General features: G+C 46.0%; 3 protein-coding genes across 3 annotated transcripts; 1 reads left to right on the top strand and 2 right to left on the bottom strand.

Annotated features, from left to right (window-relative positions):
- Positions 1-32597: 32597 nt before the first annotated feature.
- On the bottom strand, positions 32598-33798 carry LOC309563731 (apelin receptor A-like). Its single transcript, XM_082268330.1, has one exon. It carries the CDS (start codon positions 33789-33791, stop codon positions 32616-32618), a length of 1176 nt encoding a protein of 391 aa, XP_082124456.1. The 5' UTR covers positions 33792-33798; the 3' UTR covers positions 32598-32615.
- Positions 33799-77649: 43851 nt separating this feature from the next.
- On the top strand, positions 77650-118436 carry NDUFV1 (NADH:ubiquinone oxidoreductase core subunit V1). Its single transcript, XM_082266744.1, has 11 exons — positions 77650-77770; positions 90598-90709; positions 94176-94255; positions 96565-96735; positions 101022-101205; positions 102982-103171; positions 105266-105478; positions 108833-108999; positions 109087-109168; positions 110874-111019; positions 118242-118436. Exons 2-11 carry the CDS (start codon positions 90614-90616, stop codon positions 118323-118325), a joined length of 1413 nt encoding a protein of 470 aa, XP_082122870.1. The 5' UTR covers positions 77650-77770; positions 90598-90613; the 3' UTR covers positions 118326-118436.
- A 96-nt stretch (positions 118437-118532) lies between these two features.
- On the bottom strand, positions 118533-136677 carry NUDT8 (nudix hydrolase 8). Its single transcript, XM_082268507.1, has 5 exons — positions 136566-136677; positions 132921-133168; positions 129074-129206; positions 125426-125503; positions 118533-118812 (listed from the first exon to the last, which is right to left on the bottom strand). The coding sequence occupies exons 2-5, from the start codon at positions 133160-133162 to the stop codon at positions 118591-118593; spliced, it is 675 nt and encodes a 224-aa protein (XP_082124633.1). The 5' UTR covers positions 133163-133168; positions 136566-136677; the 3' UTR covers positions 118533-118590.
- Positions 136678-144179: the final 7502 nt, after the last annotated feature.

Raw genomic sequence — 144179 nt, 5'->3', positions numbered from 1 at the left:
ATGCATCTATGGGGGCACAGGTTACTCTGCATTGGCTGGGGCACTGGTCACTCTGCATTGGATGGGGGCACTGGTCACTCTGCATTGATGGGGGCACTGGTCACTCTGCATTGATGGGGGCACTGGTCACTCTGCATTGGATGGGGGCACTGGTCACTCTGTTGAGAGGGGGGGCACTGGTCACTCTGCATTGGATGGGGGCACTAGTCACTCTGCATTGGAGGGGGGCACTGGTCACTCTGCATTGATGGGAGCACTGATCACTCTGCATTGGATGGGGGCACTGGTCACTCTGCATTGGATGGTGGCACTGGTCACTCTGCATAGATGGGAGCACTGGTCACTCTGCATTGATGGGGGCACTGGTCACTCTGCATTGATGGGGGCACTGGTCACTCTGCATTGATGGGGGCACCGGTCACTCTGCATTGGATGGGGGCACTGGTCACTCTGCATTGATGGGGGCACTGGTCACTCTGCATTGATGGGGGCACTGGTCACTCTGCATTGATGAGGGCACTGGTCACTCTGCATTGGATGTGTGATTGAATGTGCAGAATATCGGTCCATATCGGCCGATACCGATACATTGTGACCAAAATATCGGTATCGGTCCTAAAAAAAAACGTATAGGTCTATCCCTAGCTATAATATTGATTTTTGCAATTGGTTGGATAATATTTATAAGCACAGCACCTTTTCACTTTTTTTTTTTTTCGCATACTTTCTCAGGTGTCTCTCTCCACTACAAGCTACTAATATAAAAAATAATCACAAATAAAAAAATTGAGTCAATATTAACTCTGCTAGAGGAAAAAAAAAGACCACCCCACTGATCCCAATGCAAAGACTGACCCCCTTATTCCCTAAGAACTGGCTTTTTCCACCTTGTGTCGATTTTTTACTTAACCTACAATAATATTTCAAACCAAAAACAGGTAACATATGCACAACCCATATTTTCTAAGTAGATCTTTTTATGGATGCCCAGAAAGAACTCATGGTAACCATGGCAACAATGTTAATTAGTATTTCAATTTAAAAGTGAAATAAGATGCTACATTTTGAAATCTGAAATTGGCCTTTTACAACTTCTAAAGACAGCTGTAAGGAGAAACAATTCTTTATGAAGACATACAAAAATCAGCCCGGGAAGGAAATAAGAGTTTATCAGGAAGAGTCCCTTCCTATAGATATCCCGGAGGTCATTCAGTACCATTCCTTTTCTGGAAATACAAGCCTACAAAATAAACATTGCTTTGTATCCTGTTTTAGAGAGCGCACGCAGCATAAGAACATGTTTAATCACTATATAGAATAAAATATTTGCTGTAATCTCCTAATTGTCCATCTTTTGAGGGGATAGTCCCTGTTTTGGAAACTCAGTCTTCTGACCCTATTTTCCTCACAACAGAATCTCTTTTATGTCTGATGTGTGGATCTGTAGAGATGTACAATTTAGGTTTGATGTACTTTATTGGCGCTTTTCCACTGCATGGAACCGAACGGTTCGGCTCGCTTTTGTGCTTTTCCACTGCTGGTACCACATGGTACGGTGTAGGAACGGTACGGTACGGCGGCGCTTTTCCACTGCATGGAACCGAACGGTACGGCTCTCAAAAACAATACCTACTCGATTGTGGTTCCAACAGGTACCATACCCGGTACCATATCCCACAATCCTTTGCATGCAGTCACTACTAGCCACTGATTGGTCAGAGAATCCCACCCACCCCGTTGTTATCCCACCCACTTAACTTTAGTACTACTTTAGTGGAAAAGCAAACCATACCGTACCGAACCGTTCCAACACCGTACCATGCGGTACCAGCAGTGGAAAAGCAAACCGGCCAAGCAGGGCCGAATAGAGCCGAGCCGGTACTTGCAGTGGAAAAGTGCCATATGTTCCTCAGGTGAAGGTTAGTCTGGTCAAGAGACCCAACTATGGACGAATTAGTCAATGCGGAGGTGGAAAAATGCATTGGGAGGAGACACCTCTGGCATTGGACCATTTGAATAAATTTTTTCCCCAAAGCGTGGTAAGCAAGGGGTTGGGGGTGCCAGATATGTGAGACACTTTTACAGATTTGTGACGGCCACGCACACTTTATATTATCTTAAATGATTTCAAGGATGTTATGCTACATTTTATTATGTGTACCATAGGTGGGAAATAAACATTTTTTGGAAATATTATACTATCTGGAGTTTGCTTCCTTGCATGACCCTATTGGAGGAAAATAGGCATCTTTGACATCTAGGAAGCCTGCAGACACAGGCCAGATCTATTGGACCGGACCCGCTACATCAAGGGTGTCAAACTCAATTTCATTGCGGGCCGCAGCAGCATTATGGTTGCCCTCAAAGGGCCAATTATATCTGTAAGATGTCCAGAGCACCCCACGCCCCCCTTACACCCCTACATGAGATGTCAAGAACCCCACCACCATTAGAAGTCAAGAGTCACCCACCCTTCCTTACGTCACAATGCACCCCCTTACCTTGTACTGCTGTCAGGAAGAAGATGCAGGTGGATCTGGGAAGTACAGGATCTGGTGGAGAACCAGAAGAGTGCTGGAGTCAGCTTCCAGAGTCTGCTGAATGCTGAGACTAGGGGAGGCAGAGGCAAGGTGGTGTTGCGGCTCCACAGAGAGGTGCAAGATCTGTAGGAGGAGTTCTGCAAACCGGCAAGCTGTAGTAGTGCAGAGAGCTAAAGATCCACCACCAGGTACTTATCAATACACTCTTACCAGATGACTAGACCTAAACAGGTCATTTATCACAGGTAGTAGGTAGCGGAAACCAAGGCGCTAATCCACATAATATATCTCTCCCAGCAATTGCCAGCGATGTCACTCTTTATGTTTCTCCAAAAAACAAGCAGAGATACCTCTCATGGTGTAGTACATAAATGCAATATTTATTAAAGAAATGTAAAGCAGCTTACTTGTATGCATAGTGGCAGTGGCATATCACACAAGTATTGGTCGACTTTGTTTCTAACCAAGAAAATGGCCACCGTGTCCCCCGTTTGCGCATGCGTCTGTCCTCCGTAGGCTCCACCCAACGCGTTTCGTCATACGTTGTTGACGTCGTCAGGGGTGTGGCCCAACGGAGGAGACGCACCTTAATATAGATGGGAAAAGCGGAACCATCACTCTAATCCCGGAACTAGGAAACCAAACCATGAGCATTCCAGGGACCGGAAGTATCTCTCATTGAGAGATATTTATTATATACTTATTCTATAAGACAGTCATGATCCACTACATCTGGTGAGTGTTTTCATTTATTTTTACGTGTGGATCACGCACCACAGATGAAAGTCAGCTTAATTGTAACTTCAACCTCAACTTTTCAAGCACCTGCACTTTAAATATAAAGACATTTTGCAAACACTGTTTGCTGATTCACCTATGTGCACTGAGCACTGTCGGTTCAATTAAATTGCACATATTGTAAAGACTGTTCGTTTACTTACTGTGCACTGCACTTTTTTTTATACTGCACACATTGCACTTGCTTTTTATAATTTGCCTATGTAATATTCATATTTTTGCATATTCACTTGTGCATATTTACTTAATTTATCTATTTATATGATTTATTTATGAATAATTGCACAATAGATGCTTTATTTGTTGCACACACCCATCGATTTGTTACATATATGCACAGATAGCACATTTAAAATTTTTTGGGGTTTATAACTATTTGAGCAAGCGCCGAGGCTAGGTTTCTAAACTTGAAAACGTCTGTGATGACGAAACATCACAACGAAACACGTCAGACACGCATGACGCACACAAGCACGCACCAGCTCTCTCTAGAAGTTCAGTGAGGATCTCTGAATGATCCAATGTTGACCTAAATGACTAATGATGATAAATAGAATCCACCTGTGTGTAATCAAGTCTCCGTATAAATGCACCTGCACTGTGATAGCGCAGAGAGCATCATGTAGAACAAGGAACACACCCACCAGGCAGGTCCGAGATACTGTTGTGGAGAAGTTTAAAGCCGGATTTGGATACAAAAAGATTTCCCAAGCTTTAAACATCCCAAGGAGCACTGTGCAAGCGATAATATTGAAATGGAAGAAGTATCAGACCACTGCAAATCTACGAAGACCTGGCCGTCCCTCTAAACTTTCAGCTCATACATGGAGAAGACTGATCAGAGATGCAGCCAAGAGGCCCATGATCACTCTGGATGAACTGCAGAGATCTACAGCTGAGGTGGGAGACTCTGTCCATAGGACAACAATCAGTCGTATACTGCACAAATCTGGCCTTTATGGAAGAGTGGCAAGAAGAAAGCCATTTCTTAAAGATATCCATAAAAAGTGTTGTTTAAAGTTTGCCACAAGCCACCTGGGAGACACACCAAACATGTGGAAGAAGGTGCTCTGGTCAGATGAAACCAAAATCAAACTTTTTGGCAACAATGCAAAACATTATGTTTGGCGTAAAAGCAACACAGCTCATCACCCTGAACACACCATCCCCACTGTCAAACATGGTGGTGGCAGCATCATGGTTTGGGCCTGCTTTTCTTCAGCAGGGACAGGGAAGATGGTTAAAATTGATGGGAAGTTGGATGGAGCCAAATACAGGACCATGCTGGAAGAAAACCTGATGGAATCTGCAAAAGACCTGAGACTGGGACGGAGATTTGTCTTCCAACAAGACAATGATCCAAAACATAAAGCAAAATCTACAATGGAATGGTTCACAAATAAACATATCCAGGTGTTAGAATGGCCAAGTCAAAGTCCAGACCTGAATCCAATCGAGAATCTGTGGAAAGAACTGAAAACTGCTGTTCACAAATGCTCTCCATCCAACCTCACTGAGCTCGAGCTGTTTTGCAAGGAGGAATGGGCAAAAATTTCAGTCTCTCGATGTGCAAAACTGATAGAGACATACCCCAAGCGACTTACAGCTGTAATCGCAGCAAAAGGTGGTGTTACAAAGTATTAACTTAAGGGGGCTGAATAATTTTGCACGCCCAATTTTTCAGTTTTTTATTTGTTAAAAAAGTTTGAAATATCCAATAAATTTCGTTCCACTTCATGATTGTGTCCCACTTGTTGTTGATTCTTCACAAAAAATTACAGTTTTATATCTTCATGTTTGAAGTCTGAAATGTGGCAAAAGGTCAAAAACTTCAAGGGGGCCGAATACTTTCGCAAAGCACTGTATATATATATATATATATATATATATAAATATATATATATATACACACACACATTTACTGTGATGATTTAGTAATGTGTTTTATTTGTTCACCTACGTAGCACATTTTTATCAACCTTTAGGTGCTGCACTTTTATATTATTGTTTCTATACTAAAAGCCTTTTCTTTCCACTCACTAATATACTCTCCAGCTGCGGAAAATGCTGATCAATATACATAATAGATAAGCTATCACAGTGGCGCAAGGGCTATACCCCTATTAGGTATATAACTTACAACTTCAATACATAGCAAGAAACTCTGCAGTGTGCCAAGTTACCATTAGCAATTTGCAAAAAAATACCCAAATACTTTTACTTAGTATAGAAAAAAACTTCCTTCCCCAGTATGCAGAAAAACCCACACCTTAGTGTGCAGAAAGGCCTGGACCTTTGTTTGCAAAAAAGACCAAACCTCTAGCGTGAAGAAAGGTCCACCCCCCCCTATAATAGAGATATGCCTAACAGCTGGCGTTGAAAAAGACCTACCTGAAGTAAGCAGTAAGATGCCCCCCTTAGTGTGCAGAATGACTCAACATTCGTGTGCAGAAGGACCCTTCCCTCAGTGAGCCAGAAGACTCCAGTCTGCAGATAGGCCCTTTACCATACACACAGGGGTTATTGCAGCCTAGGCCTCATCTAGCCTGGCAAGCCTTGGTAGCACCACCAATTGACATTGTGTGTTTTTGTAAGATATAATTAGGCTACAGTTGAGAAAAGACAGATTGTTCAGCCAGAAAAGCGAATGCCCATTTCATGTCTGTGACCTCCTTTAACTACACAAAGCATTCAAACTGCTCTTACTTTGTTGGGATTCCACCTAAAAAATAACTGTGTTCCTTATCTTCAATATAGTAAGATACAGGACATTGCTTCTGTAGCACCCTCCTAGGTAGGTGCTATGAAAACCATAACCGCCGCCGTCATATGAGGTCCTTCGATTTGGAGATATCGAAATGATGCCTGGCTGCCGCAGCTCCAGCAGCGGAGGTTTACCATAGAGCTGACCAAGGACCAGATGGTCCCCGGACATCTCTATGACTCTCGAAGTCCGAGCGTGACATCATAACATAATTAATAAAATCCCACGAGCAACCAGGTAGCGATTAATTGCTGCAAGCACTCCACTATCTCACAAGTGAAAAAACAATATATCTAAAAAAAGTTGCGCAATTAATAATGAATCGATCTGTGATCAAATATAAATGTGACACAATCAATACGCGATAAATAATTGCCAAAGTGGGAAATAGTCATAAATAAATAATCTTCAGGGTTTGCTCCCCCAATTTTTTGCTTGTTTATTATGTATTCGGTCTGACCAGACTTATGGGGTTGAGCATCCCATCCCCCACACACACCTGTACTCTATTGGTGTCCACTATCAAGTAGATATAGGAGGAGTCCCCTGCAGTGCATTAGCACACTTTCCCAGCAAGGAGTGTTGTCTCCAAGGGTAAGAGAGGCTGGATTCATCCTTTTTTATGGATAGTGTAGGACCCACCGATAATGGGGTACTTTGACGCAGTGGTGGGCTTGAGCACGATATGGCCATATGGTGGAACTAAATCCCCATTTTTATTTATGGATTGTCTCCATATTTGATAGTCATTTCTTTTGCATGGTTGCGCTATTCTTTTTTAATATACATGTTGCTTGGTCCATAGCTGCACCGGCTTTAGATATACATGTTCAGGGTTTGCTCCCCCAATTTTTTGCTTGTTTATTATAAATAATTAACTAAATAAGTAAAAATGTGTAAATATATTCTTCTGAACTTACAAAATCCAAAGACCCAATAAGCTATATAATTATTTATTTGCGACCAATTTCTATTTATTTATCACATACTCAGCACTTTGAAGGTTTGATTTGAAGTGGTTGCATTCGCACCTGCACTAATCGCAAATAAATAATTATATAGCCTATTGGGTCTTATTTGCACAAATTGGATTTTGTATGTTCACAAGAATATATTTACACATTTTTACTTCTTTAATTATTTATGACCATTTCGCACTTTGGCATTTATTTATCACGTATTTATTGTGACGTCATAACAGTTGTAAAACAAGTTAAGTTGTAAACACTGCCGTGTGTTTGGCTGGAAAGCCTGAGATCGTTTTTTTTTTTTTTTTATCTCGGGCTTTCCAGACTAGGGGAGAGATGTGGGGTCTTATATATACCCCACATCTCTCCATAAAGAGGACCTGTCATGCCCTACATTCCTTGTAATAGGAATAAAAGTGAAAAAAAATGTGAGGGAAAATTGTAAAAAGAAAAAATTAAAATAAAATAATAAAAAAAATGTTTACTTCTAACACTTCTAACACATGTTGTGGGTAGGAAAGTGCGCTGATTCAATATAGGGTGTGCTGCTACCTTAGAGTGTATGTTGTAGATAGGGTAAAGAAATCAGGTGCGCTACCCTAGTGCATATGTGCAACATACAAAATGATGCAAACAAATGAACCAAAAATGCAATAATAATGCAAAAAATGAAAACGTTTGCAATACGTGTAAAACAAAAAATGTCCAAAAGGTGACTAGTGATAAACCAATGTGCAATGAACGTCCATGTTAAAAGTCCATAAATAAAGTGCAAAAAATGGTGACAAAAACTTCCAGCTTGGAGAAAGGTGAACTGTGATTGGAAGGTGCAAAGTCCCACCACCAGCTTGGCCTCTTACCAGAAGTTAAACGTTAAGGGCATATATGAATATGACCGCTCCAAAGGTCATGCAGCCAGGTAGAAAAGTTCCCAGAAATACAGAAGGCACTCTGACACACTCGTGCTCCCTAGACTCTTACCGGACAAAAGCCAAACAAGAAGCCTGGTTTTATGGTGATGAGTGGTCCTGCCAGGGGTTACTGGACTCTAGGATGGCTGATGTAGTTGCTTGTGTCCAAGAGGAACAGACCCAGTCAGAAAGCCTGATGAAAGAAGATCCTGCCAAAGGTGACTAGACTCTGATTGGCTGCTGTAACTCCTTAGTCTGGTTGACCTCAATAATGGGGGACACAACAGAGGGGACCGCAATAGTGCATTACCAACAGTAGATTTTATTAAAAACAAATGGTTGCACTTACAGTTGTGAAGACAATAATAGCGAGTTCCCTCACGGAGGAGCTGTATGGCGGGGTCCGCCTGCAGTGCGGACCGCTGCCTGGTCTAGATGTGATGACGCGGCGCCTCCTCTCTGACGCGTTTCTCCCGATAGGGCATCCACTTAGATAGGATGTTTACTTCTTTATTTAATTATTTATGACCATTTCGCACTTTGACCCCGTTCACACTGGGGCGACCTGTCAGGCGACCTGGTCGCCTGACGGGTCGCCGTAGGTCGCCTGCCATAGAGAAGCTGTGGACCCGTTCTAATAGGAGCGACACAAGTCACTCCGACTTAGAAAAAGGGTCTTGAGCTTCTTTGGGGCGACCTGGAGCGACCTGCATTGACTTCAATGTTATGAAGTCCGTGCCGGCCGCTCCGAGGTCGCGGCGCGAGCTGCGCACTGCGACCTGTGAGGTCGCCCCGGCAAGTCGGATCGCCCCAGTGTGAACGGGGTCTTAGGCATTTATTTATCACGTATTTATTGTGACGTCATAACAGTTGTAAAACAAGTTAAGTTGTAAACACTGCTGTGCGTTCGGCTGGAAAGCCTCAGATTGTTTTTTTTTTATTTTATTTTTTTATCTCAGGCTTTCCAGCCTAGAGGAGAGATGTGGTGTCTTATAGATCCCATATCTCTACATAAAGAGGACCTGTCATGCTCTACATTCCTTGTAATAGGAATAAAAGTGATAAAAAAAAATGTAAGGGGAAATTGTAAAAAGAAAAAAATTAAAATAAAATAATAAAAAAAAAACCTTTACTTCTAACACTTCTAACACATGTTTACTTCTTTATTTAATTATTTATGACCATTTCGCACTTTGGCATTTATTTATCACGTATTTATTGTGATTTCATAACAGTTGTAAAACAAGTTAAGTTGTAAACACTGCCGTGTGTTCGGCTGGAAAGCCTGAGATCGTTTTTTTTTTTTTTTTTTTTTTTTATCTCAGGCTTTCCAGCCTAGAGGAGAGATGTGGGGTCTTATAGACCCCATATCTCTCCATAAAGAGGACCTGTCATGCCCTACATTCCTTGTAACAGGAATAAAAGTGATAAAAAAATGGAAGGGGAAATTGTAACAAGAAAAAAATTTAAATAAAAAAAAAACAATGAAAGGGCCCCTGTCCCCTCAAGCTTGCATGCAGAAACGAACGCATGCGTAGGTCGCGTCCGCATATGTAAACGACGTTCAAACCACATGTGAGGTATCGCCATGAACGCTAGAGCGAGAGCAATAATTCTAGCACAAGACTCCCTCTGTAACTCTAAAATGGTAACCTCTAAAAAATTTTAAAGCGTCACCTATGGAGATTTTTAAGTACCAAACTTTGGCGCCATTCAACAAATGTGCTCAATTTTAAAGCGTGACATGTTCGGTATCTATTTACTCGGTGTAACAACATCTTTCACATTATACCAACATTTTTTTTTTTTTTTTCCAAAACAATTGTATTTGAAATATTTCTACCTTGAGACATAAAAAATTTTAGTGACCGACATTTTATTCTCTAGGACAGTGATGGAGAACCTTGGCACCCCAGATGTTTTGGAACTACATTTCTCATGATTCTCAACCATACTGCAGAGTGCATAAGCGTCATGGGAAATGTAGTTCCAAAACATCTGGGGTGCCAAGGTTCCCCATCACTGCCCTGGGGTCTCTGCTAAAAAAATAAAAAAAATAAAAAAAAATATATATATATATATATATATATAATGTTTGGGGGTTCTGAGTCATTTTCAAAAGTGAGCTACCAAGAGCGTGCCATAATCCGGAAAAACAGAAAAAAAAGGACTATCAGTGGGAAAACCAACTGAACAAAAATGGTGGACTTTATGGGCACATCATAGGATAGACTAAGACACAACTAGTATATATAAAAAAAAACAATTTTATTGAATACACAATTCATTTTTTTTATATATACTAGTTGTGTCTTAGTCTATCCTATGATGTGCCCATAAAGTCCACCATTTTTGTTCACATGGTTTTCCCACTGATAATCCTTTTTTTTTTTTTTTTCCGGATTATGGCACGCTCTTGGTAGCTCACTTTTGAAAATTATTCAGAACCCCCAAACATTATACAGTATATATATTTTATTTAGCAGAGACCCTAGGGCAGTGATGGTGAACCTTTTCACCCCAGATGTTTTGGAACTACATTTCCCATGATTCTCAACTACACTGCAGAGTGCATGAGTGTCATGGGAAATCTACTTCCAAAACATCTGGGATGCCAAGGTTCACCATCACTGCCCTAGGGTCTCTGCTAAAAAAAATATATATATAATGTTTGGGGGGTTCTGATTAATTTTGAAAAGTGAGCTACCTAGAGCGTGCCATAATCCGGAAAAACAGAAAAAAAAAAAAGGATTATCAGTGGGAAAACCAACTGAACAAAAATGGTGGACTTTATGGGCACATCATAGGTTAGACTAAGACACAACTACAAACCCAATTCCAAAAAAGTTGGGACACTGTACAAATTGTGAATAAAAACAGAATGCAATGATGTAGAAGTTTCAAATGTCAATATTTTATTCAGAATACAACATAGATGACATATCAAATGTTTAAACTAAGAAAATGTATTATTTTAAGGGAAAAATAAATTGATTTTAAATTTTATGGCATCAACACATCTCAAAAAAGTTGGGACAAGGCCATGTTTACCACTGTGTGGCGTCCCCTCTTCTTTTTATAACATTCTGCAAACGTCTGGGGACTGAGGAGACAAGTTGCTCAAGTTTAGGAATAGGAATGTTGTCCCATTCTTGTCTAATACAGGCTTCTAGTTGCTCAACTGTCTTAGGTCTTCTTTGTCGCATCTTCTTCTTTATGATGCGCCAAATGTTTTCTATGGGTGAAAGATCTGGACTGCAGGCTGGTCATTTCAGCACCCGGATCCTTCTTCTACGCAGGCATGATGATGTAATTGATGCAGTATGTGGCCTGGCATTGTCATGTTGGAAAATGCAAGGTCTTCCCTGAAAGAGACGACGTCTGGATGGGAGCATATGTTGTTCTAGAACTTGGATATACCTTTCAGCATTGATGGTGCCTTTCCAGATGTGTAAGCTGCCCATGCCACACGCACTCATGCAACCCCATACCATCAGAGATGCAGGCTTCTGAACTGAGCGCTGATAACAACTTGGGTTGTCCTTGTCCTCTTTAGGCGTCCCAGTTTTCCAAAAAGAACTTCAAATTTTGATTCGTCTGACCACAGAACAGTTTTCCACTTTGCCACAGACCATTTTAAATGAGCCTTGGCCCAGAGAAAACGCCTGCGCTTTGGGATCATGTTTAGATATAGCTTCTTTTTTGGCCTATAGAGTTTTAGCCGGCAACGGCGAATGGCGCGGTGGATTGTGTTCACCGACAATGTTTTCTGGAAGTATTCCTGAGCCCATGTTGTGATTTCCATTACAGTAGCATTCCTGTGATGCAGTGCCGTCTAAGGCTCCGTTCACATCTAGGCGTTTTGGGGCGTTTTTGGGGCGTTTTTCTGCTCTAGGATCAGCTCTCAAAACGCCCAACAAGACAAATCCTATTCATTTCAATGGCCCCTGTTCACATCTGAGCGTTTTGACGCTGTTTACAAAACGCCCAACGCTCAAAAAAGTACATGAGCTTCTTTTTGGGCAGATTACAGGCGTTTTCCATTGATCTCTATTCAATCTAAAAACGCCTGCACAAAAATCGCGGTAAAAATCGCGGTAAAATCGCGGTAAAAAACGCCGCAAAAATCGCGGTAAAATCGCGGTAAAAAACGCGCGAAAAACGCTACGCTCAGGTGTGAATGTAGCCTAAGGGCCCGAAGATCACCGCCACCCAGTATGGTTTTTCGGCCTTGACCCTTACGCAAAGAGATTGTTCCAGATTCTCTGAATCTTTTGATGATATTATGCATTGTAGATGATGATAACTTCAAACTCTTTGAAATTTTTCTCCTTTCTGATATTGCTCCACTATTTTTCGCCGTAGCATTGGAGGAATTGGTGATTCTCTGCCCATCTTGACTTCTGAGAGACACTGCCACTCTGAGAGGCTCTTTTTATACCCAGTCATGTTGCCAATTGACCGAATAAGTTACAAATTGGTCCTCCAGCTGTTCCTTATATTTACATTTAACTTTTCCGGCCTCTTATTGCTACCTGTCCCAACTTCTTTGGAATGTGTAGCTCTCATGAAATCCAAAAAGAGCCAATATTTGGCATGACATTTCAAAATGTCTCACTTTCAATATTTGATATGTTATCTATATTATATTGTGAACAAAATATAAGTTTATGAGATTTGTAAATTAGTCCATTCCCTTTTTACTCACAATTTGTACAGTGTCCCAACTTTTTTGGATTTGGGTTTGTAGTATATATAAAAAAATTAATTGTGTATTCAATAAAATGTGTTTTTTTTTATATATATACTAGTTGTGTCTTAGTCTATCCTATGATGTGCCGATAAAGTCCACCATTTTTGTTCAGTTGGTTTTCCCACTGATAATCCTTTTTTTCTAGCAAATAATAATTTGCTTTACAATCTCAGTGTTCCTTGAGTCCCTGAAGGAAAGGAAACTTTCCGGTATTGTACCTTTCCAGCATTCAAATAACACTGAAATTTTAGGTCTGAGTGAAGACTAAAGCCTCGTACACACGCACCGATTGTTGGCCGTAAATTTTCGGCCAACGTCCAATCGGCCGATTGTCGGCTTGTAAGTATGATGCTTCCGACAACCGACTGCGGCTTTTCGGCCGAACAAAATCTGGTGTGCATGCTATAAAATTTTTGTTGGCCGTCAGCAGAACGGCCGATTGTTCCTCAGTCAGTACAGATTTCGGCCGACAAAAATGTGAAGATCAAGACTGGGCATGCTCAGTGAAGAAAAAACACACGAAAAGTATACCAGAACATGACATCTCTTCTGCAGTTGGTTGTTGTTGGCCGACAAAATTCGTGTGCAGTCTAGAGCACATTTCAACCAACACAACAACACTGGACAAAAGACGGCCGATTGGTTGGCCAACAATCGGTACGTGTGTACGAGGCTTAAACACACAGCTTGGACAGCACAAAGCTTGGGTAGGATCAGGAGAACAGAAGACCTGGAACTTCTAAAATCGAACAATGCTTACAAGGAAGACCATGTGACACTAGAGAAAAGATTGTGAACCATGCATACTGCTATGACGGGAAGAGGAAAGAGGGAGAGGAGGATCAGATGAAGGAACAGGATGACGCCGGACAGTTTCTTATGACATGACTTAAGACAAACGGCGAGTGCTAGGAAGTGGCACAGGATGGAGAGCGAAGCTGAGGAAACATTTCACTTAGGTGACAGGGGGACAGGAAGCAACAAAGGCCACTGTGAACACTTCAATCAAGAGTCCTGATGAATATCTGATAATGGCTATTATGAGCTGGGATGGCTGCCCAAGTAGACTCAACAATGGGCAAATCTGACTGATATAGGCAGTAACGATGAATGGCAGCCATCCCTCCCTTCCAATTTTTCAGCAGGCAACGGGAGTCTTTAGAATATACAGTAAGAAGAGCTGATATACAGTGCCTTGGAAAAATATTCATACCCCTTTTGTCATGTTACAACCAAAAACCTAAATGTATTTTATTGTGATTTTATATATCAGACCACAGGTGTCAAACATGTGGTCTAATATATAAATGTGGTCCCCCCCAGGCCATCACAGCCCCCATCCTTTGTGGATTGGGCCAGCGAAATGGACTTCATATGCCATTTGGAGAGATTGATTTCCTGGGATGCAGGCAAATCTCACGAACATACATGGGCATCCGCAGAACTTTTTTCAGGGGGGGCATAATTTTAAGGTCACCCATGCTCCACCCCTTTTCAACAATGTCATGAAGGGGAGGGGCTTAGTCATTATACTTATTTTGAGTATATTCCCTTAAAGCATGTTATACAGCACAGTGCTTTGCTGTGTAATTTGGCCCCTTCTATCACCTAAAATACCTGGCTGATCCTGCCTGGCTATGTCCTCCCCTCTGTAAACTGACCGCGGTATACCATGGCTGCTGAGCCCTGACACCATGGTCAGTTTACGTGCCTTCATCATCCGCAGCCCTCCTGTCCTCCTCTGTCCTCTCTCCCCCTCCTCCCTGCCTGTCTGCTCTTGTGTCAGTGCTCACCTCCCCTCCTCTCCTGCTGCTGTAGTTTCATTTAAAGTTTCATGTCCTGTCTACAGTCTGTTTAATAATCCTGTGTGCCCCTGTGTCTGTTTTTTATAAAAATAAGCCATTCTTTACAAGTATAGAGTGTCACTCGCCGCTCACGTGACCCGCCACCTCTCCTCTTCCCCTCCTCCTCCCCTCCCAACTGACATCAGTGAGGAATCCTTGGCCCCGCCCGCTGCAGGCAGCTGTCAGCTGGAGAGAGGAGAGAGCCGACGGGTCATGTGAGCGGTGCTCGGCCCTCTGAATACTGGTAAAGAACAGCCTATTTTTTTTAAAACACAGACACACAGGCACACATGATTATTAAACAGAACAGACGAGATGGTATAAAGTGGCTTAACAACCACTTAAAAGGGGAAGTTGAGATTTCAAGGGGGGGCATCTGCCCCCCCCCCCCTTGCCCCTACCTGCGGATGCCCATGCGAACATACTATGTCCTGGTCAGTCTGGAATCACTTTCGATGTTCCCCTGCATTGACTTCCTACCTATAACCTATTTTGGTATAATAATTACTTATATTGTCCCTTTCAGGCAGCACAGCATACTCTCCACTAACGACGCCTGGGTCTCCTACTTCCCTTTCACTTTTCTTTTCCTTCACTCCCTCCCCCCCCTTTTTTTCCCCCTTTTTCTATAACCCTTCCTTCTCCTCACTCCCTCCCCCCCTTTTTTCCCCCCTTCTTCTATAACCCTTCCTTCTCCTCACTCCCCCCCCTTTTTTTTTTTTATGCTTACTGTCCTGCAGTCTCAATGCCTGTGATCTCAACCTTCTGTTATATATGTACTATAAGGTTCCTACTAGAATTGACTGCTCTACAATCCACTTGTTTCAATGGACTCAGGCCTTGGTCGCCTGCATATAAGAAACGCACAGGACCTTATGTCATTCTAGAGAGTTATGTCCAATACCTATGACCAGGGCTTTTTTTCAGCGGGAACGCGGGGGAACGCAGTTCCGGCACCTCCAGAACTGACTGTATGTAGTAAGGGGTGCTGGGGTGTGCTGCAGGGTCTATTGATGCTCGCTGTGAGGGGATCTACTCTAACTGGAGGGGATATATTTTAGCAAGGGAGTCTATTGTTGCTGGTGGGGGAGCTATTGTTGCTGGGGATGGGTTCTATGTTGCTGGGGGGTCAGTTCTTGCTGAGAGAGATCTACTGTTGAGGGAGGGGTCGATTGATGCTAGCTGTAGGGAGATCTGTTGTTGCTGCCGGAGTCTATTTTTCCTGGGGGGGGGGGGGATTTTGTGGTCCATTGTTAGGAGGATCTATTGTTGCTGGCTGCAGGGGATCTATTTTACTACGTTTCTTATCACTCCCAAATTGTATACAAAATTACTTAGCACAACAAAATGATATTTGGTTCTGTATTGTCTAAAAGGTCAGTATTGGGAGGTGGGTAGGGGATGGAATCAAGGAATGGTGCTCGGAGGTGGGTAGGGGGTGGAACCAAGGAATGGTGGTCGGAGGTGGGACCAAGGAATGGTGCTCGGAGGTGGGACCAAGGAATGGTGCTCGGAGGTGGGTAGGGGGTGGAACCAAGGAATGGTACTCGGAGGTGGGACCAAGGAATGGTGCTCAGAGGTGGGTAGGGGGTGGAACCAAGGAATGGTGCTCGGAAGTGGGTAGGGGGTGGAACCAAGGAATGGTGCTCGGAGGTGGGACCAATGAATGGTGATCAGAGGTTTGTAGGGCCAGAGAAAAGGAGTACCTCGGAAAGAGGGTAGTTCCTGCACCTATTGTCTGAGAAAAAAAGTCCTGCCTATGATATATTGTTCTTAGTATTGCTTTATTTGTTACTGATCACGATTTGTTTCTGACTGCTATTTCCTTGTTTTGGATATCTCAGTATGTTGTTCTATGCACTTTTTAAATTGCAATTTCAATGAACCAAATTTATGTAATTTTTTCCCCACAAATAGAGCTTTCTTTTGGTGGTATTTGATCACCTCTGGGTTTTTTCCTTTTTGCTAAACAAATGAAAACTTTGAAAAAAATAAATAAAAAAATAGATAGGTTTTTTTCCTGCACGGATGAGGCTGCACTGACAGCCACTGATGGGGATGCACTGATGGGGTGGCACTAATATGCGGCACTGATAGGCAGCACTGATATGCAGCATTGTTGGGCACTGATATGTGGCACCGATAGGTGGCATTGATAGGCGGCACTGATGGGCACTAATAGGCGGCACTGGTGGGCAATAATGGGTACTGGTGGGCGGCACTGATAGATGGCAATGATGGGCACTGGTGGGCAGCACTGATGGGGAGGGTACTGGCGGGCAGCACTGATGGGGAGGGCACTGGAGGTCTCCCTGAGCCCTGATCGCCATCTCTGGTGGCCATGGTGGGCACCCCTGGGGTCATGGGTGGGCATCCCTGGTGACCATGGCCGGGCATCCCTGGTGGTTCTAGTGGCACCCCCCCCCCCCCAAGGGTCTGCACTGGTAATCAATGCTCTGATTACCAGTGCAGACCCCCCCTTTCAGGAGAGCTGCAGATCGGCTCTCCTCTACTCTTGCCTGTCAGGCATGAACTGAGGAAAGCCGGTGTTCTAAAATTTTGTCGGACCCATGAAAATTCCGGACCTCGTCACTTCCAGTGACGCTACATCATAACCCAGCTGGTGCGAGCACCGGTGCACATGCGCACAAGGCATTTTCAAGGTCCGATGAAATTCTAAGACTTAGCGTACAGCTGATTGAGAGGAGGAAGGGCTCGCACCAGCCGGAAGTGACGAGGTCCGGAATTTTCATGGGTCTGACAAAATTTTAGAACACCGGTCAATGGCACTTCCTATTTACTATGTGACCAGCTGTGATTGGACACAGCTGGTCACATGGTAAGGAGCCTACATCAGCCTACGGGGGCAGAGCGCATTATCCTGCCGCTGAGATATGATGTCCGGTCAGGATAATGCAACCACTTTCCCGCCGTCAATCACCTATAGGGCGGGCGGGAAGTGGTTAAGTAGCGTAGTTTGTCGCCACTCGAGAGTGCGTGCAGTTTCAGTCCTGGTTTACATATATGTGACTACAGACATTGCATGTGATTCGGAGTGCACTGCTTTGCAAATCACATGCGATGTCTGTGCAATGCGAATTCAGTCATACAAATTGTATGGCTGAATTCGCATCGGATTTGGACACAACTCGCACAGGACCCTTTTTTGGGTCCGCACCAGAATCGGATTGAATGGGTGTTCACACCTATGCGATGCAATTCATGTCCAAACTGACAGTTCGCAATGCGATATGCGAACTGATCCGGGGGTGTCGTTAACTTTGTATTACACCCCCAGCGATTCGCATATGGAAGTGCGAGTTGAATGCGATGCGGGAACCCTGCAGTGGATTTGCAGGGTTCACGCATTGCATATATGAACCGAGACTTAAAGCATGACGTGTTGGGTATCTATTTACTCAGCATAACATCATCTTTCACATTATACAAAGAATTGGGCTAACTTAACTGTTTTTTTTTTTTTTTTTAATTCATGAAAGTGTATTTCTTCCAAAACGATTGTGTTTGAAAAACCGCTGCGCAAATACAGTGTGAAATAAAACATTGCAGCGACCGCCATTTTATTCTCTAGGGTCTCTGCTAAAAAATATATATTGTGTTTGGGGGGTTCTGAGTAATTTTCTAGCAAAAAATACTGATTTTAACGTGTAAGCAACAAGTGTCATAGAAAGGCTACTCTTCAAAGGGTAAAGTTTCAATATAAGCTTTATGAAATTTGCTCCTCCCTTTCAAACTCTTATGTCATTTGTTTGACAATCCTTTGCCTATCAGCACTGATAAGAACAGATTTTTAATATTAGGCTCCCATTGACTTCAATGGGGTTCAGCAGGGCTGCTGATAGAAATCACAGGGCCCCATACAACCAACCTGGCAGCCCCCCCCCTCCCCCCCCCCAATATATCAAGACAATATTTTCACTAAAATAATTTTTAGCAGACACAAACATAACAAAGAACCTGTGTGAATTATAATTTTTTTTAAATATTAAAAATGTTTTATTTTTAACATTTTTATTTTTAATAATTATTTTATTTTACAATTTTCTTAAATTAATTATTACAATGTTTAATAATTTTTTTTTTTTAAGAATTTTTCAGGTTTTTGGGACAGGGAAGCCTACAGTGCGCTGGAAAGGGGGAGGGCGCATGGGGAGGGAGGGATCAGAAGCAGGCAGAACAGGGAGGGGGATCAGAAGCAGGCAGAACAGGGAGAGGGATCAATAGGAGGCAGAACAGGGAGGGGGATCAGAAGGAGGCAGAACAGGGAGGAGGATCAGAAGAAGGCAGAACAGGGAGGGGGATCAGAAGAAGGCAGAACAGGGAGGGAGGGATCAGAAGCAGGCAGAACAGGGAGGGGAATCAGAAGCAGGCAGAACAGGGAGGGGGATCAGAAGAAGGCAGAACAGGGAAGGGGATCAGAAGCAGGCAGAACAGGGAGGGGGATCAGAAGCAGGCAGAACAGGGAGGGGGATCAGAAGCAGGCAGAACAGGGAGGGGGATCAGAAGCAGGCAGAACAGGGAGGGGGATCAGAAGCAGGCAGAACAGGGAGGGGGATCAGAAGCAGGCAGAACAGGGAGGGGGATCAGAAGAAGGCAGAACAGGGAAGGGGATCAGAAGCAGGCAGAACAGGGAGGGGGATCAGAAGCAGGCAGAACAGGGAGGGGGATCAGAAGAAGGCAGAACAGGGAAGGGGATCAGAAGCAGGCAGAACAGGGAGGGGGATCAGAAGAAGGCAGAACAGGGAGGGGGATCAGAAGCAGGCAGAACAGGGAGGGGGATCAGAAGCAGGCAGAACAGGGAGGGGGGGTCAGAAGCAGGTAGAACAGGGAAGGGGATCAGAAGGAGGCAGAACAGGGAGGGAGGGATCAGAAGCAGGCAGAACAGGGAGGGGGATCAGAAGCAGGCAGAACAGGGAGGGAGGGATCAAAAGCAGGCAGAACAGGGAGGGGGATCAGAAGCAGGCAGAACAGGGAGGGGGATCAGAAGGAGGCAGAACAGGGAGGGGGATCAGAAGGAGGCAGAACAGGGGGGGGGGGTATCAGAAGAAGGCAGAACAGGGAAGGGGATCAGAAGCAGGCAGAACAGGGAGGGAGGGATCAGAAGCGGGCAGAACAGGGAGGGGGATCAGAAGAAGGTAGAACAGGGAAGGGGATCAGAAGCAGGCAGAACAGGGAGGGGGATCAGAAGCAGGCAGAAGGGAGGGGGATCAGAAGGAGGCAGAACAGGGAGGAGGATCAGAAGCAGGCAGAACAGGGAGGGGGATCAGAAGGAGGCAGAACAGGGAGGGGGATCAGAAGAAGGCAGAACAGGGAAGGGGATCAGAAGCAGGCAGAACAGGGAGGGAGGGATCAGAAGCAGGCAGAACAGGGAGGGGGATCAGAAGAAGGCAGAACAGGGAGGGAGGGATCAGAAGCAGGCAGAACAGGGAGGGGGATCAGAAGCAGGCAGAACAGGGAGGGGGATCAGAAGCAGGCAGAACAGGGAGAGGGATCAGAAGCAGGCAGAACAGGGAGGGGGATCAGAAGCAGGCAGAACAGGGAGAGGGATCAGAAGGAGGCAGAACAGGGAGGGGGATCAGAAGCAGGCAGAACAGGGAGTGGGATCAGAAGCAGGCAGAACAGGGAGGGGGATCAGAAGCAGGCAGAACAGGGAGAGGGATCAGAAGCAGGCAGAACAGGGAGGGGGGATCAGAAGCAGGCAGAACAGGGGGGGGGGTATCAGAAGCAGGCAGAACAGGGGGGGTATCAGAAGCAGGCAGAACAGGGAGGGGGATCAGAAGGAGGCAGAACAGGGAGGGAGGGATCAGAAGCAGGCAGAACAGGGAGGGGGATCAGAAGGAGGCAGAACAGGGAGGGGGATCAGAAGCAAGCAGAACAGGGGGGGTATCAGAAGCAGGCAGAACAGGGAGGGGGATCAGAAGGAGGCAGAACAGGGAGGGGGATCAGAAGCGGGCAGAACAGGGAGGGGGATCAGAAGCGGGCCGAACAGGGAGAGGGATCAGAAGCAGGCAGAACAGGGAGGGGGATCAGAAGGAGGCAGAACAGGGAGGGGGATCAGAAGCAGGCAGAACAGGGAGGGGGATCAGAAGCAGGCAGAACAGGGAGGGGGATCAGAAGGAGGCAGAACATGGAGGAGGATCAGAAGCAGGCAGAACAGGGGGGAGGTTTAGAAGCAGGCAGAACAGGGAGGGGGATCAGAAGCGGGCAGAACAGGGAGGGGGATCAGAAGCGGGCAGAACAGGGAGGGGGATCAGAAGGAGGCAGAACAGGGAGGGGGATCAGAAGCGGGCAGAACAGGGAGAGGGATAAGAAGGAGGCAGAACAGGGAGGAGGATCAGAAGCAGGCAGAACAGGGAGGAGGATCAGAAGCGGGCAGAACAGGGAGGGGGATCAGAAGCGGGCAGAACAGGGAGGGGGATCAGAAGGAGGCAGAACAGGGAGGGGGATCAGAAGCAGGCAGAACAGGGAGAGGGATCAGAAGGAGGCAGAACAGGGAGGGGGATCAGAAGCAGGCAGAACAGGGAGGGGGATCAGAAGCAGGCAGAACAGGGAGAGGGATCAGAAGCAGGCAGAACAGGGAGAGATCAGAAGCAGGCAGAACAGGGAGAGGGATCAGAAGCAGGCAGAACAGGGAGGGAGAGATCAGAAGCAGGCAGAACAGGGAGAGGGATCAGAAGCAGGCAGAACAGGGAGGGGGATCAGAAGCAGGCAGAACAGGGAGAGGGATCAGAAGCAGGCAGAACAGGGAGAGGGATCAGAAGCAGGCAGAACAGGGAGAGATCAGAAGCAGGCAGAACAGGGAGGGGGATCAGAAGCAGGCAGAACAGGGAGAGGGATCAGAAGCAGGCAGAACAGGGAGAGGGATCAGAAGGAGGCAGAACAGGGAGGGGGATCAGAAGCAGGCAGAACAGGGAGAGGGATCAGAAGCAGGCAGAACAGGGAGGGGGATCAGAAGGAGGCAGAACAGGGAGGGGGATCAGAAGCAGGCAGAACAGGGAGAGGGATCAGAAGCAGGCAGAACAGGGAGGGGGATCAGAAGCAGGCAGAACAGGGAGAGGGATCAGAAGCAGGCAGAACAGGGAGAGGGATCAGAAGCAGGCAGAACAGGGAGAGGGATCAGAAGGAGGCAGAACAGGGAGGGGGATCAGAAGCAGGCAGAACAGGGAGAGGGATCAGAAGCAGGCAGAACAGGGAGAGGGATCAGAAGCAGGCAGAACAGGGAGAGGGATCAGAAGGAGGCAGAACAGGGAGGGGGATCAGAAGGAGGCAGAACAGGGAGGGGGATCAGAAGCAGGCAGAACAGGGAGAGGGATCAGAAGCAGGCAGAACAGGGAGCGGGATCAGAAGCAGGCAGAACAGGGAGAGGGATCAGAAGCAGGCAGAACAGGGAGGGGGATCAGAAGCAGGCAGAACAGGGAGAGGGATCAGAAGGAGGCAGAACAGGGAGGGGGATCAGAAGGAGGCAGAACAGGGAGGGGGATCAGAAGCAGGCAGAACAGGGAGGGCGATCAGAAGCAGGCAGAACAGGGAGGGGGATCAGAAGCAGGCAGAACAGGGAGGGAGAGATCAGAAGCAGGCAGAACAGGGAGAGGGATCAGAAGCAGGCAGAACAGGGAGGGGGATCAGAAGCAGGCAGAACAGGGAGAGGGATCAGAAGCAGGCAGAACAGGGAGAGGGATCAGAAGCAGGCAGAACAGGGAGAGATCAGAAGCAGGCAGAACAGGGAGGGGGATCAGAAGCAGGCAGAACAGGGAGAGGGATCAGAAGCAGGCAGAACAGGGAGGGGGATCAGAAGCAGGCAGAACAGGGAGAGGGATCAGAAGGAGGCAGAACAGGGAGGGGGATCAGAAGCAGGCAGAACAGGGAGGGGGATCAGAAGCAGGCAGAACAGGGAGAGGGATCAGAAGCAGGCAGAACAGGGAGAGATCAGAAGCAGGCAGAACAGGGAGAGGGATCAGAAGCAGGCAGAACAGGGAGGGAGAGATCAGAAGCAGGCAGAACAGGGAGAGGGATCAGAAGCAGGCAGAACAGGGAGGGGGATCAGAAGCAGGCAGAACAGGGAGAGGGATCAGAAGCAGGCAGAACAGGGAGAGGGATCAGAAGCAGGCAGAACAGGGAGAGATCAGAAGCAGGCAGAACAGGGAGGGGGATCAGAAGCAGGCAGAACAGGGAGAGGGATCAGAAGCAGGCAGAACAGGGAGAGGGATCAGAAGGAGGCAGAACAGGGAGGGGGATCAGAAGCAGGCAGAACAGGGAGAGGGATCAGAAGCAGGCAGAACAGGGAGGGGGATCAGAAGGAGGCAGAACAGGGAGGGGGATCAGAAGCAGGCAGAACAGGGAGAGGGATCAGAAGCAGGCAGAACAGGGAGGGGGATCAGAAGCAGGCAGAACAGGGAGAGGGATCAGAAGCAGGCAGAACAGGGAGAGGGATCAGAAGCAGGCAGAACAGGGAGAGGGATCAGAAGGAGGCAGAACAGGGAGGGGGATCAGAAGCAGGCAGAACAGGGAGAGGGATCAGAAGCAGGCAGAACAGGGAGAGGGATCAGAAGCAGGCAGAACAGGGAGAGGGATCAGAAGGAGGCAGAACAGGGAGGGGGATCAGAAGGAGGCAGAACAGGGAGGGGGATCAGAAGCAGGCAGAACAGGGAGAGGGATCAGAAGCAGGCAGAACAGGGAGCGGGATCAGAAGCAGGCAGAACAGGGAGAGGGATCAGAAGCAGGCAGAACAGGGAGGGGGATCAGAAGCAGGCAGAACAGGGAGAGGGATCAGAAGGAGGCAGAACAGGGAGGGGGATCAGAAGGAGGCAGAACAGGGAGGGGGATCAGAAGCAGGCAGAACAGGGAGGGCGATCAGAAGCAGGCAGAACAGGGAGGGGGATCAGAAGCAGGCAGAACAGGGAGGGAGAGATCAGAAGCAGGCAGAACAGGGAGAGGGATCAGAAGCAGGCAGAACAGGGAGGGGGATCAGAAGCAGGCAGAACAGGGAGAGGGATCAGAAGCAGGCAGAACAGGGAGAGGGATCAGAAGCAGGCAGAACAGGGAGAGATCAGAAGCAGGCAGAACAGGGAGGGGGATCAGAAGCAGGCAGAACAGGGAGAGGGATCAGAAGCAGGCAGAACAGGGAGGGGGATCAGAAGCAGGCAGAACAGGGAGAGGGATCAGAAGGAGGCAGAACAGGGAGGGGGATCAGAAGGAGGCAGAACAGGGAGGGGGATCAGAAGCAGGCAGAACAGGGAGGGGGATCAGAAGCGGGCAGAACAGGGAGGGGGATCAGAAGCAGGCAGAACAGGGAGGGGGATCAGAAGCAGGCAGAACAGGGAGGGGGATCAGAAGCAGGCAGAACAGGGAGGGAGAGATCAGAAGCAGGCAGAACAGGGAGAGGGATCAGAAGCAGGCAGAACAGGGAGGGGGATCAGAAGCAGGCAGAACAGGGAGAGGGATCAGAAGCAGGCAGAACAGGGAGAGGGATCAGAAGCAGGCAGAACAGGGAGAGATCAGAAGCAGGCAGAACAGGGAGGGGGATCAGAAGCAGGCAGAACAGGGAGAGGGATCAGAAGCAGGCAGAACAGGGAGGAGGATCAGAAGGAGGCAGAACAGGGAGGGGGATCAGAAGCAGGCAGAACAGGGAGAGGGATCAGAAGCAGGCAGAACAGGGAGGGGGATCAGAAGGAGGCAGAACAGGGAGGGGGATCAGAAGCAGGCAGAACAGGGAGAGGGATCAGAAGCAGGCAGAACAGGGAGGGGGATCAGAAGGAGGCAGAACAGGGAGGGGGATCAGAAGCAGGCAGAACAGGGAGAGGGATCAGAAGCAGGCAGAACAGGGAGAGGGATCAGAAGCAGGCAGAACAGGGAGAGGGATCAGAAGCAGGCAGAACAGGGAGGGGGATCAGAAGCAGGCAGAACAGGGAGAGGGATCAGAAGGAGGCAGAACAGGGAGGGGGATCAGAAGGAGGCAGAACAGGGAGGGGGATCAGAAGCAGGCAGAACAGGGAGGGCGATCAGAAGCAGGCAGAACAGGGAGGGGGATCAGAAGCAGGCAGAACGCAGAACAGGGAGAGGGATCGGTGTCGGAGAAGCAATTATAGGAACGATGCCCAGTGTCTGTGTCTCTCCCCGCAGCAGCTGAAAGCTGGCAGAAGGGGGAGAAATTGGCTTTCAGCTGCTGCAGAGAGCCGCACAGGGCTTCCTTCTGTAAGTCCCGGTTCACATTTGTGCGATGCGGGAACGCTGGGAATATACAGCGTGTTCCCGCGTCGCATCTGCACCCCTGGCAGTTCACACTGCCATATGCGATACGCAGGGGGTGTCAATTAAAAGTTAACGACACCTCCAGATCAGATCGCATATCGCAGTGCGATCTGAAAGTTCGCACAGAATCGGATCGCGCTAGTGTGAACCACCGTGCTGCGGACCAAAAAAAAAGGGTCCTGTGCGAGTTGGGCGCGATTGCGGTGCGAATTCAGCCATACAAAACGTATGGCTGAATTTGCAGCGCACAGAGGTTGCATGTCATTTTAGGAGGAGTGCACTCCGAATTACATGCGATCTCTGTGATCGCAGAAATGTGAACCGGCACTAATTGTCCCCCTGCCCAATCGCACTGATTCCCTGTGTATATATATATATTTATATAAATATGTTTTTTCCCCATAATTATATATATTTTTTTTAACCTGTGCTCCGAAACCCCCTAATATTCGTGCCAAAGTTCCTGACTGCGCCAATCCTTCCTCTGACGCAGTCAGTGTCTTCTTAGTATGGGGGGAGCAAGCAGTGCTGGGACATGGTCACCTAGAGCCCAGGGCGAACATGCCAAATTTTGCCCCCCCCCCCCCCCCATGATGTATGAGCAGTATGTGTTAGCAAAAATCCCTACCCCCCCAAAAAAGAAAGTCAAGCACTAACCTGCATGCTAACCCCCAAAGCAAAAATCCCCCCCTCCCAGTACAAATGCACTCCCTGCCAAAACCAACCCTCCCAGCACAAATCTTTGTCTCAAATCCTCTTTCTCCCCATATGCCCCCAGCATAAATTCGCAAAAAATCTTCCTCCTCCTAGCACAGATCTTCTACCCCTCTAATCCCCCCCCCCCCAAAAAAAGTCAAGTACTAACCTGCATGCTCGCCCCCAAAGCAAAAATTCCCCCTCCTCCCAGTAGAAAAAGATCTTCTACTCCTCTACCCCCCCCAAACACAAGTCCTCCCCCCACTCTAAACCCCCCACTTTTATATCACAGACCCCCCCAAATCCCCCCTCCCAACACAAATCCCCCCAAATCGTCACTCCTAGCACACCTCCTCTAAAAATCCTCTCCCCCCCAAAAATAAAAAAAAATCATGCCCCAAGCATAAATCCCCCCCCCCCCAAAAAAAAGAATCTTCCCCCTCCTAGCACAAGTCCTCCCCCCCCACTTTTATAGCACAGACCCCCTAAATCCCCCCTCCCAACACAAATCCCCCCAAATCATCACTCCTAGCACACCTCCTTTAAAAATCCTCTGCCCCCCAAAAATAAAAAAAATCATGCCCCAAGCATAAATCCCCCCCTCCAAAAAAAAAAGAATCTTCCCCCTCCTAGCACAAGTCCCCCCCCCCACTCCAAACACCCCACTTTTATAGCACCGACCCCCTAAACCCCCCTCCCAAAAAAATCCCCCCCAAATCATCACTCTTAGCACACCTCCTTTAAAAATCCTCTCCCCACCCCCCAAAAATAAAAAAATCATGCCCCAAGCATAAATCCCCCCCCCAAAAAAAAAGAATCTTCCCCCTCCTAGCACAAGTCCTCCCCCCCCCCCCACTTTTATAGCACAGACCCCCTAAATCCCCCCTCCCAACACAAATCCCCCCCCAAATCATCACTCCTAGCACACCACCTTTAAAAATCCTCTCCCCCCCCCCCCAAAAATAAAAAAATCATGCTCCAAGCATAAATTCCCCCCCCCCCCCCAAAAAAAGAATCTTCCCCCTTCTAGCACAAGTCCTCCCCCCCCCCCACTTTTATAGCTCAGACCCCCTAAATCCCCCCTCCCAACACAAATCCCCCCAAATCATCACTCCTAGCACACCTCCTTTAAAAATCCTCTCCCCCCCCCCCAAAAATAAAAAAATCATGCTCCAAGCATAAATTCCCCCCCCCCCAAAAAAAGAATCTTCCCCCTCCTAGCACATGTCCTCCCCCATTTTTATAGCACAGACCCCCTAAATCCCCCCCTCCCAACACAAATCACCCCAAATCATCACTCCTAGCACACCTTCTTTAAAAATCCTCTCCCCCCAAAAAATAAAAAAAATCATGCCCCAAGCATAAATCCCCCCCCCCCAAAAAAAATAAAACAATCAAGGACTAATCTTCATGCTCGCCCCCTAAGCAAAAATTCCCCCTCCTCCCAGTACAAATTCACTCCCTGAAAAAATCAACCCTCCCAGCACAAATCTTTGTCTCATCTCCTCTTTCTCCCCATATGCCCCCAGCATAAATCCCCCCCCCCCAAAAAAAAAATAATCTTCCTCCTCCTAGCACAGATCTTCTACCCCTCTAATTCCCCCCCCCCCCAAAAAAAAAAGTCAAGCACTAACCTGCATGCTCACCCCCAAAGCAAAAATTCCCCCTCCTCCCAGTACAAATGCACTCCCTGCCAAAATCAACCCTCCCAGCACAAATCTTTGCCTCAAATCCTCTTTCTCCCCTAATGCCTCCAGCATAAATTCCCCTCCCCCCCCCCCAAAAAAAAAGAATCTTCCCCCTCCTAGCACAGATCTTCTACCCCTCTAATCCCCCCCCAAACACAAGTCCTCCCCCCCACTCCAAACCCCCCACTTTTGTAGCACAGACCCGCCAAATCCTCCCTCCCAACGCAAATCCCCCCAAATCATCCCTCCTAGCACACCTCCTTTAAAAATCCTCTCGCCCCCAAAAAAAAATAAAAAATCAAGCACTAATCTGCATGCTCGCCCCCTAAGCAAAAATTCCCCCTCCTCCCAGTATAAATCCACTCCCTGCCGAAATCAACCCTCCCAGCACAAATTTTTGTCTCAACTCCTCTTTCTCCCCATATGCCCCCAGCATAAATCCCCCCCCCCCAACAAAAAAAAAAAAACCTTCACCTTCGTAGAAAAAGATCTTCTACTCCTCTAATCCCCCCCCCCAAACACAAGTCCTCTCCCCCCACTCTAAACCCCCCAATTTTATATCACAGACCCGCCAAATCCCCCCTCCCAACACAAATCCTCACTCCTATAACACCTCCTCAAGAATCCCCCCCCCCTCCTTCCCAAAATAAATCCAGCACTAATCTGTATGCTTGCCCCTAAGCAAAAAATCCCCCTCCTCCCAGTACAAATCCACCCTCTGCTGAAATCAACCCTCCCAGCACAAATCTTTTTCCCCATATGCCCCCAGAACAAATTCCCTCCTCCCCAAAACAAAATCCCCCTCGTGCACAAATCTTCTACCCCTCAAATTTCCCCTTCAGATACAAATCCTCTCCCCTCCACTATTGCAAATCTGTACGGCTCCGCAAAGTCGGCGTCGCACCAATTTGAAGGGTGCCATTGCCGGCAATAGGCTTTGACAATCTCGGTTCACACTGATGCGATACTGATGCAATTTCACAGTGCGATTTCTGTTGTGACAGGTGCGATTCTAATGAAAATGAATGCGATTTCTGAAGGGATTTGGCATAGCCGGAGATAAAATTCACACCAAACTCGCACTAAACTCCCACAGGGCCCTTTTTTTAAGCGGATTAAATTCGCACCGCATGTATGTGAACAGCTTTGGTTGGAAAAGATGCTTTTTTAGATGGCATGCAAATTCTATCCTTATTGGATCGCATCTGATCCGCATAAGTGTGAATCAGGACTGAAACCTAGAAGCTGATTGGTTCCTATGCACAGATTCTGTGTGCTCCAGTTTTAGTAAATCCCCCCCCCCCCCCAATGTATCATGTATGGCCAACTTTAGATTTAATTTCTTTTGTTCGATCTGCAGCTGAACAAAGGAAATCTGTACATGTATGGGCAGCTTTAGCCCTGGTTCACACTAATGCGATTTCTGATGCATTCCAGAAAGCATGGAATCGCATGACAAGTGAAATAACATGGGTTTCTATAGAGGCCGTTCACATACATGCAGTGTAAATCCAATGCCATTTTAACTAAACGACCGCCCGCCGCAGTTTTACTGCCCCTCCTTTCGCGAAGCCGCTGTAACTGTATGTTGGTCGCGCGCCTGCAGCTAGGGGGCGAGCGCACGCCGCCACCGCCGCGCTCCCGCCCCCACTCGGCAGCGGGGAAGCCGATGCACAGGTCAGGCGGCTCCGATTGCCGCCTGACAACCGCGATCATTCCCTGCTGAGAAAGAAGAACGGTCAGCTGTTGTAAACACAGCTGACCGTTCTTCTCTCTGGAATGATCATATATAGCAGTGATGGCGAACCTTGGCACCCCAGATGTTTTTGAACTACATTTCCCATGATGCTTAACTTCACTGCAGAGTGCATGAGCATCATGGGAAATGTAGTTCCAAAAAAGCTGGGGCGCCAAGGTTTGGCATCACTGCTATATAGGATCACAGGTCTCTGTGATCATTCCATAAGCCCCGCCCCATACAGTTAGAATCACTCCCCTAGGCTCACATTTAATCCCTTGATCACCCACTGTGTTAACCCCTTCCTTGCCAGTGTCATTATTACAGTAACAGTGCATATGTTTAGCGCTGATTGCTGTAGTAATGTCACTGGTCTCCCCAAAAGTGTCAAAAATGTCAGTTAGGGGTCCGATCTGTCCGCCGCAATATCGCAGTCCCGCTAAAAATCGCAGATAGCCGCCATTACTAGTAAAAAAAAAAAAAAAAAAACAATAAAAATGACATAAATCTTTCCCGTAGTTAGTAGACGCGATAACTTTTGCGCAAACCAATCAAAATACGCTTATTGCGATTTTTTTTTTAACCAAAAATATGTAGCAAATTGGCCTAAAATGTTAAAAAATTTTGATTTTTAAATTTTTTTTTGGGAATCTTATATAGCAGAATGTGAAAAATATTGGCCTAAAATGATGAAAATATTTGATTTAAATTTATTTTTATTGGGAATATTTAATAGCAGAAATTAAAAAACATATATTTTTTCAGAATTGTCGCTCTTTTTTTGTTTATAGCGCAAAAAATAAAAATCGCAGAGGTGATCAAATACCACCAAAAGAAAGCTCTATTTGTGGGAAAAAAAGGACGTAAATTTCGTTTAGGTACAGCGTCGCACGACCGCGCAATTGTCAGTTAAAATCACGCAGTACCAAGTTGAAAAAAGTGGCCTGGTCATTAAGGGGGCAAATCCTTCCGGTCTTATTAAAGTGGTTAACCTTCTTAGCGGTATTCCCGAGCGTGGCTCGGGGTTAAATTTCAGAGCCGAAAGCGGTAACCCCCAGCCACACTCGGGGTACCGCCAGAAGCATCGCTGGATCCTGTAAAAGAGGTTACTTACCTTGTCACCGGGATCCAGCGATGTGTCCCGGCGGTGTCTCGCGGCGGATCTTCCTCCCGATCGTCTCCGTGCCCCGGCTTCCGTCTCGCAGGGGGGTGGAACCGGCGGCAAATTCAAATGTAAAAACACACCAAACACTGATACCATTCAATATAAAAAAAAAATCACATTAGTTTGCCTCCCAATGCCGCTTCCTGCAGTTTTACTGTACTTTTTATGTATATATATATATATATATATATATATATATATATATATATATATATATATATATATATATACACACACATATACATATATATACATATATATATATATATATATATATATATATATATATATGTATATATATACACATATACATATATATATACACACATATACATATATATATATACACACATATACATATATATATATATATATACACATATACATATATATATATATACACACATATACATATATAATATATATATATATATATATATATATATATATATATATATATATATATATATATATATATATATATATATATATATATATATAATAAATGTATACAGTTGGTTTGGGCTGCTCATTCACAAGACTTACATGCAAAGTAATGTTACCGCTTTCAGCACCTAAAATCCGAAAGAATCATACCGCCAGGGAGGTTAAAGGAGACCCGTCATAAGAAATATACAAGGGAACCCATTGCTGACCCTTTTCTTATTCACTTTGCCATCAATGCAAGCGCATCACAATGGGACCTTTTTTTCCCCAAAGCAATACAAAGCAAATCAGGTCAAAGGAAGCCTCAGAGCTGTCATCCACACATTGAGGAATACACACGTCAACCACAATACAACACGCCTGTCTATCTCTACCAGCTCTAACTTCCATCCATTCCTTAGCTGTCATTACGCAGATTTATAATCTATTCCAGTGCAACGTCTCATTAAAATTCCAATTTTTTGGAAAGTGGATAATATTTATGAAAAAAATGTCGAATTTGTAGAAAGTTGCAATGCTCCGAATTCGGAATTTTGACTTGAAAATACTTAAGAATGTTATATTTCTGTTTACTCTCCGTGATACCAATATTTGTCATGTAAGATCCCATTCACACAGGGGCGACACGACTTGCCGGGGCGACCTGTGAAGTCGCGGTGCACAGCGCGCACCGCGACCTTGGCGCGACATGCACGGACTTCATATCATTGAAGTCAATGCAGGTCGCTCCAGGTCGCCCCAAAGTAGTACAGGACCCTTTTTCTAAGTCGGAGCGACTTGTGTCGCTCCTATTAGAACGGGTCCTGTGCTAATCAATGGTAGGCGACCCACCGCGACTTGTCAAGTCGCCCCAGTGTGAACCGGCTCTTAAATTCCAATTTTTTGGAAAGTGGATAATATTTATGAAAAAAATGTCGAGTTTGTAGAAAGTTGCAATGCTCCGAATTCGGAATTTTGACTTGAAAATACTTAAGAAAGTTATATTTCTGTTTACTCTCCGTGATACCAATATTTGTCATGTAAGATCCCATTCACACAGGGGCGACACGACTTGCCGGGGCGACCTGTGAAGTCGCGGTGCACAGCGCGCACCGCGACCTTGGCGCGACATGCACGGACTTCATATCATTGAAGTCAATGCAAGTCGCCTCCAGGTCCCCCAAAGTAGTACAGGACCCTTTTTCTAAGTCGGAGCGACTTGTGTCGCTCCTATTAGAACGGGTCCTGTGCTAATCAATGGCAGGCGACCCACCGCGACTTGTCAGGCGACCAGGTCGCCTGACAAGTCGCCCCAGTGTGAACCGGCTCTTAAATTCCAATTTTTTGGAAAGTGGATAATATTTATGAAAAAAATGTCGAGTTAGTAGAAAGTTGCAATGCTCCGAATTCGGAATTTTGACTTGAAAATACTTAAGAATGTTATATTTCTGTTTACTCTACTTGATACCATTATTTGTCATGTTAATCTACCAGTTCTCTTTGTACCACCATTTTCTGTTTCCTTTTAATAAAAGTTTGTATACAAAAAAATAAAATTCCAATTTTTTGGAAAGTGGATAATATTTATGAAAAAAATTTCGAATTTGTAGAAAGTTGCAATGCTCCGAATTCGGAATTTTGACTTGAAAATACTGAAGAATGTTATATTATATATATTATATATATATTATATCTACGTGATACCATTATTTGTCATGTTAATGTACCAGTTCTCTTTGTTTTTCAATAAAAGTTTGTATACAAAAAATAAAATTCCAATTTGTTTTTAATTATAAAAGTATATACAAAAGCAAACAAATAACAAAAACCTCTTTATCCCCAAACCCCATATGTCTAAGTGCTCTAGTCTTTTGGGGACAGTTCTTTAACCCTGAAGTCCTTCGATGTTCTCAAATTGCCAACTGGGGTTGTAAAAAAAAAATAAAAAATATAAAAAAAACTGCACCCCTAAGATGGAATTGTTTGAGTCTGCAACATCCAAAAATACAGCAGAACACATAAATGAAAAAGTTTTAGGACTTGTTACCCCAATGTCTAATCTTTCATTCCATCAAAGTCTTCCTCCTCTGTGGACACCTTAATAGTCTTACCCCCAACTTCTGCACCATCCCCAGAAGAGCTACCAACACGGGTTTTTTGACCCTTGTGCTCCGCTTGTCCTTCTGTATTCTTCAGGAGAACTCCACACCCCAGCACTCGGCGACAGTGTCCTCTAAACCTGGGATCCAGAAAAGCATACAGGACGGGGTTTAGGCAGCTGTTGGCATACCCAAGGCAGGTGGCATAAGGATGCAGATTATTGAGGAAGACGTGCAGACCACAACTCAACGGTAAAACCTCGGCATTCATCAGGACATAGATGCTCTTAACCAGGTGAAATGGGGCCCAGCATGCCCCAAAGGTGACCACTAGCCCAACCATTATAGCCAACAGCCTCCTTTTCCTGCTTGCAACTAGCGGTAGATGGAAGTGGCCAGAAACCCGGCGGCCGATGCCCACGTAGCAGAAGAGGATGACACAAAATGGCGCCACAAAGGCCAATAACGTTGAGGAAAATCCCAAGCCAGCTTCCCACAGGTGAGTTTGCCCGCTGCTGTCCACTGCTGAGTAGTCCATGTAGCACATTGTCCTGTTGTCAAAGAGCTCATCTGTTTGTCCCGTGTTCCGGAAAATGATGGCTGGAAGAGCCAGCAGACCCGCACTTGCCCAGGTAATTGCAATGGCCATTGGGCTGGAAAGTAGAGACCGTGGGTGCCCCGGTCCTGGCGATAGCACAATAACTATGTACCGGTCCAGACTCAGTCCCGTTAAGCAGAAGGCGCTGGCATACATATTGAGAAGCACCATGTATCCGCTGACTTTGCACGCCACTGTGCCAAAGGGCCAGTGGTATCCTAGTGAGACGTAGACAGCCCACAGCGGTAGGGTCACCACGAAAGCCAGGTCAGCAATTGCCAGCTGGACGATGAAAGTGTCTGCCGCCCGTGGACGGTCCCTTCGGTGGTGGCTGGCCCACAGCACCAGTCCATTGCCAGTGATGCCCAAGAAAAAGATAAGGAAGTAAGTGGTGGGTATAAGTCCAACCGATGGCTCCCATTCATCGTACTCGCAGTCAGGCATTCCAAGGAAGAGGGTTAGATTGTCGGGCATTCCCGGGAAGATGGTTGAGTTCTCAGTCTCCTCATCCATCTCTGGTGAGGTGCTCATCATTGTCTGCTCTCTGTCTGCAATTTTACTCCTTATCAGACCCCCCCCACTCTACTTTATAGCCCTCTCCTCCCAGCCCCCTCCTCTTCCAAGTGCACATTTAACTCCTTCATGGATGCCTTTTGCTTGAGTGTGCTGGTTTGCTGATATGGTAACTCAATTATCACCCCCCCTCCTCATTATAGCCTGGAGATGCGAAAAAGAGGAGGGGGGGGGGGGGCGGCAGACTGTTCCTCAGCAGACATCCTGTGAAGGGAGCTCACAAGTTATCTGTGGATCCAGCACTTCCATTCTATAAACACCGAAGCATGACCTAATATGCTGGACAATTGCTCTTCTGACCATCTTGTCTGTCCCTTGAGTCTGGCGTCTAACAAAAGAGGCACACGCCAAGTCTTTGCCTAAACACATAATATACATACAAACAATACACAAAAACACACTAATTGCAACCAATGGTATGGTCCAGGTTTTAAATGGACAGAAAAAGAATAGATTTAGAAACAATACACAAAAACGCACTAACTGCAACCAATGGTATGGTCCATGTTTTAAATGGACAGAAAAAGAATAGATAATCAATACACAAAAACGCACTAACTGCAACCAATGGTATGGTCCGTGTTTCAAATGGACAGAAAAAGAATAGATTTAGAAACAATACTCAAAAACGCACTAACTGCAACCAATGGTATGGTCCAGGTTTTAAATGGACAGAAAAATAATACATTTAGAATTAATACACAAAAACGCACTAACTGCAACCAATGTTTTTTTTTTAACAATCATAATGTGATCTTAAAGGATAAGTTCACCTAACTCTGATATTTTATTTTTGGATGCTGGACATGAAACTACTACTGCTGGGTACACACGGGAAGTTGTTTTTTATTCAATACAGCAGGCTGAACAAACAAAAAACTTACAGATCACTGTACTAACATATCTGATGTAAGTGCGGTGATCTCCCCACTGAGCTATGGTACCCCCCCCCCCCCCGCCCCAGAACACAGCGCTAGCATAAGGTGACCAGATTTTAAAATGAAATCCGGGGACATTTTTTTTTTATTGGCAAAGGGCACAGGACTGCTTAATGCAGAGGGCGCTGGGCACAGGACTACATAATACACAGAGCGCTGGGCACAGGACTACATAATACACAGCACTGGACACAGGACTGCATAATACACAGAGTGCTGGGCACAGGACTACATAATACACAGAGCACTGGGCACAGGACTACATAATACACAGAGCGCTGGGTACAGGACTGCTTAATTGCACAGAGCACTGGACACAGGACTGCATAATACACAGAGCACTGGGCACAGGACTACATAATACACAGAGCACTGGGTACAGGACTGCTTAATTGCACAGAGCACTGGACACAGGACTGCATAATACACAGAGCACTGGGCACAGGGCTACATAATACACAGAGTGCTGGGTACAGGACTACATAATACACAGAGCGCTGGGCACCGGACTACATAATGTACAGAGCGCTGGGTACAGGACTACATAATACACAGACTGCTGGGCACAGGACTGCATAATACACAGAGTGCTGGGCACAGGACTACATAATACACAGAGTACTGGGCACAGGACTACATAATAAACAGAACGCTGGGTACAGGACTGCATAATGCACAGAGCACTGGGCACAGGACTACATAATACACAGACTGCTGGGCACAGGACTGCATAATACACAGAGCGCTGGGTACAGGACTACATAATACACAGAGCACTGGGTACAGGACTGCATAATACACAGAGCGCTGGGCACAGGACTACATAATACACAGAGTGCTGGGTACAGGACTGCATAATAAACAGAGCACTGGGCACAGGACTACATAATACACAGAGTACTGGGTATAGGACTACACTACATAATATACAGAGTGCTGGGTACAGGACTACATAATACACAGAGTACTGGGCATAGGACTACATAATACACAGAGCGCTGGGTACAGGACTGCTTAATGCACAGAGCACAGGACAGAGGACTGCATAATACACAGAGCACTGGGCACAGGGCTACATAATACACAGAGTGCTGGGCACAGGGCTACATAATACACAGAGTGCTGGGCACAGGACTACATAATACACAGAGCGCTGGGCATAGGACTACATAATACACAGAGTGTTGGGCACTGGACTACATAATGTACTGAGCACTGGGTACAGGACTACATAATACACAGAGTGCTGGGCACAGGACTACATAATACACAGAGTGCTGGGCACAGGACTACATAATAAACAGAACTCTGGGTTCAGGACTGCATAATACACAGAGCACTGGGCACAGCACCACATAATACACAGAGTGCTGGGCACAGGACTGCATAATACATAGAGCGCTGGGTACAGGACTGCATAATACACAGAGCGCTGGGCACAGGACTACATAATACACACAGCACTGGGTACAGGACTACATAATACACAGAGCACTGGGTACAGGACTACATAATACATAGAGCACTGGGTACAAGACTGCATAATACACAGAGCGCTGGGTACAGGACTGCATACTACACAGAGCACCGGGTACAGGACTACATAATACACAGAACGCTGGGTACAGGACTGCATAATACACAGAGCACTGGTCACAGGACTACATAATACACAGAGCGCTGGGTACAGGACTGCATAATACACAGAGCACTGGTCACAGGACTACATAATACACAGAGTGCTGGGCACAGGACTACATAATACACAGAGTGCTGGGCACAGGACTACATAATACACCGAGCACTGGGTACAGGACTGCATAATACACAGAGCACTGGGCACAAGCCTGCATAATACACAGAGCACTGGGCACAGGACTACATAATACACAGAGCACTGGGTACAAGACTGCATAATACTGTACACAGAGCGCTGGGTACAGGGCTGCATAATACACAGAGCACTGGGCACAAGCCTGCATAATACACAGAGCACTGGGCACAGGACTACATAATACACAGAGCACTGGGTACAAGACTGCATAATACTGTACACAGAGCGCTGGGTACAGGGCTGCATAATACACAGAGCACTGGGTACAGGACTACATAATACACAGAGCACTGGGTACAGGACTACATAATACATAGAGCACTGGGTGCAAGACTGCATAATACACAGAGCGCTGGGTACAGGACTGCATACTACACAGAGCACCGGGTACAGGACTACATAATACACAGAACGCTGGGTACAGGACTGCATAATACACAGAGCACTGGTCACAGGACTACATAATACACAGAGTGCTGGGCACAGGACTACATAATACACAGAGTGCTGGGCACAGGACTACATAATACACCGAGCACTGGGTACAGGACTACATACTTCACAGAGCACTGGGTACAAGCCTGCATAATACACAGAGCACTGGGCACAGGACTACATAATACACAGAGCACTGGGTACAGGACTACATAATACACAGAACACTGGGCACAGGACTACATAATACACAGAGCGCTGGGCACAGGACTGCATAATACACAGAGCACTGGGTACAGGACTGCATAATACACAGAGCACTGGGTACAGGACTACATAATACACAGAGCACTGGGTACAAGACTGCATAATACACAGAGCGCTGGGTACAGGACTGCTTACTACACAGAGCACCGGGTACAGGACAACATAATACACAGAGCGCTGGGTACAGGACTGCATAATACACAGAGCACTGGGCACAGGACTACATAATACACAGGGCGCTGAGCACAGGACTACATAATACACAGAGCGCTGGGTACAGAACTGCTTAATTGCACAGAGCACTGGACACAGGACTGCATAATACACAGAGCACTGGGCACAGGACTACATAATACACAGAGCACTGGGTACAGGACTGCTTAATTGCACAGAGCACTGGACACAGGACTGCATAATACACAGAGCACTGGGCACAGGACTACATAATACACAGAGCACTGGGTACAGGACTGCTTAATTGCACAGAGCACTGGACACAGGACTGCATAATACACAGAGCACTGGGCACAGGGCTACATAATACACAGAGTGCTGGGTACAGGACTACATAATACACAGAGCGCTGGGCACCGGACTACATAATGTACAGAGCGCTGGGTACAGGACTACATAATACACAGACTGCTGGGCACAGGACTGCATAATACACAGAGTGCTGGGCACAGGACTACATAATACACAGAGTACTGGGCACAGGACTACATAATAAACAGAACGCTGGGTACAGGACTGCATAATGCACAGAGCACTGGGCACAGGACTACATAATACACAGACTGCTGGGCACAGGACTGCATAATACACAGAGCGCTGGGTACAGGACTACATAATACACAGAGCACTGGGTACAGGACTGCATAATACACAGAGCGCTGGGCACAGGACTACATAATACACAGAGTGCTGGGTACAGGACTGCATAATAAACAGAGCACTGGGCACAGGACTACATAATACACAGAGTACTGGGTATAGGACTACACTACATAATATACAGAGTGCTGGGTACAGGACTACATAATACACAGAGTACTGGGCATAGGACTACATAATACACAGAGCGCTGGGTACAGGACTGCTTAATGCACAGAGCACAGGACAGAGGACTGCATAATACACAGAGCACTGGGCACAGGGCTACATAATACACAGAGTGCTGGGCACAGGGCTACATAATACACAGAGTGCTGGGCACAGGACTACATAATACACAGAGCGCTGGGCATAGGACTACATAATACACAGAGTGTTGGGCACTGGACTACATAATGTACTGAGCACTGGGTACAGGACTACATAATACACAGAGTGCTGGGCACAGGACTACATAATACACAGAGTGCTGGGCACAGGACTACATAATAAACAGAACTCTGGGTTCAGGACTGCATAATACACAGAGCACTGGGCACAGCACCACATAATACAAAGAGTGCTGGGCACAGGACTGCATAATACATAGAGCGCTGGGTACAGGACTGCATAATACACAGAGCGCTGGGCACAGGACTACATAATACACACAGCACTGGGTACAGGACTACATAATACACAGAGCACTGGGTACAGGACTGCATAATACACAGAGCACTGGGTCTAAGACTGCATAATACACAGAGCGCTGGGTACAGGGCTGCATAATACACAGAGCACTGGGTACAGGACTACATAATACACAGAGCACTGGGTACAGGACTACATAATACACAGAGCACTGGGTACAGGACTACATAATACATAGAGCACTGGGTACAAGACTGCATAATACACAGAGCGCTGGGTACAGGACTGCATACTACACAGAGCACCGGGTACAGGACTACATAATACACAGAACGCTGGGTACAGGACTGCATAATACACAGAGCACTGGTCACAGGACTACATAATACACAGAGCGCTTGGTACAGGACTGCATAATACACAGAGCACTGGTCACAGGACTACATAATACACAGAGTGCTGGGCACAGGACTACATAATACACAGAGTGCTGGGCACAGGACTACATAATACACCGAGCACTGGGTACAGGACTGCATAATACACAGAGCACTGGGCACAAGCCTGCATAATACACAGAGCACTGGGCACAGGACTACATAATACACAGAGCACTGGGTACAAGACTGCATAATACTGTACACAGAGCGCTGGGTACAGGGCTGCATAATACACAGAGCACTGGGCACAGGGCTACATAATACACAGAGTGCTGGGTACAGGACTACATAATACACAGAGCGCTGGGCACCGGACTACATAATGTACAGAGCGCTGGGTACAGGACTACATAATACACAGACTGCTGGGCACAGGACTGCATAATACACAGAGTGCTGGGCACAGGACTACATAATACACAGAGTACTGGGCACAGGACTACATAATAAACAGAACGCTGGGTACAGGACTGCATAATGCACAGAGCACTGGGCACAGGACTACATAATACACAGACTGCTGGGCACAGGACTGCATAATACACAGAGCGCTGGGTACAGGACTACATAATACACAGAGCACTGGGTACAGGACTGCATAATACACAGAGCGCTGGGCACAGGACTACATAATACACAGAGTGCTGGGTACAGGACTGCATAATAAACAGAGCACTGGGCACAGGACTACATAATACACAGAGTACTGGGTATAGGACTACACTACATAATATACAGAGTGCTGGGTACAGGACTACATAATACACAGAGTACTGGGCATAGGACTACATAATACACAGAGCGCTGGGTACAGGACTGCTTAATGCACAGAGCACAGGACAGAGGACTGCATAATACACAGAGCACTGGGCACAGGGCTACATAATACACAGAGTGCTGGGCACAGGGCTACATAATACACAGAGTGCTGGGCACAGGACTACATAATACACAGAGCGCTGGGCATAGGACTACATAATACACAGAGTGTTGGGCACTGGACTACATAATGTACTGAGCACTGGGTACAGGACTACATAATACACAGAGTGCTGGGCACAGGACTACATAATACACAGAGTGCTGGGCACAGGACTACATAATAAACAGAACTCTGGGTTCAGGACTGCATAATACACAGAGCACTGGGCACAGCACCACATAATACACAGAGTGCTGGGCACAGGACTGCATAATACATAGAGCGCTGGGTACAGGACTGCATAATACACAGAGCGCTGGGCACAGGACTACATAATACACACAGCACTGGGTACAGGACTACATAATACACAGAGCACTGGGTACAGGACTACATAATACATAGAGCACTGGGTACAAGACTGCATAATACACAGAGCGCTGGGTACAGGACTGCATACTACACAGAGCACCGGGTACAGGACTACATAATACACAGAACGCTGGGTACAGGACTGCATAATACACAGAGCACTGGTCACAGGACTACATAATACACAGAGCGCTGGGTACAGGACTGCATAATACACAGAGCACTGGTCACAGGACTACATAATACACAGAGTGCTGGGCACAGGACTACATAATACACAGAGTGCTGGGCACAGGACTACATAATACACCGAGCACTGGGTACAGGACTGCATAATACACAGAGCACTGGGCACAAGCCTGCATAATACACAGAGCACTGGGCACAGGACTACATAATACACAGAGCACTGGGTACAAGACTGCATAATACTGTACACAGAGCGCTGGGTACAGGGCTGCATAATACACAGAGCACTGGGCACAAGCCTGCATAATACACAGAGCACTGGGCACAGGACTACATAATACACAGAGCACTGGGTACAAGACTGCATAATACTGTACACAGAGCGCTGGGTACAGGGCTGCATAATACACAGAGCACTGGGTACAGGACTACATAATACACAGAGCACTGGGTACAGGACTACATAATACATAGAGCACTGGGTGCAAGACTGCATAATACACAGAGCGCTGGGTACAGGACTGCATACTACACAGAGCACCGGGTACAGGACTACATAATACACAGAACGCTGGGTACAGGACTGCATAATACACAGAGCACTGGTCACAGGACTACATAATACACAGAGTGCTGGGCACAGGACTACATAATACACAGAGTGCTGGGCACAGGACTACATAATACACCGAGCACTGGGTACAGGACTACATACTTCACAGAGCACTGGGTACAGGACTGCATAATACACAGAGCACTGGGTACAAGCCTGCATAATACACAGAGCACTGGGCACAGGACTACATAATACACAGAGCACTGGGTACAGGACTACATAATACACAGAACACTGGGCACAGGACTACATAATACACAGAGCGCTGGGCACAGGACTGCATAATACACAGAGCACTGGGTACAGGACTGCATAATACACAGAGCACTGGGTACAGGACTACATAATACACAGAGCACTGGGTACAAGACTGCATAATACACAGAGCGCTGGGTACAGGACTGCTTACTACACAGAGCACCGGGTACAGGACAACATAATACACAGAGCGCTGGGTACAGGACTGCATAATACACAGAGCACTGGGCACAGGACTACATAATACACAGGGCGCTGGGCACAGGACTACATAATACACAGAGCGCTGGGTACAGAACTGCTTAATTGCACAGAGCACTGGACACAGGACTGCATAATACACAGAGCACTGGGCACAGGGCTACATAATACACAGAGTGCTGGGTACAGGACTACATAATACACAGAGCACTGGACACAGGACTGCATAATACACAGAGCACTGGGCACAGGACTACATAATACACAGAGCACTGGGTACAGGACTGCTTAATTGCACAGAGCACTGGACACAGGACTGCATAATACACAGAGCACTGGGCACAGGGCTACATAATACACAGAGTGCTGGGTACAGGACTACATAATACACAGAGCGCTGGGCACCGGACTACATAATGTACAGAGCGCTGGGTACAGGACTACATAATACACAGACTGCTGGGCACAGGACTGCATAATACACAGAGTGCTGGGCACAGGACTACATAATACACAGAGTACTGGGCACAGGACTACATAATAAACAGAACGCTGGGTACAGGACTGCATAATGCACAGAGCACTGGGCACAGGACTACATAATACACAGACTGCTGGGCACAGGACTGCATAATACACAGAGCGCTGGGTACAGGACTACATAATACACAGAGCACTGGGTACAGGACTGCATAATACACAGAGCGCTGGGCACAGGACTACATAATACACAGAGTGCTGGGTACAGGACTGCATAATAAACAGAGCACTGGGCACAGGACTACATAATACACAGAGTACTGGGTATAGGACTACACTACATAATATACAGAGTGCTGGGTACAGGACTACATAATACACAGAGTACTGGGCATAGGACTACATAATACACAGAGCGCTGGGTACAGGACTGCTTAATGCACAGAGCACAGGACAGAGGACTGCATAATACACAGAGCACTGGGCACAGGGCTACATAATACACAGAGTGCTGGGCACAGGGCTACATAATACACAGAGTGCTGGGCACAGGACTACATAATACACAGAGCGCTGGGCATAGGACTACATAATACACAGAGTGTTGGGCACTGGACTACATAATGTACTGAGCACTGGGTACAGGACTACATAATACACAGAGTGCTGGGCACAGGACTACATAATACACAGAGTGCTGGGCACAGGACTACATAATAAACAGAACTCTGGGTTCAGGACTGCATAATACACAGAGCACTGGGCACAGCACCACATAATACACAGAGTGCTGGGCACAGGACTGCATAATACATAGAGCGCTGGGTACAGGACTGCATAATACACAGAGCGCTGGGCACAGGACTACATAATACACACAGCACTGGGTACAGGACTACATAATACACAGAGCACTGGGTACAGGACTGCATAATACACAGAGCACTGGGTCTAAGACTGCATAATACACAGAGCGCTGGGTACAGGGCTGCATAATACACAGAGCACTGGGTACAGGACTACATAATACACAGAGCACTGGGTACAGGACTACATAATACATAGAGCACTGGGTACAAGACTGCATAATACACAGAGCGCTGGGTACAGGACTGCATACTACACAGAGCACCGGGTACAGGACTACATAATACACAGAACGCTGGGTACAGGACTGCATAATACACAGAGCACTGGTCACAGGACTACATAATACACAGAGCGCTGGGTACAGGACTGCATAATACACAGAGCACTGGTCACAGGACTACATAATACACAGAGTGCTGGGCACAGGACTACATAATACACAGAGTGCTGGGCACAGGACTACATAATACACCGAGCACTGGGTACAGGACTGCATAATACACAGAGCACTGGGCACAAGCCTGCATAATACACAGAGCACTGGGCACAGGACTACATAATACACAGAGCACTGGGTACAAGACTGCATAATACTGTACACAGAGCGCTGGGTACAGGGCTGCATAATACACAGAGCACTGGGCACAAGCCTGCATAATACACAGAGCACTGGGCACAGGACTACATAATACACAGAGCACTGGGTACAAGACTGCATAATACTGTACACAGAGCGCTGGGTACAGGGCTGCATAATACACAGAGCACTGGGTACAGGACTACATAATACACAGAGCACTGGGTACAGGACTACATAATACATAGAGCACTGGGTGCAAGACTGCATAATACACAGAGCGCTGGGTACAGGACTGCATACTACACAGAGCACCGGGTACAGGACTACATAATACACAGAACGCTGGGTACAGGACTGCATAATACACAGAGCACTGGTCACAGGACTACATAATACACAGAGTGCTGGGCACAGGACTACATAATACACAGAGTGCTGGGCACAGGACTACATAATACATCGAGCACTGGGTACAGGACTACATACTTCACAGAGCACTGGGTACAGGACTGCATAATACACAGAGCACTGGGTACAAGCCTGCATAATACACAGAGCACTGGGCACAGGACTACATAATACACAGAGCACTGGGTACAGGACTACATAATACACAGAACACTGGGCACAGGACTACATAATACACAGAGCGCTGGGCACAGGACTGCATAATACACAGAGCACTGGGTACAGGACTGCATAATACACAGAGCACTGGGTACAGGACTACATAATACACAGAGCACTGGGTACAAGACTGCATAATACACAGAGCGCTGGGTACAGGACTGCTTACTACACAGAGCACCGGGTACAGGACAACATAATACACAGAGCGCTGGGTACAGGACTGCATAATACACAGAGCACTGGGCACAGGACTACATAATACACAGGGCGCTGGGCACAGGACTACATAATACACAGAGCACTGGGTACAGGACTACATAATACACAGAGCACTGGGTACAAGACTGCATAATACTGTACACAGAGCGCTGGGTACAGGGCTGCATAATACACAGAGCACTGGGTACAGGACTACATAATACACAGAGCACTGGGTACAGGACTACATAATACATAGAGCACTGGGTGCAAGACTGCATAATACACAGAGCGCTGGGTACAGGACTGCATACTACACAGAGCACCGGGTACAGGACTACATAATACACAGAACGCTGGGTACAGGACTGCATAATACACAGAGCACTGGTCACAGGACTACATAATACACAGAGTGCTGGGCACAGGACTACATAATACACAGAGTGCTGGGCACAGGACTACATAATACACCGAGCACTGGGTACAGGACTACATACTTCACAGAGCACTGGGTACAGGACTGCATAATACACAGAGCACTGGGTACAAGCCTGCATAATACACAGAGCACTGGGCACAGGACTACATAATACACAGAGCACTGGGTACAGGACTACATAATACACAGAACACTGGGCACAGGACTACATAATACACAGAGCGCTGGGCACAGGACTGCATAATACACAGAGCACTGGGTACAGGACTGCATAATACACAGAGCACTGGGTACAGGACTACATAATACACAGAGCACTGGGTACAAGACTGCATAATACACAGAGCGCTGGGTACAGGACTGCTTACTACACAGAGCACCGGGTACAGGACAACATAATACACAGAGCGCTGGGTACAGGACTGCATAATACACAGAGCACTGGGCACAGGACTACATAATACACAGGGCGCTGGGCACAGGACTACATAATACACAGAGCACTGGGTACAGGACTACATAATACACAGAGCGCTGGGCACAGAACTGCATAATACACAGAGTACTGGGTACAAGACTGCATAATACACAGAGCGCCGGGTACAGGACTGCATACTACACAGAGCACCGGGTACAGGACTGCATAATACAAACGATGCTGGGTACAGGATTGCATAATACACAGAGCGCTGGGCACAGGACTACATAGTACACTGAGCGCTGTGTACAGGACTGCATACTACACAGAGCACCGGGTACAGGACTACATAATACACAGGACGCTGGGTACAGGATTGCATAATACACAGAGCGCTGGGCAAAGGACTAAATAATACACAGAATGCTGGGTACAGGACTGCATACTACACAGAGCGCCGGGTACAGGACTGCATAATACACAGGACGCTGGGTACAGGATTGCATAATACACAGAGCGCTGGGCAAAGGACTAAATAATACACAGAATGCTGGGTACAGGACTGCATACTACACAGAGCGCCGGGTACAGGACTGCATAATACACAGGACGCTGGGTACAGGATTGCATAATACACAGAGCGCTGGGCAAAGGACTAAATAATACACAGAGTGCTGGGTACAGGACTGCATACTACACAGAGCACCGGGCACAGGACTACATAATACACAGAGATGTTGGCATTTGAGCCACCAGGCTGTTTCTCAGCCAGCATGGGATGCCCTGTCTACTGTATTCTGGCCCTGAATCCGGGGACAAAACCGGGGACAGGCTTGATCCGGGGACAGTGTCCTCAGTCCTGGAACTGTCACTGGAAACTGGGGACAATCTGGTCATCCTACGCTAGCAGCCATTGGCTGTGAGCGTTGGTCGGATGCTGGTTTTCTTGCCAAATTGACCGTTTTCAGGCGATTTTCGCCAGCTTTAGACTGGCCATGCATTATACAATTTTCTTGTACAATATATCCTTCATTTACCAAAACCATATAATATGAGGTCAAACCTAAACACTTTCAATTTGTATGCAATCAGGCCGGCCCTTGCACTACATGGTTGAAGGTAAATCTAAAGGAAATTGAATAAGAAAATTGTACAATGTATGGCAGGCTCTGTTTACACCATGCAGTTGCGACAGAGCGCGCACATGTTTCTGCGTATTTTGCAGACATTCCCGTATGACGAAACGCGTCGGGATTGGCTGAAACCTTGACGCATGCGCAGACGAGGGACACAGCGGCCATCTTGCTGGTGGGATACCCACACGACTTTTTACATTACACGCTGGATGTCATCTCCATGAATGTAAGCTGCTTTCTTCTTATCTAATAAATTGTTGACGATACTACACCATGAGGGGATTATTCTTTTATGTCTCCTGAGTGTCTGAAGGAACGGTTGGGAGTTCGATCTGGTCGTTTTAGGAGGAGACGAACCCATGTAATTGGTTTCCCTTTGTCACCTGCCTATCCACATTCAGAGCGTGTTTGACACTGTGGGGTCTTTAAAGTTGGTAAGAGTACCTTGGTATTTTGATTGGTGGTGGACTCTCCTACTCGCACCCTTCCATCTATCTGGGATTTCACAACGGCTGCACAAGTGCACATGAAGGGAGAAGTTGGGTGGAGGCGGAGCCAGTCTTCTAGGCGCGTAGAGGACAACGAGCCGACGAGGAGGATCCTCCTCCGCTGTGCATCATGGGTCTGCTCTGCTAACGTCACTGGTTGCTAGATGCCAATCGGCCTGGCCTTAGCAACCAGTGTGCAGTGCAGACAGCAGACTGAGACTCGAGCCACCGTCGGACAACAACTGGGGTGGCGGCGGGGCCCGGCGGACAACAGGGGGGGGGCCCCTAGACCACCAGGTAATCTGGATTCTGGCTTCAGGCCTGTTGACAGTAATTGCCACCATGTCCATGTGTGTGGGGCCCCTTGGCAAGTGGGGCCCCCGGGCAACCGCCGGGCATGCCCAATGGAAAAGACGGCCCTGTTTGGCACACATGAAAACTCTCACATTAGCAGATGTGTAGGGGTGCCATTAGAGCTGTCAGAACCGAGTGATCAGCAATCAGTGTCGCCGGCTGTAGCCGGCAGTACTGATCATTGTATTCTGACAGTGGGGAAGGCTCCCGCCTGTCAGAACACAATAGCTCAGCAGGAGTGATTCCACCTTGAATGTGTGGATGGGTGGATTGAATCATTTCTTTTGTTCCCCCTGGTTAAACAAAATAAAAATGATCAATGAATGTGCTGCTTAACTTTTTTTTTTTTACAGTGGTGCGCAAAAACAAAAACCCATAAGCGTACAAAAAAGGTGCATGTGCAAACACACACAAAAAAGTGCACTTAAGGGCGTGCTCTTTGTCCACCCCCCAAAGGGATAGGACCTTACCCTGAACCCCAGGTGCCAGGGGCAGACTGGCAACTTTCGGCCCAGGGGGCAAATAGAAACCAGAGGCCCATGGTGCAGCGATTGGCCCCCTCCCCACTTTCCCTCACCCCCCTCTCACTCTTCCAATCCTCCTCCTGACCCCCATTCCAAGCTGAAGCCATGCTCCAGATACTCTCTACTTACTGGCTGAATCCGGGTTGCCCACCTGGCCAGCAGGGGGAGGTTGGGGGGAGCTGGGACAGCTCGGTTTGGGCTGGCCGGGGCAGAAGGGTCTTTAGTGGGGCATGGAACCGGCCTCTGCTCAGACACAGTTTACACCATCCATGCTGGGGGGGGGGGGGGGGCCTGCACTCTGTCCTTGTCTTCATCCCACACTTAATAGGTCAGCGGTGGGGACTTTTTACTTCTCTTCACCAGGAATCCTTTAGGCATGTCTGTGGCAGAAGCGGTGCAGCCTTTTTTTACGGGGCATCAGAGCGGCAATTGCCCCCTTGCCCAGTCCTCCCCTGCCAGGGGCACAAGGATCCTGACAAGGACAAGGTTTCAATCTATGTCCACCTAGCCAAAAGGCCTGGTGGACCCCTTTCCTCATGGTCAGCTGAAGCCAACCAACGAGTACTAGGTCGAGGAGATCTCCCGAAGAGAGACCCCCAAGTTCAGGGGAGAAAAAAAAAACGAATGTCTTCCCCCTAGACTTCAGTGTAGGCAGCAGAGGCGTAACTAGAACCTTCAGGGCCCCGGTGCAAGAAACCCTGAAGGGCCCCCCGGACCCCTGGCATGGGCCCTTCTCTTCAAGCCTGGGGCTTTTCCCACTGATCCTGAAGCCCTTTACTCTCATTGCAGGACCCTTTCACAAGTTCTGCGGTGGGCCCCCTTCCTGCCATCTTGGGGCCTCCCCACGGTGGTGGAATGCCAGGGTCCGGTCGTAAGTGTGACCTTTACGATCCTGGAAGTTCACCCATTGGTGTCAGTAGTTTTTATTTTTTGGTATTTTAATTGTATTATTTTTTATAATTTTATTTTTATTTTTTACAATGTCACTGACTATGACTCTGTCCGTTCAGAAAAGGAAGGAGCTGGTAAATTACATATTTACCAACCCCTTCCTGGTTCTCTGTTGTGACACATCCCCTGTAGCAACTGGCAGGAGAGGGGAGGGAGCACAGTGGGGTGGGGGCACACAGGGGCCCAGAGACAGCAGAACACAAGTGAACTGGATAGGAGGAGTGGCGGGGGCAGCATACAGAGGAACCAATCTCCTCCATTTTCCTCCTGCAGCTACAGGAGGAAAAAGGAGGACAGTGATTTCTCTACAGGCTGCCCCCGCCACCCCTCCTATCCAGGTGTACATGGGAGCCACACAGGTCCCCTGGAGCATGGGGCCCGGTTGCAATTGCAACCCCTGCAACCCCTGTAGTTACGCCCCTGGTAGGCAGGGTAGGTAGTGAAGAACTTCTTGATTTTTGTCCATCTTTACCATGGACTGGCTGTAACGAACAATGAGGGGCATCAAAGCGTGATGATTAATGAGCAATCATTTTTGACAGCCGAGAATAGCACAAACATATACCACAGCTGTGCCTTCTTCCCAGAATCCAGGTCCCACAGGAGTAGCATCACAACACTGGAGGAGGCTCGTGCAGATAGAGACGGCTGAGGAGGATCTCACAAACAGGGCACTTCACCATTCAAATAACAGGAAGAAGAAGAAGACTAAAATATCCTTCAACACACATTGCAAATGTTATCATATCCCCTCTATCACACAATCAGCACGCTGTCATATCCTCGGCAACTGTCCCTATTTTTTACATCAATTGTCTTTCTTTGCTATGATGTTATTCATTTTTATACCACCATCTCCCATATCGCTAACATTAAATAATGAGAATAATAATTATACTTCCAATGTTGGAACAGCTTATGTTCAAATTAAAGCTGGCCAAACACTGGTAGATATTCGTACGTAAAATCTCATCAGTGCATTTGATAATGCCTGCAGAGAGTTGACGAATGTCATTCGAAATTACTTCAAAATGTAGTCTGCTTTTAACCATATAAGCCCCGGAAGATTTTACCCCCAGGGCCTATTTTGCGATTCGGCACTGTGTGGCTTTAACAGACAATTGCGCGGTCGTGCGACGCTGTACCTAAACTAATTTGAAGTACTTTTTTTCCCACAAACAGAGCTTTCTTTTGTGGTATTTGATCACCTGTGCGATTTTTTGATCATGCGCTATAAACAAAAAAAGAGCGTAAATTTTGCAAAAATAACAATATTTTTCACATTTTTTTATATGAAATTCCCCCCCAAAAAAAACATTTTAGGCCAATTTGTTTTATGCTACATATTTTTGGTAAAAAAAAAAAATCGCAAAAAGCGTATTTTGATTGGTTTGCGCAAAAGTTATTGCATTTACTAACTAAGGGAAAGATTTTTGTCATTTTTGTTGTTTTTTTTTTTTAACGCGTAATGGCGGCGATCTGCGTTTTTTTTTTTGCGGGACTGCGACATTGCGGCGGACAGATCGGACCCTTGACTGACATTTTTGATACTTTTGGGGTTACCAGTGACATTACTACAGTAATCAGTGCTATACATATGCACTGTTACTGTAAAAATGACACTGGCAGTGAAGGGGTTAACTTTTTTTGAGAGGGAGGGGCTAAGTGTGTCCCTAGGGGCGTGCTTCTATCTGTGATTGGTTGTGGCTTGAGGTGTAGGAACAGTAATCAACAGCCCTACATAGTAGAACCGTATGATCACTATTCTTACACAGGGGAGAATGACAGGCGGCTTTGTTTATATTAGCCACCTGCCTTTCTCCCGGTGTAACGGACCGGCGGACATCAGGTCCGCCGGGCACACGCGCGGGGGGGTCCGTGAATGAGCGGGAGTGCGCTCGCTCCCCAGAGCCTCACAGGCTAGTGACGTACCCCTACGTCACTTTGCCTGTGAGGGCCTGACTGCCGCCGTATATAGTCGGGCGGCAGTCGGCAAGTGGTTAACATTTGATTTTGGAAAAAAATGCAACTTCGCAAATAAAAACTTTTTGGCAATTTTCATTTAGCTCAGTAAGGCCCCTCGTCCAGGGCTTTTTTTCTCAGAAAAAAAGGTGCAAGAACTCAACCACGACCCTGTGTTTACAAGTGATATGCAGGGAGCAGAGGGCCTGAGCCAAAGGTGGTGCAACTGAGATCCACCAAGTTCCAGCTGAAAAAAAAGCCCTGCCCTTGCCCCAATGTGTCCCTCCCGGTGGTGGCTTTTGCATTCCAGGCAGTTGTTCCTATAGGGCAGTGATGGCCAACCTTGGCACCTCAGATGTTTTGGAACTACATTTCCAATGATGCTCATGCACTCTGCAGTGTGGTGAGCATCATGGGAAATGTAGTTCCAAAAACATCTGAGGTGCCAAGGTTCACCATCACTGCTATAGAGTCCTAAACCCAGATACCACTCGGTACAATGCTCAGTCTCATCCAGCTGCAGCCTGCCATAGACTTTGACAGGTTGCAGGCAGTGGGACTGAATGCTGTACCTGCAGCTCCCAGGCACTCTAAAATTTTCGGGAGGGACACGCAGCAGCTAGATGGTCCTGTGTGCAACGGGATTAAATGGGGTGAATGTATACTTTGCGAAAAATCTCTAATGTGGTGCAAGAGAATTTAAAGCGGAGTTCCGGAATTTTAGATAAAAAAAACCTGTGGGACAGTCAGGGCTAATACATTCCACAATGGATAGCCTCTGAACTGTCCCGGTTCGCACTTACCTTTTAGAAGAAATACTTACCTTGAAAATTTCTTCTCCAGCGCTGCCATCTCAGGTGTGGGCAGCTGAAGCCAGCGTGTCCTCTTTTGCGTCCTCTTCGGTGAGGTTGGAGTCCCAGAATGCCCTGCACCGGCCCCACTCATCACTTCCGGTGCAGGCGCGGCATCCCTGCACAGCTTCTGGGCATGCCCAGAAGCTGTTTAGCAGAGAAAGAGCGCCCGCACCGGAAGTGACGAGCGGGGCCGGTGCAGGCGCATTGACTCCTGGGAGCGATGACGTTCAGCTCCCAGGAGTCATCGCAAGCCGGAAGAGACGGCCGCGGCTGTAGAGGGAGGAAGTGGAAGGAAGGTGAGTATATTTTCTTCTATAACAAGGTAAGTGAACAAAAAAAAAAAAGTCGGGAGTATCATTTCTTTTTCAGGTGACCCTCAACAAGCGGATGGCCCAAAATCGATTTTTTCGATTTTGAGGCCGGAACTCCGCTTTAAAAAGTCAGGATTTTGCTTGCACATGATTGGATTAATTTAATTCAGCATTCACTAAACTAAGGAAAAATTCCTTTTCAAAGTCAAAATTCACTTGGCTAATTGTCTTATTGCCTTAAAGCTTGTCATACATGGATTGAAGTACGGCCGGTTCAGTTTCCTCATCAATCAGTGCATTCTGACAGCAGGGAAGTCTCCCTGCTGTCAGAATGCATTAGTTCATCTGAGAGATTCCCCCATCCACATAAAGTGTGTGGATTGGAAAATCAAGTCATTTTTTTTTCCGTTAAACTCGCTGATTGAACCAAAAAAAAAATGATTACTGTATGGCATGTGTGTCCAACCTTTTGGCTTCTCTGGGCCACATTCAGTGTAGAGAGATTTTCTCGGGCCGCATAAAAAAAAAAATATTACTATAGTTAAGGTATATAAGTAATAAAATAGCGCTGCGCCCTTCCCGAGCTGCTGCGCCCCCCCCAGAACTAATTTAACACAACTAGTGGATGATCCCCTCCGAGGCAGCCTCTGCCTACACTTAGTTGGAAGCCGCCATGGCCATGCCCCTGACTCAACTTCCTTCCTCCCCAGCAAAAAAAAAAAATTGTCAGGGGGCAGTGGGCCGCATTGCCTGCGGTTCCGGGCCGCAGGTTGGACAAGCCTGCTGTATGGACTGCCTAACTCCTTAAGGTTGGCCATAGATGGATCAAAATTCGGCTGCTTCAGCAAGTACCAGTTGAATTTTGTTTCCTCTATGGCCGTCCCCATTCATTAGAAACCGATCTAATGCTAGGCTTCTTATGAACGGGCTTGTTGGAAAATATGTGTTCGATCAGCGCTTCAGCGCGAATCAGTATATTTTGACAGTGGAGGGCTTCCGGCTGTCAGAATTCAATAGCACAGAGGGAAGCAATCTGTTCAGTTTTTCTGACTGAAAAAAAAAACTGATGAATGTATGGCCAGATTTAGTAGATCAACCTCAGTTATTAACCACTTTACAACCGGAGGATTTTGCTGTCTTCCGTCCAGGCCACTTTTTGCGATTCGGCGCTGTGCGACTTCAACTGACAATTGCGCGGTCGTGCGACGCCGTACCCAAACGAAATTTACGTCCTTTTTCTCCCACAAACAGAGCTTTCTTTTGGTGGTATTTGATCACCTGTGCGATTTTTACTTTTTGCGCTATAAACAAAAAAAGAGCGTTTATTTTGAAAAAATAACAATATTTTTCACATTTTTTTATATGAAATTCCCCCCAAAAAAGATGTAAAAACCAATTTTTTTAAAAGTTTTTTGCCAATTTGTTTTATGCTACATATGTTTGGTAAAAAAAATCGCAATAAGCGTATTTTGATTGGTTTGCGCAAAAGTTATTGCGTTTACTAACAAAGGGAAAGATTTCTGTCATTTTTGGTGTTTTTTTTTTAACGCGTAATGGCGGCGATCTGCGATTTTTTTTGCGGGACTGCGACATTGCGGCGGACAGACCGGACCCCTGACTGACATTTTTGACACTTTTGGGGGTACCAGTGACATTACTACAGTAATCAGTGCTATATATATGCACTGTTACTGTAAAAATGACACTGGCAGGGAAGGGGTTAATTTTATTGGAGAGGGAGGGGTTAATGTATGCCTGGTGCTTACTGACGTGTAGGGGGGGAGGTGACTATGTGATTCATGGACAGATCGGATGTCCAGCTATGCTGAACAGTCCGATCTGTCACTCCCTGTCACTATGGAGATCCGCCCGCTGTGTTTACACACAGCGGGCGGATCTCCAGACTCGATCCCCGACGATCGGGTAAGAGCAGCGGCGATCGCCGCTGCTCCTCCCCTGGCCCGACTCCCGCTGTGAATGAAAACAGCGGGAGCGAGCCTCCGGCGGCGCGCAAGCGCCGCCCAGAAGGGGAGGAGTCCAGTCACGTTAATACTACGTGACTGGACGGGAACGAGCCACTCTGCCGCAGTAGTATTCCCGTAAGCGGTAGTAAAGTGGTTAAATTGTTGACTTGTGGACCACATACTGGTCTGACACCGGTGAAACTATAACTATCAGAAGGGGCGTCACTTCCCTAGAAGCAGTAAGCAGCTTCCACCTGAAGTTTGCTTAGGGACAGGCTCACTTTAAAACAATTTTAGGCATGGGATGACCCCCTTCCATAGCGAAGGAGTCCATTTACTGAGAGATTTATAGGAATCATACCTAAATGGTGAAAAATTGTTGATGGACAAAAGCATATCAATGGAGAATGATGGACATATGGCATCTGTGATAAGGCAGTGAGTCACATTAGACAAAGATGTTCGATAAAGCTTCTTCATAGACTCCCAGAAGTCATCTCATCATTAATATACAACACATCCTCCAGATGGTTTCCCTATGTCTATACATTGTACAGCTGCTACCACAGCTATACATCACAGTGTATGGCTCTGGGGTCCTTACTCCTCTGCCCACAGGCAATTATCATGAATTTATCTGTGTGACTCCGTATCTGAATGTGATATGAGCAAATCAGGATAAAAGTAAAATACAGGCATACCCCACTTTTAAGTACACAATGGGACCAGAGCATGTATGTAAAACGAAAATGTACTTAAAGTGAAGCAATACCTTTTTTCATTTCTCAATGCATGTAAATACACTAACTGAGCTCCATAGGAAATCTTGGTCAGCTTGACATGGCATTGCTCCCAAACCATGTGACAAGGACACCAAGCTTGGGGAGCATGTTAAGGGGATCCAGGACTATGACATGGTAGATTACCTAGGCAAGCTGGCCGGCCACAAAAATGATATGTTGTAGTCCTGGGTCCCCTCTCGGTGCTCCCTAAGTTTGGTATCCCTGTCACTTATGGTTTGGGAGCAGTGCCATGTCAAGCTGACCAAGATTTCTTATAGACGCCAATGTTAAAAACTGGGAGTAGTGCCATGCCAAGCTGAACAAGCTGTGTCCTTACTCGCGAGTGTATGTAAAGTGAGTATACTTAAAGCGGGGTATGCCTGTAAAGGAATGTTGATCATTCAGTGAACTTCAGTGCTCCCTACATAGGTGGACCTGAATACCCCAAAGTCCCAAGTGACTAAGACAAGGGGATCTTGCTGTTGAAGTATCTAAGACATAAAGTATGGTTTCTCAACCAGGGCTCAAAGGAACTCTATTGTCCCTCCAGAGGTTACTAGGGGTTCCTTGGGCAATGAGCAATTTCTGCCTCTCAGATGAGTTCCCACGGACAACATTGATCTTTTTAGCTATCTGTTAGAGGGTAATTTTTCCTTTGTGCACAAGTGTAAAGCCCCGTACACAAGAGCCGAATGTCGGGACACATATGGCCCGTGTGTGGCGGTCTGGCCAGCTTCTGCATGCTGGAAAACCAGCAGCTGACCGGCCAATGGCAGAGAGCACTTAAATATTGCTCCAACAGGCTCTCTTTTGCTGTCCTTGGAAAATACAGGAATCTAAAGCTGACCAACTCCAGCCAGCTAATAAAAATTCTCTTTACGCCAGTAAAGTTCTTAACTTCATTTAGTTGATGGGGCATGTAATAGAATTACTTGCCTTATTCTGAGCTCCCCCAGCTTCCCTCCCTGTCAGATGATTGGCCCAACAAAGCTGTCTTTTTTGCCTGTCGTGTGGCCAACCTTTTACCAACGTCCTCACATACAGTGCAAGACCAACAGTCCTTCATAGTATGCAAGGACTTCGGGGGTATAGCCACATTCTGAGACTGGATTTTTAATAACTGTCCCACATAGAAGACTTATCAATAAACTGCAGTCATTGAGCATGGACTCCCATATTGTTGAGTGGATTAGGCAGTGGCTGAGTGACAGACAACAGAGGGTTGTAGTCAATGCAGAACATTCAGAACAAGGTCATGTTACCAGTGGGGTACCTCAGGGATCTGTACTGGGACCAATTTTGTTTAATATCTTCATAAGTGATATTGCAAAACCCCTCGATGGTAAGGTTTGTCTTTTTGCTGATGACACAAAGATATGTAACAGGGTTGATGTTCCTGGAGGGAAACGCCAAATGGAAAAGGATTTAGGAAAACTAGAAGAATGGTCAGAACTCTGGCAACTGAAATTTAATGTGGATAAGTGCAAGATAATGCACCTGGGGCGTAAAAACCCAAGGGCAGAATATAGAATATTTGACACAGTCCTGACCTCAGTATCTGAGGAAAGGGATTTAGGAGTAATTATTTCAGAAGACTTAAAGGTGGGAAGACAATGTAATAGAGCAGCACGAAATGCCATCAGAATGCTTGGATGTATAGGGAGAGGTATAAGCAGTAGAAAGAGAGAAGTGCTTATGCCGCTGTACAGAACACTGGTGAGACCTCACTTGGAGTATTGTGCGCAGTACTGGAGGCCATATCTCCAGAAGGATATAGATACTCTAGAGAGAGTTCAGAGAAGAGCTACTAAACTAGTACATGGATTACAGGAAAAAACTTACCAGGAAAGGTTAAAGGACCTTAACATGTATAGCTTGGAAGAAAGAAGAGACAGAGGGGATATGATAGAAACTTTTAAATACATAAAGGGAATCAACTCGGTAAAGGAGGAGAGCATATTTAAAAGAAGAAAAACTACCACAAGAGGACACAGTTTTAAATGAGAGGGGCAAAGGTTTAAAAGTAATATGAGGAAGTATTACTTTACTGAGAGAGTAGTGGATGCATGGAATAACCTTCCTGCAGAAGTGGTAGCTGCAAATACAGTGAAGGAGTTTAAGCATGCATGGGATAGGCATAAGGCTATCCTTCATATAAGATAGGGCCAGGGACTATTCATAGGATTCAGATATATTGGGCAGACTAGATGGGCCAAATGGTTCTTATCTGCCGACACATTCTATGTTTCTATGTTTACTAGAGTTCAGCTTTGTGCGTTTGGTGTGGACAGGTAAAATGGCTGCCTCAGAACCCTGGTGAGCTATCACAAAGTCAGGTTAAAAAAATCAAGGCTTAACATATACAACGATCAGCCCTAGCATTATGACCATCCCCCATAACCCATCGAGGCATGGACTCCACTAGACCTCTGAAGGTACGCTGTGGTATCTGGCACCAAGCCGTCAGCAGCAGATTCTTTAAGTCCTGCAAGTTGTGAGGTGGGGCCTCCAAGGATCAAATTTGTTTTTCCAGCACATCCCATGGATGCTAAGTTGAACCAAGATCTGGACAGGAGGAGAACCTGTCACTTTGTTCTGAATGAATAAAGTGACATATTCCCCTTAAATAAACATATACCAAAGCTATCCTTGTTCCTCTATAGTAGTCATTCTCAACCAGGGTTTCGTGGAACCTTAGTGTTCCAGGGGTGGCTGGGGGTTCCTTGAGCTGTGGCTAAGTGACCTCCCATCTGATGCTACCTGCATTGTTTAGTTACAACGCCACTTGGCAGAGCCAGCAGCATGACTACAAGGGTTTAATTCTGTCCACCCCTGTAAAGGGGGCATTCTTTGCACTTACCACCTTCAATGTAAGGTGCCTTTGCCCAATGACTCCGCTGGACTAATCTTACGAAGAGTTCCCCGAACTCAAGGGTTTTTTTCAAGGGTTCCTTTTGGGCAAAATGGTTGAGAAAGGCTGCTCTATAGAGTGCTTACATTATGTCTGAAATGAAAAAACTGTTTGGGGTCTGATTGCTGCTGGCAGATAAGTTGGAATCCCTCGAAAGCATGGCCAACAAAAAGCAAGCACAGTGGAACAACTGCTCTTTATGAAAAAAAGGGGAACACTTGCTGGACAGCTGTAAAGCCCCGTACACACGCACAGATTGTTGGCCGACCGATCGGCCGTCTTTTGTCCAGTGTTGTTTGTTGGTTGAAATGTGCTCTAGACTTGCACTGGACTTTTGTTGGCCAACAAAAACCAACTTCAGAAGTGATGTCATGTGATGGTTGACTTTCCATGTGTTTTTTCTTCTCTGAGCATGCCCAGTCTTGCTCATCTGATTTTTGTCTGCCGAAATCTGTACTGACTGAGGAACAAATCGGCCGTTCTGTTGTTGGCCAATTTTATAGCCTGCACACCAGATTTTTTTCGGCCGAAAATTCGCAGTTGGCTGTTGGAAGCATCATACTAACAAGCCTACAATTGGCCGATCAGACGTTGGCCGACAATTTACGGCCAACAATCTGTGCGTGTGTACGGGGCTTAAAGAGTTTACAGCATACCGGATGACTGGCAATACTTGCCACTGCTCAGCAGTTAACACAAACTGGTCCAAATAGTGACTGGCCATTAGTTAGAAAATACCAACGAAAATGGCCGCACTCCAACAGATATATTGATGCTTCTTTATTAAACCAACGGACAGACAATACAGGATACAAAAAGGTAGGCGCATTTCACACATAAAGTCGTGCTTGTTCACCACCATTAGTTAGGCCGAGGATGAGCTTTTGGATCTGATTACTTGGGGCTTTTATGGCCGTGTCTTGTCACTGTGTGTGGCAGATGGTCAGATGTTCTCCAGATGTATATGTGTGGTGCTGGGTCAAAGCTTTTCCTCCAATCTTTGTCTTTAAGTGCTCTCCCTTTTTATCTGCACTCTGATAACAGCTCTATCTGTTATCTGACTGTTTATGTTTTGCTGTCTCTAAACTTGTGACATCTCCCATGCAGTCTTTGATACAGAAATGCATTTTGTTTAAAAAATGGGGGTAAAATGGTAATATATTTGCTGAGTCTGTTCAGGGAGATCCTTGAGATATCTTACATAAACCCCAAACCAAAAAGAATATGTTGCAGCTTATCAGTCTTTAGATGCGGTGGCTACATTAGTTATCACCTTTCAGTGTAAAGGCCCGTACACACGTACCGATCGTCGGCATACAAACGTCGGTGGACGAAAGATCTGCCGATTGTACGTGTGTTAGTATGGTGCCTCCGACAGATGTCTGCGCACAATCCGCGGACAAAAGTCTTTCGTGCAAACATGAAAATATTTGTATGCCGACACCAGAACGGACGATTGTTCGCCTGTCAGTACACAATTCGGCCGACAGACCGCAGATTTGCAAGACTGGGCATGCTCAGAAAATAGAAAACACAGGGAAAGTTAACCATTACATGACATCACTTCTGCAGTCGGTGGACAAAATTCTTGTGCTGTCCTTGTGCTGTCTTTGCACTTTTCAGCAGACACCGACATCCCGGGGAGAAAAGAGGAACATTTGTAAGCCGACCATCGGTACGTGTGTACGGGGCTTAAACCTAGCCATACTAGAGAAGCAAAAGAAATCCATAGATTTCCCTATTCACGGAAGACAGCATGATTGGATAAATCTCTTGCTGTGCTATTGGATTCTAAAGCTGGCCATAGATGGTCTGAACAATCCTTGGGTAGGCTAATTGTACCCAAGTTGATCCATCGATTGACTTGGGTACAACCAGCATGTCGGATTTTTAGCATGCGATTATTGCCAGCAGCTATAACCTAGGTATAAACAAGCATTTAACCCTGGTAGTGTGAGGGGAACCCCACTGCAAGGGAATTTTTTCCCTTTCTCTAGAATTCAGCTTTGACCACTTCAATACCGGGCACTTTCACCCCCTTCCTGCCCAGGCCAACTTTCAGCTTTCAGCACTGTAACATTTTGAATGATAATTGCGTGGTCATGCAACACTGTACCCATACGTAATTTCAATCATTTTTTTTTGAGACAGATAGAACTTTCTTTTGGTGGTATTTAATCACAACTGGGGTTTTTATTTTTTGCTAAACAAACGAAAAAAGACCAAACATTTTGAAAAAAAAAAAAATAGTTTTTCTTTGTTTCTGTTATAAAATGTTGCAAATAAGTAATTTTTCTTCTTCACTGATGTGCACTGATGAGGCCTCACTAATGGGCATGAATAGGCCCCACTGATGTGCGCTAATGAGGCCCCACTGATGTGCGCTGATGAGGCCCCACTGATGTGCGCTGATGAGGCCCCACTGATGTGCGCTAATGAGGCCCCACTGATGTGCGCTGATGAGGCCCCACTGATGTGCGCTGATGAGGCCCCACTGATGTGCGCTGATGAGGCCTCACTAATGGGCATGAATAGGCCCCACTGATGTGCGCTGATGAGGCCCCACTGATGTGCACTGATGAGGCCCCACTGATGTGCACTGATGAGGCCTCACTAATGGGCATGAATAGGCCCCACTGATGTGCGCTGATGAGGCCCCACTGATGTGGGCTGATGAGGCCCCATTGATGTGCGCTGATGAGGCTCCACTGATGTGCGCTGATGAGGCCCCACTGATGTGCGCTGATGAGGCCCCACTGATGTGCGCTGATGAGGCCCCACTGATGTGCGCTGATGAGGCCCCACTGATGTGCGCTGATGAGGCCCCACTGATGTGCACTGATGAGGCCTCACTAATGGGCATGAATAGGCCCCACTGATGTGCGCTGATGAGGCCCCACTGATGTGCACTGATGAGGCCCCACTGATGTGCACTGATGAGGCCTCACTAATGGGCATGAATAGGCCCCACTGATGTAAGCTGATGAGGCCCCACTGATGTGGGCTGATGAGGCCCCATTGATGTGCGCTGATGAGGCCCCACTGATGTGCGCTGATGAGGCCCCACTGATGTGCGCTGATGAGGCCCCACTGATGTGCGCTGATGAGGCCCCACTGATGTGCACTGATGAGGTCCCATTGATGTGCAATGGTGAGGCCTCACTAATGGGCATTAATAGGCCCCACTGATGTGCACTGATGAGACCCCACTAATGGTCATTCATGATGCTGCACAGATGTACACTACACTGATGATGCTGCACTGATGGGCACTAATGGGGCTGCACTGATGTGCATTGATGGGCACTGATGAGGAGGATTTTTCTGATTGAGGAACTGTCAACTCATGTGCTATCACTGGATAAAGCCACTACTTGCTTGGCTATAGACTGTGCTAAACTGTGGACTTTTTGGAGATAAGTTCTACTCATCATTTTATCTTTTGGCGCTGCATTTTCTCTTATACTGATGAGGAGGCACTGATGGGAACTGATAGGTGGCACTAATAGGCTGCACTGATAGGCATTGATGGGGCTGCACTGATTATCAGTGTAAACAATGGGCTGACAGCCTTGCCAGTTATCGGCTCTCCTCTCCTTTCCTCACACAGACACAGCTCATGAGGAAAGGACTGCGATAACCAATCACACAGCTGATCACATGTAAAAGTCTGCTCTGGTTGGCCCTTTACCCTGATCTGTGATCAGCTGTGTCCAAAAGACACTTTAATCCGAACTATGTGTCCGAAAGACACTTTAATCCGAACGATGTGTCCGAAAGACACTTTAAAGGAATTTTCATACTTTTTTTGAGATAGATAGAACTTTTCTTTCGGTGGTATTTAATCACCGCTGGGTTTTTATTTTTTGCTAAACAAACGAAAAAAGACCAAAAATTTGGGGGAAAAATGTTTTTCTTAGATTCTGTTAGAAAATGTTGCAAGTACGGAATTTTTCCTCTTCACTGATGTGCACTGATGAGGCTGCACAGATGTGCACTGATGCTGCTGCACTAATGGGCACTAATGGGGCTGCACAGATGGGCACTGATGCTGCTGAACTAATGGGCACTGATGGGCACTAATGGAGCTGCACTGATGAGGCAGCACTGATGAGGAGGCACTGATGGGCACTAATGGAGCTGCACTGATGAGGCAGCACTGGTGTGCACTGATGAGGAGGCACTGATGGGCACTAATGGGGCTGCACTGACGAGGCAGCACTGATGTGCACTGATGAGGAGGCACTGATGGGCACTAGTGGGGCTGCACTGATGGGCACTGATGAGGAGGCACTGATGGGCACTAATGGGGCTGCACTGATGAGGCAGCACTGATGGGCACTAATGGGGCTGCACTGATGAGGCAGCGCTAATGGGCACTGATGAGGAGGCACTGATGGGCACTGATGGGGCTGCACTGATCATCAGGGCACTGATGATCAGTGCCTTAATTATCTGTGTAAACAATGTGCTCACGGCCTTGCCAGTTATCGGCTCTCCATTCCTCACACAGACACAGCGTGTGAGGAAAGGACTGCCGATAACCGGCAAGTCTGTTTACACGTGATCAACTGTGATTGGACACAGCTGATCACATGGTAAAGGGCTGCTGTGCTCGGCCCTTTACCCTTGGACGCCCTCCCAGAACTAGAGGACCGCGCTGTAGCTGTCTTTCAGATATATCGTGGTCCTAAAGTGGTTAAAGGAAACTTAAGACTGTAACTATTTGCAATAGGGATCTATAGTAAAACCATTAGGAGACCGCCCTGCCTCTCTAATCTCCATCTCAAAGGCCAGTTCTCCAGTGATACACAATACTAATTGCTTCCATAGCTTTGTAAATAAGTTCCTGGACTATACATTCATTTGATCCAGTGTGCTTGCCAAATGCTGAGGCTACCTTTTATAAATCAGTGTGGAAAGCTCCATGCCCCATGGCAGTCCAACGCTCTCCTATGGCTGTAGTTACACCCTTGCAATGCGTTTTTCTTGTTGATGTGTTGCAGTAGCATTCACTCTTTAAGGAACCCAAACACATTGGTTGCAGTGTACCACAGCGCATAGTAACCTATTACAATGCATTGCAGTGCGCTGCTGTATTAAAAGACGGCACGTGCACTTTTTTTTGGTGTGATTTTGGTTCAGTAGGCAGCCCATTCGAATAAAAGGGCTGCCTTAACACAAAGCAGATCAATGTGTGTAAACAGTGCCAGGACAAAGTCATCCATCGCCATGATGCCAAACTGCGCCCTCCTCCTTCCCTTAGAGTTAGGGTCAGAGCGCCCACATCCCTGCAATAAACCATTGCGCCCAGGGCAGCCGCCCCCTCCTGCCCACCCCTTGTCCTGGCCCTGCGTGTAAAAATCCGCTTTAGCATGCATCAATGCATGTGTGTTACTGCAGCACAAAGATGTGAACCTAGCCTTAAGCTGGATACACACCTGTAGCACCCTCCTAGGTAGGTGCTAGGTAAAAGCATTGTTTGCTCCATCTGCTTATCAGGGGAGCCTGATCAGTAGTTTTTGCCTGTTACATGTGTCCAAGTGTGATTCACTTGGTCTGAGGGAGTGTCCCCATTGTATCCCATAGGGGAGCCTGTTGGACAGTGGAGGAAACCCAGCCAGTGACACACAGGCTTTTGTGGCTGTCCCAGTGGGAGGGCACAAGAGTGGTGCATCCTGGGATAGGTCATAAAAGCCGAGGGCACATGTGATAGGGCGTCTTTGGGTGGGAAGCCAGGTCCCAGGAGGAGGGTGATGACTGTCTCTCCTCCTGTCAGCAAGGAAGGTGGTCACAGGCGGTCGACCTAGTGGACCAAGTGTGTGATGCTGAGCCAGGAGGTCCAGGATACGGACGAGTGGAGCTGAAGGCATAGCAACTCAGGGAAAAACAGTGTCCGTGAGTACCGGGAAGCTTGCCAGGGGTCTGCCCAGGAAGGGGACCACTACAGTGGAGAGTCAATGGACAAGGGGCTAGCATGCACGGGATGTAAGAAAAGGGGGTGCCAGGTTAGGACCCTGAAGAGGAATTCTTTCAGGAACATATCTTTTACTTCACTTCAGTGGCAAGGTGAAGCAGCGGCCTTGCCGCACTCACTACAGTCAGTTGTCCTCAGAAATTGTGCATAGTTCATAGTTGGAGTATACCACTCATCCCTTCTCCCATCCAAGTTTTAAAATAAAACACCAAAACCAAATCCCCTGGACTGTTCATTGTCTGAGCCAAGTCTTATAGTGATACGTTTTACAGACTGTTGCTATGGGTAACCCAGGGGAATCCACACACCAATAGAAATTCTTTCGACAGATTTAGTTGTAAGAACGTTTTGTTTTTTTTATAACCATTGGTGTTGTCAAATAGATGTCCTTATAACCACAGTGACAAGAAAATTTGAGGAGCAGGGTAGAAAATTTTTCATAGTGCTTGGACCACGAAGAAGGTCAGTTTGGATGTTAGTGCAAATAAAAAAAGTATCATGGACGGTACTCAATTGTTCTCGAATATACAAATTTCTAACAGTGTATGTGGTTTTCATAAAGTCCATTTTAACCAAAATCGAATGTTAACCACTTTAGCCCGGAGGATTTGGCTGCTCAATGAGCAGGCCTTTCTTTGTGATTCGACACTGCGTAACTTTAACGGACAATTGCACGGTCATGCGACGCGGTACCCAAATGAAATTGACGTCCTTTTTTCCCATCAAACAGAGCTTTCTTTTGGTGGTATTTGATCACCTGTGCAATTTTTATTTTTTGCACTATAAACAAAAAAAAGCATCAATTTTGAACAAAATAACAATATTTTTCAAATTTTTTTATATGAAATTCTAAAAAAAAAATTTAAAAATCCAAATTTTTTAACATTTTAGGCCAATTTGTTTTCTGCTTCATATTTTTGGTAAAATAAAATTGCAATAAGCGTATTTTGATTGGTTTGCGCAAAAGTTATTGCGTTTACTAACTACAGGGAAAGATTTATGTCATATTTTTTTTTAACTAGTAATGGCGGCGATCTGCAATTTTTTTCGCGGGACTGCGACATTGCGGCGGACAGATCGGCCCCCTAACTGAAATTTTTGACACTTTTGGGGGTACCAGTGACATTACTACAGTAATCAGTGCTATAAATATGCACTGTTACTGTAAAAATGACACTGGCAGGGAAGTGGTTAACTTTACTGGTGATCAAGGGATTAAGTGTGTCCCTAGAGGCGTGATTCTAACTGTCAGGGGGCGTGGCTTGTGAGATCATCACAGAGACATGCGATCCTATATTGCAGGATCGCATAGCCTCTGTGATTATCTAAGGGAGAATGACAGACGGCTGTGTTTACATCAGCCGTCTGTCTTTCTCCCTCTGCTGTGGGAGATCGCGAGTGGCCGGCTGCCATTGGAGCCGCCGGTCACATGTGCTGGCTCCCCAGGGAACGAGCGGGGGTGGGAGTATGGGTACGTCGCTTTGCCGAGCAGTATATGTACGGTGGGCGGGGCGCAAGTGGTTAAAAATAATTTTTATATATATATATAATTTTTATATGAATTTTTGTTCAAAATTCTATTAGTATTGTAAAGGAAATTTGTACATCCTGTAAATTAGGGGTGGGGAACCTTTTTTCTGCCAAGGGCCATTTAGGTATTTATAAAATTATTCGGGGGCCGTACAAAATTATCAACTTAAAAATGTGCCTGTTATATTTGGTCAAACATTTAATTAACTCACCCCTAATGTGATGGCTGCAACTGCTTCTCTTTGGTGAGGTGTGTGATGTTAGCTGGTATTGATGATGTTGCTACTCGCAACTGGTTTTCCAGGTTTGGGTCGGTCAGTCTGGAGCAGAGTCGACTTTGTGGTGGTAAGTTTTGAAAAGAACTGCTTGCGGGTAATGCTGGTGGGTATAGCTGGCTGGTACTGCTGGTAGGTACAGCTGGCTGGTACTGCTGGCTCAGGCTGGTACTGCTGGCTTGTACTGTGATGTGGGTACTGCTGGCTCAGGCTGGTACTGCTGTGGGTATTGCTGATTCTGGCTGGTACTGTGCTGTAGGTACTGCCTTGGGTACTGCTGGCTCAGGCTGGTACTGTGCTGTGGGTACTGCTGGCTAGTACTGCTGGCTGGTACTGCTGGCTCAGGCTGGTACTGTTGGCTGGTACTGCTGTGGGTACTGCTGGCTGGTATTGCTGTGGGTACTGCTGGCTGGTACTGTGCTGTAGGTACTGCTGGCTGGTACTGTTGTGGGTACTGCTGACTCTGGCTGGTACTGCTGTGGGTACTGCTGGCTCTGGCTGGTACTGATGGCTCTGGCTTATACTGCTGTGAGTACTGCTGGCTCTGGCTGGTACTGCTGTGTGTGCTGCTGGCGGGAAATGCTGGCTAGCAGCGGCGCCGCGCTGGAGGAAGAGGCGATGTTTCCTGTATTGGTCACAGGCGGAGTGCATTTGATATCACTCCGCCTGTGACTCACTCAGGCTGTCAGAACGGAGCCGGAGAGACACAGACTCAGCTGCACGGGGGGCCGGACCAAATGACTTTGAGGGCCGCATACGGCCCCTGGGACGTAGGTTCCCCACCCCTGCTGTAAAATATTGTATTATATGTTAAATGTATTGCACACGGCACTAATGTGGTTTTCATTACATGTTTGCATTCTTTCGAGTCCTGATTAGAATGAGCCTGCCTATGTTACGCCCCTTGTTACCATCAAAGTACAATTGTAATAATGTGATACCTATGTAATCATGTGTATAAAAGCCTTCAATTGCATCAAATAAAGCAGAACCGTTATTTTGGAAAGATGCGGAGTGTATCTTTTTGTGTCTATTCCCTACTGCAGTAGTTATTCATTTGAAACCACTAATCAATATGAGGATAGGAGTTGCCTATCTATAAAATGTCCAGAACAGTATATACCCATAGAGACACAGGCTGGTGGTACAGATATATGATCCGTCTGCCAAACATCTCATTAGCACTTTACATAAATGCAAATCTGCATTGAGGGAACTGCCTTCATGTCTGGCCACCCTCTACTGTAAATTTAGATTTCGTTTCAGATCAATAACCTTGATATTTGACCCAGAACCGGAATGTGTGTGGTCATCTTCACTGCTGGAATATAAGCTGTGTATGTTTATTTGTGTGTCTATGATAATGCGTATTATCGGTCTGCGCTCAGCCATCCCCAACTTCTGGCGACCTTTCATGCTGACTCCTTAACAAACAGTTGCTAATGACCCCACCAATAAGCCATTTGTCCTAATTATGCGGTGAGCGGCTCACATATTAACGACTTTGCAAATTGTGGAGATCCCAGCTGGCAAAGGAAAGTTTAAAGCATCTATTAGTAGACTTGAAGGACCTATTCCAGACATAAGCTTATCTCGTTGTCACTGTACTGTATATCTCTATTCATTGCACAATGTATTGCAAAGTTTATGGCAGGCCTCAAGATACCTACATGGGGATAACAGACAGGCTATAAGATTGTGACTTGATATGTTTTTGGTTCACCCCTTTATGGACAATGTAAGATTAATAATATCAGACTTTGTAAGAAGATGTTAAAGAACATTCAACAAACTTGCAACCAATACAACCAACAGCCACCACTAATGCCAGCGTATCATGGGAGAAAACGAATGTTTGTGCAAGGTTTGTTAGTATGGAAGAGCCCTGGGGCCATCATAAAAAAATTTTTCTAAGATTTCTGAGCTTGAAAAATGTTTTTTTTTTTTTTTTTTTACAGAATTCTGAGTTTGAACTTAAAGCGGAGATTCACTCTCCCAATCAACATTGACTATTTTTAATCCCGATACTGCTGGCATTAGTAGATAGATAGTAAGGTATATCATATTTATTTGTTTTAAACTTTTGTTTAACCACTTTACCACTAGAGCATTTTGCTGTCTTACGTCTGGGCCACTTTTTGCGATTCGGCGCTGTGCGACTTTAACTGACAATTGCGCGGTCGTGCGACGCCATACCCAAACAAAATTTACGTCCTTTTTTTTCCCACAAACAGAGCTTTCTTTTGGTGGTATTTGATCACCTGTGTGATTTTTACTTTTTGCGCTATAAACAAAAAAAGAGCGTTAATTTTGAAAAAACAACAATATTTTTAACATTTTTTTATATGAAATTCCCCCCAAAAAAATGTTAAAATCAAAATTTTTTTAAATTTTTGGCCAATTTGTTTTCTGCTACCTATGTTTGGTAAAAAAATTCACAATAAGCGTATTTTGATTGGTTTGCGCAAAACTTATTGCGTTTACTAACAAAGGGAAAGATTTCTGTCATTTTTGGTGTTTTTTTTTTAGCACGTAATGGCGGCGATTTGCGATTTTTTTTGCGGGACTGCGACATTGCGGCGGACAGATCGGACCCTTGACTGACATTTTTGACACTTTTGGGGGTACCAGTGACATTACTGCAGTAATCAGTGCTATATATATGCACTGTTACTGTAAAAATGACACTGGCAGGGAAGGGGTTAATTTTATTGGAGAGGGAGGGGTTAATGTATGCCTGGTGCTTACTGATGCTTACTATGCTGAACACTCCGATCTGTCACTCCCTGTCATTTGGGAGATCCGCCCGCTTGTGTTTACACAAGCAGGCGGATCTCCACACTAGATCCCCGACGTTTGGGGCAGAGCAGCGGCGATCGCCGCTGCTCCTCCCCTGGCCCAACTCCCGCTGTGACTGAATACAGCGGGAGCGAGCGCCGCCCCCAAGGGGGAGTGTCTGACGACATAGGTCTACGTCGTCAGACGATAACGAGCCACTTTGCCGCAGTAGTACTACGGTACTCAGTGGCAAAGTGGTTAAATTGTTTTAATGGGAGGAGGAGAGGAGGGGCTTTCTTAGCTAAGCACATCCTCCTGCCTGCATGCCTGAGCTAAGGGAAGATGGATTCCACTAGTTAATGCTACATGAATCATCTACCCCTACTCTGAACCCCCCCTAGAAATACTAGGGGGGGTTCAAAGTGATTTTTTGGCAAAATACAACAAGGAGACATGGATGGGAGAATTTGCTTTCAACATTAGAATTGAATTAAATATATTTTTGGCTTTAGGTGATCAGATGCAGTGTATTTCCATTTTAATAAAGAGCTGATTCCCTCATCCACAATGAATGTGCTGTTGCATTCTGCCAGGGTGGAGCCTTCCCCGCCGGCAGAATATAATGGTCAGTATTACAGGTTATAACCGGCAGCACTGATTGTTCAGGCAAAACCCAACAGTGACAGGCTGGTTATACACAAGTCGATCAATAGACCTGGTTTTTGGTTGAACTAGATCAGTGATGGCGAACTTTGGCACCCCAGATGTTTCAGGACTACATTTCCTATGACGCTCATGCACTCTGCAGTGTAGATGAGCATCATGGGAAATGTAGTTCCAAAACATCTGGGGTGCCAAGGTTTGCCATCACTGAACTAGATGGACTTGTGTCTTTTTTCAACCTATGTAACCTAATAGCCCATACATGGATCGAAATTCCTGCTAAACTGGCTGAATTTCAATCCATGTATTACTGGCTTTAGCCAAGCTAGTCATTATTTCCCTTTGGTATTTGCAGGATAGCTTCTACAAAACTCCCAGCTGCCCACCACAGCTTCTACTGCCCATAACAACTCTTAGAAATGCCCATCATAATTTGAAGCAATACCTGCTGGCCTTCCCGGTTCTTACTACCCATCACAGCCCCTAAGAATACCTACTTCTCCTACAGCTCAAGAGAAAATAGTTCCTAGGGCCCACTCTGGTGAGGTAAGGACACTAGAGAAGAACACTCAGCGGATGTTCCCTAATCAGTATGGTGGCTATGTGAGGCTACATAAAAAAGACTACATATCCTAATGGACCTTTAGGTAAGTAAAGGAAGAGGCTATGGGGCTTATCCCAACACACTGGCATGCAACGGTGAAAGAATGGATCACAAAAGTACATTATATATGTTTGAAGAATTAATAAATCAAAATATTTGAAATAAATATAAATAAATAAATAAAAAATTGTCGAAGGAACCCTGGGGTTGCAGTTTTTGCCCTTGCACCTTGTGCTCTAAGGTGCATCTCTGCTAGCAGTCTTCTGTTCTCCGTGTTCCTCCGTGTATGACCTGGCTTGGTTGACGACTCTCCTGGCTCTCAACCCCGCATCGGCAGATGACCCGGCATCAGTAGACTACCCGTTTCTGGACTCAACCCCAGCTTCAATGACTACCCGCTTCTGGACTCGACCCCTGCTTGGATGACTACCCTCTTCTGGACTTGACCCAAGCTTGTTCCTGCTCTCACTTCCTCACTCTTGCTATGCGTATATTGTTGTTTGCTTCAATAAACTGCTTTATTTTACTTGCATCCCTGTGTGATCTGGTTTCCTGGCACCCTGACAGTACGCAAGGGCCATGAATCCTGGCGATGCAGGTACTTCTACGCTCCCCATCCTGGTTACTAGGCTCAATCAACAAGATCACCTTTTGGGTCACTTCGTCAGGCGTTGCAGACGTTGCTTGCCCACCTTGCTCCTGGTGCTGCTAGCCCAGTGGTTCTTCATGTTGTTACACCTGCTGCTGCTCCTGCAGGAATTTTTTTTTTACCAAAAATATGTAGAAGAACACATATTGGCCTAAATCAGGGGTGGGGAACCTTTTTTCTGCCAAGGGCCATTTGGGTATTTATAAAATCATTCGGGGGCCGTACAAAATTATCAACTTAAATATGTGCCTATTATATTTGGTCTAACATTTAACTCACCCCTAATGTGATGGCTGCAACTGCTTCTCTTTGGTGAGGTGTGTGATGTTAGCTGGTATTGATGATGTTGCTACTCGCAACTGGTTTTCCTGGTTTGCATCGGTCAGTATGGAGCGCAGTCGACTCTTTGTGGTGGTATGTTTTGAAAATAACTGCTGGCGGGTATAGCTGGCTGGTACTGCTGGTGGGTACAGCTGGTTGGTACTGCTGGCTTGTACTGTTCTGTTGGTACTGCTGGCTGGTACTGCTGTGGGTACTGCTGACTCAGGCTGGTACTGTGCTGTAGGTACTGCTGGCAGGTAATGCTGTGGGTACTGATGGCTCAGGCTGGTACTGCTGGCTGGTACTGTGCTGTGGGTACTGCTGGCTGGTACTGCTGGCTCAGGCTGGTACTACTAGCTAGTACTGCTGGCTGGTACTTCTGTGAGTACTGCTGGCTGGTATTGCTGTGGGTACTGCTGGCTCAGGCTGGTACTTCTGGCTGGTACTGTGCTGTGGGTACTGCTAGCTGGTACTGCTGTCGGTACTGCTGGCTGGTACTGTTGTGGGTACTGCTGACCCTGGCTGGTACTGCTGTGGGTACTGCTGGCTCTGGCTGGTACTGCTGGTTCTGCTGTGGGTACTGCTGGCTCTGGCTGGTACTGTTGCGAGCACTGCTTGCTCTGGCTGGTACTGTTGCGAGCACTGCTGGCTCTGGCTGGTACTGTTGCGAGTACTGCTGGCTGTGGCTGGTACCGCTGTGGGTACTGCTGGTTCTGGCTGGTACTGCTGTGGGTACTGCTGGCGCTGGCTGGTACTGCTGTGGGTACTGCTGGTACTGTTGTGGGTACTGCTGGTTCTGGCTGGTACTGCTGGCTCTGGCTGGTACTGCTGTGAGTACTGCTGGTTCTGACTGGTACTGCTGTGAGTACTGTTTGCTCTGGCTGGTACTGCTGGTTCTGGCTGGTATTGCTGTGTGTGCTGCTGGCGGGAAATGCTGGCTAGCAGCGGCGCCGTGCTGGAGGAAGAGGCGATGTTCCCTTTATTGGTCACAGGCGGAGGGCATTTGATATCACTCCGCCTGTGACTCACTCAGACTGTTGGAACAGAGCCAGAACTATACAGGAAGCATCAGCTCAGTTCTGACAGATCAGCTGAGAGACACAGACTCAGCTGCACGGGGGGGGGGGGGTTCAGACCAAATGATTTCTAGGGCCGCGTAGGTTCCCCACCCCTGGCCTATATTAATGAAGAAATTTGTTGTTTTTTTTAAATTTTTTTTTTATTGACAGTGTCAGATCTGTCCGCCACAATGTTGTAGTACTGCTAAAAATCGGTGATCGCCGCCATTACTAGTAAAAAAAATAAAAATGACATCAATCTATCCCATAATTTGTAGACGCTAGAAGGTTTGCGCAAACCAATCAATATACACTTATTGGGATTTTTTTTTACCAAAAATATGTAGAAGAACAATACATATTGGCCTAAATTGATGAAGAAATTAAAATTTTTATATTTATTTATTGACACTTCATGTCAGATCCGCAACTGCGTAGTCCTGCTAAAAATCGCATGATCGCCGCCATTACTAGTAAAAGAAATAAATAAAGATTCCATAAATCTATCCCATAGTTTGTAGACGCTATAACTTTTGCACAAACCAATCGATATACACTTATTGGGATTTGTTTTTTTTTACCAAAAATATGTAGAAAAACACATATTGGCCTAAATTGATGAAGAATTTCGATTTTTTTACATTGTTTTTATTGGGTATGTTTTATAGCATAAAGTAAAAAATATTGCTTTTTTTTTCAAAACTGTCCATCTTTTTTTCTTTATAGCGCAAAAAATAAAAACCGCAGAGGTGATCAAATACCACCAAAAGAAACTCTTTTTGTGGGAAAAAAAGGACATTTATTTTATTTGGGTACAGCGTCGCATGACCGTGCAATTGTCAGTTAAAGCAACGCAGTGCTGTGTCGCAAAATATGGCCTGGTCAGGAAGTGGGGTGAACCTTCCGGAGCTGAAGTGATTAAAGCAAACAAAACCTTTGGCACAACATACATGTTCTAATTTTCCTAACAAATTTTAATTTGAAATTTTACAACATGCTAGTGTACTCAGTCTAACTGACCTATGTCTGCAGGGGTGACAGTCCTGGCAGTGTTGTCAATACATATCCTGTTCACCAATTATCAGCTGGTGATTTGGCTGAACAACTAGAACACAGGTTCTAATTAGCTCATTTACATCTCATTATAATAATCCGATTGAAATTTAAAGCTATGTTTAGGACTTGGTCAAAATAAATTAACACTTGACTATTTACCTTGACTGCAGTGTGTTTTAAAATGTTGATTTTTGCTAGAACAAATGGGAAGCAGATGAGACATAATAGGCAAAGTCTGGTTCGAAATTGCGCGGTCATGCGACGCTGTACCCAAATAAAATTAGTTGAAAACAGCCAATCAGGTTTAACCACTTTAACCCCAAGCCTATTTTTGACACTTTTTGTTTACAAGTTAAAATCAGTATTTTTTGCTAGAAAACAAACTTAAAACCGCCAAACATTATATATATATATATATATATATATATATATATATATATATATATATATTTTTTTTTTTTTTTTTAGCAAAGACTCTGGAGAATAAAATGGCGGTCATTGCAATATTTTAGTAAGCGGTATTTGCGCAGCGGTCTTTCAAACGCCATTTTTTTTAATGAAAAATCAAATTTCACTGCATTTAAAAAAAACTAAACAGTAAAGTTAGCTCATTTTTTATATATTGTGAAAGATGATGTCACGCCGAGTAAATAGATACCCAACATGTTACAGTTTAAAATTGCGCACACCCGCGGAATAGCGACAAACTACAGTCAATAAAAATCTCCATAGGCGACTCTTTAAATTTTTTTTTAACGGTTACCAGTTTAGAGTTAGAGTGTAGCTCTTTCTTTAAAATTATTGCTCACGCTCTGGCGATCGCGATGATACCTCACATGTGTGGTTTCAACAGCGATTTCATTTGTAGTGCGACTTCCATATACGTTTTCTTTCGTGCGTGAGCTCACGGCGACAGGGGCGTCTACAATTTTTTTTTCCTATTTATTTTATTTTTTTCTTTTAATTTTAACACAGGTTTTAAAAAAAAAATAGATCTGATCACTTTTATTGCTGTCACAAGCAATGTAAACATCCCTTGTGACACCAATAGGCAGTGACAGGTACTCTTTATGGAGGGATCGAGGGTCTAAAAGACTCCAAACCCCTCCACTGCACTTCCATGTATTCAAAATGCCGAAAACAACATTTTTGAATACATTCACTTTTTGAAACTTCCGTCTTTGGCAGCAGAGTAACCCGGATGTGACGTCATGGACACCGCCTCCGGGTTACATCATCGGAGACCCGATTGAAGCCGCTTCTGGCTTTGATCGGGACTCCATCCAGCCGGCAGATGCCGCGGAAGGCGGTGGGAGAGGGGTGGGGGATGTCCCCTTCTGCTCGCCGGGGTAACGATTGAGCGGCTCCCGAGCTGCATCGGTCATTACCGCTGGAAAGCTGACCGCCAGGCTCTAAAAAACGGTACCAGGATGATGCCTCTATCTAGAGGCATCACCCCGGTACAACTACGCAAAATCAGCCGACGTAGGTCTACGTGGCTGGTCGTAAAGTGGTTAAGCCGCCAAATTCCCACTGCTGCCCATAAAGCAAAAGCAAACATCTGATTGACTGCTACAGTCAACCATCACTTTCCTTTATCTTTTTGTTCCCCCAATTTCCAATATTTGTCTAGAATTGGCGCAATTTTATCATTTTCTGCAAATTGCATCACCTTTTTATAGTTCTGTGTCGGTCCTAGGTATTTCCAATAGAAAAATGGAAGCGTTTCTCTCTCCCTATGAATATTTTATATAAAATTTAGATCAGTTTTTTGGATATGTCAGCTGCAGCCCCTCCTCTCTAAGTCCCGGTTTACGTTAGTGCAATGAGGGAAACCCTGCGATTCAGTGCTGGTTCTTGCATCGCACCTGAATCACGCACTGGTTCACACTGAGATTTGCGAACTGCTGTGGGTGTCAATCTAACGTTAAAGATACCCAGTGGCGGCCTGTCCATTGGGGGCGCGGCCCCCCTATCCATGCGTCCAGCCCCATAATCTACATGCAGGGCGCCGGATGCATGGATTCCAATGGGGGATTTTTTATTTATTTATTAAGCACGTGATTAGAGCCAGAGGCTCTAAAAGGGTTAAAAAAAAGGGTGGGCTCGGGGCGCAGAGCACTGCGCCCTGAGCCCACCCAGTTGTGTGACAATAGCGAATGAATATTCGCTATTATTACACTGATTCTCCTCCCAGTCAATCAGGAAGCGGGTCCTGAGACCCGTTTCCCGATTGGCCGAAAGGAGAGGCCATGCTATTGGAAAAGGAGGAGGAGACGCAGGGGAAGCAGCTGCCCGGGGAAGCCGCTGCCTGCCCTCCAGCCCTCCACGTCAGTCCAGGGTGAGCGAGCCGGCGAGGGGGGGGGGGTGTTATGGTGTGCGAGTTGGTGTGGTCCAGGGGGGGATATGGTGTGGTCCGTCTGCCGCCCCCCCTCCCTGGCCCATGGAGCACCAGCCGCCACTGATGACACCCCCACATCGGTTCGCAGATCGCAGTGCAAACTGGTAAATGGTGCTGGAATCGGATCGGATAGGTTTCCAGTGTGGACCAAAAAAAAGGGTCCTGCACCATTTTGGTGTCAATGCGATGCGATTTCAGCCATAAGGCTGGGTTCACACTAGTGCAAATTGAATGCGGGTTTCCCCTCATCCAATGTCAATAGAGCCGGTTCACAAAGCTCCGGGACAGCCGCGGAGCGGTTTGCAGGAAATTCGTGTGCATCTTCTGGTCCGTTTCAGGCCTGAATACAGCCAACAATTTGGACCGAATTTGGACCTGAAACGGTGAACAGGATGCACCGGACCTCTTGCTGTGAGCCCGCTCCGCAATCCAGTGTGAACCCAGATTAATATTCGCTATTGTCACACGGATCCTCCTCCTGATCCTCCTCCTGGCAAATCAGGAAGCGGGTCCCGAGACCCGTTTCCTGATTGGCCGAAATGTGAACAATTGCCATTGGCCAAGGAGGAGGACTCGGGAGACACGGAGGATTGAGGAGAAGCCGCCGCTGCATCAGGTAAGTGCACGCTGGTCTCTCTGCACACTGTGGTCACTCTGCAATTAAGGGGGCACGCTGTGGGCATTCTGCATTGAAAGGGGGCACGCTGTGGGCACTCTGCATTAAAAGGGGGCACGCTGTGGGCACTCTAAAGTTGTTGTTGTTAATATTTTTTAACTTAATTCTGAATAAAACATTTAACAGTGCAATTTTATGAGATATTTTATGAGGGCGTGTTTAGGGGCGGAGCAGGGTAGGGTTTGGGTGGGGCAACAAGTGGCGAGTAACTCTTAAGGCCTGGCTAGTAGCTCATAACTTGAAATTTTGAGCCCTGTTCTTCAGTATACAGAAGTATTCATCACAAACACAGAATTAATTACATAATTAGATATTTTAAGCTTTGATTGTACATGTAGCACCCTCCTAGATAGGTGTTAGTTAGTGTAAATAGTTTGCTCTACCTGCTTTTCAGGGGAGCAGCAGGTAAACCATAGTCTGCTCCATCTGCTTATCAGGGAGCGGGAGGAGGACTCGAGAAGAAGCCGCCCGCCTGGAGTCCGGGACCTGCTCCAGGTAAGTGCACTGGTCTGGGGGGGGCACACTGCATTGAAGGGGCACGCACGCTGAACTCTGCATTGATTGGGGGGCACAATGTGGCACTCTGCATTGATTGGGGACAATGCTGTGGCCCTCTGCAATGATTGGGGACAATGCTGTGGCGCTCTGCATTGATTGGGGACAAGGCTGTGGCGCTCTGCAATGATTGGGGACAATGCTGTGGCGCTCTGCAATGATTGGGGACAATGCTGTGGCGCTCTGCATTGATTGGGGACAATGCTGTGGCGCTCTGCAATGATTGGGGACAATGCTGTGGCGCTCTGCAATGATTGGGGACAATACTTTGGCGCTCTGTATTGATTGGGGACAATGCTGTGGCGCTCTGCATTGATTGGGGACAATGCTGTGGCGCTCTGCATTGATTGGGGACAATGCTGTGGCGCTCTGCATTGATTGGGGACAATGCTGTGGCGCTCTGCATTGAAAGGGGCACGCACACTGAACTCTGCATTGATGGGGGCACGGCACGGCACGGCACAATGTTCATTGCATTGAAGGGGGCACAGCACAGTTGCATTGAAGGGGGCACGCACGCTGAACTCTGCGTATCTAGGAGGACATTCTATCCTCCTGCTGGGGCAGGCATGTTATCAGTTGCTACCACGCTGACAATTCTAGCAACCAACTGATGAGATGGGCACAGCGGGGGGAACCTGACCCTAGGTGTAGGCCAGATAAGACCCTTTAGGGCCATGATTTGGAGACTCCTGTGATGTCGGATGATATAGCTTTGCATAATGCCTTCCCCCAGTTGTATCATTAAAAAATAAAAACCAATGACTGTACATTAGGTCAGAAGGCCATGTTATGGCATTGTACTGGGGCCAGGAAGGTCACACTTCATTGCCCTCCAGGGTGACATGACATTGGACCTGATTATGATACCATCTGTGACTCACAACCCCCTAAGACCTTATTTAATAGAGCTGTTATGAAATGCAAAGAGCAATAACCCATCCAGATTCCATTTCTCATTCATCGAGCATGTCCTCCCCCCAGAGGCCGCTGACCCCCCCCTGTAGGTGCTATCATTTTATCCATGGAGATTATTTCTGTTTTTTTTTTACTTATCTTTGTTCTTCAAAAAAAGTGACACTAAACTCATTATTTTTTTACATCAGTCTTTCTGAAATATCAAGAGTTCCATGGCTGTTTTTTTTTTAAAAACGTTAATTAATACTTATTAAATGATATATGTTTTATTAAATTATAATTATTCAATTAATAATTCATATGAATACATGATTATTAATATTATATTAGTGTTAATTAATAATTATTAAATTCTATTATTATATATGTTTATATGACATTTAAATGCAATGGCTTTAAATTTATATAATGGTGATATAATCAACTTTGTTTACTCAGTCAGCCTACTTCAGAGCTAACATGCGCAGTAACTGCAGGGATACAGACTGTCATGCTACAGTGTTTTGCCGCCCGCAACAAACATGGCCGCCAGGCGTTCAGGAACTTCACACGGCGCATGCGTCCCACGTGACGCGTCATAAGGGCCCGGAAGAGGAGGAGGAGAGCTTGCTTGTGGCCGCTGCTGAAGGTGACTTTTTTTTTTTTTCTTTATAAACATTGTGTTTTGGGGGTTTTATAACAGAATGTTGTCACCTGTGGGGGGTCTCAGGGTGAGGGGTGTGTGAGGACTGCCAGGAGGGGTGACACATGGCCTTTACATTCATAGTGTGCTTCTTACATAAGAAGGGAAGCTGTGTGATTACATAAACCATCCTCCTATACACACAGACAGAACCAATACTGCATACAGAACCAGAACCTGCTACTTCATCTCATATTCCTTGTCTGTCAAACTGCAGGAGCACCTAGAATATCCAGGGGGGTCTCATATAATATACAGGGGGGCTCATATAATATACAGGGGGGGGTATCATATAATATACAGGGGGGGGTATCATATAATATACAGGGGGGGTCTCATATAATATACAGGGGGGGTCTCATATAATATACAGGGGGGTATCATATAATATACAGGGGGGGTATCATATAATATACAGGGGGGTCTTATATAATATACAGGGGGGTATCATATAATATACAGGGGGGGTCTCATATAATATACAGGGGGGGGTCATATAATATACAGGGGGGGTATCATATAATATACAGGGGGGTCTTATATAATATACAGGGGGGGGGGGTCTCATATAATATACAGGGGGGTCTCATATAATATACAGGGGGGTCTCATATAATATACAGGGGGGTCTCGTATATACAGGGGGGTCTCATATAATATACAGGTGGGGCTCATATAATATACAGGGGGGTCTCATATAATATACAGGGAGGGCTCATATAATATACAGGTGGGTATCATATAATATACAGGGGGTTCTCATATAATATACAGGTGGGTATCATATAATATACAGGTGGGTATCATATAATATACAGGTGGGGCTCATATAATATACAGGGAGGGCTCATATAATATACAGGTGGGGCTCATATAATATACAGGTGGGTATCATATAATATACAGGTGGGGCTCATATAATATACAGGGGGGTCTCATATAATATACAGGTGGGGCTCATATAATATACAGGGGGGTCTCATATAATATACAGGGGGGGTCTCATATAATATACAGGGGGGGGTCATATAATATACAGGGGGGGTATCATATAATATACAGGGGGGTCTTATATAATATACAGGGGGGGGGGGGTCTCATATAATATACAGGGGGGTCTCATATAATATACAGGGGGGTCTCATATAATATACAGGGGGGTCTCGTATATACAGGGGGGTCTCGTATATACAGGGGGGTCTCATATAATATACAGGTGGGGCTCATATAATATACAGGTGGGTCTCATATAATATACAGGGGGGTCTCATATAATATACAGGGGGGTCTCATATAATATACAGGGGGGTCTCATATAATATACAGGGGGGTCTCGTATATACAGGGGGGTCTCATATAATATACAGGTGGGGCTCATATAATATACAGGGGGGTCTCATATAATATACAGGGAGGGCTCATATAATATACAGGTGGGTATCATATAATATACAGGGGGTTCTCATATAATATACAGGGGGTCTCATATAATATACAGGGAGGGCTCATATAATATACAGGGGGTCTCATATAATATACAGGGAGGGCTCATATAATATACAGGGGGGTCTCATATAATATACAGGTGGGGCTCATATAATATACAGGTGGGTATCATATAATATACAGGTGGGGCTCATATAATATACAGGGGGGTCTCATATAATATACAGGTGGGGCTCATATAATATACAGGGGGGTCTCATATAATATACAGGTGGGTCTCATATAATATACAGGGGGGTCTCATATAATATACAGGGGGGTCTCATATAATATACAGGTGGGGCTCATATAATATACAGGGGGGTCTCATATAATATACAGGTGGGTATCATATAATATACAGGTGGGGCTCATATAATATACAGGTGGGTCTCATATAATATACAGGGGGGTCTCATATAATATACAGGGGGGTATCATATAATATACAGGGGGGTCTTATATAATATACAGGGGGGTATCATATAATATACAGGGGGGGTCTCATATAATATACAGGGGGGGGTCATATAATATACAGGGGGGGTATCATATAATATACAGGGGGGCTCATATAATATACAGGGGGGGTATCATATAATATACAGGGGGGGTCTCATATAATATACAGGGGGGGGTCATATAATATACAGGGGGGTCTCATATAATATACAGGTGGGGCTCATATAATATACAGGGGGGTCTCATATAATATACAGGTGGGGCTCATATAATATACAGGGGGGTCTCATATAATATACAGGTGGGTATCATATAATATACAGGGGGGTCTCATATAATATACAGGGGGGTCTTATATAATATACAGGGGGTCTCCTAGAATTACTTTATCATCAAAAAGTTTATTTCAGTAATTCTATTTAAAAAGTGAAACTGATTATATATAGATTCATTGTATTTATAAAGTTTATTGATTACAGCCAGGTACAGGTAATAGGTAATATATATAGATTTATTGCACCCAGAGTGATAGATTTCTATCTAGCAAGGACAAGAAAAGGGGGAAGGGTGTCAAAAGTTCTATTCGCTGATCTATTTCCATCATTTCTTTCTTTTAATTTCGATGATTATGGCGTTACAGCGAGTGACACCCCCAAAATTCTGCATCTCAGAAAATTTTAATATTATTACAATATTATTAATATTATTATTACAATAAGACTGGAGCTGCGCGATTCTGGATTAAATGAGAATCACGATTCTTTTGCATAGAATAAAGAATAAAAATCACGATTGTCGCCGTGACATCATCTTTTACATTCTACAAAAAAATTGGGCTAACTTTACTATTCAGTTTTTTTTTTTTAATTAATTAAAGTGTATTTTTTTTCCAAAAAACTGCGTTTGAAAGACTTCTGCGCAAATACAGTGTGACATTAAAGATTGCAACGACCGCCAATGCTCAACTACACTGCAGAGTGGAGGAGCATCATGGGAAATGTAGTTCCAAAACATCTCGTGTGCCAAGGTTCACCATCACTGCTCTGGGGTCTCTGCTAAAAAAAAAAAAAAAAATATATATATATATATATATATATATATATATATATATATATATATATATGATGCATGGGGGTTCTAAGTAGAGATCGACCGATTATTGGCAACACTGATATATCGAGGGCCGATATGCACTTTCCTTGATATATCAGAATCGGCCCCTGAGGTGACCAATATTACCAATATTTCGGAAAGTGCTTGTACCGGAGGTGATGCCTGCAGCTAGAGGCATCACCCCGGTACCGGCGTTCATAGCCGAGGGTCGGCTGACTTGTAGGCTACGTTCACATGTTGGCGTAGCAGATCGCGGGCAGAATCACCGCGATTCTGCCCGCGATCCGGAAATCATTGCAAATGGCGTGGCGCCTGTGCGTTGATTTGCAATGGCACCCCAAAAGCTGTGTGATGTTGCCGCAATTTCCGCCTGCCGAATCGCGGTAACATCGCACAAACAAAATCGCAGGTCGCATGACGCCCCAAAGAAGCTCTTGTACCTTTTTTGGGCGTCATGCGACCCGCAATTTTGTTTGCGCGATGTTACCGCGATTCGGCAGGCGGAAATCAGGGCAACATCGCACAGCGTGTCCCGTGATTTGCAATGATTTCCGGATCGCGGGCAGAATCGCGGTGTTCTGCCCGCGATCCGCTATGCCAACCGATGCAGCTGAGAAGCCACTTGGCTGTCATTACAAGGAGCGGGAGAGGTTGTCCCCTCCCCCCCCCTTCTCGCCGCCTTCCACGGCTCACCCGGGTCTCCCGTCCCACCGGGAGACCCAGCATCCTACCTGCAGGGCCGCCGAAGAGAAGACCCGGTGTAGCATGAAGATGTGTCCCCGTGAAAGCCGGTATCCCTGCCGCAAGTGCGCATGCGCCGGTCTTCATGTAAAAAACCCGGAAATGATGTCATGACCTCACTTCCGGGTACTCGGCGCCAAATTAAAAAAACTGACAGCATTCAAAACAGCCAAACTTTCTGAATGCTTTTCAGTGCCGAGGAGGGGTTTGGGGTCTTTTAGACCCCCCAGATCCCTCCACAAGGAGTGCCCGAAGGAAAAAAAAAAATGTTTACATGTCTGAAAATAACGGCCGATACCGTCATCTGATGACCAAAATATCTATTGGTCGATTACTAGTTCTAACTAAATTTCTAGCAAAAAATACTGATTTTAACTTGTAAGCAACAAGTGTCAGAAAAAGGCTTAGTCTTTAAGTGGTTAAACTGCCCTCATTTACATAGTTACATAGTAATGGAGGTTGAATAAAGACAATAGTCCATCCAGTTCAACCTGTGTAGGTGTGTGTGGCCGTAATCATCTCTCATACCCCTGAATGTTCTGATCTTTGAGATGTACGTCTAAGAGTCTTTTAAAAGTAGCCATACTCCCCACAGTTACCACCATTTGTGGAAGAGAATTCCACAATCTTGTAGTCCTAACAGTAAAGAACCCCCTGCGTAGCCTGAGGTTAAATCTCTTCTCCTCTAATCGCATTGTATGTCCTCGCGTCTTCTTACACTCCTTGCGACTGAATAGTTTTTTTTCTATGCTGAGATCACCATTGAGGTATTTATAAATTGCGATCATGTCCCCTCTCAGGCGTCTCTTCTCTAGGGAGAATAAATCAAGCGCTTATAAACGCTCTTCATAATTAAGGTCCTCCAATCCCCTAATCAGTTTAGTTGCCCTTCTCTGGACTCTCTCCAGCTCCAACACATCCCTCCTGAGGACTGGCGACCAGAACTGGACAGAATACTCCAGGCTCTCAGCGGGGGGAGCGTCCGTCTCAGGCCCTCAGCGGGGGGGGCGTCCGTCTCAGGCCCTCAGCGGGGGGGGGGGCGTCCGTCTCAGGCTCTCAGCGGGGGGAGCGTCTGTCTCAGGCTCTCAGCGGGGGGAGCGTCTGTCTCAGGCTCTCAGCGGGGGGGAGCCTCTGGCTCAGGCTTTCAGCAGGGGGGAGCCTCTGGCTCAGGCTTTCAGCGGGGGGAGCGTCCGTCTCAGGCTTTCAGCGGGGGAGCGTCCGTCTCAGGCTTTCAGCGGGGGAGCGTCCGTCTCAGGCTTTCAGCGGGGGAGCGTCCGTCTCAGGCTTTCAGCGGGGGAGCGTCCGTCTCAGGCTTTCAGCGGGGGAGCGTCCGGCTCAGGCTTTCAGCGGGGGAGGGTCCGGCTCAGGCTTTCAGCGGGGGAGGGTCCGGCTCAGGCTCTCAGCGGGGGAGGGTCCGGCTCAGGCTTTCAGCGGGGGAGGGTCCGGCTCAGGCTTTCAGCGGGGGGAGCGTCCGTCTCAGGCTCTCAGCGGGGGGGAGCCTCTGGCTCAGGCTCTCAGCGGGGGGGGAGCGTCCGTCTCCGGCTTTCAGCGGGGGAGCGTCCGTCTCCGGCTTTCAGCGGGGGAGCGTCCGTCTCCGGCTTTCGGCGGGGGAGCGTCCGGCTCAGGCTTTCGGCGGGGGAGCGTCCGGCTCAGGCTCTCGGCGGGGGAGGGTCAGGCTCTCGGCGGGGGAGGGTCCGGCTCAGGCTCTCAGCGGGGGGAGGGTCCGGCTCAGGCTCTCAGCGGGGGGAGGGTCCGGCTCAGGCTTTCAGCGGGGGAGGGTCCGGCTCAGGCTTTCAGCGGGGGAGGGTCCGGCTCAGGCTTTCAGCGGGGTAGGGTCCGGCTCAGGCTTTCAGCGGGGGAGGGTCCGGCTCAGGCTTTCAGCAGGGGGAGGGTCCGGCTCAGGCTCTCAGCGGGGAGCCCGCTCTCTGCTGAAAACGGGTCACAGGAGTGCAGAATCCATGATCCATAGGAGATGTACAGCCAAACAAGCTTTGGCTGACATCTCCTTTAAACATATTATAGAAAATCTCTCATATCAAAAACATATTCATATGACATCAACACCTTTTATATACTTAATGACAAAAAGATTCTAAAACATGTAAAACAGCAATAAATTGAAGGTAGCACTCCCTCATAAATGATGTGCTACAGTTCAAACAGAAAGAACTCAAAAAAAAAAAAAATACATTTTTTTTTACCTGTTTATGGCCCTTTACCCTTAAAAACGATGTGCTTAACTGAAAAAGCTTCCAAAAAGTCCACAGTTTATATCCAAAAACATAAAGAAAAAAGGATTAAGTGTTGAGGGCTCTTCACCCTTTTAAAATATGTGCTTCACCGCCGCGCAGGCGCTCCACCGCCAGCTAAAATGCTTGCTCACCTTGCAAGTGGATCTGTAAATTAGTACAGAACAAACGGCCTTTTAGGACACCAATCCTTCTATAGTATGACAATCATCTGGTCTCATCCACAAAGTATGGCTCCTAGATGTATGTGCCGACCTCAGCTGGCTGCATCTCCATACACTCCATACATGCATCTATATAAAATATATGTTTCACTTTTTGAATTGAATTACTGAAAAAAAAAACTTTTTGATGATATTCTAATTTTTTTGAGATGCACCTGTATGTAAACAGGACAGGAAGTGGGAGAAATCTCCCCAGTGGTGACACCAACAGGAAGAAAAGCATTTGTTTTCATGTCTAAAGAGACTGGCTGCTACTCTTGGCAGATTTTGTAATGTGACTGAGCTACTAACAACTGACCGAATTCTCCTACACTAATACTTATGCTAATTTGAAGAATTAACCCAGTTGCTATAATTATTAAACGTAAAATGTCATACTTGCCTGCTCTGTGTAATAGTATTGCACAGAGCAGCCCCCATCCTCTTCTCTTGGGGTCCCTCGCCAGCACTCCTAGCTGCTCCTTCTGTTCTGTGTCTGCCCCCATATCAGGACACCTATGGAGGCAGTAGTGCGGTCTTGCTACCAAGCTGGGCTGTGTGCATCCTTAGACTCACACAGCATGGCTTAGCCTGGTGACCCCCCCCCCCTACAGGATTTGATTGACAGCAGCAGCTGCCTCTGTGTCCTCTGAGAAAAGAAAGGGAGGCCAGCACAGCGTTGGATCCAGATTGGACTCCAGTAAGGGTATTGGGGGGGGAGGGGGGGGGGATTAAAAATGCCTTGCCCTTGGAACCACTTTAACCCTTAAAGTGATTGTAATGGCAGGAGTTGTTTTTTTTTTTTTTTTAACCACTTTAATACCGGGCACTTTCCTCCCTTCCTGCCCAGGCCAATTTTCCCCTTTTAGCGCCGTTGCATTTTGAATGACAATTGCGCGGTCATGCAACACTGTACCTACACCAAATTTATGTCATTTTCCCCTCACGAAAAGTTTGAAAAAAAAAAAAAAAGATTTTTTGTTTATGTTATACAATTCTGTAAATAAATACGTTTTTTCCTGCACTGATGAGGAGGCACTGATGGAGTGGCACTGATAGGTAGCACTGATATGCAGCATTGGTGGGCACTGATAGGCGGCACTGATAGGCGGCACTGACGGGCACTAATGGGCACTGATGGGCGGCACTGACGGGCGGCACTGATGGGCACTAATGGGCACTGATAGGCGGCACTGGTGGGCAATAATGGGCACTGGTGGGCGACACTAAAGGATGGCAATGATGGGCACTTGTGGGCAGCACTGATAGGGAGGACACTGGTGGGCATCACTGATGGGGAGGGCAATGGGGGGCTCCCTGAGCCCTGATTGCCATCCCTGGTGGCCATAGTGGGCATCCCTGGGGTCATAGTGGGCATCCCTGGGGTCATAGTGGGCATCCCTGGGGGATCTAGTGGCATCCCCCCCCGAGGGTCTGCACTGGTAATCAATGATCTGATTACCAGTGCCGACCCCCCCCCCCCCCCCTGTCAGGGGAGCCGCCGATCTGCGCTCCTTTACTCGTGCCTGTCAGGCACGAACTAAGGAAAGCCGATCAACGGCTGTTCCTATTTACTATGTGACCAGCTGTGATTGGACACGGCTGATCACATGGTAAAGAGCCTCCGCCAGAGGCTGTATTATCCTGCCGCCGTCATATGACGTCCGGTCAGGATAACACAACCACATTCCCGCCGTCATTTTGTTATTGGGCGGGCGGGAAGTGGTTAATGCATTCTATAAGGTAAAAACCTTTCTGCATGCAGTTCCTCTACTTACCTGAGCCCGATCTCAATCTCGCCCTCCTTATTGGCTCTTGTTGTAATCACAGCCATTGAGGAGGGAGCTGGCGGCGGCATGGCCAAGCCCCATTCTGTGTGTCTAATGAGCCACCCACAATCGCTCCTCGCTGAGAGAGAAGGACGGTCAGCTGTTGTAAACACAGCTGACCATTCTTCTCTCTGGAATGATCACAGAGCGCCTGTGATCCTTCTATATAGGAACACAGGTCTCTATGGTCATTTCACAAGCCACGCCCCCATACAGCTAGAAACGCCCCTAGGTACACATTTAACCCCTTGATCACTTACAGGGTTAACCCGTTCCCTGCCAGTGTCATTATTACAGTAACAGTGCATATTTATAGCACTGATTACTCTAGTAATGTCACTGGTACCCCCAAAAGTGTCAAAAATGTCAGTTAGGAGTCCGATCTGTCCGCTGCAATGTCGCAGTCCTGCAAAAAATCGCAGATCGGCGCCATTACTAGTAAAAAAAAAACCGAAATGACATAAATCTTTCTCGTAGTTAGTAAACGAGGATAACTTTTGCACAAACCAATCAAAATACTTTTATTGCAATTTTTTTTTTTTTTTTTTACCCAAAATATGTAGCAGACAATTTGGCCTAAAATGTTAAAAAAAAATTTGATTTTAAATTTTTTTTTTGGGAATGTTATATAGCAGACAGTGAAAAATATTGTTTTTTTTTTTTTTTCTGAATTGTCGCTCTTTTTTGTTTACAGCACAAAAAATAAAAATTGCAGAGGTGATCAAATACCACCAAAAGAAAGCTCTATTTGTGGGGAAAAAAGGACGTCAATTTTATTTAGGTACAGCGTCACGTGACCGCGCAATTGTCCGGTACTGAAATTTGTCGCCACTTCATGAGCACATGCAAATTTAAGGGCATCTATCTAGTTACTCGGTGCAACCTCATATTTTATACTTTACCAAAATATTGGGTAAGTTATTGCGTTTTTGTGCCACCTAAAATTACCTTTAACCACTTCAATACAGGGCACTTTCACCCTCTTCCTGCCCAGGCCAATTTTCAGCTTTTAGCGCTGTCACACTTTGAATGACAATTGCGCAGTCATGCTACATCTGACATTTTTATCATTTCTTCACACAAATAAAGCTTTGTTTTGGTGGTATTTAATCACCTCTGGGTTTTTTTATTTTGAAAATAAGTAATTTTTCACCTTCACTGATGTGGCGGCACTGATAGGCTGCACTGATGAGGTGGCACTTATGGGCACTGGTGAGGTGGCACTGATGAGGAGGTACTAATGTCGCACTGATGGGCACTGATAGGTGACACTGACGGGCGGCACTGGTGGGCACTGGTGGGCAGCACTGGTGGGCACTGACGGGCAGAACTGGTGGGCAGCACTGACGGGCAGCACTGGTGGGCACTGACGGGCAGCACTGGTGGGCACTGACGGGCAGCACTGGTGGGCACTGACGGGCAGCACTGGTGGGCACTGACGGACAGCACTGGTGGGCACTGACGGACAGCACTGGTGGGCACTGACGGACAGCACTGGTGGGCACAGACGGGCGGCACTGGTGGGCATGCACTGACTGGCAACACTATGGGTTCTGATTGTGGGCACTGATGGGCATTGGTTGGGGGGACTTACGGGCATGTTTTTTTTTTTCTTTTCTGTAATCAGGGCACTGATGATCAGTGCCCTGATTACCTTTCCTAGGTTCCCCTTTTGAGGAGGAGCCGCTGATCGGCTCTCCTCGCTACACACTCTTAACAGTGTGAGGCGAGGAGATACTATAAACGGCACTTTCTCATTTGCATGTGACCAGCTGTGATTGGACACAGCCGATCACATGGGCAAAGAGCCATGTCATTGGCTCATTACCAAGATCGGGGTCACGCCGTGTCCTAGCAACATGGCGCGGCCACGATGGCTGCACTGCGCCATGTGCGTTATAGAAAATACCTTATTTACAGCGTTGCTGGGCGCTCACATGACCCGCCGGAGCGATTCTTTCCCGCTTCGAGCACTGCAGAGGGAGATGCCGGGATCCCGGCTGACGTTAGCCCTGGTCCGAGGACTGCAGGGGGAGGGGCCATTGACGTCAGCCGGAAGGAGTATGAGAGCTCCGGCGGGTCACATGAGCGCCCAGCGGCGCTGTAAATAAGGTATTATCATGTTACATACAGCTGGGAAGAGGCGGACTGGACATTATATAATACTTTTACAGCACAGATTACATGATTTTACAAGGAATTAAATCTTGAGCTTTTTTTGGGGAAGGGCTTATATTGCAGCCCTCCCCGATAATCAGACTAGGTCTTCTTTTCGGGGTAGGGCTTACTTTCGGGGAAACACGGTATCATTAAGTAACTTAGGAGAGAACATAACTTCTATTACCACAGATGACCCTGTCAAGAATGATATATCCATAAAAGCATAAAAAAAGAGCATCAGATCAACTTGTTAGGAAGAAACGGTAGTGGGGTCCGCTAACCATTTAGAGTAGACAAGGGATCGACCGATATAGTTTTTTTTGTTGCCGATACCGATATTTTGGCCATTGCATATCGGTATCGGCCGATCGGTATCGGCCGATATTTTGAACATTTAAAGTTTTTCAAAATAAACACAATTTTCGACACAAATCTGTTACTGAACCCATTCGTGGGTGGGTGGCTGGCTGGCACCCTGTGGTGGGTGGCTGGCTGACTGGCACCCTGTGGTGGGTTGCTGGCTGGCACCCTGTGGTTGATGGCTGGGTGGCACCCTTTGGTGGCTGGCTGGCTGGCACCCTGTGTGGTGGGTGGCTGGCTGGTACAGGTGCAGGGCCTGTGGGTGGCTGGCTGGCTGACTGGCACCCTGTGATGGGTTGCTGGCTGGCACCCTGTGGTTGGTGGCTGGCTGGCACCCTTTGGTGGCTGGCTGGCACCCTGTGTGGTGGGTGGCTGGCTGGTACAGGCGCAGAGCCTGTGGGTGGCTGGCTGGTACAGGCCCAGGGGTCAAAGCAAAGAAAAAGCGGCACCTCCAGCGATAAAAGAACCTATAATTTATTGAATAATCACAGGTCCAAAAATCGACATGACACAGGAGCACACAGTTCAGCAGACACGTTTCACACAAAGTGCTTAATCATTGCAATACTACGGACCCTAGCGAGCACCCAGCTGTGAAGAATACTGCAGTCCTTCATTGGAATTATCCACTACATTCAGCCTCTGAGCGGTGTGCACCCCCTTCTCTTTCCAGTTGGTACAGGCCCAGGGCCTGTGGGTGGCTGGCTGGTACAGGCCCAGGGCCTGTGGGTGGCTGGCTGGTACAGGCCCAGGGCCTGTGGGTGGCTGGCTGGTACAGGCCCAGGGCCTGTGGGTGGCTGGCTGGTACAGGCCCAGGGCCTGTGGGTGGCTGGCTGGTACAGGCCCAGGGCCTGTGGGTGGCTGACTGGTACAGGCCCAGTGCATGTGGGTGGCTGGCTGGTACAGGCCCAGGGACTGTGGGTGGCTGGCTGGTACAGGCCCAGGGACTGTGGGTGGCTGGCTGGTACAGGCCCAGGGCCTGTGGGTGGCTGGCTGGTACAGGCCCAGGGCCTGTGGGTGGCTGGCTGGTACAGGCCCAGGGCCTGTGGGTGGCTGGCTGGTACAGGCCCAGGGCCTGTGGGTGGCTGGCTGGTACAGGCCCAGGGCCTGTGGGTGGCTGGCTGGTACAGGCCCAGGGCCTGTGGGTGGCTGGCTGGTACAGGCCCAGGGCCTGTGGGTGGCTGGCTGGTACAGGCCCAGGGCCTGTGGGTGGCTGACTGGTACAGGCCCAGTGCATGTGGGTGGCTGGCTGGTACAGGCCCAGGGCATGTGGGTGGCTGGCTGGTACAGGCCCAGGGACTGTGGGTGGCTGGCTGGTACAGGCCCAGGGCCTGTGGGTGGCTGGCTGGTTACAGGTCCAGGGCCTGTGGGTGGGTGGCTGGCTGGTACAGGCCTGTTGGTGTGTGGGTGGCTGGCTGGCTGGTACAGGCCTGTTGGTGTGTGGGTGGCTGGCTGGCTGGCATCGGGCAGCTATGGGTGGGCAGCTATGGGTGGGTGTATGTATGTGGCGACTGTGTTAAACAGACTGTGTGCGCTGTACACTCACTGTCCCAAGACTCCCCGACTCCAGACGAGGCTGAGGGAGGCGGCCTAAGAAGGCAGAAGCTGTCCCAGTGCGCGGAGACGCGTGGCACAACATACGCAATGACGTCACGACAATATCGGCAATATCGGTAACCTCCGGAGGGCCGATTCTGATATATCAGGGAAAGTGCAAACCGGCCCTCGATATATCGGCCTTACCGATAATCGGTCGATTCCTAGCGTAGACCATACTTTGTAGTATTTCACAGGACACATAGGTGTGCTTTAAACAGTGTACATTTCACTCCACTTACTTCAGGAGACTCAATCCAGTGCTGGGAAGAGGAGAGCTGGGTCATGTGACCGGCTTTTCCTCCAATCTCAGAAAAGTTCAGCAGGAAAACTACAAAGGCACCCCAGACTTTGACATGGCCTGTGTTTTATAAATGGGATATACAATGTAGTATGAAATGATACTACAGTGTAATGGATAGCAGGGCCTTGGTGATCAGTTTGGAACATTTTACAAAGGGAAAGCGGTTATTTACCAATCTATTAGATGGGTTTTGTGTATTTGCTCTTACCAGTTTTGTTGCAAAAATGTTAACACCTCTAACATGTTTGTTGTACTTTTCATTGCATCACAGGCCATCTCCAGTCAGGATGATGCTCTCCCTCAGGCAGATCCTTCGTGCTTCACTCCCCTCTCCTGCACCTTCTGTCGCCTTTGCTAGATTTAACTCAACAGCACCTGAGCAGGTGAGTCAGCTCTCCCTTGATAGCAAGACAAAGATCAGGAATGTGCAAAGCAAGGATTATAACAAACTATATTGCATACCCTGACTTCTGTTCTGTACAAACTGAGAATGGCCTTGTAATACCTGCAGGTGAGTGTGAGGTTCTGACATTACTTTGATCAGTGGTGTAAGGTAAACATAGTATGAAACCCCTTTCCTCAGCATATCTTTAAGAGCCGGTTCACACTGGGGCGACACGACTCCTTACTACTTCGGGGGCGACTTGTGCATTACGACTTCGGAGCGACTTGCAGGGACTTCACATAATGGAAGTCTATGCAAGTCGCTCCGAGGTCGCCCCGAAATAGTACAGGACCCTTTTTCTAAGTCGGAGCGACTTGTGTCACTCCTATTAGAACGGGTCCTGTAGCAGTCAATGGACTGCGATGGAGCGCGACTTGTCAGGCTGACAAGTCGCCTGACAAGTCGCGCTAATGTGAACCGGTTCTAATTGTTCACTGCTTTTTGCAACTATTTAGCTAATGATACGATTTTCATCACAGTAAACGGTAGTGGATGCCAAATTACTTGTTACAGACTGGCAGTAATTTGCACTATGCTGGCTGTAGTGGAGGCACTGAGCTAGTAATGGTGAGTTCTGTTCGCTGATGTAGTACTATTGCTATGGATGTTTGCAGGGCTTTTTTTCACAGAAAATAGGTGCACCCCTCCTCCCCCCAAGTTGCCAATTGTACCAGCCCCAGTCCACCTTCTAGTGCTGCCCCTTGTATCTGCCCTCTACTCTCCTCTCAATAAACCCCCTAGCAACAGTAGATCCCCCAGCAGCCAGCAATAGTAGGCGTCCCAAAAAACAGTAGACCCACCAGCAACAATAGATCCCCAAGCAGCTGGTGGTCAGTGGAAAGCATGCCCACCTTACAGTGGTGCTCAGAATGTGACCCTTACATGTAGCTAAAAAGAACATATGGTTTATGCAGCTGGCTCTGCCAAGTGATGTTGACCCCAGTAACCATGCGGGCACCATCAAATTGGAGCTCAATCAGCCATACCTCAAGGAACCCAGAGAAATCTTTGAAGGAACCTAGGTTGCTTTACACATTCCATGGTGATTTGTATTTACAGTATCTCACAAAAGTGAGTACACCCCTCACATTTTTGTAAATATTTTAATGTATCTTTTCATGTGACAACACTGAAGAAATTACACTTTGCTACAATGTAAAGTAGTGAGTGTACAGCTTGTATAACAGTGTAAATTTGCTGTCCCCTCAAAATAACTCAACACACAGCCATTAATGTCAAAACCGCTGGCAACAAAAGTGAGTACACCCCTAAGTGAAAATGTCCAAATTGGCCCCAATTAGCCATTTTCCCTTCCCGGTGTCATGCGACTCGTTAGTGTTACAAGGTCTCAGGTGTGAATGGGGAACAGGTGTGTTAAATTTGGTGTTATCGCTCTCACTCTCTCATACTGGTCACTGGAAGTTCAACATGGCACCTCATAGCAAAGAACTCTCTGAGGATCTGGAAAAAAAGAATTGTTGCTCTACATAAAGATGGCCTAGGCTATAAGAAGATTGTCAAGACCCTGAAACGGAGCTTCAGCACAGTGGCCAAGACCATACAGTGGTTTATCAGGACTGGTTCCACTCAGATCAGGCCTCGCCATGGTCGACCAAAGAAGTTGAGTGCACGTGCTCAGCGTCCTATCCAGAGGTTGTCTTTGGGAAATAGACGTATGAGTGCTGCCGGCATTGCTGCATAGGTTGAAGGGGTGGGGGTGGGGGGGTCAGCCTGTCAGTGCTCAGATCATACACTGCATCAAATTGGTCTGCATGGCTGTCGTCCCAGAAGGAAGCCTCTTCTAAAGATGATGCACAAGAAAACCCGCAAACAGTTTGCTGAAGACAAGCAGACTAAGGACATGGATTACTGGAACCATGTCCTGTGGTCTGATGAGACCAAGATAAACTTATTTGGTTCAGATGGTGTCAAGTGTGTGTGGCGGCAACCAGGTGAGGAGTACAAAGACAAGTGTGTCTTGCCTACAGTCAAGCATGGTGGTGGGAGTGTCATGGTCTGGGGCTGCATGAGTGCTGCTGGCACTGGGGAGCTACAGTTCATTGAGTGAACCATGAATACCAACATGTACTGTGACATACTGAAGCAGAACATGATCCTATCCCTTCGGAGACTGGGCCGCAGGGCAGTATTCTAACATAACGACCCCAAACACACCTCCAAGACAACCACTGCCTTGCTAAAGAAGCTGAGGGTAAAGGTGATGGACTGGCCAAGCATGTCTCCAGACCTAAACCCTATTGAGCATCTGTGGGGCATTTTCAAACGGAAGGTGGAGGAGCGCAAGGTCTCTAACATCCACCAGCTCTGTGATGTCATCATGGAGGAGTGGAAGAGGACACCAGTGGCAACCTGTGAAGCTCTGGTGAACTCCATGCCCAAGAGGGTTAAGGCAGTGCTGGAAAATAATGGTGGCCACACAAAATATTGACACTTTGGGCCCAATTTGGACATTTTCACTTAAGGGTGTACTCACTTTTCTTGCCAGCGGTTTAGACATTAATGTCTGTGTTGAGTTATTTTGAGGGGACAGCAAATTTACACTGTTCGGTCCCTTTCACACTAGCGGACCGTTCAGATCCGCCTGTTTTTTTAGGCGGATCTGAACGGATGCCCAATGCATCCCTATGGGGCATCGGATGTCAGCGGAGACATGTCCGCTGACATCCGATCCAGTCCGTCAAATCTGGACGGATGGAAACCCTATTTTCCATCCGTCCAGCGGATCGGATGGGATCCATCCAATTCTCCCATAGAGAACAGCGGGGACATGACAGCTCTGTCTCCGTACACAGCGTGGAGACAGAGCTGCCATCCGCCTGCTCAGCGGGGGATCGGCGGATTTATCCACCGCTGAGAAACACAGAGTCCGCCGATGGACTCCCCTGTGTGAAAGGGGCCTTGTACAAGCTGTACACTCACTACTTTACATTGTAGCAAAGTGTCATTTCTTCAGTGTTGTTACATGAAAAGATATAATCCAATATTTACAAATTTGTGAGGGGTGTACTCACTTTTGTGAGATACTGTAGGTGTCTGTGCTACCTAATATGTGGGTACAATGCTTGGGATATATACTCATTGGGACTGAAGCAGTGGCTGGGAGAAGCTATGAAACATCTTCAGCATTACAGAAGAAGTCCAGCTGAATGGGAACAATTACTACTAACTATACCATGACCTGGATACATGAGAACCTTTACAGAAGACAATAGATAGTTGAACCACCTACTGGCTTCTTATGTGGCTTTAACAGTAAGATCTCTGTATCTACATTCCCCCAATCCCCTTCTGCTAACTGGATGTGGAAGTGAGGAGCTCTGGCATAACTAGGCGCAACTCAGCCATTTACAGTACAAAATTCACTTCTTAACTTTTCCTACTAGGCACCAAAGAAGACAAAGTTTGGGCCTTTGAGTGACGAGGACAGAATTTTCACTAATCTGTATGGACGCCATGATTGGAGGTGAGCTAAATTTCTTATGTGCTTGGCCTGTCTCTGCTAGATTTTCCTACTTTGTCCTATTTCTACTGGAAATGTCATTGTCAGTTGGGATTCTGTCTTTGTGCTTGCAGGCAGGTTTACCACCCATGGTTGTCTTCTTTATTATGTAAATCATGTCACCACAGTACTCATCGCATTACCATTATCTGATATAGCAGGGACCCTCAAACTACGGCCCTCCAGCTGTTGGGGAACTACACATCCCATGAGGCATTGTAAAACGCTGACATTTACAGACACGACTAGGCATGATGGGAATTGTAGTTCCTGAACAACTGGAGGGCCATAGTTTGAAGACCCCTGTGATATAGCATGGTCTTTGAAGCCAGCCATTGATTGACCAAATCTCGGCCTGTTCAGCAGGAACCAGCCAAGATTTAATCCATCTATGGGCAGGCTGGTTTTACTGACGTCAATTCATCGATCGACTTCAGTAAAACCAGCCTTTCAGGATTTTTTGCATGCTATAGCCGCCAGCAGTAATCATTGCGTTCTGCTGACAAGGAAGGCTCCCCACCAGCAGAAAAACATTGCGCTGTGGGAGAAATTCCCCCATTAACACTGACTGATTGCAGGAAAGAAAATCGCATCATTTATGACTTGTAAAGTCAGAAGGTTTTTTTTTATCTTAATGCATTAAGATAAAAACCTTCTGTGTGCAGCAGCCCCCCTAATACTTACCTGAGCCCCTTCTCTATTCAGCGGTGTGCACGAGTGCCTCAGCTGTCCGGGACTCTCTCTCCTGATTGGCTGAGACACAGCAGTGGCGCCATTGGCTCCTGCTGCTGTCTATCAAACTCAGGAGAGAGAGGGGCTGGGCCGAATGGCAGCTCCATGTCTAAATGGATACATGGAGCTGCAGCTCGGCTCAGGTGCCCCCATAGCAAGCTGCTTGCTGTGGGGGGGGGGGAGACACACAGCAGGAGGGAGAGGCCAGAAGAGCTGAAGAGGGACCTGAGAAGAAGAGGACCCAGGCTGACCAGTGCAATATTACTGCACAGAGTAGGTAAGTATAACATGATTGTTATTTTAATAGAAAAAAAAAAAGAGACATTACAATCACTTTAACAGTGAGGTGAGTTTGTATGCACTGAATGGTTAGTCATGCAGTGTATTATTGTATTATATGTTATCCAGATATTTTTGTGGATAGTATAGGTAAGGATTTGAACCTCTCTCAGGTTTGTATTGCCGCCTGTGTCACCATTAGATACATTCACCCCCCTCTATTTTTCCAGTTGATTATCATTGCCGATACAGAAAGTAATGGGACATCCAAAATTGTATAGTTGTCACCAGAACAAGAGGTGAGAGTAAATCCTCCAATGGAGCCATCTTTACTGGTGACCAACTGTCTAAGAGGGCAATTCTTTCACTTCTTCCTGTGTTTCCAAGACAGGTGCCCCCATAGTAAGCAGTTTGCTATGGGGGGCACGCCTGAGACCCTGCAGTGGCGCCATTGGCTCCCACTGCTGTCTATCAAACTCAGCCAATCAGGAGAGAGAGAGGGGGCGGGGCCGAACGGCAGCTCTGTGTCTGAATGGATACACGGATCTGCAGCTCGGCTCAGGTGCCCCCCTAGCAAGATGCTTGCTGTGGGGGCACTCAACAGGAGGGAGGGGCCAGAATATCCAAAGAGGGACCCGAGAAGAAGAGGACCCGGGCTGCCCTGTGCAAAATTACTGCACAGAGTAGGTAAGTAATAACATGGTTGTTATTTTAATAGAAAAAAATAGGAAAATGTCCCCATTTTTACACAGACAGCAGAAAAAAAACTTGCAGGTTTTTAACCCTTGTCTGCTCTAACCAAAACAAATGTTTTTGCTATAAATACATTTTAAATTTGCTAGAAAGATAGTTTCGCTCTATACTCTGTAAAGACTTTGGAATAATGTGAAAGTAAAGTTAAGGAATGAAAGACGCCCCTCCATGACACCCTACATTAATAGTATCCTCCTCAGTCTTCTGGGTTGAGTAACACTGGACTGCACTTCATTTAGCCATGGAGACTGAGGACCTCTTGTGGTGGAAACGAAGTACTGTGTGGACAGAAAGTTTTAAACATTTTCTAAAGTTGGGTTATTATTATTATACAGGATTTATATAGCGCCAACAGTTTGCGTAGAGCTTTACAATGTGGGGAAGACAATAGAGTTACAATACAATTCAATACAGGAGGAATCAGAGGTCCCTGCTCGTTAGAGCTTACAATCTAGAGTTCTAATTATAATTGCAGTCTCATTTCTACCTTTCCTTCTTTCCACTTGTAGGTTAAAAGGAGCGCAGAGCCGCGGTGACTGGTACAAGACCAAGGAAATTCTGCTGAAAGGGGTGGATTGGATAATCGGAGAGATAAAGTCTTCAGGACTGAGAGGAAGAGGAGGAGCTGGCTTCCCCACTGGGCTCAAATGGAGCTTCATGAACAAGCCATCTGATGAAAGGTAAGGCGGTCTGTAATGTGTGGATGAATCAGTAAAGGGGTTTTTTGGAGGCCAGTAAGTTTCAATGCTGTGTGAGAAATCAGGGGCAAATTAAAATGGCATTACCAGTCCCTGCACTACCACCCTATCTGTAACTGCTGGGATGATTGTGTTTTAAATACTGAAGTTTTATTTAGTGTAAAAGGATGAGTAGGGGGAAGTAACCTTCATTTCCTTCTTCAGTGGAAAGGTATAAGAATGACCATTACATTACACCTGTATGGAGAGAAACATGAAGTCGACCTTACTGAACTCCTTCTGTACATCCTTAGTCACCTGGCTGGCTCTGCTTTAAAGGGCTCAGACTTGCACATGGCAGCCTGCGGTGGATCGCTATTCTGAGGTGTTTAATAGGTGGTGAGAATGCGATAAGGCGCTTGTTCACCACCAGGTTTAACCCTTAAAAGGCTAAACCACCACGCAGCATTGAAATTTTAAAGGGTTGCATTTGGCAGCTGTACCACCAAATGCGATGTGTGTATTGCCCTGAGTAGCTGCATGCCCTTCTTTAGGTAGGCAGTCGGGGAAGGAGGGGTTGTTGGGGGGGGGGGGTGGTGTTGCTTAAACCACGGCTCAATCACCTGATTTTACTGCCTCCTGGCTGCCAGTGTGAATGAGCAATAAGAGTTTGTCATGAAACAAAGTCAAAACAGATTGTGTACTACTTCTAGGTCAGGGATACAAAAAGTTTTGAAGCTTTTAGATCACTATGGAGGCCAAACAAATATAGCACTTTTAAGAGGTGAGACTAATAATTGGCAAAAGTGCTCACTCGGTGCAGGCCATTAAAGCCAAACTCCACCTTTTACTTTCTATTTTGCTTTGGGTAAAGCTGGTTCAGGTTAGTGCCTGTGTCAGTTTTTCGATTGCCCTCTTTGTTCACTGTTACATTAACCACATCCCACCCGCCCTATAGCAGAATGAAGGCGGGATTGTGGTTGTATTATCCTGACCGGACGTCATATGACGGCGGCAGGATAATACAGCTCTGCGCACCCCCCGGGGGCGCGCAGAGCAGCGATCGGTGATGCGAGGTGTCAGCCTGACACCCTGCATTTCCGATCTCGGTAAAGACGTAGGCTCTTTACCATGTGACCAGCTGTGTCCAATCACGGCTGGTCACATAGTAAACAGGAACAGCCGTTGATCGGCTTTCCTTAGTTCGTAGTAAAGGAGTGCCGATCGGCGGCTCCCCTGACAGGGGGGGGGGTTGGCACTGGTAATCAGATCATTGATTACCAGTGCAAACCCTCGGGGGGGGTGCCACTAGAACCACCAGGGATGCCCACCCATGACCCCAGGAATGCCCACTATGGCCACCAGGGATGGCAATCAGGGCTCAGGGAGCCCCCCATTGCCCTCTCCCCATCAGTGCTGCCCGCCAGTGCCCTCCTTATCAGTGTCGCCCACCAGTGCCCATTATTGCCCACCAGTGCCGCCTATCAGAGCCCATTAGTGCCCATCAGTGCTGCCCGTCAGTGCCCACCAGTGCCGCCTATCAGTGCCCATCAGTGCCACCTATCAGTGCCCATCAATGCCGCCTATCAGTGCCCACCAATGCTGCAAATCAGTGCTACATATCAGTGCCACATATCAGTGCCTCCTCATCAGTGCCTGTCAGTGCAGTCTCATCAGTGCTCATCAGTGCAGGAAAAAACTTATTTATTTACAAAATTGTATAACATAAACAAAAAAAACTTTTTTTTTCTTCAAACTTTTCGGTCTTTTTTTATTTGTTTAGCAAAAAGGAAAAAACCCAGAGGTGATCAAATACCACCAAAAGAAAGCTCTATTTGTGGGGGGAAAATAACATAAATTTGGTTTAGGTACAGTGTTGCATGACCGCGCAATTGTCATTCAAAATGCAACAGCGCTAAAAGGGGAAAATTTGCCTGGGCAGGAAGGGGGTTAAAGTGCCCGGTATTGAAGTGGTTAAAGCGGAACTGAACTCTGCTATTTTTTTTCAGCCAGGAAAACTGCTATCTTAACTTCTGTTTGATCTGCAACTGCCATGATGCTGCACATGTGATTAGTTATGACACCAGCCATTAAATTCATGACAGTTTGGTTGAGATTGAGAACACAAGCACTTTGCCAGTTAAGCCCCGTACACACGTTCAGATAATCGGACGACTTATCGTTCGCATTTTGTTGCATGATGCTAACATCGAATTCAACAATGCGTACAAACCGTATGATTTTTGTCGTACAATTCAGGAAAAGCTTCCTGGTTGCTTGGCTACGTATCAGATGGTGCAAAAAAAAAAAAAAAAAAACCAATAGCAGCCAGGCTTTTTCCGTGCTATTTTAGTGTTTCTGATCATGCGTGGTCTTTGTCGATCGATCTAGCGGACGCATACTGTACTGATTAAACGATTGTCGTTCGCGGGGCTATCGTATGACAGAAGTTTTCCTGTTTGTCCCTTCGGATTTTGTTGGATGAACTGTCGTAATCGGCTGTCGAAAGCTGTGTACTAACGATCAGATTATCGTGCGATCAGGTTGAAAGCGAGTTTTATCGTACGATTATCGGAACGTGTGTACGGGGCATTAGCAATCCCAGCATTCCAGGAATGTAACTGTTTGAAACTGTTAAAACATTAGGTTTAGTTCCGCTTTAAGATAAAATGATATATTATAAAGGAAGCAGGGTAGCAGCAATAAGTGTAGAACACCTGCCATGACCTTTGAGGGTATTTTGGGGTTTGCAAACATGTTCTGAGTTGCTGAATGACATATGAAGCTAAGTAAACTCTTGCAAGGACTTTCTCAGCGTAGAAAGCATCAGTGGCCAGTACAGCATTTTTATTGGTAAAAGGAATAGTGGGAGGGGGTAGGCAGATGGCTCCCTTTTCAGGGGCATAACTAGAACCTTCAGAGCCCTTGTGCAAGAAACCTTGAAGGCCCCCCCAAGACCCCCCCATTGGTCCCGCAGCCCTCCTTACTGAACTGTTCTGCTGTGGGCCCTCTTCCTACTGTCTTGGGGGCACCCCCACAGTGGCAGAAAGCAAGCGGTATGTCACCAGCATACCAGGGAATTCCATATGAGGGTCCAATGCAGTGGCAGAACTACCAGGGTTGCAAAGGTTGCACTTTTGACTAGGCCCTGGCCTTCTGCCACTGCAGGGTCCCCAGCCTCCTCTTGCTGTCTTGCCCCTGCTATTGACAGCGCTGGTCTGGCATCTCTATGCCAGTGGTGCCAGTCTATTAGGACCCAGTGTTGGTTACATTATGGAGCTGATAGGTGCATGCGGGGGGAGAGCTTGCACTATTGGTTGTAGACAGCTGAGCCTCTCGCCGGTCTGCATAGCCTACTTTGTTGACATGCCAATCGGGATGTGATCCAGGTGATGCTCCCAGTTGGATTTACTAAACACAGTATTTATTAGCATCAAGCGTACAATCACATATATATCAATCATATGTTCAGCATCCATGTGGGCTCCATACCAGTAAGGTGTGGGCTCTGATCAGTAAAACCACTTTTTATTAGATTCCACTGGGAGCATCACCTGGATCGCATCCCGATCAGAATGTCAACAGAGAAGGCTTTGTAGTGTAACCACTGATAGACAGCCTGTGGAAAGGCTCAGCTGTCTCCAACCAATTGTGCTGGCCCTCCTGCACATGTGCCCGTCAGCCCCATAAAGTAACCAGCACTGGGTCCTAATGCACTGCAGCCATAGAGACAGAGACCAGCGCTGTTCAATAGCAGGGACAGGACAGCAAGAGGAGGCTGGGAACAGCAATAATGGTTGAACCCCAGGACCCGGTCGCATACCTTTCTGATGCTGGTAGTTCTGCCATGGTTCACAGTGGGAGGATTCCCCCATCCACCTGGAATGCGTAGATGGGGGAAATGGATCTTTTTTTTTATTTTCGTTCAATCTAAGGCCACATTTAGATTGGGCAGACCCCATCCAGGGATCTCTCCGCTTATCCCAGCTGAGCAGGTGGATGACAGGTCCAGTGCAGTGCGGACATGGACACAGCCCACTGTTCTCTGTAGGGCAGTCAGATGGAAATGGACCACCTGCCAGTTTCCATCCGTCTGTCATCTGATCCACTGGATGGATGGAGAATGGATCCTGAATGGTTCTTTTGATTAAATGGTTAAATTGATGAATGGTTCTTTTGTTTAAAGTATTTAAATTTTAGGCTGTCTTCTTGGGTGTCTTATGCTTTTATACTTATGATGTCTTCTCTTGACATTGTGAACGCAAATCTCCATCTCCTTCACATTTCAGGCCTAAGTATCTTGTAGTTAATGCTGACGAAGGAGAGCCAGGAACCTGCAAGGACCGTGAGATTATGCGGCATGACCCCCACAAGCTGGTGGAAGGTTGCCTGGTGGCTGGCCACAGTATGGGTGCACGAGCTGCTTACATTTACATCCGCGGAGAGTTCTACAATGAGGCATCCAACCTCCAGGTACTCACCTGTCCTTACAAGCCCTTTATATATCTTTGACCAATATTTCTGAAGTATGGACACTCTATGGTGTCTTTACAACTGTTAGCTGTTTATGCTGCATTGAAAAACTTATATCAAAGTGCTAATTGATGTCCTTTTTTCATAGTTGACACATACTGCCAAGAATAGTCCCAAGTTACATGTCAGTTATAAGGAGCCTAATAGAAACAGGAGAAAGGGGAAAAGAATGCTTAGAAATGGTAATCTGTATAGAAAAATGGTCACAGAGACCAGCCAAATGTTTGCAAACAGGACTGGAATGCTTTATCTTGGATTACATCATCTCACCAGTTCTGTGTTTTAGAGAATGTAACGGAACCACTGACCCACACTGTACTTGTGGTCTTCCGTCAGTATACGGCTTCCTTGCAGTCATGAACATATATCCCATATATCCTTCTCCTTTATTGAACAGTTTCACACTCAATTTATACACACATGAGCAAACCCCCCTCCTGACCAAATTACTACAAACAGGTCAGGGGTTGCCTGATTACATTATCTTATGCAGATTAAATTGTATACAGAAACCGAATTAACCTGAACGAATTATCTGGCCATCTGGACAGAACAGTGTGAGGTCATTAACATTTAACAATGGGACAGGCAGACTTAACACAATCCACACCCCAGCTCAATAGATAGACAATAGGAATAGGACAAGACTGTCAATGACAGTCTGTCCGTCTACTACATTGAAACACATGGAATACACATCTAGGTGTCAGACTCCATGGCAACAGGCCACAGGTCTTGCTGCTCTTTTAAACATATATAAATAGTCTGATTATATACTGAACAAAATTATAAATGCAACACTTATTTTTGCCCCCATTTTTTATAAGCTGAACTCAAAGATCTAAGAAAACCGGGATTCATCCGTGAAGAGAACACCTCTCCAAAGTGCCAGATGCCATTGAATGTGAGCATTTGCCCACTCAAGTCGGTTACGATGATGGAACTGCAGTCAGGTGGAGACCCTGATGAGGACGATGAGCATGCAGATGAGCTTCCCTGAGACGGTTTCTGACAGTTTGTGCAGAAATTCTTTGGTTATGCAAACCAATTGTTGCAGCAGCTGTCCAGGTGGCTGGTCTCAGACGATCTTGGAGGTGAAGATGCTGGATGTGGAGGTCCTGGGCTGGTGTGGTTACACGTGGTCTGCGGTTGTGAGGCCAGCTGGATTTACTGCCAAGTTCTCTGAAACGCCTTTGGAGACGGCTTATGGTAGAGAAATGAACATTCAATTCACGGGCAACAGCTCTGGTGGACATTCCTGCAGTCAGCATGCCCATTGCACGCTCCCTCAAAACTTGGGATATCTGTGGCATTGTGCTGTGTGATAAAACTGCACATTTTAGAGTGGCCTTTTATTGTGGTCAGCTTAAGGCACACCTGTGCAATAATCATGCTGTCTAATCAGCATATTGATATAACGCACCTGTGAGGTGGATGGATTATCTCGGCAAAGGAGAAGTGCTCACTAACACAGATTTGTGAACAATATTTGAGAGAAATAGGCCTTTTGTGTATATAGAAAAAGTCTTAGATTTTTGGCACTTTAGAGAGGTGTTCTCTGCAGGGATGAATCCCCGTTTTCTTAGACCTTTGAGTTCGGCTCATGAAAAATGGGGGCAAAAAACAAAAGTGTTTATTTTATAATTTTGTTCAGTGTATATTAGCATTATGTGAATGTGCTGTAGCTTCTAAACTCACTGTTCTGCATTGGAACAGGTGGCCGTCCGGGAGGCGTATGAGGCGGGACTTATCGGACGAAATGCTTGCGGCTCCGGGTATGACTTTGACGTGTTTGTGGTAAGAGGAGCCGGGGCATACATCTGCGGTGAAGAAACGGCGTTGATCGAGAGTATTGAAGGGAAGCAGGGGAAGCCCCGTCTCAAACCCCCATTTCCCGCTGATGTTGGTAAGAACTGATTTGCCTTTCATTACCATCTAGAAATTGTACATTTTGTTTGCATGTGCTGTGCAGAAGAACTAGCTGCTGTATACAGTGAGGTTCTTTCCAATAGAAGACACTCACAATGTAATGATGGAAAAGGACTTGGGGGTACTGGTAGACAACAAGCTTGGCAGTGGCATGCAATGCCAAGCCGTCGCAAGCAAAGCCAACAGAATACTGGGATGTATAAAAAAGGGGATTCACTCCAGAAATAAAGAGATTATTCTCCCACTCTACAAGACTCTGGTCCGGCCACATCTGGAGTATGCTGTCCAGTTCTGGGCACCGGTCCTCAGGAAGGATGTGCTGGAACTGGAGAAAGTCCAGAGAAGGGCAACAAAAATAATTAGGGGAATGGAGGACATCAGCTATGAGGAAAGACTACAAGCACTGAACCTATTCTCTCTGGAGAAGAGACGATTGAGGGGGGATATGATATCAATGTACAAATACTGTACTGGCGACCCGAGCATAAGGAACAAACTATTCAGAGAAAGGAGATACAATAAGACACGTGGCCACTCACTAAAACTAGAGGAAAGGCGGTTTAACCTTAAAGTGCGTAAGGGGTTCTTCACTGTAAGAGCGGTAAGGATGTGGAATTCTCTTCCACAAGCAGTCGTATCAGCAGGGAGCACTGATAGTTTCAAAAAACTATTAGATGGGCACCTTAGAGACCACAACATACAGGGGTATACAATGTACGGTTAAAAGCAAACACACACACACATCATAGGTTGGACTGGATGGACTTGTGTCTTTTTTCAACCTCACTAACTATGTAACTATGAATAATTATATAAATAGTGGAATGCTGAGAGACTGGCTGGTATATTCATTGTGGCAGCTCACCAAAAGAAAGTTCAAGTAGTCTGTCATTGGGATTTGAATGCACCTGTCATTTTGTATTAAAGCAGAGTCTCCCCCCCCCCCCCCCCTCCAAAAATTAAAAGTGAGCAGCTACACATACTGTAGCTGCTGACTTAATATTAGGACACTTACCTGTCCTGGAGTCCAGCGAGGTCGGCACTGCAGCCGATGTTTCCATCGGCTGTCGGGTGCTGCCGCTGTCATTGCTGGTAAGGGAACCCGGCAGTGAAGCCTTGCGGCTTCACGGCAGGTCCCTACTGCGCATGTGCGAAGCGCACTGCGCTTTCGGATTGGCTCAGCGACGGGGGAAGGATGAGGGGGCCAAACTTCCGAGTAACAGCGCTGCTGCGCCGTTTCCCGGAAGTGGGGAAGGGTACCTGTCAAAAACAGGTACCCCCTCCCCCTGAAAGGTGCCAAATGTGGCACCGGAGGGGGGGAGGAAGCAAATGAGAGGAAGTTCCACTTTTGGGTGGAACTCCGCTTTAAACAGTAGGCTACAGCGGAGTTGGGTAAAGAAGACGAAAGAGCAAGAGAGACCCCTGCGCTATCTAATAAGACGATATAAACCAAGTGATAGCTGCAGCTGCCTAGTCAGCCTTGCCAAAGCTGGGTGAAATGTAATAGAAATATAAATATGGAGCTGCGCTGATCAAATAAAAATGATATATCTTCAAAAAATACCATAAATATAAAAATGTGTATCAATCAACTGTAAAAATTCCAAAGATTAAATAGTAAAAAAGCTGTGCAAGACAAAAGTAACCAATACGTATGTGCAAATAAATAACGAATATTAAAAATTGATGTGCACTAGAAATATGTGATAAAAAAATCAGCGGTGAACAATAAATTCAAACAAGTAGCGGTGAGCACTCAATGGTGTAAGAAGTGAGTGAGAATAAGCTCCAGCAGTAAGGTAACAGCATGAAGTTAATCCACCAACAGTAATGAGGTAAATTCTGGATGTAATAGAGGAAATCCTGTCGTCTCCGGTTCAAGCAGAACAACATAGGGTAACAGAAGACTCCATATAGTGTAGTAATTTAAAATATATTTATTGGATAAAATAGTGTAACTCACATTTGAGTAGGGCAAAATCGGCAAAACATTGATGTTGTATCCTCCGAACTAGACACCTGGTGGTAGATGGGGGATAATAATTGTCTGGTCTCTCATTCTGCCTCATAGGAGTCTTTGGGTGTCCAACAACTGTTGCTAATGTGGAGACCGTTTCAGTGGCACCCACCATCTGCAGACGTGGAGGCTCCTGGTTCGCCAGCTTCGGCCGGGAAAGAAATTCGGGAACTAAACTGTTCAACATCTCCGGCCACGTCAACAATCCATGTACTGTGGAAGAGGAAATGTCCATACCACTGAAGGAGCTTATAGAAAGGCACGCAGGTACTGTATAGACTACACTGAAGTGGTCAGGTACAAGGTAGATGTGGGGCATTGGATAAAAAGTAAGTCTGTGCAGAAGAAGCAATGGCTTCTGGGTAAATGTTGTGTTTACGTGGCAGTCCATGAGTTGAAGCCTTATTCATTGAGTTATTAAAGCCTCATCATATCTTTTGCCGACTCAAATCGCCGCCGCACTTGCTTCCTGGGTTTTAGACCTGCAGGTTTGATGCAACCCTTCTTTTATTATACTGATAGTTTTGCATTTGTACACTTTGTTCTCCTAAACAAAACGTAGAAGCGGCAACTTATCCAAAGAAGAGAATAGCTGACTTACTCAACCAAATCTTGGACCTCCCTGGAGACTAAACTATATTTAGTTGTTGATGCAAATTTACTGTTTTTTTTTTTAATAAAGGTTTTGTAATTATACCCAGCCATTGTGATATACACACCCTTGCTAGTCAGATAAATCTGTTGGATCCTGGTTTAGGCTTACTGGTTCCTGGGTCATCTTCTAGCTCAGTGGTCCTCAACTCCGGTCCTCAGGGCCCACTAACAGGCCAGATTTTAAGTATTACCTTGGGGAGATGCAGACTAGAGTACTGCAATCACTGAGCAGCAAATTATATCACCTGGGATGTATTTCAGTTATCTTGCAAACCTGGCCTGTTAGTGGGCCCTGTAGGCCAGGGTTGAGGACCACTGGTCTAGCTCACTGGACAGAGGTGATGGTACTGACCTATTATACAACGAGGAGGCTAGAGATAGAGAGGTGACACAGAAAGCTGAACTACTGTACCAGTAAGATTTATTGCTGAATTAGGAACAAAGTATGTTGTGTTTTAGATGGAAATAGTGCTTTGCAGAGAATACATTGGTCAGATGTTAAAATTTAGCATTTATTGTGTATTGGGGGGGCTTGGCCTACATACCCAGGGCCTTTATATATACACTGCTCAAAAAAAAATTAAAGGAACACTTTTTAATCGGAGTACAGCAGCAAGTCAAAAAAACTCTTGGGATATTGAGATATCTGGTCAGTTAAGTAGCAGAGGGGGTTGTTAATCAGTTTCAGCCGCTTTGGTGTTAATTAAATTAACAGGTGCAGTAGATGGACCTAGTGCACTTGTTAATGATCAATGAGATGACCTCCAAAACAGGAATGGTTTTACAGGTGGAGGTCACTGACATTTCTTTTCCCTACTCCTCTTTTCTGGCTGTTTTTCACTAGTTTTGCATTTGGCTTGGGTCAGTGTCACTATGGTGAGGCCATACCTGGACCCTATAGAGGTTGCACAGGCAGCCCAACTCCTCCAGGATGGCACATCAATACATGCCATTGCTAGAAGGTTTGCTGTGTCTCTCAGCACAGTCTCAAGAGCATGGAGGAGATTCTAGGAGACAGGCAGTTACTCTAGGAGAGCTGGACAGGGCCATAGAAGGTCCTTAACCCATCAGCAGGACCGGTATCTGCTCCTTTGTGCAAGGAGGAACAGGATGAGCACTGCCAGAGCCTTACAAAAAGACCTCCAGCAGGCCACTGGTGTGAATGTCTCTGACCAAACAGTCAGAAACATACTTCAGGATGGTGGCCTGAGGGCCCGACCTCCTCTAGTGGGCCCTGTGCTCACTGCCTGGCACCGTGGAGCTCGATTGGCATTTGTCATTAAACACCAGAATTGGCAGGTCCACCACTGGCGCCCTGTGCCTTTCACAGAGGACAGCAGGTTCACCCTGAGCACATGTGACAGACATGAAAGGGTCTGGAGAAGCTGTGGAGAAAGTCATACTGCCTGTAACATTCAGCACAACTGGTTTTGTGGTGGGCCAGTGATGGTCTATGGAGGCAAATCCATGGAAGGATACACAGACTTCTACAGGCTAGACAATGGCACCCTGACTGGCATTAGGTATCAGGATAAAATCTTTGGACCCATTGTCAGACCCTACGCTGGTGCAGTGGGTCCTGGGTTTCTCCTGGTGCACGACCATGTCCGGCCTTATGTAGCGAGAGTATGCAGCCAGTTCCTGGAGAATGAGGGAATTGATACCATTGAATGGCCCCCACACTCGACTGACATAAATCCAATAGCACACCTCTGGGACATTATGTTTTGGTCCATCCGACGCCCCCAGGTTGCACCTCAGTCTGTTCAGAAGATCTGTGATGCCCTGGTCCAAATCTGGGAGGAAATACCACAGGACACTATCCGTGGTCTCATGCATATAAGCACGTGGGGGCCAAACAAACTACAGAGTATTATTTTGAGTTGCTGCAATGAAATTTCAGCAAAATGGACTGCCTGCTGCATTGTTTTTCACTTTGATTTTTGGGGTGTCTTTGAGTTCAGCCCTCTGTAAGCTGATAATTTTCATTTCCATCAAACAATGTGCCATCTTTTCATTCATAACACATTACCCAGTCCATATCTTTATAAATATCCAGCATGATATCTTTCCCCATTCTGATCTGATGTGTTTTCAAAGTGTTCCTTAAATGTTTTTGAGCAATGTACTAATCCAACTTTGTACACCTTAGTCTGTGTTCTGCAAACCAACATGGTTAAAGATAACCAGGTTTTTCTGAGCCTCCCTGATCATCTGATTGGCCAGGCCCCTCAAACACCCTTGTACAGTCTCTCTGAGGATATAACTTACTCAGTCACATACTGTACATACATATAAAGCAAGCACATAGCTGTGAAGAAAAAATAAATTCTTACCTTTCCTGTTGCCCATGCCACTTAAATCTGCGTTTTGCTTGACGTCTGCTGGGAAACTGACACTTCCAGGAATGTTGATCTCCTGGGTTCACCACAGCTTATCTTGCTGATCTCCATGTCATTACTGCATCCTATGGTGGCATGGAGATCAGCAGAGGAAACCAGTGAGAACAACAGGGGACCAAAGAGAACAGCATTCCCTAAACTGGGCTGTTTTCTCAGTGGACTTCTGGGTATAATTTTTCAGCGATGGAGTGGATTTTAGGAACACGGGCAGTGGAAAAGAGAAGTAGTGTTCTGTTTCTTCTTTACAGGTATGTGCTTGCATTATACATATGCGACTTTCGCATTTGTAGAAAATTGTAGGCTGCTATTAACTCCTTGATCATTTTGGATAAAACTATTCATGCAACTCCTGCGGTCTCCTGGAAACCTTCAGTTCTAAGCAAGGAAGCTTATTCAAGTTAGATTAAGAAGAGGCTGTGGTCCTGGCTGAAGGCATTCTCATAGCCTTGCTCACCCAAGGGAACCCCAGTGATTCCAACAGAGATGGCTTGTCATGTCTCCTTGGGCTGTGTTGCCTCAGTCATCCTGATATTTCTGGTGACTTCTGTCTCTCTTGTTCTTGTAGGTGGTGTCATTGGTGGCTGGGACAATCTGCTGGGTGTCATTCCTGGAGGTTCCTCCACTCCGATCATCCCTCGCTCTGTATGTGATAATGTCCTCATGGACTTTGATGCTCTTATTCAGGCCCAGACTGGTCTTGGCACTGCTGCACTTATTGTCATGGATAAATCGGTGAGTACAGTTGTCTTATGAGTCCTATACGATTGTTGGTATGACCTGAAAATGCCCTTCTCCTCTGACTCCATTCTTCCATTGCAGACAGACATCGTACGCGCTATTGCCCGTCTTATAGAATTCTATAAGCACGAGAGCTGTGGTCAGTGCACACCATGCAGGGAAGGTATGTTATATTCCTAGAAAGGCAAGTGTTCTGACTTCTATATCAATGTATTAGTCTTTAGGCCCAAACTCATTTATCTGGCCCAGAGGAATTTATGCTATGTAATCACACTAAACTAAAGCGAACCCAAAATTTACTCAATTTAGTGCTAATATCACATGAAGTGTTTTTTGCACCGAAATTCAATGTGCGCAGAAAAGAAAAAGGCAAGCAATCTGAATTAGGTTCTTACTGAAGCTCTGCCTGCTGCATACATTTGAGGGTCCTTAAAGTGTAACTCCACTTTTGTTGGGGGAAAAACAACATTCCCCTCTGGGTGATCTATGTACATTACAGGGATTTTAACCACTTAAGCCCCGGAAGATTTTACCCCCTTCCTGACCAGGGTTTTTTTTGCAATTTTTTACTGCGTGACTTTAACGGACAATTGCGCAGTCGTTCGGTGCTGTACCTAAACGAATTTGACGTCCTTTTTTTCCCACAAACAGAGCTTTCTTTTGGTGGTATTTGATCACCTGTGCGATTTTTACTTTTTGCGCTATAAACAAAAAAAGAGTGTAAATTTTGCGAAAACAACAATATTTTTCACATTTTTTTTATATGAAATTCCCCCCCAAAAAAATGTAAAAATCAAAAATGTATAACATTTTTGGCCAATTTGTTTTCTGCTACATATGTTTGGTAAAAAAAAAAAATCGCAAAAAGCGTATTTTGATTGGTTTGCGCAAAAGTTATCGCGTTTACTAACAAAGGGAAAGATTTTTGTCATTTTTGGTGTTTTTTTTTTTTTAACGAGTAATGGCGGCGATCTGCGATTTTTTTTTTTTTTTTTTTTTTTTTTTGCGGTACTGTGACATTGCGGCGGACAGATCGGACCCTTTACTGACACTTTTGGGGTTACTAGTGACATTTCTACAGTAATCAGTGCTATACATATGCACTGTTACTGTAAAATGACACTGGCAGGGAAGGGGTTAACTGTATTGGCGAGGGAGGGGTTAAGTGTGTCCTAGGGGCGTGTTTCTAACTGTGATGGGACATGGCTACTAGTGTAAGAACAGAGATCAACGGTCCTACATAGTATCTCCATTTTTACACAGGGGAGAATGACAGGCGGCTTGTTTACATTAGCCGCCTGCCAAATTTCCCTGCAGATTTTCTTATCGTGTGTACGGGCCTTTAGTGTAGACTTCTGGGAAAATTAGTGAGCCAATCACACAAGCAGGAAATTATTTTTCCTGGGGAGCATTCTGTGTACAGAACACATCCAGGTAGCCATATTGCATTGCATTTTCAGAAAATTACAGCGGCTGCAGATTGAAAAGGAAAGAGAATTTTTAACACCATTCAATTACAATATGACTTGTGTCGCAATTGTATACGCTATATTATTTTATTCTTTATTTGCAATTTTTTTTTTCCCCCCACGAAAGTGAAGTTACCCTTTAAAGATATCGGTGTGGTAATTCTGCCAGAAAATACTTATTTTTGGATAATATAATATTAAATCCTAATTATTGGATCCTCGCATGGTTAGGCCAACCCCAATCCCCCTTCCCAGTATCACAGCGTTTCTTCTGAAAGTACAAAAATGTTCAAAGTTCAGCCCTGAAAGTTGCTGCAGAGTAAACTTGCTCCATTGCAGCACTTTGTGTTGTCCTTTATTTTTTACAGAGGTTTTTTTTTTTTTTTTGATCTTCCACAGGGGTTGACTGGATGAACAAAATGATGTGGAGGATGTGCCAAGGAAACGCCCAGGAGGCAGAGATAGACATGTTATGGGAGATCAGCAAGCAAATAGAGGGTCACACAATCTGTGCTTTAGGAGACGGCGCGGCTTGGCCTGTGCAGGTAAATATTTCCCATAGTGCAGCAGAACTTCTGTTGTTGGACTTCTACTTGGAGGAGGAGGGAGATGTTGTATTCAGGTCTTCTAATACAGCAAGGGTTTTTGTATTTTGGAAGTTGCATATTTAAGACCTGTGCTACATAAATTACCTGCAGTCATATTAAACTCACTTTAAGCACCATCAGCAGCTGATTTTATCACTTATTGTATATGCAGCTTTATCTTTTAACCACTTTACCACCGGAGGATTTTGCTGTCTTACGTCCAGGCCACTTTTTTGCGATTCGGCACTGTGCGACTTTAACTGACAATTGCGCGGTCATGCAACGCCGTATCCAAACGAAATTTCTCTAGCGCTCATTGACAGACGTAGTCCTCGGTGATACACCACCTTCGGGTTATGTTGCCTCCACAGGAGCAGGACTAGACAGGAAATTAAAAAGCTCTGGCCACACCCCAGGGGCAGTCCCAGAGGGTATATCCTCTCTCTCTCTGCCTCAGCAAATCAGTTATTTTCTGTCTAGTTAGGAGTAAGGACCTAGATACCTTGCTGGGATCTTAGGTCCTGGCAAGAATTTTTTCTTAAAGGATTTTTTTAGACAGCTTTTTTTCTCCAGTGTTCCTGTGAGATCTTCAAGCAAGAAAGCTGAACTGGGCGACGGGCTGGATGTTGAGATCCGGTGGTCACCCCAGTTCAGCCTACGAGCGCGTGCAGGCCATAGCTCCGCGCTGGGTCGGCTGCGACAAAGTCCCATTAAAGGACTGTCCACGCGAGTTAAACGTCTCGCTGAAACGCCAAAGACCATGAGTCACGGCGTCCGTATCGGTCGACAGCCCTCCCGCCCCGGTGGAGAGGGGTACTGTCAGGAGTTGGTGCCCGCCTGGTTCCGGTATGGTGAGTAGTATGTTTCCCCTTTCCCCCTGACGGGTTTTGTGGTGAACGCGGGCCCCTCTCTGTATGGTAAGATAGAGTCCCTTTCTATCCTACAACATGACACAGATCCTCCTACTTTGAGTGTGATTTTATGTGTGCAAAAAGCCAGGAGGCTTGGTTTGGGAGCTAACAATCTAATTGTATACATGTTTTAAAGATGTAATCTGTGGCATTCTGGGAATCTTATGGATTAAGTATAAGCTACCTACCAGTCAGAAGCCACGGACATGTAGACTGCCTTCCTAATCAGATCTCCAGCTATTAGCAGGCCTCCCGAACGGCCATGCGGTCCGCCAGGGCCGGTACCGCCAACCACGCCATATCCCCATGCAGTGAGAGTGTTGTGTGCCCTGCAGCACACCGCTATTCAGTACGGGCCGCCGCCATTTTTTTTGCTGGATCGCACGAGCCGCCATTTTGGCGTAGCCTCGTGTCTCCAGCATGGGGGCGGCCATGTTTGAGGTGATCCAAACACCTCGTGGAGCTTGGGGGAGGCGCCGGAAGGCGTACAGAGGGGCGGAGCCGCCTCCTTTCTTCCTGGGCAGCCAGCCAAAAGACTTCCTGTTTGTTAAGACAGCGCTGTAACCTGTTGCAGTTAAACTCTGAGCATCAAGTGGTGAGCCTGGGGGTCTATGTCTCTCTCTCTCTCTCGATCGATAGGGATCCCTAGCAGGTAACACTAAGGGGCTTTTGTGGCGCTGGGGGTCGGAAAAAAAAAAAAAAAAAAAGAAAGTTTTATTTTTGAATTATATTTTCCAGGAAGTAACTGGAGTTATCATGGACCCTGCCACACATATTCCCCCACCTGTTTCCCTCGAGGGGGCCACGAGACCCGCCGGTGCACAGAGTATAGAGTCATTTACAGCAATTTTGCAGTCTATGGTGGCTCGGGTGGAGGCGGCCTGTCAGGGACGGGGGTCAAGGAAGCGACCCCCGCCTACCCCTATACCATCTGACACCTCTGACTCAGATTCAGAGGTGGTCACGGCAGTTGCAGGTTCCTCTGCAAGGGCTGTTATCCCAGGTAAAGCCCCCTCAGACAGTGAGGAGGACGCTTCTTCTCCTGCTATTATTCAGGAAGAAGCATTGGTGGATGCACTAGTTGTGGCAGTGCAGGAAACCTTAAAACTTGAGGCTTTACCGGCAGAGGCAACTGAAACAGAGATTCCCTTTGGTACTAATAAGCCCATCAAGACGATGAAGGCTTTTCCTGTACCTAAATGTTTCGGTAATCAGATTAAAGGAGAATGGGAGCATTCTAAACGTACCTTTACTATTTCCAAGCGTATTGCTAGACGCTATCCGTTTGAGGAATCCATCATTAAGAAATGGACGGTACCACCAGTCGTGGATCCGCCTATTTCCAGGCTGAATAAAGCCACGGTTATTCCAGTGGAGGACACTTCGTCCTTTAAGGATCCGGTGGATCGAAAGATGGAAGCAGAGTCCTGCACCATCTTCTCTCTGATAGGGTCAGCTTTTAGACCAGTAATTGTTATTGGTCTAGTTTCCCAGACACTTACGGAATGGGCGAAAATGGTACGCCAAGATCTTAGGGGAAAAGATATTCCCCAGGAGACATCTGATTTGATGGAACAGATTATACAAGGGCTACAGTTTATCTGTGACGCAGCCTTGGACACTACTCCCTTATTAGGGCATGAATCTAAGTTAGCAGTGATCCTCAGACGTGTGCTGTGGTTAAAATGCTGGTCAGCTGACCTAGGTTCCAAGAAGACCTTGACAAATCTCCCCTTTCAGGGGAATCGTCTATTTGGGGCCAACCTAGATGAAATCATTAAGGATGCCACTGGGGGCAAGAGCACTTTTTTGCCACAGGCTGCTAAAGCTAAGGGACCTCGCAACAAGCGAGGACCTTTCTTTACCGCCCATAAAGGGCGCCCGGCTGGTACTAGCGGGAAAGGCAAGACTCCTCCAGGAGGGTTCAAGAAGGGCTGGTCGGACAAGCAAAGGACCAACCCAGCCAAACCCGAAGCAAAGGAGTACACAGCCTGAAGGTGCGCCCCCACTCGGTTTCAGGGTGGGGGGACGTTTTCACCGGTATTCAGGACATTAGATCGAGCATCAACCACTACTACCGGTGCGATTCTTCCCTTCCAACATTTAAGTACTACAGGAAGCGGTAATTACCGTTCCCTGAATAGATCTTTTCCTTTACCTTTTCCCAAGATTAGTCCCGATACCTCACAGGAATCGGATCTGGTTGACCAGATAGGCCAAGTAGCCTCTAGTCGGGTGACTTCGGTCCCTGAGGTTCAACCAGAAAAGATCACCTTTCCTGATAACTATCAGGTATCTGATAAATGTGTGGGAACAGAAAACGACCAGACTTTCTCGGATGGTCGGGGCCAAATACCTCTAGGGACGCCTGGTTCAGACCCAATCAGCGCCAGTGGTCCTAGAAATTCTAGGCTGGCCTCCTCAAGCCGGCCTGGCCGACTTGGACATGTTAGTCGTAGACGTTCCGTGGGAACTTCGTCTCAGGGAGTGTCTGTGGTCTCAAGGACCAATTTACCATCATGCTTTGCAGTCGCTGGGTTTAATGGCCTGGCCATTGAGACCCAAGTACTGAAGGACAGAGGTTTGTCAGCTTCAGTCATTCCTACCCTTATTAAAGCAAGGAAAGCGACTTCCAGCAAAGTTTATTATCACACATGGAAAACTTATATTGCGTGGTGCGAATCTTTAGGATTTCCTCCATGTACCTATTCGGTGTCTCGAATATTGGCCTTTTTGCAACAAGGGGTTGAGCAGAAGCTAGCCTTGAGCACCATCAAGGGTCAAGTTTCAGCATTAGCAATCTTCTTTCAGAAGCCTTTAGCTACCAAATCCTTGGTGCGGAATTTCATCCAGGGGGTGCGGCACCTGGCTCCTCCAGTCCGCGCGCCCTTACCGCCTTGGGATCTTAATTTGGTTTTGTCGGTTCTACAGAAACCTCCTTTTGAAAACATCAGGGAGATTCCCTTGCTTACTTTATCCCAGAAAGTGGCCTTCTTGGTGGCTATTACTTCTGCTCAGAAGTGTCAGAACTGGCTGCATTATCATGCCAGTCCCCATACCTAGTGATTCATAGGGATAAGGTAGTACTTCATCCTAAGCCATCTTTTCTTCCCAAGGTGGTTTCAGATTTTCATCTGAATGAAGATATTGTACTACCTTCCTTGTGTCCTCAGCCCAAGCATCATCGGGAACATGCGTTGCATTCCTTAGATGTGGTTCGGGCAATCAGGGTATACCTGAAAGCTACGGAATCATTCCGTAAGACGGATTCACTTTTTGTGATCACGGATGGCCCCAGAAAGGGTTTGCCTGCATCTGCCGCGACCATTGCCAAATGGATTAGACAAACGGTGGTACAGGCTTATTCTATTAAGGGTCAGAGTCCTCCGTTCCCTGTTAGGGCGCACTCCACTCGAGCGCTCAGTACTTCCTGAGCCTTTCGCCATCAGGCGTCAGTGGTCCAGGTATGTAAGGCGGCCACCTGGTCGTCAGTACATACCTTTACAAAATTCTATAAAATTGATGTGACGGCATCGGCGGATGCCTCATTTGGCCGCAAGGTTTTGCAGGCCGCAATTTGAGGAGACCGGTGGTCTACCTCGAGGGTTTTTTTCTGTTTGAAAAAAAAAAAAAAAAAATTGTTTTCTCTTTTTTTGTTGAGTCTCATCATTAAGGATGAGCATTGTAAACTTCTAGTTGGCACCGGTTGGGCCTTCTAGATTGGGATTTGATTTCCATTTTCCCACCCCTCAGTTGTGATACTGCTCTGGGACGTCCCGAAGGTGGTGTATCACCGAGGACTACGTCTGTCAATTAGCGCTAGAGAAAAATGGATTTTTGTAAAATCTTACCGTAAAATCCTTTTCTCTTAGCTCATTGACAGACGTAGTCCCCGCCCCTCTGTTTTTTTGAGTTGGGTTAAAATCTCTAAAGACTGCTTTTTCACATAACTGATTTGCTGAGGCAGAGAGAGAGAGGATATACCCTCTGGGACTGCCCCTGGGGTGTGGCCAGAGCTTTTTAATTTCCTGTCTAGTCCTGCTCCTGTGGAGGCAACATAACCCGAAGGTGGTGTATCACCGAGGACTACGTCTGTCAATGAGCTAAGAGAAAAGGATTTTACGGTAAGATTTTACAAAAATCCATTTTTACGTCCTTTTTTTTTCCCACAAACAGAGCTTTCTTTTGGTGGTATTTGATCACCTGTGCGATTTTCATTTTTTGCGATATTAATTACAAAATGCGACAATTTTGAAAAAATAACAATATTTTTCTACTTTGACAGTTAAAAAATATCCAATATATTCAATTTTTGTCATATATTTAGGCCAAAATGTATTTAGCTACATGTCTTTGACAAAAAAATTCTCAATGAGCGTATTTTTAACCGCTTTATGACCGGAAGGTTTTACCCCCTTCCTGACCAAGGCCTATTTTGCGATTCGGCACTGCGTGACTTTAACGGACAATTGCGCAGTCATGCAACGCCGTACCCAAACGAAATTTACGTCCTTTTTTTCCCACAAACAGAGATTTCTTTTGATGGTATTTGATCACCTGTGCGATTTTTACTTTTTGCGCTATAAGCAAAAAAGAGCAAACATTTTGAAAAAATAATATTTTTAAAATTTTTTTTTATATGAAATTCCCCCCAAAAAAATGTAAAAATCTAAATTTTTTAACATTTTCGGCCAATTTGTTTTATGCTACATATGTTTGGTAAAAAAAAAAATCGCAAAAAGCGTATTTTGATTGGTTTGCGCAAAAGTTATCGCGTTTACTAACAAAGGGAAAGATTTTTGTCATTTTTTTTTAACGCGTAATGGCGGCGATCTGCAATTTTTTTTTTTGCGGGACTGCGACATTGTGGCGGACAGATCGGACCCTTGACTGACATTTTTGGGGTTGCCAGTGACATTACTACAGTAATCAGTGCTATACATATGCACTGTTACTGTAAAATTACACTGGCAGTGAAGGGGTTAACTTTTTTTGAGAGGGAGGGGTGGTGTGTCCCCCTAGGGGCGTGATTCTAACTGTGATTGGCTGTGGCTTGAGGTGTAGGAACAATGATCAACAGTTCTACATAGTAGAACCGTATGATCACTATTCCTACACAGGGGAGAATGACAGGCGGCTTTACAGCCGCCTGCCTTTCTCCCGCTGTCACGGACGATTGCGAGTGCCCGGCGGACATCGGGTCCGCCAGGCACACGCACAGGGGGGGGGGGGGGGGGGGGGTTCCGTGACCGAGCGGGAGCGTGCCTCCGGCAGCGCGCGCTCACACAAAAAACCCTTACAGGCTAGCGACGTAGTCCTACCTCGCTCTGCCTGTGAGGGGCTGACTGCCGACGTAAATAGTCGTGCGGCAGTCGGCGAGTGGTTAAAGTCTGAAACAAATTAATCTCCTTCACATGTTAGAATTTGTGGCTGGAAATACCTTTTAGGCTCGATTCCTATCTATGCATGTTGCTTTCGAGCATTTCTGCAGTGCTTTCTGCATTTTTTGACCTCGATTTTACAAGCGATTTGCGTTTTTTAAATTTTTTTTGGAACGTTTTTGGGCAGATTTCAAAACGCAAATCGTGGTAAAAGCACACTAGATGCTTTTCTGCAGCTTCTCCATTGAAGTCTATTGAACCAAAAAAATCAGTTTTGTGTTTAAAAAGTCCCTGACCCTTTCCAAAAATGCAGAGGCACAAAAATACATTAATGTGAACGTGTTCCATAGGATCCCATGTTAAATAAATGTCCTGCATTTCTGCAAAAAGCATGAAAAAAAACAAAAAAAAAAAACGCTTTGGTGTAAATGGAGCCCAAAATAACTGAAAATGCTGCTTCCTACCCTCACTCTGCAGGGGTCCATTCTGGCAGAGCTGAGTAATGGCCACACCCTCAGAACAAGTGTCCTCACACAGACTTGTATTGCAAAGAGAGCGGATGTGTCTGACTAGCTTTGTTATAGAGAACTGATTGCACTAGGTCTTGTGTGTCTTACAGTGCACCGCCCTCATTATTGATTCTGTACAACTTTTCTAACAGGAAAATTGAGGTTTTAGTGTAATGTCTAATTCTTTGATTTTAGAGGGGTTTATCTTTTGACTTGTTTTTTTAGCTTCAAAGCAAAACTCGGCAGAGAGACTATTTGGTATCCACACAAAACACAGAATATTAGTTTTGGGTAGATTTTCCTTTTGGAATTTTGTCCTGATCTCTTCTCTGTATGGCTTGCTTATTGTTCTCTGTAACCGTCCCTTTCTTCTTTTTAGGGTTTGATTCGTCATTTCCGGCCAGAGCTGGAGGAGAGGATAAGACGGTTCCAGGCCGCCAATAGACAGCAGGCCAGCAACTGAGTGCACCCAGCTGCCATGACATAACCAGATCCACTTTATTTATCAGAGGAGAATGTTGGCTTTTACCTCTTGTGTTCATACGTATTAATAAACCTGAACTTTCTAAGCTGACCTGTCTTGTTGATGTTTTTGTAAATTAAGTAGGAAGAGCTTTGTGCATGAGCAGACTTGGAGAGTTTATAATAATAATTAAAAAAAAAGAAATAAAACTTTATTGTGGCACTCGACTGACATTTCTGTATTGTCCCATCAATATTCCAATATGCTATCGTGAGCGAGAGCCACTGAGGATGCTTTTATAGCTTCCAGGGAAGAGCAGTGAGAGAGCAGAGTCGGTCATCATGGCGGTGAGGCCCCACACCTTGTGTCCTGGTAAGCGGAAAACTGGTAGAGTGTAGGCATAGCGACCACGCTGGCGGAAACAGGTGTATCCCTGGGAAGAGCTTGTACAGGCCAAAGAAAGGGGGAGGGTGAGGAGAGACTCCACCTAAAAAAAAAAAAAAAAAAAAGAAGAATAAAAAAATTTTGAAATCTATGCCAAAACAAACCAGGGGAATATACACTAATTGCTTAAAATGCAAAAATATTCGAACTTCTGACCAGATTATTTTTCCTGTGTAGCCAGAATAGTGACCCCATACTATAGAGCCCTGGTGCCAACATTCAGCTCAATTGCATATATTGTGTGGCCCTCAGGGCCAATGCAGACAGTATTCTTTCTTATAAATTAAGCACTTGTGGGGAACTGTATCAAACGCCTTAGCGAAATCCAGGTACACCACATCCACTGGTCTCCCCCTATCTAGCTCACCTCCTCGTAGAATGTTAAGAGATTGGTTTGACAAGTACGCCCATTTGTAAACCCGTGCTGGTTACTACTGATGATGATGTTGTCTTTAGCAAACTCTACGATATAGTCCCTTATCATCCCCTCCAGAAGTTTACATACTATCGATGTCAGACTGACAGGCCACTCTATTCAATTGTCTTTAGATTTTTTCCTTTACATTTACCAAAACCATATAATATGAGGTCAGACCTAACCACTTTCAATTTGTATGCAATCAGGCAGGCTCTTGCACTACATAGTTGAAGGTAAATCTATCAACAAAAGTTGTATAGTGTGTATCCAGCCTCAGCCTGGCTTCAGGAAGTTAAATGGTTTGCTATACTTTCATCACACAATCTTCCCTTTTTTTTGTTCTTAGTTTTTTTATAATGGATCTTCTTGAGAGAACTATCAAATATTGCACAAGTAATTTTTATGGGGGCTGTAGGATGCAAATATGTGAAAGCATTGATTTGTAAAGAGGATGTAATGGCAGTGATCTCTAGCACTCACATGTAATGTGTTTCTAGCCTATGACTGTCTCCCAACATGTCTTACAGTTGCTGATCATTTCCTGTAGTCTCCAACCCTCTCCTGATGTACTGTATCCTTGCAGCGTCTTGCTGCATTGCATTAAAATGTATGTGTAGCCCAGGGTTAGGACAAGGTGGTGTATAAGCTCATAAAAATTTACACTTGCACAGAGCTCCGAGGAGGAGATCAGGAGGGTTTACTGTTCATGGACAAATCACAGTTTTACTTTTAGGCCCCTTTCACACATGCTGTCCGTTTTTCATCCATCCGTTGACTGATGAAAAATGGACATCAATCCATCTCTATGGAAAAACTGATGTAAATAGATGATCATCAACTTACATCCGTCATCATCCGTTTTTTTTTTTTTTTTTAAACTGATTAAAGCTCTAAATTTCTTCTATTAGGAAAACAGAGCAGACAAAAACCGGATGTAAACTGACAAATGGTCAATTTTTTGCATTGGTAGTGAATGTAAAATAAACTGATGAATACTTCATCCATTGTGACGTGACTGAACTGATGAAATGAATGCTCCGCATATGTGAAAGGGGACCTAAAAGCAGAAACCCAACCTAAATGTTATTTAGGTTTATATTACTTTAGAATGTCTGAGTTTGTTTTGTTTTTTTTATATGCCTCTTTTCCCCCTTCACGAGGAGGTTTCTTTTCTTTGACAGAAAGGAGAAATCTCCCGAGTGATACTGATCGCAATAAAAATCATGACCGTTTCTAAACCTTCAACAATCAACTAGAAAAGTTTTATCTTAATTGTACGGTACAGGGACACAGGCAACTTATTCATACACCATGAATTGGCCAAGAAGAACCTGGTACTCGGACTTTAAGCAGAAAAACCCTGGTTCCATCCTCACAGGCCTCATAGGTTATCTCCTAGTCTTATATTCCATCCTGTTTCACAGTCTGTCTTTACCAGCACAGCTAATGAAACCCATGTCTTTAAGAATAGGGGGATTTTGCAGTCTGATGCCCTCCTTGGCCTTGCTAAAAGCAAGAAAAGCAACTTACAGGAAGATCTATTATTGTACATGTTATTTTGCCTAGCGTGAACAGTCAATTTAATCACAGAGATTTCTTTGCATGTGGCCTTCCTACAAGCAGGTCTTAACCAGAATTTAGCTCTTAGCACACCTACAGGGCAGGTATTGACCTGATCTATCCTTTTTCAAAGGCCTCTAGCTTCATGACCCCTTATAAAAAACCTTTATTTAAAATTTTTCATGTGTCCAGCCCTCCTTGTAGCACCCCCATGCTTCCCTTGGACCCTTTGAACCCATCAGGCATATTCCGTGTGCAGCTCAGCATACAATCAGTTGTGATTAATACTCTCCTACGCATGCATTTCAGCCATGTCATCTCGGCACGGCTGAAAAGCAGTAACTGGGGAAAGATGGACCGATGTCAGCAGTTACGCAAGGGGCTGGGCTGGGACACCACCACAATGCTAGAGTCTAGTATAGTTCCGCTTTAAACCTGGCAGTCCCGGTGGATGAGTTCCTGGACTTTAAGGTGCCACAAATAAGAGGTTAGGGGCCTTCTTTAAAAGTATCCCCTTTAATGTTTGGGCGAAGTGTATGCTCTATTCCAGAGAATCAGAACCAGAAGATCCTTTCATTTGGAAGCTCCTGAAAACCATTCAGAGCTTTGCGATGCTTGGTGGATGCCATAAGGCATCTACGTTTGTCCAATTGAAAAGGGCGGTGGAACTCCTCTGCAAATTTTAAAGGCTGCCCTTTGAGGTGAACACTTATTTGGACTATATACAGGTCCCTCTCATAAAATTAGCATATTGTGATAAAGTTCATTATTTTCTGTAATGTACTGATAAACATTAGACTTTCATATATTTTAGATTCATTACACACAACTGAAGTAGTGCAAGCCTTTTATTGTTTTAATATTGATGATTTTGGCATACAGCTCATGGAAACCCAAAATTCCTATCTCAAAAAATTTGCATATCATGAAAAGGTTCTCTAAACTATCTATTAACCTAATCATCTGAATCAACTAATTAACTCTAAACACCTGCAATAGATTCCTGAGGCTTTTAAAAAACTCCCAGCCTGGTTCATTACTCAAAACTGCAATGATGGGTAAGACTGCCGACCTGACTGCTGTCCAGAAGGCCATCATTGACACCGTCAAGCAAGAGGGTAAGACACAGAAAGAAATTTCTGAACGAATAGGCTGTTCCCAGAGTGCTGTATCAAGGCACCTCAGTGGGAAGGAAAAAGTGTGGCAGAAAACGCTGCACAACGAGAAGAGGTATCCGGACCCTGAGGAAGATTGTGGAGAAGGACCGATTCCAGACCTTGGGGGACCTGCGGAAGCAGTGGACTGAGTCTGGAGGAAGACTGGGGAGAGGGAAATGCCAAAATGCCCAAAGTCCAAAGTACCCACAGTCAGTGATGGTCTGGGGTGCCATGTCAGCTGCTGGTGTTGGTCCACTGTGTTTTATCAAGGGCAGGGTCAATGCAGCTAGCTATCAGGAGATTTTGGAGCACTTCATGCTTCCATCTGCTGAAAAGCTTTATGGAGATGAAGATTTCATTTTTCAGCACGACCTGGCACCTGCTCACAGTGCCAAAACCACTGGTAAATGGTTTACTGACCATGGTATTACTGTGCTCAATTGGCCTGCCAACTCTCCTGACCCGAACCCCATAAAGAATCTGTGGGCTGTTGTGAAGAGAAAGTTGAGAGACGCAAGACCCAACACTCTGGATGAGCTCAAGGCCACTATCGAAGCATCCTGGGCCTCCATAACACCTCAGCAGTGCCACAGGCTGATTGCCTCCATGCCACGCCGCATTGAAGCAGTCATTTCTGCAAAAGGATTCCCGACCAAGTATTGAGTGCATAACTGAACATAATTATTTGAAGGTTGACTTTTTTTGTATTAAAAACACTTTTTTTTATTGGTCGGATGAAATATGCTAATTTTTTGAGATAGGAATTTTGGGTTTTCATGAGCTGTATGCCAAAATCATCAATATTAAAACAATAAAAGGCTTGCACTTCTTCAGTTGTGTGTAATGAATCTAAAATATATGAAAGTCTAATGTTTATCAGTACATTACAGAAAATAATGAACTTTATCACAATATGCTAATTTTTTGAGAGGGACCTGTACTTGGATAGCTATATCAAGAAGGTGACTATAGAGAAAAGCAAGCTCCTATCCCTAAAGGCAAAGGTTACAGATCATAAAACCAGTGACACCTTCAGAATCTAAGAAGAGTTCCTTTCATATGCAACCAGGCTCAAAACCAAAGCAAAAGCCTACATCCCAGTTCTGTAGAATGAACTCGGAGTCAAATCATCTTCACAGTAAAGGGGTGCCCCTACTCGTAGGGGTGAAGAGACTGTGGACTCAGGAAGTCTCCGACAACTGGGTCTGCAGCATGGTATCCAGAGGCTACAAGCTGGAGTTCAGCTGCTTTCCCCTTCCACACTTTATGTGCTTAGTGAGATATTTGGATCCACAAGAAAACGGCAGGTTTTTTTTGTGGCCATGAAGCCTGTACCTTTAAAAAAGTCAAGTCAGCTATGTCAGACCCCCATATTTCAAATAATGCGTGACTGAAAAACTGTGGTAAAAAATTTAAAAGAATAATTACTTTTTTTGGTGCCTACAGATCTTTTAGATATCTTGCAAAAATAGCTATCAGACCCCAAGATGGGAAACAATGGTCAGCTTCTCATGTCACCAGCTCTGGCCCACTACCTACCTCTGCCCAAACCTCACTACTGCTTGCTGAAGGCCCTAATCGCAGTACTGAGAAAATGGCAAAGTACAGGAGGGGGTCGGCCAGCGCTATAAACCACAGGAACTGGTCTTTTTGTTAGTTTTGGATAGATTGGGTAAGAGTTTGAACCCCTGTCAAACTTGCACTACTACTGGTGACTCTGTTAGTGAGGATTTAATTTTAGTGTTGCAGGGAAAGCTATTTTACCACACATTAAGTAATAGAAAATCTCCAACAGCAACACAAAGAAATTTAAAAAATAAAAATAAATTAGGAATGGGGAAAAGCTAAAACCATGGTCAGCTTTTCCACCCCATCTTTGTCTTTTTGCATATCTCCCCTTACTTCCCATCCGGTGAAGACATTGCTACTTGGACAGGAAGTTCGGGGAAAACCCCCTACTTACGCCCGGACAGCAGTAAATACCGAATAGGATTTGAATCTTTCCCCAATCTATCAAAACAAAACTTTTTGGCGTGATATAGAAATTAACTACCCCGACAACTGATCGCACCCCCTTTCTACTCTTCCCCCACTCCCTTTTTTTTTTACCTTTCTAGATGGCTTTGTCTTTCCTTCACACATAGTATGGAGAGGTGTACAGTTATACTACAAATCATATTTCTAGTAAACAGCTATATATAAAAAATAGTTCTCAAAATGTTAACAGACTTTGAGTTGTAAGAGCCCACATTAGTCTCCATGTTTCATACATACTGCTATCCCACTGGCTTCATGATTAGCATTCTGACTGGTGTTAACCTCCTCTTCCCCTTTTCCCCACAACCTCCTACTGGCCATGTGTTCCCTGCTTGTCATGCTTATCCTCCAGCTTCAATACTTTTGAGTCACTAATCTGGAACAAACATGAAGCAAATGAAGTTAGAACTTAACCGGTTAACAAAAATATTGTTATTTTTGTACCGGTACGTCACTAGCCTGGGAGCCAATAGCGGGCAAGCGCGTGCCGCCGGAGGTGCGCTCCCGCCTCGGCTCGTTCACGGACACCTCCATGCATGTGACCGGCGGACCCGATGTCCGCCGGTCACTCCTGATCGTTCGCTGTGAAGGGAGAAAGGCAGGCGGCTAATGTAAACAAAGCCGCCTGTCATTCTTCCCTGTGTAAAAGCACTGATCTAACGGTCCTGCTATGTAGGACCGTTGATCTGTGCTGTTACACACACAGCCACATCCCTGCACAGTTAGAAGCACGCCCCTAGGGACACACTTAACCCCTCCCTCTCCAATAAGGTTAACCCCTTCCCTGCCAGTGTCATTTTTACAGTAACAGTGCATATGTATAGCACTGATTACTGTAGTAATGTCACTGGTAACCCCAAAAGTGTCAAAAATGTCAGTCAAGGGTCCGATCTGTCCGCCGCAATGTCGCAGTCCCGCAAAAAAAAAAAAAAATCGTAGATCACCGCCATTACTCGTTAAATAAAAAAAAACAACAAAAATGACAGAAATCTTTCCCTTTGTTAGTAAACGCAATAACTTTTGCGCAAACCAATCAAAATACGCTTATTGTGATTTTTTTTCCAAACATAGGTAGCAGAAAACAAATTGGCCAAAAATTAAAAAAAAAAAATTAGATTTTTACATTTTTTTGGGGGGAATTTCATATAAAAAAATGTTAAAAATATTGTTATTTTTGCAAAATTGTCGCAATTTTTTTGATTAAAGCGCATGATAAAAAAAAAAAAAAAATCGCACAGGTGATCAAATACCACCAAAAGAAAGCTCTATTTGTGGGGAAAAAAAGGACGTCAAATTCGTTTAGGTACAGCGTCGCACGACCGCGCAATTGTCCGTTAAACTCACGCAGTGCCGAATCGCAAAATAGGGCCTGGTCAGGAAGGGGGTAAAATCTTCCGGGGCTTAAGTGGTTAATGTAAAAGGATTAAATATTAAATATCAGCCCCTATATTTCTCTCTTTAATGCCATGTTGTACCATACACACCTCCTCTGGATTGGGTTTGGCAGCCAGGTCCTCGAGGCAGCCTATGTTTGCCAGAACTGGAACGATGACCATCCCTGTCTGTGGGTAAACAAAGATATTAGCTGTAGTACTGACAATGATCTCAGTGACTGGCTGTAATATCGCAGAACATGGACAGAGTGTATAAAAATGAAAGAACAGAAAAGTACGTTGTTCATATATCAGTTTTGAGCGGTCTATTGTCTTCTAGTTGCTGGACTTCCAAATTGTTCTTCCAGCTTCAGTACTACGAGTCACTGACCTAGAACAAGTATGCAGAGAAGGCCTTTTGAGTCTTTAATGCAGCTTACACATGCAAGAAAGTCACAAAGTATTGAAGCCAGAGACTGCCAGGCAACCAGCATTTTATGAAGGAGGTTAGCAATGGCTGCCTCCATATTTAGTAGACAACATGAGGATGTCCTCCTTCATAATGGATAGAGTATGATAATGCCGAGTCAGGATCTTTTGGAGATCGCAAGGCTGTAAAAGCCCCCTCCTCATAATGCGTGCCGGTCTGTAGGTTGCACAGATATTACTGTGGGATACAAAGATCAGATTTAAAAAAATTATAAGCAAGCATACAATGTATGAACGTCGTCCGATTTTCGCATCGTGTGTACTGGGCATTAGAGCCGGTTCACACTACTCCGACTCAGTCGCCCCATGAAGGAGCGACTTTTTAGCGCCATCTTTACCTAAATTGTTCGGGAATTAAAATTTGTTCTCGTAGAAATACAGTCCATCCCTCTGTTGAAGATGCAAATCCAGAGGAGGTGGGTAGTTGCAGGGTTCATACACATTTTCACCAATAAAATTCCATGACTTTTCCATGACTTTACGTAAATATTCATGACCTAATGTTTCATGAAATGTCTATGTATACATGTTAAATAAGAAGAAAATCCATGTCACAGCCAGCATATTTTTACTAAAATAAATGACAATCTTTGTAGTGTACAGTACCTCTGCAGTTAGGGATTCGTTTCTGGATACAGCGTGACTCAAAATGGTCCCTTGTTTTACAGTGGATGAGATGGAAGCACCGCTGCCGCAGCTGGGAGCCGGTGTCACTTCAGGCTCACGGGTGAAAAAGCCAGCGATCGGATTGGAAGCTGTCAAGCACGCAGCTGCAGACTGATGCTTTGCACCTTTAGCGTGGCTAGACCCATGGTTATCAACCCGTGGCTATCAACCAATGAGGCAGCGGAAGCGTCACTGGAGGGCGGGCCGGCCGCATGAACGTGATGACGCAGGGGTACGGTAACCGAAACGGTTACTGCCCCCTTCCGCATCATCATCATCACGTTCATGCAGCCGGCCCACCTTCCAGTGACGCTTCCGCTGCCTCATTGGTTGATAATCTCCTGCTGCTAGCCAGTCACAGTGTCTCCAGGCCTTATTGGGTCATCTCTTTGGCTGCTGCTGGCCAATGACAGCACGCGCATACCGCGGACCCGGAAGGACGCTAATACAGCGAAATGTAAATACAGTATGTGGCAATATAATTATCATAAAATAATTAAGCATCCGCTCCCCGCTCCCCCACAGTAATTTAATTCCATGACTTTTCCAAAACCTAGTGTGTTTCCTAATTTTCCATGACCTTTCCAGGCCTGGAAAGTGTCATCTAAAAATTCCAAAACTTTTCCAGGATTTCCAGGACCGTATGAACCCTGTAGTTGGCGACCGCCTCCTTGACTTGTGACATCAAGTCTGCTTGCAGGAGCAGGAAATTCTTAGCTGGCAAAATAGTCAGCTTCAGAAGGTGGAACTGGTTCAGAAAACATGCGTGGAAGTGCATCTGGTTTGCAATTCTTGGAACCTGGACAAAAAGTTATATGGAACACAAAATGTGAAAAGAAGAGTGCCCATCTGGCCTGTCCAGGTCTTCGTCATCTTGCAGTTTTTTAAGTTAGAGTGGAGCTCCAGGCTCCTTCAGAAAAATGTAAACAAGTACTGTAGCTACTGACTTTTAGGCCTCATGCACACAGGGCGCTTTTAGGAGCGTCAGGCGTTTTTTTTTTTTTTTTTTTTTTTTTTTTAGCTTAAAAACGCCCCTCCAGGTTATTGTATGGCCTCATGCACACACAGGTTTTTCGGAAATGTAAGTGGCATAGGGGTTTCAAACTTCCAGATGAGTTTGCCATGGCAAAGTCAGCCAGAAGTGGGAGCAGGTACCTGTCAAAACCAAGTACCCACTCCCCCGAAAGGTGCCAAATGTGGGGGGGGGGGGGGGGGGGTTAGGGAGGCAAATATGCGGAGCTTCCTTTTTGGGTGGAGCTCCGCTTTAATGGTATTAAAAAAAAAAAAAATTATTTATATATATATATATATATATATATATATATATATATATATATATATATATATATATATATATATATATAAAGAATGTACAATCTAACTGTAACAAAACTGTAACATGTATTTGAAGGAATATTTATCCTCCATTTTGTTACTAAAACCCTAGACTCAGCTTAATTAAAAAGCCTATCTAAGTAAATGTCCTTGAAAGTTTCCACGTTACGCTTTGTGGTCACTGACTCTTAAGGCCCGTACACACGTACCGATCGTCGGCATACAAACGTCGGCGGACGAAAGATCTGCCGATTGTACGCGTGTTAGTATGGTGCCTCCGACAGCTGTCTGCGCACAATCCGCGGACAAAAGTCTTTCTTGCAAACATGAAAATTTTTGTCTGCGGACACCAGAACGGACGATTGTTCGCCTGTCAGTACAGAATTCGGCCGACAGACCGCAGATTTGCAAGACTGGGCATGCTCAGAAAATAAAAAACACAGGGAAAGTTAACCATTACATGACATCACTTCTGCAGTCAGCTGAAGTCTGCAGACAAAATTCTTGTGCTGTCTTTGCACTTTTCAACAGACACCGACATCCCGGGGAGAAAAGACGAACATTTGTATGCCGACGATCGGTACGTGTGTACGGGGCTTTAGAGTAAGTCTGTTTGAAGTAACCAATTATGCCTTATCTTAACCCTTAGAACAAGTCTGATGTAATGCCAATTATAACTATGCCTTATTATAATTAGCTCATATGCAAGTACGTGACTTGAAGCACGTAATGGTAAACTGCTATTCTTGTATCAATTCTATGTAAAATCTACTGGAAAGGGACTTCCCCGTTTAAAGTCGGTTCACACTGGGGTGACTTGTCAGGCGACTTGGTCGCCTGACAAGTCGCGGTGGGTCGCCTGCCATTGATTAGCACAGGACCCGTTCTAATAGGAGCGACACAAGTCGCTCCGACTTAGAAAAAGGGTCCTGTACTACTTTGGGGCGACCTGGAGCGACCTGCATTGACTTCAATGATATGAAGTCCGTGCATGTCGCTCCGAGGTCGCGGTGCGCGCTGTGCACCGCGACTTCACAGGTCGCCCCGGCAAGTCGGATCGCCTCAGTGTGAACCGGCTCTTACTCTCTTTATAAAACGTTCTTTATTGTTTGAATAAAGCGCGCATTCTGTGACATCGTACCTGCTGTCTCTGGGTCTCATTGAGTGCTCCCAGATATCTGAAGGAACTTTGATGCCAAGGGCCATGCGAGTCTCAATTATTGCCAACAGTATTTAGCTAATCTAGTATAGTGAAGTTATTTTTCTTACCCAATCAGTGATTGGCTTCATAGGACCCCAAACCGTACTGCGAGGCACGGACACACCAAGCTCCTCTTGTGCCTCCCTCAGAGCCGTGTCTATGATGTCTTTATCAGATGCATCACACTTCCCACCGGGGAAACTAAAGAGGTAAAATATAAAACACAAATCCGATTAATAAAATCTATCAAATGTATTTTATGAATCTTTTACATGTAATGTATGATTATTATTAAAATTGCTTTACAAAAAGCAAACATGCTCTCGTAATTTTTCTTTATTTAAAGACACACCATATCACACATAATGCTTGCTTAGGCAATTCATAGACGATTTAATTTGGTTGCAGGAAAGAAAATCACCTAATTCCCCACATCAGCAAAGAGAGTGTTGCTGGGGGGGATCCCTCCCTCCCGGAGCGGTTATCGTGTTCTTCTGGAGGGGAGTCTTCCCAGCCAGCAGAACACAATGATTATGGCTAGCGGCCGGCAGTAATCACATGTGAAAAATCTGACAGGCTGGTTGTACTGAAGTGGATCGATGGATTGTAAAACCAGCCTGCCCACACATGGATCAAATCTCGTCCGGTCCCTGCTGAACTGGCTGAGATTTGATCCATCTATGGCTGGCTTTAGTTTCCACCCTCAGATCTACCTTACAAATACAATCCTACTTCAGGGCTGCTATAAAACAAAAATAATTAAACCATAAAATTGTTTATGGAATATAATTAGATTAGACCCATCACAGCTAAAGCAGCAGAAGAGTAAAGCTGCCCCCTCCCTCCTCCTAACACCTACGCAAACTAACCTGTGTAAGAAAGATGTACACCGAAAGTGGGTGGGATTCGGCAGCAAGTGAACATTCTCTCTCTGAAGTTGATATTTGAAAGCAGGAAAAAATTTGAGGCGTTGACAAGGTCCAAATTGTAATGGCTGGACGAACCACTCTAAAACTGCAGCGGTTGTGGGATGTTCCTGGTCTGCAGTGGTCAGGACTGACCAAAAGTGGTCCAAGGAAGGAAAACCAGAGACCTGGTCATGGGCGGCCAAGGGTCATTGATGGACGTGGGAAGGGAAGGCTAGCCTGTGTAGTCCGATCCAATAGAAGAGCTACTAGAACTCAAATTGCTGAAAAAGTTATTGCTAGTTCCTATAGAAAGGTCTCAGAACACACAGTGCATCACAGTTTGGGGTGTATAGGGCTGCATAGCCGCAGACCGGTAATGCCTCGTACACACTCAACAATTATCGGCCGACCGATTGTCTGACTTTTGTCCAGAGTTGTGTTTTGTTGGTTGGAATGTGCCTAGACTGCACACAAATTTTCTCGGCCAACAAAAATCTACTTCAGAAGTGATGTCATGTGCTGGTTTACTTTCCGTGTGTTTTTTCTTCTCTGAGCATGCCCAGTCTTGCTCATCAGATTTTTGTCTGCCGAAATCTGTACTGACTGACGGAAAATCAGCCATTGTGTTGACGGCCAACAAAAATTTTATAGCCTGCACACCAGATTTTTTTTCGGCCGAAAAGTCAGAGTCGGTTGTCGGAAGCATCATACTAACAAGCCGAAAATCGGCCGATCAGGCGTTGGCCGAAAATTCACGGCCAATTATCGACGCGTGTGTACGGGGCTTTAGGGTGCCCATGCTGACCCAAGTCTGCAGCAAAAAAGCCTTCATTGGGCACGTGAGCATCAGAACTGATCCACGGAGTAATGGAAGGAGGTGGCATGGTCTGATGAAGAATGGTTTAAGGAACACAACACATCACGTAGGTTATAGTTTGGTGAGCCAGTTGTGGCAGTACTGTGCCCTGGGCATGGTATTAAAAAAAGGGTTTTAGGTCACTATGGGTTCTCACTCAGGCAGGTTAAGTGGTTCTGGGGTGCATGTGTCATATAGATGTAACTGAGAAATAGGTGGTAGGGAGTTGTGAGAACGCCATCATCCCAGTAGACATAGAACAAGAAAAACCCTCCAAGAATGCAGGACTTTTCTAGGCAATATGGACAAGTTACCATAAAGGCACAGATATATAAAAAAAATGTAAATTTCATTAAAACATCAGAGTAAAACCGTTTAAGCACTTGCTGACCGCCGCCCGACTATATACGGCGGCGGTCAGCCCCTCCCAGGCAAAGTGACGTACCGGTACGTCACTAGCCTGGAAGCGAATAGCGGGCGAGCACGCGCCGCCGGAGGCCCGCTCCCGCCCCCACTCGTACCCGACTAAGCCGGTCACTCGCGATCGTCGGGCAGAGAGGGAGAAAAGCAGGCGGCTAGTGTAAACAAAGCCGCCTGTCAGTCTCCCCCGTGTAAAAGCACAGATCACTCGGTCCTGCTATGTAGGAACGTTGATCTGTGCTATTACACCACTAGCCACATCCAATGACAGTAAGAAACACGCCCCTAGGGACACACTTAACCCCTCCCTCTCCAATAAAGTTAACCCCTTCCCTCCCAGTGTCATTTTTACAGTAACCGTGCATATGTATAGCACTGTAGTAATGTCACTGGTACCCCCAAAAGTGTCAAAAATGTCAGTCAAGGGTCTGATCTGTCCGCCGCAAATTCATCGCAGTACCGCAAAAAAAAAAAAAAAATTGCAGATCGCCGCCATTACGCGTTAAAAAAAAAAAAAAAACAACAAAAATTACAGAAATCTTTCCCTTAGTTAGTAAACGCAATAACTTTTGCGCAAACCAATCAAAATACGCTTATTGTGATTTTTTTTTTACCAAACATAGGTAGCAGAAAACAAATTGGCCAAAAATTTAAAAAAAATTTTGATTTTTAAATTTTTTTGGGGGGGAATTTCATATAAAAAAAATGTGAAAAATATTATTTTTTTTGCAAAATTGTCGCTCTTTTTTTGTTTATAGCGCATGATCAAAAAAAAAAAAAATCGCACAGGTGATCAAATACCACCAAAAGAAAGCTCTGTTTGTGGGAAAAAAAGGACGCCAAATTTGTTTGGGTACGGCGTCGCACGACCGCGCAATTGTCCGTTAAAGTTGCACAGTGCCGAATCGCAAAAAGTGGCCTGGACGCAAGACAGCAAAATCCTCCGGTGGTAAAGTGGTTAAGGAACACAACACATCACGTAGGTTATAGTTTGGCGAGCCAGTTGGGGCAGTACTGTGGCCTGGCATGGTATTAAAGAAGAAGGGTTTTCTGTCACCAAGGGTTCTCACTCAAGCAGGTTGAGGGGCTCTTGGGTGCTTGTGTCATATAGATGTAACTAAGAAATAGGTGGTAGGGAGCTGTGAGAACGCCATCATCCCAGTAGACATAGAACAAGAAAAACCCTCCAAGAATGCAGGACTTTTCTAGGCAATACGGACAACCAACCACAAAGGCACAGATATATAATAAAATAAAATTTCATTTAAACATCAGTAAGTAAAATCGTCTAATATATGGCCACCCTGTAGCAGGATATCTGCTATGGGGCTGTTCAGAAGTGGTTAATACACGTGGGCTAGGAATATGAAAGAAGTCTTCTTGGAAGTCCTTGGAAGTGGTACACTTGAGTTAATTTCCCCACACAGTGTATAGGCCAGGGTTTCTCAACTAGGGTTCCTCCTGAGGTTGCTAGGGGTTCCTTGAGCAATGACCAATTTCTGCCTCTCAGATAAGTCCCCAATGACACCATTGTTCCTTTTAGCTATCTGTAAGGGGGGTAATTCTTCCCAACGATGAGAAGAGTAAGGAGCATTCTTCCCACTTATTGTCACACTAATGTGTCATGGGTTGTAGATTTTTAATTTTTAGCAGGGGTTCCCCAAGACCAGAAATTTATTTCAAGGGTTCCTCTGTGTTGAGAAAGGCTGGTATAGTTCGTCTGATGCCCACCTGATGTCTCCTTTGTGCCTCCCTTTCAGCTTGGGGGAGCGCAGGGTATAGAGCAAGGAGGGGGCTCCGTGGTTGGTACATAACGTTACCAGAACACCTGCTGATGCTTTGACTGGTAGCGCCGTTCTACTCAGAACTTCCCGACACCTTTGTTCTGTCTCATAGGAAAGACTTTCCGCGGGTAGGTTCGGAAGAACCTTGGTGCAGAGTCCACGCCGGACAACAGACAGGTGAAGACTCATTTGACTGCAAAATACAAACAGTGAAATAAGAATAATACAAAGCCTAAACTGCGAAAATACGTAACAATAAAAAAAAAAAAAAAAAAAAAATCACAGAATAATTGTAACAATAAAGTTAGAATAAAACACTATGGCGTTACCGGATCACTGCCTGCAATTCCAAATCGCGGGACGCCCTTACAATCCCTGTTATTTTCAATGGCACTGAAATCGTGGTGCGATTTTCCTGATGAATCACGGTAAAATCATGCAAACAGAATCTTGGTATGCTTGTCGCAGAATCTTTTGGGCAACAGTTGTCCCGCAATTCTGTTTGCATGAATTTACTGCAATTCGTCGGGTGAAAATCATGGCAAAATCTCGCCGCAATTTCAGTGCCATCGAAAATACCGGGGATCATAAGAGCGTCCCACAATCTGCGGTAGAGCTGCACGATTCTGGCCAAAATGAGAATCACAATTTTTTTGCTTGGAATAAAGATCACGATTCTCTGTGCAACATCTTTTACATTATAAAAAAAATTGGGATAACTTTACGGTTTTGTTTTATTTTTTTATTCATTAAAGTGTATTAATTGCGTTTGAAAGACTGCTGCGCAAATACAGTGTGACATAAAAATTTACAACAATCACCATTTTATTCTGCAGGGTCTCTGCTAAAAAAAAAAAAAAAATATATATATATATATATATATATATATATATATATATAAATGTTTGGGGGTTCTAACTACTTTTCTAGGAAAAAAAAACTGATTTAACTTGCAAGCAACAAGTGTAGGAAAAAGGTTTAGTCTTTAAGAGGTTAAACTTCCTTCCTCAGGCAGAGGGAAAGAAAAGATACAATGTAATCATTTGTGTTTACAGTTCAGTGGGAGACTAATGCTGATAGGCTTTTGCGGGAGGCTCTTTTTTTTTTGGACAGCTGCTCCCTCAGAGCTATGTAAAGAATCGAGCAAGTGTCATGTTAAGATAGTCAGGGGGAGTGAATCGCGATCTCGATTCCGTTACGATTAATCGTGCAGTTCTAATCTGCGGTGATTCGGAATCTCGGGCAGAATCGCTGCGATTATGTCTGGAATCCAGAATGCCATAATGTGAACAGAGCCAAAAAATATGAAGCCTTTCGGTGAAGGGAAAACATTTGTGCAGGCAACAGAATCATTTCAGTTCCAGCTGCTAATTTTCGATTGGACGTTAGGGATCCTTAAACTACGGCCCTCCAGCTGTTACAGAACTACACATCCCATGAGGCATTGTAAAACTGACATTTACAGACATGACTAGGCATGATGGGAATTGTAGTTCCTGAACAACTGGAGGGCCATAGTCTGAAGACCTCTGGCCTAGATACTGAACAGCTATAACTTTATGACCACTGACAGGTTAAGTGAAGAACATTGATTATTCCATTACACAGTGAAAAATAAGTGAACATGTTGTCCCTGAAGTTGTTTAGAAAGCAGAAAAAAAATGGTCATCCCAGTTGGTTGTGTGTGGGGCTGAGTAGCCGCAGACCTGCCAAGGTTGCCCATGCTGACCAGTGTCCACAGCCAAAAGCTCCTACAATGGGCACGTGAGCATCAGAACCGGACCACGGACCAATATAAAAAGGTCACCCGGTCTGATGAATCATATTTTCTTTTACATCATATGGATGGCCGGGTAACGGTCCATCACTTACCTAGGGAAGAGATGGCACCGGGATGCAATATGGGAAGAAGGGAAGCCAGCAGAGGCAGTGTGATGCTTTGGGCAATGTTCTGCTGGGACACCTTGGCTCCTGCCATTCATGTGGATGTTACTTTGACACATACCACCTACCTAAACATTGTTACTGACCAAGTACACCCCTTCATGGAAATGGTATTCCATGATGGCAGTGGCCTCTTTCAGCAGGCTAACGGGCCCTGCCACACTGCAAAATGGTTCAAGGAACACAACAATGAGTTCAAGGTGCTGACTCGGCCTCCAAATTCTCCAGATCTCAATCCAATCGAGAGTCTGTGGGATGTGCTGGAAAAAACAAGTCTGATCCATGGAGGCCCCATCTCGCAACTTACAGGACTTAAAAGCAGTAGCAAACTCTGTTACGCTACTTATAATAAGGCTTACCTATAGGTACTGTGAATATATCCTAAACTTGCACAGTTTAGGATATGCAGTGCATGCAGCCAGTGACGTCACCGAAACATGTGCTCTGAAGGTCTGGCATACAGTGCCAAACCTTCAGAGCCTGTATCGTAAATGGCGGCTCACGCGCACATGAGCTGGAGTGACGCCATCGCGTCTCTGGCCACTCGTAGCCGGAGGCCACAACCCCGGAAGGAAGACCAGGGGAAGAGGTCAGCCTTCTTAGCGGTGACAGCCTGGCGCTGGAGGGCTTTGTTCTAAGGTAAGTTTCCCATAATGTGCTAGTAGGCGATGCCTACTAGCACATTATCACTAGTGATGGGCTCAGGCGTGTTCGAAACATAGTCCCAACCCACCTGAGCAACCCTGCCAAGAAACCATCACTGCACACTGCCAATCATAGGCAGCTTGAGTATGTGCAGCTGCTGGCTGGGAAATGCCTCACTGCTTATGATTGGTGGTGTGCAGTGACGGCTTCCTGGCAGGATTGCTCAGGTGGGTTGGGATTACGTTTCGAACACGCCTGAGCCCATCTCTAATTATGGCATTGCCTTGCAGGGAGTGTTTTTTGTTTTTTAACTACAGTTAACCAGTGTGCGCACACTGGTATCTCTGCGCACACTGGTATCTCTGCGCACACTGGTATCTCTGCGCACACTGGTAGCCCTGCGCACACTGGTAGCCCTGCGCACATTGATATCTCTGCGCACACTGGTAGCCCTGCGCACATTGATATCTCTGCGCACATTGATATCTCTGCGCACACGGGTAGCCCTGCGCACACTGGTAGCCCTGCGCACACTGGTAGTCCTGCGCACATTGATCTCTGCGCACACTGGTAGCCCTGCACACCCTGGTAGTCCTGCGCACACTGGTAGCCCTGCGCACACTGGTAGCCCTGCGCACACTGGTATCTCTGCGCACACTGGTATCTCTGCGCACATTGGCGCTGAGCCCCCAGTAATTGTGATAATAAAAATAATAAATAAAGAAGAAAATACAGTAAAGCGTCTCTGAAAATGATTTTTGTTCGGCAGTCCCCAAATATTGCGCCTAAATCAGATCTGACGCAGCCAAAGGTCGTACCTACATTTACACACAAACTACCTACTTGCAGATTTTCTATTTACAGACCCCCCCACATTGTCAGAGCCCCCCTACACACTGTCCCATGACGTCACGTTGACACACCTGACCTTCACCTTACACAAGTTGTAAACACATTGCAGATTAGTCTCCAATATCAGACTCAGAAATTCTAACCTTCAAACCTCTCCTGATTTCCGTTCACATAATCACTTGGGCGGCTTCTGAGTTCCTCAAAACTCCCTCTCGACCACTGCAAGACCTTTAATGCCTTCTTCTGCCAGGATCCAACATGGCCGCTGCTGACAAGAGCAAACTTCTGGTCATTTCAAAGATGGCTCAGGCTTTAATGCGCGTGTAGGCAAGCCAAATGGCCACCAGGTGTCTCTGTTACAGCAACGTATCCTCGTCACGCAATGCAGAGCGACTGTGCGTATATTGTTATGTATTTGCTGCCATCTAGTGGTCGCCAAATAAAAATACAAGGCTGTTTAGATGGATTTCTGAATCACAAGGCATTGATTATATGGAAGGAATGTAAATAGTCCCTTTCTGCTAGGGTTGTCACCTTATCCCTTTAACCAAGACACATATGGATTATACATGTTCTGAGGCTAATTTAACCACTTCTGGACCAGAAGATTTTCCCCCTTAATGACCAGGCCCTATTTTGCGATTCGCCACTGCGTTACTTTAATGGACAATTGCGCGGTCGTGCGGCACTGTACCCAAATACAATTGATGTACTTTTTTTCCCACAAATAGAGCTTTCTTTTGGTGGTATTTGATCACCTTCTGCATTTTTTTTTTTTTTTTGCGCTATAAACAAAAAAAGAGTGACAATTCTGAAAAAAAAACCAATATTTTTCACTTTCTGCTATATAACATTCCCCAAAAAAAAAAATGTTTTAACATTTTAGGCCAATTTGTTTTCTGCTACATATTTTTTGGCAAAAAAAATCCCAATAAGCGTATTTTGATTGGTTTGCGCAAAAGTTATTGCGTCTACAAACTAGGGGAAAGATTTGTGTAATTTTTATTGTTTTTTTTTTTTTTTTTACTAGTAATGGCGGCGATCTGCGATTTTTTGCAGGATTGCGACATTGCAGCGGACAGATCGGACCCCTAACTGACATTTTTGACACTTTTGGGGGGACCAGTGACATTACTACAGTAATCAGTGCTATACATATGCACTGTTACTGTAATAATGACACTGGCAGGGAAGGGGTTAACATTGTGGGTGATCAAAGGGTTAAATGTGAGCCTAGGGGAGTGATTCTAACTGTGGGGGAGGGGGGGGGCATGGCTTATGGAATGACCATAGAGACCTGTGATCCTATATAGAAGGATCACAGGGGCTCTATGATCATTGCAGGGAGAAGAGCGGTCAGCTGTGATTACAACAGCCAATCGTCCTTCTCTCTCAGCGGGGAGCGATCGCTACAGGGTGGCTATCCTGCGTAAACCGTTGTAGACCTACGTCGGTCGCGCGCGGGAAGCTAGGGGGCGAGCGGGCCCCGCCGGTGGGGCGCTCCTGCCCCCACTCGGCAGTGGGGACTCGGACGCACGGGTCAGGTGGCTCCAATTGCGGCCTAACACGCGCAATCTTTCCCCACTGAGAGAGAAGGACAGGCAGCTGTTGTAATCACAGCCGACCGTTCTTCTCTGTGGAATGATCATAGAGCCCCTGTGATCCTTCTATATAGGATAACAGGTCTCTATGGTCCTTTCACAAGCCAACCCCCCCCCCCCACAATTAGAATAACTCCCCTAGGCATACATTTAACCCCTTGATCACCCACAATGTTAACCCCTTCCCTGCCAGTGTCATTATTACAGTAACAGTGCATATGTATAGCACTGATTACTGTAGTAATGTCACTGGTCCCCCCAAAAGTGTCAAAAATGTCAGTCAGGGGTCCGATCTGTCTGCCGCAAAGTCGCAGTCCCGCTAAAAATCGCAGATTGCCGCCATTACTAGTAAAAAAAAAAAAACAATAAAAATGACATAAATCATTCCCGTAGTTTGTAGACGCAATAACTTTTGCGCAAACCAATCAAAATATGCTTATTGCAATTTTTTTTTTACCATTTTTTACCATCTAAATATGTAGCTGAAAACAAATTAGCCTAAAATGTTAAGAAAATGTGTTTTTTTTTTCAGAATTGTCGCTCTTTTTTTGTATATAGCGTAAAAAATAAAAATCGCAGAGGTGATCAAATACCACCAAAAGAAAGCTCTGTTTGTGGGAAAAAAAGGACATCAATTTTATTTAGGTACAGCGTTGCAGGACCGCGCAATTTTCAGTTAAAATAACGCAGTGCCAAATCGCAAAATATGGCCTGGTCATTAAGGGGGGAAATCTTCCGGTCCAGAAGTGGTTAAAACACCTTATTATCCGGCCTATAGTAAAAAGGCGGTGGGGCGGGAGCACTGTTGTTCTGGGAGGACATCCAGAGAGCGTGCCCCTCCCGGGGACATGCAACGGTGCAATCTGTCCCAGGCTGTGTCCACCGGACACAGCCGATGATTGATCACTGCACCGACCCACTGCCAGTGTCATGTGATCACTGTGACCAATCACTGCAGATCACATGAAAATTGTTTACAAAGGATGGCTTCCTTTCATGCCATCCATTGTATAAAATTGTGTTGCTAGCTGTGACCTGTCACAGTGAACACATGGTACAGATAGGTCAATTATAGCCCATGTGTACCAGGTGACCAATCACAGAAAATTACAACAAAAGACACATTTCCTTGTTTCTTACCTGCAAAGTAAAGGTATAATGTGCTAGTATGCATCGCATACTGGCACATTATGTGACACTTACCTGCAAACAAAGCCGTTGTAGCCCCCGCTCTTCGCCCGCCCTCTTTCTGGGTCCACGGGCTCCGGCTGTGTGACTGTCCGGAGCCATGTAACATCACTCCCGTGTATGTGCACCGGAGCCGCCTGTTACGACACAGGGCTCTGAAGAAATGGCATAGGCGGTCGTTCCTTCAGAGCACATGCGCCAATGATGTCATCAGCACAGTATACAGTAAATATCTCCTAAACGGTGCAAGCTTACGAGAAATTAACAGTACCTATAGGTAAGCCTTATTATAGGCTTACCTATGGGTACAAACATTAGAGGGGAGTTTACTTCCTCTTTCAGTAAAAATGCTTGCTTATACCAATGAAATTCAGTGTAGTAAGTCAGTCTTTTAGGCTCTTTTCTCTTGATTTCGTCTTCAGCCTCTGAGGCCCTCTTGTTCTGCTTTGAGTTGCTATCTATGGCCTCAGGAGATATAGGCTCAGTAAAGTCCTCTACCACCTCTGAGTTCGGGATGTCAGGCTCAGGTTCGGAAGGTTTAGGGTCAATAGGCTATGGGCCCAAATCAGGGGCCGGCAATTTACTTCCCCCAATGGCTGCCTCCAATCACACTAAATTTCTTCCCCCTCTGTTTCCTCCTCTTCAAAAGCAGGCATGGTGTTAAGGAGGGATGGGGAGCATCGGGGTCTGTGGGTACCCCCGCTGGAGAGCACATCAGCTGGAGCTGGGACTCGCACTTTGATGGGTAACAGATTGTTCCGATGCCACGATTTCACTGCTCCCTTCTCTCCCTCAGGGCGAATCTGGTACACTGGTAGGTCCAGCAACTTTCGACAGATCACATAAGGCTGAGGTCTGCATCGAGCTGCTATCTTGTGCTTCCCGGGACCCTGAAATTTCCCATTAGAACTTGATGTCCCAGCTGTAAATCCTGCACTTTTATTCTGGAATCATAATTTTTCTTGTTTCTTTGCTTAACAACCCTCGATGCTTGACGAGCTTTCTCATAAGAACTCTCCAAATGTTGCTTCAACCTTTTCACATACCCCCAATGTGATGTAGGGGAAATGTGGTCAGGTGCAGTGCCAAAGGCCAGGTCAAATGTGGTCAGGTGCAGTGCCAAAGGCCAGGTCAACTCGCTTCTCGTCCGAACATTAGCAGGTATGGGGAGTAAGCCATACCATCATTTTTGGTGCTGTTGAAAGCTTGCAACTCTGCAGCGATATGCTGGCTACACTGCTGTTTCCTTTGATAAGGCAGTGTACTCAACATATTCAGGAGTGGCTGGTTGAACCGCTCGGGTTGAGGATCATCTTGAGGGTGATAAGGAGTGGTTTGGAATTTCTGTATCCCTAACAAAGCTTACGATTCTTTGATAAACTTGCTTTCAAAATCTCTGCCCTGAGCTGAATGAATATGTTGTGGCAGTCCATAGTATACAAAATACTTTCCAACAAGGACTTTAGCTACAGTGGAGGCCCGTTGATTTTTCATGGGAAATGCCTGTGCATATCTGGTGAAATGAATAGTCATGGTCAACACTAAGACATTTCCCCATCCACTGGAATCAGACTCTAAACACAGGAAGTTGATGCACACCAGCTCTATCGGCCCTTGACTCTGAAGGTGGCCCATGGGGGCAGCTTGTCCAGGCAAGGTCTTTTGTTGTATGCAGCTCATACATGTTCGGCAGTATTCTTTCACTTCAGTTCTTCACTTCTCATGCGAGGCCAGTAGAATCGGTACTTCTCTAACTGAAAAGCCCTCTGATCATCTGCCCATGATCATCATGAAAAGACTTTAGTACCACATTCTTGTATTGGGTGAGTAGTGTAACGAAGCTGGGACTACTATATATGTACATACGTCATAAATATATATATTCAAGTTATCGTTATGATGCAGCCAGAGTGCTCCTTTAAGGCTCTTACTGAAGGATGGGTTTCCCCGGAAATGGACGAACTGGATTGTGGGAGATGTAATTGGGATCTGAAGGCAGACTGTTGCGTGGATGGCAGGAGGGACTATACTCCCAGGGAGCCACGGGAGAGTGAAGGATCATGGGAGAGCTGATATACCTCTCTTGCTTCTGGGACTCGTGAAGGACAGAACGGTCAGAAGGGTGCCAGAGGACACGGTTGGCGACGGAGGCCAGAGAGTGCGGCCTAGGGAGAGTGACTGACCAGAACAGTGAGAGCCGAATATCCCCTGTGAGGCAGGAGCGTGGGGAGATACCTCGCCTGGGTGACAGGATAATCACAAGTGGACACTGATGTGTGAGAAAGTGCCTGGTGACAACCTAAATTGCAAGTATAAACTTGCATCCATTATACACTGACTGCAGATAGGATTTCATGTACACATTTACTTTGGGATTACAAATATTACACTGAAGAGTGATAAGAGCTCCAACTGCCGGCAAAGATTCCGCAAGGCCTTGCTATGACAGGAACTATAGTACTTGCTGCCTTAAAGGGGACCCGTTAGGATATTGTTAGATCCTTATCAAGTAAAAATGAGATATTGCTAGCTCTGATTCCAGAAAAGGCTCAGTCAGTATTCAGGGTTAATATACATTATAAGGACTTTGACAAGTTACAGCTGATAATACAGTCAGTTAACACGATCCATTGAATATAATACTCTGTTTATCTTCACAGGGTTGGTCTTTTGAGTCCCATTGTGAACAGTGGGGTTTAACTGATTGACACTGCAATATTGGTTATTGCTGAACCTTATTTGTTATCAATAAGTTTGATTGGTTTACCTTTTCTTCAGTAAACAATAAGATTCGTATCTCCATTGTGTCAGTGTATTTTTGGAGATTACCACTGAAATGTCAGAAGCTAAAGTGCCCAGCGGGTTGGACAATTCTCAGGGTCAGGTGAGTGCAGAGGAACTTCCACTAACCAGCAGCCCTCAAGGGGGTGTTGCTACAGTAGAAATAACTACCATGGGTCATCACCTCAGTCCGAGGGGTTTCTTTAGTAGACTACCCTGTTTTGTAGTTGCAAACGACTACATTTTTTATAAACAATTCAGGCATCTGGCGGGTCCTCCACCCACAAACTAGCCTTCTTCTTTAGGAGCACCTTCCTTCCTGGCAGAGTGGGTCTCCATCCTGAGATTCTTGCAGGTCCCTAGAAGTAAGTTGGGGTAAATCATCACCCATCAACTGAGACACATTGCAATAATACTGAGGAATACAAGTGGCTCAGACTCCTACAACCTCAGCATAGGCTAACCCTTTAGCACTGTATTCAGCCCTCTCGCTCAGGGCTTGCGCTCCCTCTGGGGATACGTCTACTCAGTTTCGGCAACTCCAGCTCTGTAAGGCCTTCAGGATAACACATCGGCATCTTATTTTTCTACTTCAGGATGGTACTTCAGGCTATAGCAGAACCCTGAGAGTGGCTTGGCTGTGGTTAGTGTGTAAGGCAGAGGGTTATTATCTGTCTTTACTACAGACTCTGCTCCTTATGGGTAGTTTTTCATCTTGTCTACTATAGGGCAAGGATTGCCAACTTGTGAGTGGAGTTGTTTTTTTTCTGCAGGCGATAAACGTCTGCTCACAAAAGCCACTGGTCGCAGTTGTCCATCATGTTCTTGATATAACGCACCTCCTTGACCCTCTCGACTAACATTCATGTGCAGCTCATAGGATTTTGATGGATCCCCATAAGCTAGCAATGTGGCTTGAGTCAAACACTCTTTCAGCTTGAGAAACTATAGTTTCCACTGCCCTTTGGCCTCTGATACGCTCACGTTCTGTTGAGCCCTGGCTGTATTTTAAGCACCCTCTTCACTATTCTTCAGCAGCCTAATTAAAGGGGCAGCCATCTTCGAAAACCCTTCAACAAATCTGAGGTCTGATAAAACTGGCATCTTTTTAGAGACAGTTTTAGCCCTTCTTCGTAAAGCCTCTGTATCACCTTCTCCAAGCGCTCTTCGCGCTCTTCCAAAGTTTTCCAGAACACAATGATGTCATCCAAGTACTTTGTACACCAGGACCTCGATCAGGTTCATATCACCCGCTGTGCATTCCATTAACCTTTGGAAGGTGGCTGGGGCCCCTGACAGTCCCTGGGGCATTCTGTTAAATCTGATTAAACCGAGTGGCCTGATGAAAGTAGTCATCGCGAATCACGATGCATAGGGATCTGGCAGTATCCACTTTTTAGATCTAACCCACTTAGTCATTTGGCCTCTGACAGACACTGCAGCACATCTTCGATTCCATGGGTGGTGTGCTGATTGGGAACTGTTCTCTTGTTGAGAATCCGATAATTAATATACCTCTGCAGGGACCCATCCTTTTTCCTCACCTTAACAATGGGAGATGCGTAAGAGCTTCTGGACTCTGTTATGATACCTGCATTCTTCAGCTCTGTAGCTGTTCTCTGGGACCCTCCAGGTCTCCCAATGGGATCCGACAGGCCTGCTCTCTGAATAGTTTATCTTCACTGACCCTTATTCGATGTTGTTCACTTTTTACACTTCCAACATCATAATTGTGCTTTGAAAAATCTTCTGCCAGTTCAGTAGTCGTTCGTAAAATCTTTGCTTCCATTCATCTGGCAGGGGGGAACCCTGGAGTTGGAAACCCCCCTTGGGTGTGTCAATGATTAGATTGATGGTGTTCACAGGTGTGCATGTGTTTACTTGCCCTAGGAGCATCTGGGGCTTACACTTGATTGCTGCTTCTGTATTGTTGCAGACTTTGACAAGCACTTTGCCATTGGAGCGCTATAGAGCCCTGGTAGAAATCACCTCCGGTTCTATGTCCACCCCATCCTCTCACTTGCAAGATTATGATTCCAGGACAACAAATGCTAAGCTTACAAGCTGGTTCCCAGGTGAGTCTAATCCTGGCTCTCATGCAAACAACTTCACCAGGCTGAAGCACTTTTTCTTCAGGCCCGCTCTTCCAGAATCTCTCTACTTCCTCTTCTGGAGCCCTCTGCTTTTTGACAACT

Source organism: Pelophylax lessonae (assembly GCF_965119305.1).
Source record: "Pelophylax lessonae genome assembly, chromosome: 9".
NCBI lineage: Eukaryota > Metazoa > Chordata > Amphibia > Anura > Ranidae > Pelophylax > Pelophylax lessonae.
Note: the sequence above shows the minus strand (reverse complement) of the source record. Positions and strands in the feature narration are given on the sequence as shown.

What these genes read in the sequence shown, in the direction of transcription:
- NDUFV1 (XM_082266744.1), top strand. Translation starts at nt 90,614, where the DNA reads ATGATGCTCTCCCTCAGGCAGATCCTTCGTGCTTCACTCCCCTCTCCT. An exon ending in TATGGACGCCATGATTGGAG is followed by an intron (nt 94,256 to 96,564) that starts GTGAGCTAAATT and finishes TTCCACTTGTAG; the next exon opens with GTTAAAAGGAGCGCAGAGCC. An exon ending in AACAAGCCATCTGATGAAAG is followed by an intron (nt 96,736 to 101,021) that starts GTAAGGCGGTCT and finishes TTCACATTTCAG; the next exon opens with GCCTAAGTATCTTGTAGTTA.
- NUDT8 (XM_082268507.1), bottom strand. Translation starts at nt 133,162, where the DNA reads ATGAGTCTTCACCTGTCTGTTGTCCGGCGTGGACTCTGCACCAAGGTT. An exon ending in AGGCACAAAGGAGACATCAG is followed by an intron (nt 129,207 to 132,920) that starts GTGGGCATCAGA and finishes TTACCTCTTTAG; the next exon opens with TTTCCCCGGTGGGAAGTGTG. An exon ending in CCAAACCCAATCCAGAGGAG is followed by an intron (nt 118,813 to 125,425) that starts GTGTGTATGGTA and finishes TTTTTTTTTTAG; the next exon opens with GTGGAGTCTCTCCTCACCCT.
- LOC309563731 (XM_082268330.1), bottom strand. Translation starts at nt 33,791, where the DNA reads ATGATGAGCACCTCACCAGAGATGGATGAGGAGACTGAGAACTCAACC.